Source organism: Lycium ferocissimum, chromosome 10, assembly GCF_029784015.1.
Source record: "Lycium ferocissimum isolate CSIRO_LF1 chromosome 10, AGI_CSIRO_Lferr_CH_V1, whole genome shotgun sequence".
NCBI classification, from domain to species: domain Eukaryota; kingdom Viridiplantae; phylum Streptophyta; class Magnoliopsida; order Solanales; family Solanaceae; genus Lycium; species Lycium ferocissimum.
Genome location: NC_081351.1, coordinates 53,599,929 through 53,744,107, shown reverse-complemented (window position 1 = coordinate 53,744,107; position 144,179 = coordinate 53,599,929). Strand labels below are relative to the sequence as shown.

Here is a 144,179-nt window from a genome sequence, read left to right as displayed (position 1 = left end):
AATTCAGCAACCAAAAAAGGCAAGATATTCTAGACCCAAAAACAAAATACGATACACCTACTTTTCATTCCTTATGTAAAAAATTTCAGTAGTTAAATTAAGAACAAACCCAAAAATCACATTCTTTCTAAAAGGAGAAATAAAAGAAGACAAAAATAGAGAAAAAGTGATACCAGAGTGATGGGAGAGGGCTTGAAGGTGCCAAAGTGAATACAGAAAAAGGGAGGGCAATTCGCATGAATACCTTTATTTTGGGGGTGCTCTTTAATTTTTGTCCCTCAAATTTGAAATCTTTAACTTTTGCCCTTCGCTAAAAATCCCTAATTTCGGGTTCGAATCCCGCTCAGTCAAAAAAAAAATCGCAAAGTAAAATTTGCTTTACCTTCAAAACTCTGCCTTTTGCGTCAAAATTCTGAAATTGACACATCAAATGAATCCTACACTGCATAACTTAGTTGGTCACTCGAAGTAGAGACTCCAGATTTAGTCACAAGTATTTGTACCTTACAAAATTGGCTTCATGTTCGGTATGTTCTTTGAGACTACAGAAATATGAAACTGAAACATGGTGACAAGTAAGAGAAAACGTGAGGAACAAAGTTACTCAACACTCAAATCCCACGAACACGGGCGCCTGCAACTCAGTGTGCGGATCAAATCCAAAGAAAATGCACAAACCCATGAACACATTGATTGACGGAGACAAGCAAAAACTTTTTTCTAAAAGATGGGTCAGATTTGAACCATATTAGTTTTTGGTTAATTAGGAACGGGAATGTCCTTTTCACCATTAGTAATGCAGGAGAAAGAAGAAACTCTGCCTGCAGGAGAAAGGCAAATTGCATCAAAATTCTGCCTGCGGACAGAGTTTTGCATGCAAATTTCTGCCTGCGAATCTAAATCTCTGCCTTACTTTTTTTTTTTTAACTGAGCTGGGGTTCGAACCAGAATGTTAGGGTATTAGGTGAAGGACAAAAATTAAAGACCACCAATTTGAGGGACAAAAATTAAAGACCAGTGCTTTTGAAGGACAATCCGCACAAAAAAATGAAAAAGGGAACCCTTCTTGCCCGTGGCCTTCTTCTCAAGATATTAAAGTGGGCTGCTAAGACCAATATTAGGCCCATAAAGGTACCTATGTAAAAGGCCCAATTATATATAATGGGTTTCCAAATTTTTCGACAAAAATGGTTTCCCTTCAAATAGGTTGGTCTTTAATTTTTGTCCTCCAAAATCAAACTTATATGTCTTATGGATATTAGGATGCGTAACTTATGCCCCTCTAGGTATAAGTTCGATTTTGAAGGGTAAAATTGAAAGACCAGCCCATTTGAAGGACAAAAATCCAAGACCATCACTAAATAGGGACAAAAGTGTAAATGAGCCGCAATAGAGTTGAGAAAAGAAAACGAATGAAGAAGGTACATAAGATTTCTATTGAGTTTTCAAATAAAATCATGGGAAGAAAGTTGAATGTTCTAGCCTTGAAATCACCTCGAGAAAATATAAGTATTTTGTCAAGAAATTAGTGAGTGAATAGATAAGCACGATTAGAAAACCTTTAAGTTAAAATTATATGCATATGCCTGATCTAGAAATTCAATGGAAATCGATATACATAAAATCAATGTATCAAACGATGAGTGTTGTAACTCATATTGAAATAAATAAATAAAATTTGACCGTTATGCAGCTATACATTTTTTTTTATTCCTCTTTTGTCTCTTTGCGTCATTACCCTACCATTAGTGACTTTCTTCCTCCTTTGACCCATATGCAGCTATACACCTGCATCAAAATAGTATTATAAGTTTTATGTTCAAGTCGTTTAGTGCAGTCCCTCTTAGTGGTGTAAGTGGTGGTGAGGTGACGAGAAGATAGAAAGAGAAAGGAAAAGTGAAGAGAAGATGGTGGTGAAGTGATGATGACAATGGTAGCGGGGAGAGACAAGGATGAAGGAGGGAGAAAGAGTGTCTGGTGGTAGAAGTAGGGGTGGGCGTTCGATTTTTCGGTTCGGTTTTATCAAACTTCGATTTGGCTATTTTGGGTTTGGTTTTTTGAAGGTGGACACCGAACACCGAACCAAACTAGTTCGGTTCGGTTCTTTCGATTTTTTAAAGTTCGGTTTCGATTTTTTCAATTCGGTTTTTTTGATATAATATTAGAAGCGATTTTATTGACACTAATTCATATTCTCAAAAGCAATAAAACATAAAACTGATAAATTGAAATCAAAATCAAACAAACAGATACACAAGAACGAAAAAATTAAAATCATGATATAGGGTTCTTAGGTGTTATATACATACTTGTAAGAATAATTAAGAAAAACACATAAAGGACATACATTAATCCTAAAGACACATCCTGAAGCATTTACCTTTTACATGAGATATTTGATTTTCTCAATTGAAGTGGAAAATTAAGGATACAAATGCAAAAGAGGACTTATTACAATTGGATTTTTTTTCTTTAAACTTAATGGCCCAATTATTTTAATTTTTTTTTGGGTAATGTATTAAATTTCGGTGCGCGTTCGGTTTTTCGGTTTGATTTTATCAAACTTCGGTTCGACTATTTTGGTTTCGATTTTTTTACGGTGGACACCAAACACCGAACCAAACTAGTTCGGTTTGGTTTGGTTTGTTGAAGTTTCGGTTCGGTTCGGTTCGATTTTTCGATTTTCGGTATTTATGCCCAGTCCTAGGTAGAAGTAGTGGTGGGAATAGAGAAAGAAGCAACAAAAAAAGATTAACTCAAAATTAGGGGAAGGATCAATTTTGTCGTTGAACTACACGAAAGGGTTGATTTGCCCCTGAACTATGTGAAAAGTTAAAATTTACCTCTCTTTAAAAAAAATTAATCCTTAATTATGTTATACGTGGTATCACCAGGTGCTAAGCTTCCATCATGTAGAAATAAGGGCAAATTATTTTATTTTGCATTGTTCAGGCGTAAATTTGACCCCAATTAGTAAAATGAGGGCATACTTAACTCCAAGCATTAACACAAGGCAAATTTGTTTAATTTCGCATAATTTTGACCGTTTCCCTTATATATATATCTGATGCAAAATGGAAGTACAAAAGATAGAAAAGCGCCGCAAATAAAGCCGAAATTAACTCCACGATAGAAGACCAAAACGGCGAATACATTTGTATATTTAAAAATAAAATAAAAATGGAAAAGAATAAATATGTCCATTAAATACAAGACAAGTGTACGAACAAATGCTTCACCAATCAGTAAGCACAGCTCATCATTTGTACTCATCTTCTTCTATTTAAATTAAATGAAAAAAAAATTAAATGAATTGATGCCCCACTCTTAAAATCAAAATCAACACGTCTAGATTCTTTTTTAAAAGCAACCGCGTCTACTCTAGAGATTAGCAAATAGGAGCACAAGTTAGCAATACAACTGTCTTTTAAAATGGCAAGAATTTTCGTGTTTAAAAGGTAATAATATCTGAAGAGAAAATAATAGAGAAAATCTTTATTATTAACATTGTTGACTATCAGTTTGTTTCAAGTTGCCTCTTAGCTACGGATTTCAGTGGGTTCAAACTCTTACAGTCAAGTTAATAAGATGTTTTGAGAAATAAATGAAAAATGCAAAAATTAAAACGCTCATTTTCCATCTTCCTCCTTATGTTTCTAATATAAACGTCTGTTATTCAAAATTTATTGATTCGACTAATCAGCCTACATTTTCCATCTTCTTTTATTAACTTGTGCCTTCTGTGTGTATGGCATAATTTTTAGAGCTGTTATTTGATTCAAGTACTTGTTTGGGCAGTTAATTGGGCGGAGAGAGATGGAAATGCCTAACTTACAAGTTGTATCCGGAGAGATAAGGCACTAGAGAGATGGTAAATTCAGTTTATAAGCTCGTCAAATCAATTTATAAGTATATTTTTTGTTTATTTACGCATTTGACAAACATAAAAGATGTTTATAAGTCAAAATCAAACAAAAATTATAAGTTAATTGCTCCAATTTATGAATTTTCAGTTTATAATTAAACACTTTTTATATACAACTCGCAACCAATAAACAGTCTGCCTTTTGCTACAAAGAATGAAAGTACGGATGAGTAGACATCAAATAGTATAAAATTATCGCTGTACATTCTCCATTTTAACTAGTACTAGTAGTCCTAGCTATGCGCTGTACTATGCGGTTTGATCGATTCTTTTATTATTTTACCCTAAATCCCTAATATCTTTTGTCACCCAAATAATTCTTTCTATAACAAAACTTCTAACTCTATCTTCATTTCGCTTTTGCTATCTGTCATTTTTCACATAAAAATACATTTAAATTTATAATTTGTGTAAATCAGTTCAAAGACATTTTAGCCATTTAAATAGGAAAACTGTTAAAATCATCACTTTTACCAAAAAAATCTATTTATTAGTATCAATTTTAACATATTTATCCAAACACACAATTGCTAACTTAAAAAGTCAGTTTCAGTAGCTGAAAGTGTCTGTCGACACTATATTCTTATCATGCTTTTAATCAGCTAATACAAACAGATTTTATGTCCCTTGCTTCATGACCATATATTGAGGATTTCAATTGTACCTAGGTAAAGGGTCAAGTCCTAAACCCCTCCACCGTAATGGTGGTCTTTCGTAAAGAAAACAGGCTAATATAAAAAGTACATTTTTCACGGTTCAATTTATGTAATACATTTTTTTGTTAGACTATCTCTATAAAAATGATATATTTTTATTTTTAGAAATAATTTAACATAAAACTTTCCATTTTATCCTTAATAAAATGATTTACAGCCACATAAATATCTATGATTTATTTTAAATCACAAGTTTCAAAAGTCTTTATTTATTTCTTAAATTTTGTATCTAGTCAAATTATATCATATAAATTGAGATGGAAGTATGTTTTTTCACAACTCATCTCCGTTAGTGGTTTATTGGAATTTTTTATTAGAAGAATTACGAGAATATCTATGTTACTATGTTATTTGAAATGTTGACTACATAGGAAGAATCTAGATCAACGAAAAAACAGAGGGCAAAAAAAAAATCCTCAGGTTTATAGCAGTCCTTCATACTATCATAACTTCCATTATCATCATCATTATCATCATTATATTCCTCCTAACCTAAATTTGTTTTTGCATTTTTAAACAAGCAAAATGACAAAAATCACATGGCACTCCCGTTATTATTCCACATCTAAAAGGTCCTTTTCTTAAATCCTTATTTCCCTCTTATAAATCTCCCCCACTCCTTTATTTCTCTTTTTCAAGTCTGTGCTTCTTTATTTTCCCCCAAACTTTCCCAGAAAATTCCTAATTTTTCTCAAGAAAATTCACAAAAAATGGCGAAAGTGAAATCTTTCTCCATTTTATTGATCTCTTTGATTTTCCTTGTCGTGACGACGGTCGTAAGTGCAGCTAGTGTGTCCCACGAGATCGGGTTTTTCCCAATGACAATGTCTTCAACACCGATCTGTGATGGTTCCATAGGGGAGTGTTTGGCTGATGATTCGGAAGAGTTTTCGATGGATTCCGAGAGCAACAGGCGCATGTTAGCATACCGTAGGAGATACATTAGCTATGGTGCGCTCAGTAGGAACAGAGTTCCATGCTCAAGGAGAGGTGCTTCTTACTACAATTGCAGACCTGGAGCTCAGGCCAACCCTTACCGACGTGGATGCAGTGCCATCACTCGCTGCCGTCGCTGAAAAGTCAAACAGTAAATCTGTTTATATTTACTGTATTTATTTTTTACACGTTGCACTGCCATCACGCTCGAGTAAAACAGTAAATCTGTTTATCTTTACTGTATTTATTTTACATGATGCAGAGTGCTATCATCAGGCGCTGCTGTAGTTGAAAACAGTAAATTGCTATATTTACTGTATTTATTTTTACATTTTTTTTTGCGCGGACTGGTAAAAAAGTTAAAATTCTTTTTTGAGGTTTGGAGTAATGCTTTTATATTTGTGTGATCTATTATCGAGGATGGTTGATGGTATAAAATAAGGTGTTATTAATGTATTATTATTTGGGAGTTGTGGTTGAGAACATTCTTGTAGTTGTTGTATCAGGTTGTAATATTGATTTATTATTCCACTTAATATTTATTTGAAATAAAATAATGTATTATTAGCTGTTGGTGCTCTTTTTGGTTCCATCATGTGAATTTCTTTTGTTGGATGATTAAGTAGGCGTTTAGCCATACAAATCAAATATAGTTTCGCTTTATTTGGAACTTTTGAAGTTGGAGTTTGAGAGTTTTGTTTGATTACTATAATTTTTGCAAAAAAGTATTTGATAGTTTGAATGTGAAAGTGAAAAAATAATAATAGGATTTTAGGTGTTTTTCAAATACAACTTATATTTGAAATTTTCATGCCATTTTCAAATAAAGTGGAAAAATTGTTCTCATGGCCAAACGGGTCGAGTTGAGATTCATTTATCTTGGCAAGTGATTTTTTCAAATAAATCAGTTTCTGAACATTCTTTGAGCCCGTTTGGATTGACTTATAGCTTTAAGCTGTTTGCAGCTTATAAGCTGAAAAAAATAAGTTGGGTAGTCCAACTTATTTTTTTTGGCCTTATAAGCGGCTTTAAAACATATAAGTAATTGCCAGATAAAAAGCAAGCTTAAATGAATTATTTTTTTAGCCTATTTTAAGACAAAATGAGCTTTTAAATTTTTTACCAAACACTCAAAAAAAAGTGAAAACGAACATTATAAGCCAACTTATAAGCCAATCCAAACGGGCTCTTTGTTTCGAGTTGAGTTGAAATAACAAATCAAATATTAAAACTAATATTATGATTTGGAAATAATATTTCTTTATTTGTAATATTATGTATGTTTAAGCGTGAATGTTGAAATTTTCTATGTAAATGTTGCTTACTATGGAATATGGAGTTATGGACTTCGAGATTACGTGAAAACCGAAATGTAAGATACTCCTCCGATTCCTTTTACTTGTTTATGCATCATTAAAGGTGTTTGTTTTACCAAATTACTTATTATTATACTTTGCATATCTAAATTTGCTTATTAGTGTTCTAATAAATTTGAGAAATAATTATTTAATATAAGGGTCATTTGAGAAATAATTATTTATTTTTAAAATACTATTGTAAAAGGGACCGGAAAAGAGTACAAATTACGTTTCAATTTAGTTCTCTTAAAATCAGCAAAGCTACACTGCTTAGTTCAGTATAATGTTGTTCGAGTTAATATGTAGGCTGAAGCGGAATTTTGAGCTTGGTCACCTTTATATGTGGCCAAACCAATACTGTACATAAGTTGCCTATCTGGTCCTTAATTTGAGTTTTGATGCTATTCTTTATGTTTCATTTTAAAATTTTACATTTATCTTAAATAATTTAATTTATTATACTTCTACGTTATTAATCTATATTTGTATAAATGATGTTATGTGTCATTATCTTATAAGTGAATTCAAAATTGTTTAAGTATTTCGTAACTAAACTATAGAAATTACTCCCAACATTTTTGAGCCAGCGACAGCGCAAATGTCAATTTTCCGTTATCAGCGGATGGAGAGAGAGAAAAAAACGGTTCATAATAATTCAAGGAACATACATGATGAAACACCAAAGATGTGGGGCCCCGGATGGACTGCTGAACTATAGTTTGTTTGGTGAAGCTTATTTTTTTCTGAAAGTATTTTTTTTTTAATAAGTGCTTTTGCAAAGTAGTAGAAATAATTTTTCAGAAGCTAAAAATAGTAGCTTTAGCCCAAAAATACTTTTGAGAAAAATATATTTAGAAATATTTTTTAAAAGTTTGGTCAAATATAAATTACTATGAGCTTTTTAAATTGATCAAATATAAATTGTTTTTCACCAAAAGTATTTTCTTTATAAGTATTTTTCAAAATAAGTTGATTTTAAAAGTTTGATCAAACAGGTTATTAATCAGAGATCTGATTTGAGTTCAGGGTATGAAAATATTCTTAGAGATCTGATTTGAGTTCAGGGTATGAAAATATTCTTAATAGGGAGTATTTTTTCAAAAATGGATCCTAGCCGGTACAAATCCGAATATAGTCTGAACTCCGATGCAATATCGAACGCCGCGTGAAAAAAAAAAAAAAAAACAATGGACAGACATTGAATATCTAATTGTGTGCACCTTATTAAAAAGAGAAGGAAACAGAGAAAACAGACTTTTTTTTTTTTATTGTAGGGACAAGTGTTATAATCAAAATTCAAACTTGAACGACTCACGAGTAACTCTCTTTCTCTCTCTCTTTTTTCCTTCACAGAGAAGACAATACACAAGTGTACCCTGTCATTGTCATCTTTTATAAGTACTTCACATTGACAACTGGCATCCAACCCATTTGGCATCTTTCTTGTTTGCCACTTCCTTTTCTCTACACTTGCCATCTCCTCCATTTTCACACTATTTTTTACCCCTAATATAGTTATACAAATGCAAATATTTTCTTTCGTTTGTGATTTGTTGCCCTTGAGCCGAGGGTGAAACAACCTCCCTACTTCATAAGGTAAATGTAAAGTTTGCGTATATTCTATCCCCAGTAGATGTAAAGTCTGCATATATTCTATCTTCTTCAAACTTTCTTTGTAAAATTACACTGAATATGTTTGTTGTTCTTGTACTTTATTTTTTTTGAATGTGGACAGATATTTGTAACTACCCAAATAAAATAGAAAATGGTAAGAAGAATATTTTCAAATAGAATTAGAATCCGGCATCTAACTAGGATAGGAGAGAAGAGCACAATCCATCCCTTTATTCACTCTAGTTAAGTACTCTCTCCAGCTAATTTATGTGACATTATTTGATTAGACACAGAGTTTAAGAATGAAAGGAAGACTTTAAATTTATGGTTCAAAACAAGCCTCAGATAATTGTGTGATTATAAATCTGTAGACATCTAAATTTAAATTGAATTAATCCATATAAAATTTGGATTAAATTTAGTTATTGACATGTTGACCGAGTCAAATTTTAGTTAATAAAGTCGGATTAATTATTTAAGTCAGAATTACATGACTTGAATGAAATCCAAATTACATTTGGATTAGTCCATTAAATTGGGCCTCTACAAAGACGAGCCCAACCCATGTCTTTCTAACCTAAGGTCCGCTAGAATTACTTGGAGATCAAAATGCTCCCAAGCTCAAGCTCACACCTATATAAAAGGGTCACACATCCCATCTTGAGATCTTGAAAGTGGCGTAGCATCTTGACTAGAGGCAAAGGAGAGCAACGACATCCACATTAGTCTTCTCCAAAGGTCTTCACCAAGAAGGAGAGTTCGAGAGACGTCTTCCCTCAAGAACAATCCAAAGTGCTGCTCAAAATTCTTCTAAGAGTCAACACATCAACAGAAATTCATCCTTCATTTCAAAAAAGACGCTACATTGCCCCTCGAATCAAGGGGAAGAACATGGAGATTAGAATCAAGGGATACATCCAGAGTTGTACTCACAAAAATATCAATAAAATGATTTTTTCTCACATTTGTTTTATGATTGCAGTTATTTATTATCTGCTAGCAAAATTTATCGCGAACAGATTTTGGCACACCCAGTGGGACCAACTCAGCCTTTTATCTCTTTATCTCCAAAATCAAATCTACAAATTCTCAGATCTACTGCTATGATGGCCTCAGAGAAAAGCTTTGGTGTTCCATCCACAAGTGTTATTATTGTTGCATGCTCAATGACTCATAGCATGTTCAAAACTAGTGGTTTGGAGGGATCGAAGTGTTTCATCTCCTTAGAGATGTTAGACAAGAACAAACCGACAATGACGACAGCAAGATCTGGGGCCAACACCTCATTTTTGTCGTCTGGAGAAGTTTCTCAAGCATGATCTAACTTCTACGAGTCCAAGGATTTGGCGGATTCTTCAATTTCTAATATGGTGAGTGTCATGATGACCAATGCGACCAACGCAGAGGAACAACTCGCTACAATGATGCAACTATTGAGGCGTTAAAGAAATATGTGGAGGACAAAGATCTTCAAATAGCCCAATTGATGAACAAGTTAGAACTCTGCTGCCTTGGCGAGTCAAGTTACATCCCAACACCACAAGAAAAAGAGGTTGAATCTGCCGCCAATTTGTCCAATGCTCAAAATGAAAATCAAGTTGCTTCAGTTGCGACGTTGTCTATCCAACAACTGCAAGACATGATAACAAACACCATTAGGGCTCAATATGGTGGCCCATCACAAAGCTCATTGTACTATTCTAAACCTTATACCAAGAGAATTGATTGTCTGCCTATGCCAATTGGATATCAACCTTCAAAGTTGCAACAATTCGACAGTAAAGGAAAGCCAAGACAATATTTTGCACATTTTGTGGAGACTTGTAGCAACGCTGGTACACATGGCGATGCCTTGTTAAATAATTTGTTCGCTCGCTGAAGGGAAACGCCTTTGATTGGTACACCGATCTCGAGCAAGAATCAATTGATAGTTGGGAGCAACTTGAAAAGGAGTTCCTCAATCGCTTCTACAACACACGTCGAATGGTAAGCATGATAGAGTTGACGGCCACCAAGAAACGAAATGATGAACCAGTGACTGAATACATCAACCGTTGGCGAAAATTAAGTTTGGACTGCAAAGACCGTCTCTCAGAAATATCTGATGTTGAGATGTGCATTAAAGCAATGCATTGGAGCCTTGTATATTCTCCAAGGACTTAAGCCACGAACTTTTGAAGAATTGGCAACGCGAGCACACGACATGTAGCTGAGCATTGCGACTCATGGAAAGGCTTCACGAATTTTCGTTCCAATGAATGAAAAAAAAAAAAAGAATTCAAGCGACTATCAAGGCACCAAACTGAAGATAGCATGATGGTAGGATCAACATCCGTAAAAGTTGCTGCTAAACAAAAAATGAAGGAAGAAGATATAAGTCAGCATCCTCTAGAAGAAAAGGAACATCCAATGTTGAGGGACTTAGAAGAAAAGATTTACCCTTTTCCAGACTCTGATGTCCTTTCGATTCTTGACAAGTTGTTGACCATGAAGGTCATTAAACTTCCTGCATCAAAGCGACCTCATGAAATGAATAAAATCAATGATCCTAAGTATTGCAAATTCCATCGCATTGTGAGTTATCCAACTGAAAAATGTTTCATCTTGAAAGAGAAGATCATGATGTTGGTTAGGGATGGAAATATAATCATTGACAATGAAGACACAGTCAAGGAAATCCACGTGAGTGCTTATCTTCACAATACGAAGAGCTCAATGCCAAGAACTCGAAGATGTAGGCATTTTGTTGCATCTCCGAAGATTGGACAAGAAAAATCATGCTATAATTTGGGAGTTTGGAACCAATTAAAGTTCTCGCATAAAAGAAAACTCCAAACACTTTCAAGACGGATGGCCACTCCAATAATAAAGACGATAAAACTTGGACATTGGTGTCTCACAAAATACATAAGCATAAAAATCTTTGAAACGTCAAATCTCAAAGGCAAAAGCAACCACAAATCATCTGCAAACATGGAGAAGCATAAAGTCCGACGCCAAGAATTGGTGCAACAATACTTCATCACAAAGGGATCGGAATCCGGTTACACTATTAGAGTTCTTTCCCAAAATGCTCCTCGATGCACGAGCTTAAATTGCACATCCAATGCTCCTCGACGTATGAGCCTAACTTTCAAGTTGCAACTCTCCTTTTCGCACGAACTTAAACTGCATGTTTCAACGCTCCATGATGCACGAGTATAAACTGTATACAAAAAAAAAACCCTCAAATAAAATACTTTTTCTGAACTACGTAATGACTTGATCCTCTTCACCGAGGTACGTAGGCAATTTTGAATTTTCTTCTAAATGCAGTCACATGAGAAGAAAAAAAAAGTCATCCCTTCAATGCGGAGCCAAAGAAAAGTTGCTTGCATGAAGTTTCCCTTGCTTCTTTTCACACTCTTGGAGAATCTAAAGACAAGCTTTTACAACTTTGAAGGATGGAGCAATTTTTCATGACGATCTTCTTACATCAACTTCTTCGTAGTAGATAGATCTTGGTGCATCAATGAGTCTACTCACTATGTCTGGGGGTATATATACTTAGTTCATGTACTTGCTCGTCATAGCTGAAAAATGAGGTACTTCAAGTGTCTCTCTCACCAAGCTAAAGAGGGAGATGCACCATCAACTTTCTTGCCGAGGTTGGAAAAGACTACTCCAAGTGTCAATCTCACTAAGCCGCAAGGAAGGATGAAACGCCAAGTGGTTCTTTGCCAAAGTAGAAAACCCATGAAGGAAGGATGTACCAAGAAGTTTCTCGACAGAGCTGGATAGAGTGATGCAACAAGTTTCACTGAAGTCGAACGAACAAACGCTCCAAGTAGTTCCATGCCAATCAACAATGGATGAACTTTGAAGGCCGTTTTATCCTTGGGAATTTTGCTTAATCTTTACAGCTTTAAGGAATGGTTGTAAAGTCTTGTATATCTTCTCGGTCTGATATTGAGACGGTTCACACCCTTGTGCAAACCTACAAAGAAGAAAGAAAACAAAAAACAAAAAAAAAAAAAGAGTCCATGAATGTTGTCCCCGGTCCATTCCTTGACCCGTGCCGATTGAATGTCCACGAGAAATTGAACAAAAGGCTGCTGAATTAGCCTATTTCTTGCGTGTCGAAGTGCCAGATTGTGTCACCAAATCTGAAAATTTATTCCAGCCGATTTTGAAGCCGTTTTGGTTTGATTTTTGGATATGTTGTAGCCATCGGTGTCTTATTTATAAAGGATCAAGCTGCTCATTATTTGAACAACCAATCTCAAGATATCGAGTTTTTCGTCGAGGACGCGCTTTTTAAAAAACGCAAATGAGTCGGGAAATAAATTCTCGTCAATCCGGAAGGAGTTTCGCTTTGATTTTTTGATATATTGTATCCATCGATGTATTATATCTACAGGATTAAGCCGCTCATCATTTGAACACTCCAATCTGAAGATATGGAGTTTTCCGTGATACTACTCAGTTCTGGAAAAAAAAAATGCAGATCTGTATCTCAACTTCAAAAATTAATTTCTGTCAATCCAGAAAGAGTTCAATGTTGATTTTTGGATATGTCGTAGCCTGCGAGTGCATAATCTTCAGAATCAAGCCTCTTATCATAATCTTCAAAATCAAGATACATATGTTTTGGTGAGACTGCGCGAAACTATCAAAAGAAAATGCAGATCTGGAGCTCAACTTTAAAAATTGATTCCCGTCAATCCGGAAGGATTTTTGGATATGTCGTAGCCTCTGAACTCTAGTTTCTACTAGTTCAAGCCGCTCGTGTTTCTGATAATCCAACTTCAAAGGAAAAGCCTCCTTGTTAGTGGATATCTATCGTCGTCGGCAATTTCATCTTCATCGTCATCAATTTGGTTAGCACCCGTCTCGAGCTTATCGTGACCAAGTACGCGTCCGAGTGTCTAGTACACAGCACATGACTTCTTCATAATCATCGATGCGGCTGATGGATCGATCTTAGATGGGTATCCTGCTATGGTTAATCTGCAAAAAGAGGACAAAGAAAGAAAAAATAAGATTTGCATCTCCTCGTCGACCACCAGTGCCACCGTGTCATCTTCGACGCCTTATTATATTTGTTGTTCTCACCGAAATCGATTAGCAGCGTTTTGAAGCTCATCTTGATCATGTTGTCGTACTTCATCCGAAAAAATTTCTCCAAACCAGCAAGCATTCCAACTTTGAAACTCGAAAGTCGTTTGACATCGTTCTTGAATATCTCTAAAAGTTTGGTGCAAGTAAATCATGTCCAATATTCTTCTTAAATAGATGTTAACCAAGCTTAAGTTGGAAGGAATTTCTTTTTTCCAAATTTAACTTGGGGTGATTAAAATCTTTTGAGAAAGAAAAGAGAAAAATGGATACTTGATCCATGATCATTGGTGGAAGATATTACATTGTCTATTTAGGAGATTTGATATCTTTTAAAATCAGTTACCACGGCAGCTTGGTGTTGCTGTATCAACGTGAAACCATCTTTGTCCAACTAGAAAAATAAATTTAAAAGGGGAATCCTCAATCATAGAGTCAAGTTGGATTTTTGAGGAGATTTTCTTAAGTGGCTTTGAAAGTTTACAGCTCAAAGAATAAAAGGAATGTCAATCCTTTTGAATTCATATGCATTAAATTAATTCCTTGCCAATTTTACTTTGGAATGATTATGCCTCTATATGGAAACTATTGGAAGGATCTCTTTACCATATGGAGTTATAGTACAACTTTGATATTTGAATCTTGATCAAGAAAAATTGATGCAATAAACTCATCCCCAAAATTGAAGGAAGAGAGTTGTGTGTCTTTTTTATTGTTCACAAATTCAAGTAACAATAACTTTCAAGCACATTTCAAGCAAACATGTCGAAAACAAGTCTAGGGGAAGTTTTGTATGAAGACAAAAAAAGAAGAATGGTCTCCACGGGTACTTCAAGTCTCGTCTACACTATCAGTAAGCTTACACCTCGACAAGTCTTGAAAGAGGGGGCATCTGTAGACATAGAAATTTTAATTTAATTAATCCATACAAAATTTGGATTAAATTCTAAGTTATTGACATGTTAACCAAGTCAAATTTTGGTTAATAAAGTCAGATTAATTATTTAAGTTAGAATTACATGACTTGAATGAAATCCAAATTATATTTGGGTTAGTCCATTAAATTAGGTCTCTTCAAAGACGAGCCCAACCCACGTCTTTCTAACCCAAGCTCCGTTAGAATTACTTGAAGAACAAAATACCCCCAAGCTATAGCTTACACCTAAATAAAAGGGTCATATATCCCAAGAGATCTTGAAAGTGGCATAGCATCTTGACTAGAGGCAAAGGAGAGCAACGACATCCACATTAGTCTTCTCCAAAGGTCTTCAACAAGAAGGAGAGTTCGAGAGACGTCTTCCCTCAAGAACAATCCAAAGTGTTGCTCAAAGTTCTTCCAAGATTCAACACATCAACAGAAGTTCATCCTTCATTTCGAGAAAGACGCTACATTGGCTCTCGAATCAAGGCGAACAACACGGAGATTAGAATCAAGAGATACATCCAGAGTTGTACTCACAAAAATATCAATAAAATGATTTTTTCTCACATTTGGTTTATGATTGCAGTTATTTATTTTTTGCTAACAAAATTTATTGTGAAAAAAATCATCTCATAAAGTTAAATTGTTTCTAAATATAAAAATGTAACATTCTTTTTTGAACAGAATAAAACGGAAAGCGTGCCCCTCTAGAGGTTCATGAATTTTTCAAGACTTTAAGATAGTAGTAATTAGCTTTATGCTACGACAAACTACGCTAAGGAACAAGAAGGTAGTTATTTCTCGCTTACACATTTCACCCTCATATTTTTGTATAACTGCGATTAATAGAGGCAAACCCAAAATTTGAAAATTATATCCTTAAGTTCAGAAATTTACGACTTAAACAATTCATTGGATTTACTGAATTCGAAATCTCTTATTTATATTTATTTAAAAACTTCTTTAACACGGTCTAAGTCAAAACTAGCAGATTTGAATGAAACCATAAATTACTTTTATATGCATCCCTGGTAATTAGTTTTTTTTTTTTTTTTAAAAGTACAATGGCTCAATGACGATGATGCTAACACCAAATTTTTCACCTCTCCACTATTAAACAAAGGGTCATCATACCATATTAGGGCTTAATGACTCAGTTGAATTGGGACGACACTAATTCTACCTTACTTCAAACACGCCATTAAACTTTTACCACTGAAATAATTCCTGATCTTTGAAATGAGACTTTTGTTACATTAATAGTTACGGTGAAATGCGCTATTATCATTACCCAATATCGACCAATTGATCTATTTAATAGTACAACTTACAGAATTATTGCTAAAACTATCGCCAATCGTATCCGTCCCTACTTAAATGACTTAATAAATCCTACACAATATAGCTTTATACCTGACAGGAGGGCCGTTGACAATGCGATAACTATCCAAGAAGCCCTACACTCCTTTCAAAAAACATATGGCAAATATGACAAAATGCTTCTCAAAATTGAGCTGGAAAAGGCTTTCGATCGCCTTGAGTGGTCCTTTATTCGATTTTCACTACTTTCCCTAAATTTTCCTCTTTCACTAGTAAACTTGATCATGTCTTACGTCACGACATTTTCTATATCCTTATTCATTAATGGCAAACCAACCCATTATTTCAAACCTTCGCGACGCATCCGTCGAGGTGACCCGTCGTTTCCATACTTGCTTGTAATCTACATGGAAAGTCGTCTCTCACTACTCATGGAAAGTCCAACTCTTTGTCCAACTCTTTCTCACCTTCTATTTGCAGACGACTTAGTACACTTTGTACAAGCTAACACTACCAACACCCAGGCTATCACTCATGTCTTTAATCAAATAAGCGAGCTCACTGATCAACGTATTAATTTTCACAAGTCAAAAATTATTTTTTCAAAAAATGTCAACACCTCCTTATGAAGTCAATCGTCTGGCCTTCTTAACATGCCTACTGCCTCTTCATTTGGTAAGTATTTGGGCTTTCCAATGACCCAACACTATCCCAAAGTAGCTGACTACCACTACATTTTAGATTGTATGAACACGTTATTTTGCTGCCACCTATATTCTGAAAGAATCAAGTTCTTTTCACAATTATGCAAAAAGGAAATTGTAGAATAACAAATCAACATAAGTATTTTCACGTGGTACGTTCCATGATCAAAGAAAGCAAAAGCCACAACGTATCTCCAATAGAATTTTTCCAAACTCTCCACTTTTAACTCGAGCAATTTTTAAAATTGCAACAGTTTATATACCTAAGGAACTGACTCTAACAACCCCCAATCCTCAACAATTCTTCCTAATTGTTGGTACCTTCTCTAACTTCTTCGAAGACTATCTAATCTATGAAGCCCATAAATCACTAAGAATGTAAAAAGCGTACAACTTAAGACCACAAGAATCTAACTGAATATGTAACATTTATTTTAAGAAATCATATCCATATCTAAAGTGACATCAAATTAGACGCATCTAATATTGATCCGTCACCTTTCAAAAACTGTAATAGGTTATGGCACCAAAATTATAGCATACCATCACTTAATGGGTAGTTTATTCACTCCACTTTCTACCTTTCTCCACCCAACTTACATTTACATTTTAATAGGTAAACGATATTTTGAAGTTGACAAACAAATGGAATAATAACCTCTCTAGGTCTATATAGCATGGGCGAGTTAGTTACTGGTGATATAAAGGAGTATAAACCATTAGAATAATGCAAAAAAGGACTTTGACCAGAAAACTGGCCCCCCTCGGAAGATGCCTAAAATCAAAACAAATTAACCCTTCGTTACACACCCTTTAATATATCATATCATATCTAAAGGAAATATGATGTTAAAGTATATGTTGATAATCACATCAATGACCAATAGCACACGTCTCTCTCTTTCAAGAATAAGAGAATCCATGTATAGAATACAGCTATCAGTCATAAATCTCACAAGGCAGCAGCCAAAAAAGGATAACACTCAAAAAGTTAAAACATTTTAACAAACACCACCAACTGCCTCCAATAAACCACCTTCATGTATCGTCTCATGCAGAATCATCAGTAGACTTTGGTTCATCTTTTGATTTCAGTGCAGCCGAAGGGGATGGAGAACCTTCTTGGCCCATTTCAACTCTCAAATCGTTGATGCTCTGCTCCAATTCATCGATCCGGTTCCCCATCTCATCTAGTGCAGCATTGTCAAGGACTTAACATACTTTGTCCAAGTTGATCTCACAAAGAAAGACAGATGCTATGTATAATATACTAGAACTAGAGAGAATGACAAAGCAGACGTACCCAGACCAATATGACAGAGGGAAATCATCACATATGGAGATATGGACAAAAGAAAGAGATTACGGAACTAAATTTCATGAAACTAAAGAGGGCTAAATTCTGGTTGAGTACCAGAAGTCACAACCAAATTTTGATATACTAGAGCAATATCCCTTTTACAAATTTCATGAAACTAAAGAAGGCTAAGTTCTGACTGAGTAACATAGGTGATACAGTCAAATCTTGGTGTTAACTAGTTTAACATCCCTTTCATAAATTTCATGAAACTAAAGAAGGCTAAATTCTTGAGGTGTACCAGAAGTCCTACTAACTTAAGAAATTATAGGAGAAAATGATTTCATGAGACCCTCGAGCCTCAAAACTGTGGGCACATTTCTAGATTCTTGAAATCAGAGCTATATGACATGCTACATACAACTTACTTCACTTGTTAGATGAGACTCGTGCAGCTACTAATTAATCTAGATTAAGACCAAGGATTAGTTACTAGATAATAAGGAACACCAGATCCGAAAAGGATATTTTTTGAGATGATTGATTCAGACATAGTCTGAAACCTGGTTTGCTGCAAAGAGAGAACATACCAGTTAGAAGATATATCTTATAAAAACTAGTGAAGAATCCAAGTGGCGCAGAGAGAGCAGGCTCACCATTTGCTGAAGAAGATTCTGTACCTGCAAGAGCAGAAAGGAAGTAGGAAAAGTTAGCTAGCAAAATGGATGTGCTTATTGTGATGTCGTCCATGACATTGACGCTAGTGAATAACATGAAGTTGTTTATACGGCCAATAAAAGAGATACTAGCAGACAACTAATGTATCATTTGCCAGACACTGAGAATTGCATCACAATTGGCTTAGATGTCATTGTCCTAACATCATATGGCCACATTAAATTCAGATAGTAGTATTTACATGGGTGGTATCGCATAGATCATTATCCTTATGTGTGTAATACTATGTGTTGCTCCATTTGTTTGGTATCCTGATACTTTGTTGTCTTATTTCTTTGCAATCCTGCATTGACTATCTTTCTTTTGAGCCGAGGGTCTATCGGAAACTGCCTCTCTACCCCATAAAGGTAGAGGTGAGGTCTGCGTACATCCTACCCTCCCCAGACCCCACTTGTGGGATTACACTGTGTATGTTGTGGTTGTTGTACTATTTACGTGGGCCAGCTAGCATGTTAGAATTACATTTGATGATGAAAAGATCACACTGTTAAAATATCATAATGGAAACTAATGAATCCTTGGGATCCAACATTTAAGAATCATACTTCAGTAACTCAGAGGTTAGCAGATTGAGATGGATTAGAAACCTTTCCAGACTATCATTGAGTACCGACTGGACAAAAAGTTCAGTCTATAACCTACAGCAACAACAGAAACAACGCCTCAATGCCAACCAAGTTGGTGTAGGCTATATGAATCCTAACCGTCCGCGTCACCCCATATAAGCTTTCACAGACCAATAATATCTAGAATAAATTAAAGATAAGAATAAAAGGCGCCAGAATTCTCTATATTTTCTACTGGCATATAAATCTCTTCAACAGGAAAATTTCAGTGTTTTAACGTCAATCAAATAAATTCAAAATAGTTTAAAAACTTACAAATACAGTCATATCAGCAGTGCTTTGTTTTGTACTATCTGCATCATGCCCATCCTGCAAGAAGATCCAATTATTGTGGGTCAGAAGGGAGCCAAGTTAAGCAACTTATGAAGCAGAACAAAAGTAGGAAAGATATGGAACTGATTTTCCAAGCTCCATATTGCAAATTCTGTTTAAAATACAGAACTCTGTTACTATTTCTCTTATTTTCCACAAAAAACTAGCTTTCAGCTAGAAGAACAGATTCAGAAGTTCACAGAGCACAATAATCCTTAACCTCTCCCACACTCTTTACTCTTTATCAGTTAGATTTCTGATCAATGCTTGACAAACAAAGATGTAAACTGAAGAATTTGTGAATTTCATTTCCCACAGATAATGCTGCTGAAGGCATAGTCATTTGGTAATACTAGGAAGTTTAATATGAGTCCAGGTATTGTCTTATGCCTGACAAAAATGCGAAGGAGAAAACCAAGTTTTGAGATATACATTCTTGTAACTGGTTTTGCCCAGACCTAGTACATTAGATAGCTTTATTTATACGCAAATGTTACTGTGGACATCCTTTCATATGTAAATCAAAATTTGGCTGTAGTGGCTCTTAGCAAAGCATGTTGTTGATGCCACTTCAGATGCTATTGATTTCAATACGCTAAGCTGCAATTACTGGTATATTCAGGTTGATAGTCGCCTCCATTTTCTAAGCTAGTTCTTCAACTCTACTGATTAAAGATCAACTTAAACGACCAGAAAAGTTCACCATGATACTTGTTTCAAAGTACACAAAGCCCGAGCTTAAGAGTGAAATCATATAAATCCAAGTTTAATTAGCCAAGAATGCAAAGTAAAGACAAAGAGTAAGGAAACACATAGTAGCCTCCAAACAATCAGCTATCACCACAACAAAGGTACAGTTTTATATGAGCTCCTATATTGAAATAGAAAATAATTTTGTAATATGCTAGTCAGCAGAGTTTTTTAAGTAAGTGGAGTTTGTTTGAAAGTTGTTAGAGTCACATGGGTTAGCATTAGCACTCACGTAGTTTCTTACTCTTCGATTTGCATTACCATCTATTGAACATTCGCATTGTATCGTGCTATTTTGCCGCTATACTTTTTGTATCTGCTTCGAATTACTTTTCCGTTCCTTTCTCTTCTTTTCTTTTCTTTTCTTTTCCTTTCTTTGAACCGAGGGTCTTTCGGAAACAACCTCTCTCTGCAGACTCCACTCATGGGATCACACTGGGCATGTTGTTTTTATTCTTGTAATAGCTAATTTTTGTGCAGAAATTAAACGCTTCTCTCTTCTTCCTTTCTTCTAGATTTCTTTTTCTCGTTTGTAACCGACTCTTCTTAGCTCTAACACAGAGTAAATCCTATTGCATTCATTGTGCTGATTAAGCTCTATTTTACATCCTAAAACAAAAGCAGATATCCATACTTCCAACTTCAAAAGAAACTATCATATCCCATTTTTAAACCTTCCTCTTGCGCTGACTCCCTCATTTATTATGACGCTATTAAAAATGTTGTTCTAACGTTATTTTGCAACTATATAACCCAACAGAGTACAACAACATACCCAGTGTAATCCCACAAGTGGGGTCTGGGGAGGGAAAGATGTAGGCAGACCTTACCCTTACCTTGGGAGGTAGAGAGGCTGTTTCCGATAGACTCTTGGCACAAAGACAAGCAATTCAAAGCAGAATAAAAGCCATAGCAAAATACTATACAAGGATTGATAATCGAAGGACAAGAAACTACAAGAATATTACTACGACTACTCAGAGTAAAGATATAAAACATTTAATAACCACATATTCACTTCAATTCAGTCCCCAACCCCGTTTGCTTATAAGAAACTCCCTCCCCTTCATTTTATCTACACTACTACTATTTAGAAAGTCAAGCATTTCTTAAACATTTTTCATTATTAAGTGTGTTATATAAGTAATAACTTTTTAGTTAGTTTCTAATAATGTAAATCTTATTTTTAAAGTTAGGGAACAAATATTTCAATTTAAGACAAAAATTAGCCAGTTTCACACTCAGTACTCCAATTAGCCTCGTTCTTCTTTTCTAAATTTGCGAATAAATAATTGAATTTTATCACTTACCAAAAGAAAAACCTAGTATTTGTTAAAATTGAAAATAATTGGTCACAAGAAGCACGATTGAATCTCAAATGTTAAAATGGTGAATACAAACAAATCAGCGAAATAACAGTGAAAATTTGACCTTAAAGTATACACATAGAACAGGATGCAGAACGTTAAAAAAAGAAAAAAAAAATTACGAATTCGATTAGAATATACAATGTAAATCTGAAGAAAATAGAGAGTGATGATAGTTTACCATGTGTTCGGCGAGAGAGAAGATTGTGGTTAATGAGAGAAGCGAAGAGGTTTGTAAACACAGAAATGCCCAAATTGTGAATAGAGGGACCAAAATTTGAAACAAATATATTTTGAAATTCGAAATTTGAAATGACCAAATTGGGCCCCCAACACAATTATTCTTTCATGTGAACCCTTTAATGCTTTGTCCTATTTCTTCAACTTAACACTTGGGGTCGTTTCATTGGTATGATAAGGATATTAATTTTGGGATAAGACAGGGGATTATTTAATTTCGTGTTTGATAATGGGTATTATTTAGTCTTGGGAATTGCGCTTTATGTCTACTGGGTAATTTACGTCACATAGCCTATATTTTGAGTTTGCTCCCGATTAGTCCATGTTTGTGTATAAACACCTTCTATACACTTTTATACAAGATTGATACATTATGTATAGCGCTTTTCGCCAAGTATACAAAGTGTAGCTTACTGAAATGAATACAAATACATATGTAAAAACTCTCAAGATTCCTCCACCCCTGTCAAGTTGGGGGTGATTAACTCATCGCCAACTTACCAAGAATAGAAGTATGATAAAATATTACTTAATTGCTCATGTATGAAAATATAACGTAGAGAAATCAATCCTTCTTGCAGTTTGTCACTTACAGAGCGACAATTCACCTCTATGTGTTTCGTGCGGTCATGAAATACTATTTTTCTCAATATATGTAATGATGTTTGGCTGTCACGGCAAATTTAGTATGAACAAGAATAAGAGCATTTGCAGCTCTTCAAATAGCCTTTCTAGTCAAACTAATTCTCCAACAATCTTCGTGACTGACTTGTATTTTGAAGCTGTTGAGGACAACGATATGGTAAGTTGCTTCTTTGAGTTCTATCCGACGAGGCTATCAACAAGCAAGATAATGTATTCTCTAATTGATTTTCTGGACTCGAGGGAAGTTGACCAGTTTGAATCCACAAAAAGCTCACTCTGTAATCCTAGCTATGTGAAATAAATATTTTCAGACTTGAATCTCTTTTCAAATACCTTAGCACATGAACAACAACATTCAAATGAGACTCCCAGATTTTGCATATATTGCTTAAGTGTTGTACATTGTAAGTTGTAGCAAGTCTTGTATTAGTGGTTATATCAAATTTTGTATTAGTGAGAGAATTTAACTTGTCAATCAACTTTCTATAGTAATTGCGATCTGACAGTAAGACTCCTTTATCTACTTTAAGATTCACTGGTGGATCAAGAGGAGGAGACAAAGGAAAGTTGTTGAAACAATTATACTCTTTCAGCAAGTACACAACGAACTTCTTTTTTGTGAAATTAGAACTCCATTATCCTTGTAAAGTATCTCCAATCCTAGAAACTAGTGTAGTCTCCCTAAGTCCGTTATTATGAATGTCTATGTAAGGAGGTCTTCAAAGACTTAATCTGTTCAAAGTGAATTTATGTAATCAACATCATCGATGTAGACTGCTAAAAATATCAGGTAATTCGGCATACCACTCCCTACTTGCTTGTGTTATATCATAAACGTGACTTTTTTAATCTATATAGCATCACTGGTTTCTCCACAACTAGCCTTAATAGCACTTTCATGTATACTTTTTCATGTAAATCTCCATGAAGAAATGCATTATTCACATCTAGTTGAAATATCTTTCATTCTATTCCAGCTTCCTAGGTATATTCCTTCACAACCAACATCATAATAATAATAATAATAATAATAATAATAATAATAATATAATATTAAAAGTGGGAAGCCCCTAAGCCTAAAGTTGAATTACGAAAATGCCCATAAAAAGATAAATGACCATTTTACCCCTTAACCACTAAATTATTTCCTCAAAATCATCTAGCTTTTCATTTAATATTGTGCTGGATTCAATGACTTTATTATTGTATGTACCACGCTCCTAAATCTGAACGTTTTCCATAGCTAATGCATGTTTTTGAATTTGCTTAAACAATTTAATTGTGAGAATTTGAGGAGTCGCACTGAATGTATATTTCAATATGGACCAAATTCATTCAACCAATTCACTGTAAAACGGAAACATCTTAAAAACTTTTGAATGATTGTTATTAAAGACTACTAACTTTCCAACCATTAATACATTTATATTGTCTTTTCTTCTTCTCTGAATCTGGTAATGTTAATATCTTTCATGTTTCTTCATTTTTACCAAATGTTTATATTGGAACTAGACGAGTACCTAAGCCCCTTAGCTTACCCTAATGAAGCTTGATTCATTCGCTTTTCTGTTTTTGAGTGGCACATTATGTGGCCAAATAAGGCTTTCTGTTAGACTCCCAAGTTCGGACTTAAAAGCACACTACAAAAAATGAGTAATTTGTAGAGGTTGAAAGTTGCGAGGAGGTTTTAGCCTCCACTATTTGCTAGCGGAGCTTAAAACCTCCGCGAATTGCAACTTTCAACCTCCACAAATTACCTTTTTTTTTTTTTTTTTTGTAGTGGCATGCGGGTGTGGGCAGTGTTAAGGGCTTGTGCATTGCCCCTTGACATGTGGCCTATGTGGGTGTTGAAAGCAATGTGCGGGGTTGTATGCTTATAGCATGGTGTGCAACTAAGTCAAGGTGCTTGGGTGTTGGCAAGGCAGCTTGACGAATGTCAGTGGCACGAACAGGCGCATGGCACCAGGCGGGCATGCGTGCAGGCAGTGGGTTGACTCGGACGGACATGGGTGTTGGCATGGGCTGGATGAGGGCAAGGCAAGGCAAGGCAAAGTGGGAAAGGCATTGGCATGGCATTGACATGAAGATGGGTGAAAAATATTCTAAGTGTTGGGCGAAGCTAAGCAAGCAAGGCGTGCAAGGGCCATGGGCAGCGAGGCATGTGCACAGCTGACCCTGTAGGCGGCATGTGCGACGGTTACATCAGTGTGCAGGTCATGTGCGGCAGTTGAGGCAAAAATCTGAAGGCATTTTCACATGCCCCCTTAGCATTAGCTTAATGCCCCCATATGTAACTGCCAGGCACATGCCAAGCACGCCTTTCCCCTTGTAACTGCCCCTGGCAGATTTCCTTTATGTACAGAATTTGGCTAAGGCAAACATCAGTTTTGTAAGCCTCCAAATTCGTGAGTCCTTTGTAACATCTGGGAGATAATAAAAGGTTGGCCATTTGCCTGTAAACGTTTGTCTCTTTCATTCTGTGCTACCCTGAAATTGAAACTAAGTGTCAAACGTGCTGTGCGCACGAAGGCTGAAGTTCGCTGTGACGTTGACTGTTGAGCAGTGGTGCTGCTGAAAAAAAAAAATCACCCCTGTTTCACTTTCCAAGATATGAAGCTTTTTCCACATTCTTTGGAGACCCTGTTCTCATTGGTAGGCAGAGTATCATCACTTACCCCGCAAGTTTTGTAGACTTCTTGGGATTCTCCCTCAGCACATAAGCAGCTAATTAGTTCAGTAAAATTATGGATATGTGCACCTATTATTTCCTATTATTTATAAACAAAATGACACAGCAGATAAGTTCTATCCACCATTCTCGACCGGGTTCAAAGATAATTTAGTTAGAGTATATACCTTTTCCGTTTGAGTCTAATTTCTATATATTGATAGTTTAATTATAGGAAAAGGCTCAAATATGCCATCACACTATCGAAAATGGCTCATTTATGCCACTCGTCAATAGTTTGGCTTATTTATGCTGTCGAACTATTGAAAATGACTAATTTATGCCACTTATCAATAGTTTGGTTCATTTATGTCATCGCCCTACCAAAATGACTCACCCATGCCATTTTTCATTAGCACCGGTTTTATAATACTAGATATGACACGTGGCCTCCAATTAGAAGTCTATGTCGTTTAATTAAACCAACTCAATTTTAAATCACAAATTAATAAAAAATCCCACCCATACACCCTACCCACCCACAACCATAATCTAGTTGGAGGTCTCGTGTCATATCTGGTATTGTAAAATCGGATTTAATGAAAAATGGCATGGATGAGTCATTTTGGTAACGGGCGATGCCATAAATGAGCCAAACGATTGATGAGTGACATCAATGAGCCATTTTCGTTAGTTCGATGGCATAAATGAGCCAAACTATTGATGAGTGACATAAATTAGCCATTTTCGATAGTTCGATGGCATATTTGAGCCTTTTCCGTTTAATTATTTTCTTATAATATGATGGAATACTAGAGGTAACAAAAGGCAGCCCGGTGCACAAAGCATCTTGTGTTAGCAGGATCCGGCGAAGGGCCGCACTCAAGGGGTGTGATGTGAATTACCACTAACAAAATTGGTATTATCAATGCTCCAAGGAATGTATCTTTCTTCATTTTGGTTCTATTCATTGTGAATTTGCGTATTGCAAGTTCTTTGGTTACAACAATAAGTTATAATTGAGAACATTAAGATATTACGTAGATGATAAACGAGGATGTATTTTGTATCTCATCAAATGTTACTGCTCGACATTTTGGACCTTTTGATCTTTTGGTTCGTTTTTCGTTGTGGCAGCGGCTGGATGAAAATGAGGATTTTAAGGTGACGTAAGTGGGAAGCCCCATAGTTGAATTTGAATTACAATAATACTCCTTAAAAGTTGATTGACTATTTTAATTTGTCCAGTAAGAAACAAAAGACCTTTCATTAAATAATTTTTATTACATTGAACGTGAATTAGAAAAATTCTTCCATTTACCCATAGTTATTGCAGGTATAAATTTGCTTAATTATGATCTATAGTTATTTCATTATTTATTCTTTGTTTCTTTCATCTTCCATGTTAATAGTAATTACCCATAGTAATTTCATTCTTTATTACTATTTGTTTCTTGCACAACCTAGTAATTTCATTCTTTATTACTATTTGTTTCTTGCACAACCTGTTCAACCCATTTTTGTCTTTCTTAGCTTTTCATATCCTTTTACACTTTCTATAAATAGCATATAAATGGCAGATTTAACTTCATGGCGCCAGTATGATTCTTTGTATGCACAGTCGAAGTTCTCAATCTTCTCCCTACCACGCTCATATGTAATTATTAGTGATAGAGCCCCTAGAGGTAGTTATATTAAAACATGTACATCCTCTTGTTCATTATTTCTAATTTACCATGCAATTCTTATTTTTATATATATACTTTAGTATGCAGTTAGATATGATTTTATATATAATTTCAAGTTCTGAGAATTTTTCACTTACGATGTGAATTTTTATTTATAATAATATTGAAAAGTCTATTCTTCACTGCATTCTGCTGAGAAAAAGAGCTTAACGGCTTTAAAGATCTATGTTGTGTCTCAAAATGAAAATGGGAATGGTCCGTTTTCAAGTGGATCATCCGCATTGAACCGGCCAGAGATTAAAAAAAAAAAAAATCTGAGGTGACTCAAACAGCTTCTTCATCAGATTGTTGATAGTTTCACTTTTCTTAGTTGTATAGCTCGAGTTTATTGGTTTCAGGTTATGGAATTTTATTCCACCTCCATCAATTTATTTTTGTTTAACTGAAATTTTTTCATCAAAGTCAAAGCAAAGAACGATTTTTTTGAGTTTATTGGTTTCAGGTTATGGAATTTTATTCCACCTCCATCGATTTATTTTTGTTGTTTTTTTCTTTTGTGTTGTATCTGATCATGGGTAATAGTGACAATAGTGTCCCAAGCCTGAGTATTTAAATATTTTTATTTTATTTGTCAATTTTTATATTGGATTATTGATTTCAATTGTCAAGTCCCTAACAACTATCATACTCCTGAATTTTCACTTTCTTAATTCATCTTTTGTTACTTGAAAACGTATTTTAATAATCTGCATAATAACTTGGGATATACGTTCCAAAAACTAGTTGCTTTAAATATTTCAATACTCTGATTTTACCTAATGTTTTGATTTTATACACCTACTTACGTCACATTGCTTTTTCCCCAGCTCGAAGTGATACCAAATTCCATGTGTGATTTGCTTTGAGTGTCTCAAACTGATGTAGGCTATGCGTCCACCAAACAGTATATGAGGAACCTGGTTATCTACTAGTTTCCTGAGATAGTGCAGTAAGTAAATAGAAGAGATATTACTGTGGAAAATTCCTTGCTTAAGGGATTAAAAACCACGACCTACCTCGTAGATTTCCCACTCCACTACACTGAGCAACTTCAGATTACAACTAGTGTATCCCAGCCGCAGCACTGCTGTCCAGTTGTGCAATGGGTAGTGCAGCTTTACAGCTTTTACTGTTGACTGTACGACGTACAGAGAAAACATATCACAAACCAGGTCTCTCTCTGTTTCTCCAGCAGTTTGACAATCATCAAAACGTTGAATGCACCTAGTCCTATCAATTTCCCCTTCTTTGATGATGACAAACTTAGAAACAATGTTCCCCCTGAGAAGTAAGTCCTACTTGTTCCCCCTGCGAAATAGAACAGTTTTAAAGCATAACAGCATGTTAGCAACACGATTCATATACAGATCAGGGGACCGCGTTACCCCTTAGTGCACAAACCAACCACCTTAATCTTTCAGTCCTTCCCCCTTAATCATAACGTCGTTCATCCCTTTTCTCACTTCCAGGTAAACAATGTGTTCATCCCTCCACTTACCTTAGGTCTAACAAATAAATAATTTCCCCCTTTTGGCATCATCGAAAAGTAGTTAAAGTACAGCCAGTAAGAAGTTCAGCTATATTAACTCGGAGCCACTGGGGAAACAAAACATTAACAAAATTGTCACGACCCAACTTACGAGCCGTACGGGCACCTACCGTGTTACTACATAGTAAGCGAACCCTTACCAACCAACCCAATATTCAAACATTTATATTAACAACAAAATACTTAACGATCACAAATTAAAAATAGATACTCGTGATGACTCTGTTATTGATACAAGAAAACTGAAAAATCCTCGGGATCTAGTCTAGACAGGTACAAGAGCTCCTATTACACAAGGTTAAACAAAATAACCGACACGAAATACCTCTACCTGGAATGAGATGAGCAAGGCTGTAGGAAGATGTCTAGAAATCCATAAGGAGAAACTTCAACTTATAACCTGCAACACATCTACACCCAAAAAGATGTAGCAAGAGTAGTATCAGTACACCACACGTACTGGTAAGCATCATAGGTCGACTAAGATTAGTTCCCGCAACACAATATAAAATCATCAAGATAAACAGATATGCCAACGTACGCCCCAGGACTCCCGATATAAATAGTTACCCCAGAACGAACTCGCCTCTCTAAATCCTAGTTATCTCAGTTTTCTTGTTCTCACAGTATTACCGGTTATTCAACTGGTGAAGTGTAGTTCTATTTCGTACTTTCTTTAGGGCCAAATAATTTAGTCCTATCTCTTTGTTACACTAACGTCTACTTCTTGATTTTTAGCCTTAGAGCCTTCTATCCGGTTCACTCGCTAGGGTATAACGCATCTACGGAACATATTCATCACACTTCCATCAATACTGAGACCCTTTAAATCCCTCAGACTAAATGCAGAACCCTGAAACTTAACAATTCATTCCTAAGCCAACACCTTCATGAATGATCAGAATCCCTCAGAAAGTACCACACAATTATAGGAGATGCACAGAATAATGTAATAGAATGACAACATGCAATATGAGGATATGAAGTTATGTAATGCAATGCAATGGTCAAATGCACACTGTACACACATGCTAACTGGTGTCATTGCCCAGAAGTCATGACTTGAAGGGGACCCATGATGTCTATGTACCACTCGTTCCTGATCTACTCCTCAGACCTGAGCCACATTCAAGGTCACATCCTCACCCCCGGTCAAATGTGCCTTTTTCATATATGTAAATATGTTTACCTTCACATCGCTTCCAATGATCGATTATCAAGTAGTACCTCCTATCCATCCCAACTGTCCTAGCATCACTTTATACTAAAGATCTTCTTAAAATGGGGTAGTTCATGTTGAGGTGGGGGTGTTTGGTAGAGCTACAATTTTTAATGTTCTTGCTCAAAATTTTGGTGCTCATTGTAGTTGAAATAGGGTGTTATAGGTTGTAGAAGTCATGCATGCTATCATAGCACTTGATCCTTGCCAAAAATGTGGAAACTATAGTGAACTTTTGGGTTCTATAAAAGTTGGGTCGGAGGGTTTTCTCGCTGGAGAAGACGGCGGACCCTTCTTCACTACAGCGGTACCACTGTGGCGCTCGGGGTGTCTCTTGGAGCGGACCGTCAACTTGGACGATGTCCGCTGTAGCGGACACCTGCTCTCTATAGCAAGCCCACATCAATGAAGCAGTGCCATGGCGGAGCCTTGTCCGCTGTGGCGCTCCTTTTGCCGCTATGGCGACTTTACCGCAGCGCCATCCTGCCGCCGCAGCGAAGCTGCCTAAGACAGAAATCTATAGATCGGGTTTTTAACTTAATTATGCATGCCCTACCACTGTCTAATCTCTGTGCCACATTATTCTAACTCAATCTTCCCTTTACAGGCTAACTCTCGCATTTTGCTATGGCGACCCCACAATAACACTAACAATATCAACAATAACCACCTGCTGCCCCCACATATGTTAGGTTCGCTTCTCATGCTTGCAAGAGGCATTTCATGGAGCAGCAGACCAAGGGTCTGCTCCAGGAGAGAGCCTTTATTATGGACCGGTTGGAAGAGCTGGCCCCAAAATTTTAGCGACTCTTACATCACATGGGTTGGGGTCCACTGGTCGAGGAGTCGGGGGATATTAACTACAACTGGGTCAGAGAATTCTATGCCATGCTCTCTACTATTGATATGACTGCCCCAGAACCTGAGACCACTATCAGAGGGGTCAATGTAAAGATTGGTGCGGAGGCGATTAATGCTGTTCATGGGTTTCCTAACCCTTCACAGGCTGATTCCGGGCTAAAGACCACGAGGGAAATGGGCCATGGTTGGTAAGGATGTTGGTGAAAGAGTCCAAGAAGAGGAAGACTACATGGGGTGCTACCCGGTCTGCTATTAAGAGCCGTCACTTTACTCCCGAGGCTCGGAGGTGTCTGAACCTTGTTACCCAACGGGTTCGCCCTTCGAGAAACACTACTGATGTCACTTACCCTCGAGCCCTTGTGGTTGCTTGCATTTTAGATGACGTTCCCGTGAATGTGGGGATGTAGGTGATTGAGGAGTGGCGGGGTTTCATGGCCAAGGCTGGTCAGAGCTTGATATTTCCCTCCTTGATTACCCACCTATGCCAAAATGCGGGGGTGTAATTGGACTTTGGCGACCGATATGTCGAGTGTGATGTCCCTTTTGACCCCTTGAAGGTAAAGAGAGAACCGGGTAGGGGCAAGAGGAGGAGAACAGACTAAGTTGGTGATGAGGACAGCGAGGGCTAAGGGGGAGGTGGCGACGGGAGCGATCCTTCACAGGCCTCGGGTACCTTAGAGCGCATGAAGGCAGATATGGCTGCGGTCAAGGCGGCCATGATGGGGTTTGCACGGCCCTCTATGAAGGCTGAGTCGCCTAGTGCTACTGCTGGGTTACTTCACCTCTGATGAGATGGAGGGTTATCTGGACACTCAGTCCAAAATGAAGGATGTTACGGATGCTCTGCAGGGCGCTTTTGGATCTTTAGCCCAAGCCCATGTGGATCTCCGGGAGAACTTGGACCGGGAGAAGAGGAAGAGCCAGGCTAGGTACAAGCTGTTCGTGAGGATGTGGAAAGGCGTCAAAAGCCTTTTGAAGACCCTAGTCTCGAAGGAGAAGCACCCTAAGGTGACCACCCGAGATGTCCCCCAGTTCTCCTTCCTGAGTGCGTCCGGGCTTGGCAGCAAGGACTCTAGCAACTCGGAGAACGGGGGTAACGAGGCGACCAGCAAGGAAGTGGCTTAGAGACCCCCCCTCCCTATATCAGCTTGGTTATCATTTGCTCTTGTAGGGTTTTCCGTTAAGACAATTTCTTGTTTTCAATTTGTTTGGGATGTTTTTATAAATTCTTTTCTTATTTTTGGTGCGGGTGTCTCGATTTAAGGGCACTTGTAAGACAATTTCCCTAGTCGGGCGGATGTTTCTATGCAGGTTCTTGCTTTGAAATTGGCTTTTTCTTGAATTTTGTTGATGAATGAACAGGTTTGGAAAACATGGAACAACGGAAAAGGCTACTGGTCTGAGGTTGCTATGGCGAGGCTGGTCTCGCTGTAGCGATGCTGGGGAAAGGACTGGGTCTGCTATAGCGGACGATGACCCGCTATGGCGAGCCCGCTGTAGCGGTCTCCACACAGCTGCAGCGGAGCTACAGTGTCTGTGGGCAAATTTTTTATTCCCGCCAACTCAGGTTAGCGCGTATAAACACGGATTTCGTCCAACAAGTATGAATGCACTCTCGACTTACTAACCTTCCCAAAATAAATACACAAATTACAACACTTAATACTGGCAACGGAATTTCCATTTGTTTACACACTTAACACGCATACCACTCATAGAAGGTCCTCCTTGAGTTATCATAATAAGATACCAATTGGAATTGACATATACCAATTAGCCCATCAAGATACAAATTGGAATCGCCAAGATACCAATTGGATCCAACTAGGAGACGAAGTGTTGGGAGTAGCACGATAGAATGAACAAAGAGGAAACTTCTAGATATCCTATAGCCTCTTGCGGATGGGGACGTCATCGTACCATTCCACAAGACTCTACTGGACATTTGCTCTTGTACTCATGAGACCAGTAACCTAGGCTCTGATACCAACTGTCACGACCAAACTTACGAGCCGTGCCGGCACCTACCGTATTATTACTTAGTAGGCGAACCCTTACCAACCAGCCCAATATTCAAACATTTTTATTAATAACAAAATACTTAACAATCACAAATTAAAAGTAAATACTCGTGATGACTCTGTTATTGATACAAGAAAATTAAAAAGTCCCTGGGATCTAGTCTAGACAGGTACAAGAGCTCATATTACATAAGGTTAAATAAAATAAATGACACAGCCTCTACTTGGAATGAGATGAGCAAGGCTGTAGGAAGATGTCTAGAAATCCACAAGGAGAAACTTCAACTTATAACCTGCAACACATCTACACCCAAAAAGGATGTAGCAAGAGTAATATCAGTACACCGCACGTACTGGTAAGCATCATAGGTCGACTAAGATTAGTTCCCGCAACACAATATAAAATCAACAAGATAAATAGATATGTCAACGTACGCCCCAGGACTCCCGATATAAATAGTTACCCCAGAACGAACTCGCCTCTCTAAATCCTAGTTATCTCAGTTCTCTTGTTCTCACAAGATACTGTTATTCAACTAGTGAAGCGTAGTTCTATTCCGTACTTTCTTTAGGGCCAAATAATTTAGTCCTATCTCTTTGTTACACTAACGTCTACTTCTTGATTTTTAGCCTTAGAGCCTTCTATCCGGTTCACTCGCTAGGGTATAACGCATCTACGGAACATATTCATCACACTTCCATCAACACTGAGACCTGCCAAATCCCTCAGACTAAATGCAGAACCCTGAAACTTAACAATTCATTCCTAAGCCAACACCTTCATGAATGATCAGAATCCCCAGAAAGTACCACACAATTATAGGAGATGCACAGAATAATGTAATAGAATGACAAAGATGCAATATGAGGACATGATGTTATGTGCAATGCAATGCAATGGCTAAATGCACACTGTACACACATGCTAACTGGTGTCATTACCCAGAAGTCATGACTTGCAGGGGACCCATGGTCTCCATGTACCACTCATTCCGGATCCACTTTTCGGACTCGAGTAGCTATTCGAACTTCCATGAAACACTCGCCCTCCTAGCCCTTATCCGAATCCATGAGAGATCATAGTTTTAGGGAAACATATGGAGAATGTTGGAGAAACCTCTTTTTCTTGGTGTCAAGGGTTTTTCTTCATATAAAACCTAATAGTAGCCTTGGAGGGTCTTTTGTAAAAAGGAGGGTGACATATAAAACGAAGTATGGAAAAACGCGCATTCTGGTCCGTGACGTCCGCTAGTCTCGCTACAGCGGTACCGCTGCGGCGGACCAACTTCTGCCCGGGCCCACGATTTTTAACTCTCTCCGAAACTAATTTTTTCCACTATTAATCATTTAAACACCCCATGGGGCTTACTAATTTAGATCGTAGGCCTAGATTGAGCGTTGGTTCGCGAAGCATTAAATAACGACCGGACGAGTTATTACAAGAATAGAGGTGAGCAAGCTAGCAATAAAGCACACAGATAGAGTAATTGCCCAATAAAGATTAGTATAAAAGCAGATAGTAATTAATTCAGTACACAAGTATAATGATTTAAACTGCAGCTGTACCAAAAGTCAATAGAAGCCAAAATACGAATTTTTACTGAATCTGGACAAAAGGGGCATGTTTGGAAAGACAAGGACTAGGAAGGATTGTTGCTCCCAATGCACATGCAAGCCTACGTGGTTGCCAAGTAATATAGTGACTTTTGAAAGTCGGATATCGTATCCACAGAGACTTATGATCAACGGTTCAACAAAATATATACTATTGCCACCAAGCATGCAAGTAAATAAGAGAATGGTTGTTTTGTTTTATAATTATTGCAACAAGTAAATAACTAACTATCTATGCGACCAAATTGTAATGAACGTTGTTTAATTGCTTGAATTTATCACAGAGAGATGAGTATTCCAGGGTCGTAGTTGGTTCACCAATCCTATTGAGCCTTTCAAGTATCTTATCTTCGTAAATTCATTCACAATTGTTAATTAACCAGATTATTAATCTCGTTGTATTCTTCCGAACCATTACTCGCCGATTCAAAACAGTTCACCACCTATATTCCTATGGAATTGACCTGTTAAGAACCCTATACACAAATGGTACTTAATTGATTGCGGTAACTAAGTATATTCCTGTCCTAGTCATAAGTCCTAGCCCAATTATAGGGATAATAAGATCACAATCTCTTTACTTCTTCTCTAAACTAATAATGTCTTTCCCAAGCACGTATATTAATTAGTAAATAGAACTCAACTGTTGTGCAGACAATCAAGAAATTAAGAACAGAAGTAAAGAAACAATTGTATATAAACAAACTACTAAGATATAAATATCCGTCAAATGTCAATATTCATGGCTACACCACAACCCCAGAATTAGAGTGTTTAGCTACACATGATTCGAGAAAAGATGCAAAAATTCATGGATAAGCTAGGGTTCAATGGAAAGAAAATAATAAGAGAGGAATAAAAACCTAGACAAGCCGTGTTCAAGTCTCAAAAATCGTCCAAGCTGAAATATTCTAATGTAAAAACATCTATTTATAAGTTATGGCAAATATGTGATAAGTTGGCCAAATCCCGATCCAACTAGGACAATTGGACGCACTTGTGTGTTGCTCGTGCGTCCCATAGCTGTGCCATATGTTACACCTCGCATTTTCATACATTGAGTTTCGCCGAATGCTAATTGCCCTAGCCTTGGGAAGTAGGACAAATTTTTCGAGGTCATGGGGATAGATATGTTCATTTTGAGTATATAATGGAGTAAAATCATGTGTAGTAAGCCTCGGGAAGGTTTAAGACTCGTCGGATCATCGGAGTTAAGTTTCGGTGGAAGTTTGGTAAAATGTCACATTATGGCGCACTTTTGTGGCGCGAACGCGAGCAAAGCAAGCGCGCTTTGCGGCCACGCAATTGCGCAGCAAAGTGTGACAAGAAATTTGGTGATGTTAGAAGTCCGCGACACAACATACGGCTAGCAAAGCACGCTTTGCGTCAAGCAAAGCTTGCAGCATGTTGTATCGGTCCAGAATTTTCTGGACCACTATAAATAGACCAAATTCGACCCTAACTCATTATTTTACCATTTTTGGACATAGAAACTCTCTCACTAACTCTTCTTATGAGATAAGACCAAAATCAAGAGCAAATCCAAGAGAAATCAAAGATCAAACACCAAGAATCAAGAGACTCAAAAAAGAGGCTCACTAGGGTTAGTGGAAGTCAAGAAAATCCCTTGGTATTGGAGTTGGGGGTTTTTCTCAAGCAAAGTATCTTTATCCAAAGATCATTCTTCCATTATCTAAGGTGAATTTTATGATCATTCCATGTTGTTTAAGGTAATAAGAGGTTGAAAAACTTGGATTGTAGAAGGAAATAGAAAATGGGCCGTTAAATGTAGAAATAGTGACATTTGAGTAGTAGTTTGGAATGAGTCATGAATATTGATATGTTGTGATTATAAGTATGCTCTAAGTGTGTGTGTTAGAACAAGGGAGAAGTATTATATGTGAGAGAAAAGCAATAGTGAACTATGACCATGATCATGGAGGAATTAAAGTGAAATTGTGAAATGTGGATAGTGTGTGTGTGTGTGTGTGTGTGTGTGTGTGTGTGTGTGTGTGTGTGTGTGTGTGAATGTGTGTGTGTGTGTGTTAGTTGATATGTAATATGAGGAAAGTGGTATAAACAAAGGAAATGCTGCCCAATTTTCGCTAACATTAGTAAGCACGTTCACATAATCGATTAGCTAATGTTGATGCGAATTCTCTTGAAGGTAGAAACGTGAGCATCGAAGGAGAACGATCAAACGATAGAATAGCTAAACAAAAGAGGTATGTAAGGCTAGTCCTTTCTTTCTAAGGCATGACTCATAGCATGAATTCTCCTATATTTCCATGACTTTCCTACACACCGGAATTTATGAGTCTAAGCCTAAAGATTCTAAAGCCCATGATATGATGTTTCTACGAAGCTAATGATCCTCATATGATTCCTATGATATTATTTTCCCTACTTCTCCAGGAATTTCCTACATTCCGGAAAACTAAGGTCTATGTTTATGAATAGCCATATGAGTTAAAGATAAGAGATATTATGAATATGATGATGACTATGAGTTGAGCCTAAAAGTTCTAAAGTTCATGATATGCTAATTCCATAAAGTTCTTGCTATGAATACGATATGATGTTTCTGCAATTTAATGACCCTATTTGCGATCCCTTGAGGTTGCTCGTTGTGTTACACTCACCTTAAAATGTTAGTTCCTTCAAGGTGAGATATGATGAATATAATCACTCCATAATGTAATCGGGGGTTCTCGACCGTATGTCACCCCGATCTTGTTATAGATTATCTATAAGCTCCTGTTCCGTATGTCCTATGACCAATGTTCCGGCAGACTTCGAGTCTATGTTCATAGGGGGTTTCACATGAGATAAAGGTAAGAGATATGCCATAGATATGATAATTTTATGAAGTTCATGCTACGAATATGATATGATTTCCATAGATTGTGTTTAAATTCAAATGCATGCTCTATGAAAAGTTATGATAAGCTTATGAGATGTACGTGATAATAAAAGATTTCCGTAGTGATGGCAATGATGATGATGATATATCGAGCCTTGTTATGGCCGGTACTAAGATACGTATGTGATATTGTCGAGCAGCTACGGTAGCCGAATACGGATATTGTCGGCCGCTACGTGGCCGAATACGGATACTGTCGAGCCACTATGTGGCCGAATACGAATAATGTTTAATGTGTATGAATATGGTACTATGATATGTATATATGTATGTACGTGCGACCCTTAAAAAAAAGGGTAAGTAAGCATGACAAACATCTCGAAGGTATTTGATCTTTTATTTTATCTTGCTTCACGTTTACTTATGTTACTACTCATGCTTTACATACTCGATATATTTCGTACCGACGCCCTTTTCGACGTTGTGTTCATGCCCATAGGTAGAATTTGTGAAGGTGATCCGTACCGTGAGTTACTAGCAACTTTGAGAGCACTCATTACTTGGTTAAGCATGCTGAATTGTTATTTTGTGTATATATTTGGGCACGACGGGGTCTGTCCCGTCTTTATGTTAGTACTCCGGTAGAGGCTCGTAGATACGTATGTGTGGGTAGTATGGTCTGCGATGTCCTTATTATATGTACATTATTTTGATAGCGGAAGAACTTATGTATATAAGGTAAATACGTTTCGCTGAAGAATGGTTTTCCTATAATTTGAGTATAAATTAATGAATGAACGCTTGATGTGTACGATGGTTAATGGTACGAGCAGTGCTCGGTGGTTAGCTCCGGGTACCCGTCATGGCCCCTAGTCAGGTCGTGACACCATAGCTATGCGCCGCATGGTCATCACATGACATGCCTGATCGACAGAGAGGTGGTTTTCTCGCGTTGGTTGTGCGATGCACAACCATTGCTTGAGACCCTTTAGTTGTCCATTTTGATGCTAAGTGCTACAACCTCCTTCCGTTAACTTGACCCAACTACAACTGCCTCGGAATCAACTAGAATTGCTTGGATTACCATTCATTTGTCCTTGTTATACCTAATCATACAAACATACCAACATAATCATAAATATAACAATTCCTATTGAAAAGCTATGATCAAAGTGCTAAGAAATAGAGGGAAAGCGACATTAAATCTAGATATTTGTGCTAAATATCAAGGATGCCGGGGTTTAGTAGCGAAGGAGTTATCAACTCTATCATTGTTACGATCATTGATCCTCATTTGTCCCGAAGTACATCCACCCCCGACTCCCACCAATCCTACCGGGCAGCCTTTCAATTTCCTTCAAGTCGCTTTCCAGACCGGAGCCTGGTTCTTTGATCGTCTTTCAACCAATTGAGCTTTCAGAAGGGCATTCTTTGCCTTAAGCTGTTGAATCTCTGCATTTGCCGTTTCTTGAGCTTCAATCAAGATTGCGATAGTGGAAGATACCGCAATATCGCTGCATTGCACATACCAGCCTTTTAAAGTGGTCAAAAAGAACATATCGCTTAAAGGTAGCAGTTCTGTCCGCTCACCTAGTACGTTTCGTTAGGAAATATCCACTGGGGCCGGTTTTCTTAGTTTTCCCTTAATCTTTGCAAATCTATAGCTAAATTGGTTTGGGTTAAAAAAGGTTGGGCCCCGGGGGCCCGGTTTGAAAAGGCCGGGAATTTCCCCTGGGTTTTTAAAAAAGATACTTTTTGACGAATTAAAAGCCCGGGGGTTGGCTTAAACCCTTTTTTGTAAAGATTTTGCTTTTTTTTAAAAATTGCTACCTTGACTACTTTTTCGCCCTGGGATCCCTTCCGCGCTTCTCCCCATCCATCCCTTTATTCCTAAAGACCGTATCCGCAAGAATCACCGGCCGTTAACAACCTGCCCATTTACTGCTGCTGCCAATACAAACCCGCGCATAGGCTATTGTATAGTTTAGTCACTTCCGCTTCATACACGCTAGGTGCTGGTGGAGTAAAGAGATGAGTCCACCCTTGAAATTCTACCATCTCCATTAATTCTTTCATAACAGGCTCCTCGCAAAGGTTGACATCAAATACTCTTCCAAAAAGAACCTTTTGTTGTTGCAGATTCTCTTCCCCTCTTTGTCTTTTGGAGGAACCTGGTTCCTCACTAGTACTCATTTTCCTTTTCTTTTGGGAAGAAGATTGAGTATCATAATCCTCTCCTTCATTTTTTTCTCGACTTTCATTAACAAATTTCTCATTGTCGTTACCTTCAGACTTAGGGTTAAGAGAGCTTTCCCTCTCTCTTCCCATCTCTTTCCTAGAATTTCCTCTCACTAGAGGAGTTTTCTGTTCGCCCTCATCTTCCTCACTTTCAAACTAGTGGTATCGCTCATTTTGATTGGAAATAGCAGACATGGTATCGCTCATTTTGATTGGAAATAGTAGATAATGAACCAAATTTCCTTGACGTCCTACACTTACTGGTTTCATGAGGGACAAGTACGGGAGATTTTGGGGTTGATTTATTGGTATTTTGATCAGAGGAGGATGGGTACTTTGAGGCTGATGACTTAGAGTCCATTTCGCTCTGGGTTGGAGAGGGTTGTTGACACTTAGCAACATTTGGCAACAGTAAAGGGATATAGAATGGTTCAGACGGACTTGTGTAAGAGGCAAATATAAAGAGGAAGACTAACGGTCTGAAAATTTGAGTGAGTAGAGAGAGAGAGAGAGAAAGAAGAGGGATGTTTTTAAGGTGGCATAGGAAGCGTTTTTTGAAAAGGTGTAAGAAGAGGGAATGGGTCGGTTCAAGAGAGAGGTAACAATTTGTTGAGGACATTATTTGAAAAATGTGTGAAGAAGGACAGGCGTATGACTTACTAGGCACATTTTACAGTTCAAAGACATGTATGAGCACTGAAATAATTAATAAACTTGATTCTGATCCTGTCCCTAGACAATTTTCTTGAGCATTATCAGGCAATAACTCTACAGTGTGCAAAATTTCTTGTGCTTAAGCCGCCCGATGGAATCTATGCCGTATGTATACATAGCAGTATAAAATTGAGTTAGGCATAGGCATTGAAAAACACTTATTAGCTGTGCAGTACTTTCTACTCGTTGTGGCCAATCTTGACTGATGTCTTCCATGAGATTTCAAGCACCTGGTTCTTCAATTTCAACACCCACAGACTCCAGTTCTCCTTTTGTTCCTCATCAGTCATCAACTTCATGTAGACTCTTAAGAAGTTAAACCTATCAAGATCAGGCACCACGCTTTCCTTCTTTAGATACTTAGGACAACCCTTTCAACCTCTAAGTAGAGTTTCTTCATACTTGCGCACATGATTGTATTGATCACGGCAACAGGAGTTGCCAGCTTTCTTCATCTTTTGACTGTTTTCTATTCCCTTTTTCATCATTTTTCAGTTCTTTCTAGCATTCACCTTTCTAACAGCATCAATCATCAAGGATGAGTCTTTCATTTTTGTACCAAAGGCACACATCCTGCTATGAAGGCTTTGAGGGGAGACTTCTTTACATTTGTTATGAGCTAGGAGCTATCACTATTTATCAACCATATTGACAACACCCTTTCACTCTCCCCAGCCTGTAGGTGATATCACTGATTTGCTTTGGGAACCCAAATAAGTTTAGGTCCCTTATAGTTGTAAAAAGGATGAATCGAGCTCCTTTTAGCCCAAATGGGCAAAGACATTTCTTTTCCTTTTATGAGGTCCCTTTTTTTAAGGACCTGCTCCTTCTATTTTCTTATGAGAACCTCTTTTCTGAGGGCCAGCTCCTTCCATTCTAGCTCCCTTTTTGACAAAATTCTTATTCCTCTGAAAGGACTCAATCCTTACTTTACATGCCTCCTTGTAATGACCTGCTTGCCTACAATGAGTGCACAACAAATATTTAGTTGTGGAAACATACTTGTTGTGTGGGTTGTAGGTCATTTTCTCTTTCTCAAAACCAAGTCCTTCTCTACCATCTCCCTTACTCTTGTACATAGAAGTGATCGCATCAGAGGGCCAGGTCCACTTAAGAGCTTTGTCAAGATCAAACTTGACCACTTTCCATCGTTTTTTCAAGTGACTCATTTTCTCGGTCTACGGCGAGAAGAGGCTTCATTTTACTATTTTTAACTTATTTTCAAGCTCTAGAAGAGTTCCTTTTCCCTTGAAAGAGATTTACACACTTTTTCTCACTTGACTCTCCAAGATGATGTTTTTTGGTTTGTCTCATATATCTGTTTCTTATTTCTCCAAAAGACACACACACGTCGTCTCTTTCTTGCTCTATCTTATCGATTACTTGATTCAGTTCGCCCTTCTCAGCAACTAAAGCATGATTCACATCGATTAACATGCTTGATAGTGATATGAGTTTATTCTGAGAGTAAACTTTCAAGTTTTAATTTACGTCAAGAAAGTTTACCTCCTTGTCCTCATCATCATCATCATCTGTGTCAGATTTAGCCATGAGCGCAAATATTGACTCATATTCAATTGCTTTATCTTCAATGGCCATCATTGATGTGTCCCCTTAGTCATTCTCATCTTTAGATTCACAAAAGGAATCTCCCCATGCGGCAAGTGCTTGCTTCTTCAGCTCGTCAGCAAATTCTTTTCTTCTCAACTTCCTGTTGGGAACTTGGTTCCTCTTGGAAGTCCTGTCATAATTTTCCTGTTTGTTTTGAGGAAAATATTTTATGAAGTGACCAGGTTTCCCACACTTGTGACAGCAGTTGTCGCTTCTTGTGAAATTTCTACTGAAACTTCCTGTCTTGGAGATTCCGCGATTTTTTTTATTATCTTTTGAAATCATCGTGTAAGATAAGCCATCTCAGATTCATCATCACTTGAATCTCCTCTAGCAGCTTTGAGAATCATATTTCTCTCCTTTTTCACTTCATTATTTTCTACCCTCTTCATGGTCATCTTCATCTCATACGTCTTGAGATTTCCAATCAGTTTATCAATAGTCAGCTTACTGAGATCCTTGGCTTCATAGATGGCATTTACCTTATTGTCCCAAGAGTTCGACAGAACTCCAAGTAACTTCCTCACCAGTTTGGTAGTTATGATGACCTCTCTTAGAGAGTTGAGTTCATTGATTATAGAGGTGAATCTAGTGTGCATATCATGAATAGATTTATCCTCTTTCATTTTGAACAGTTCATACTTCGTGGTGAGCATGTCGATCTTGGAGTTCTTCACCTGCGTTGTCCCTTCATGAGCAGTTTGAAGGGCTTCCCATATCTCCTTAATAGTTGTACAAGATGAGACCCGGTTGTACTCATCAGGTCCTATTCCACACACAAGGATCTTCTTGGCTTTGAAATTTTTTTCAACAGCCTTCCTGTCTGCATCATTGTATTCTTTCCTTATTTTTAGAGTGGTCAGACTAGCTTCATCTTTGTTTACAGGAACATAAGGACCATCACAGATGATGTCCCACAACTCAGAGTCTTCAGCCATAATGAAGTCATGCATTCTAGTCTTCCACCACCCGTAGTATTTTCCGTTAAATGTGGGTGGTCTGCTGGTCGATTGTCCTTCTAAATTTGATGGGTCTGTCATTTCACACGTTCTTTCTAAGTGTTAGCTTTTTAGAAAGCACCTGCTTTGATACCAATTGATATAGGCGATACGCCCACCAAACAGTATCTACCAGTTTCCAGAGATAGTGCAGTAAGTAAATAGACGCGATATTACCGTGAAAAACCCCTTGCTTAAGGGATTAAAAACCACGACCTACCTCATAGGATTTCCAACTCTACTACACTGAGTAACTTCAGATTACAACTCTTTCAACCTAGGAATTAACAACTTAATCCCTTAACCCTTACAATACCCCTATTGTAAGAAACTCTTGACTAACTTTTAGTCAAAGACACCCTAATACACCTAGACTAACTCTAGCCTAGTGTACCACTCAAAATCTTGTGAAGATAAACTTCCTACAAGTAACCTTTGAGAGCTTAAAATACCTACAAACCGCTTCTTAAAAGAGAAGAGTACGTTTACAGTTTAAAGATCAAACAAACAAAGATTCGCAACAACCTAAAAAACATAGACATAATCTGGTGTCTAGATCAGGCCCTCCGACTTGTAAGTGGCTTTGTTCTTGAGAGCACTTGAGAACTTGAGAAAGCAAGGTTTGCACAAGATATTTTAGGTTTTCAAGTGATACCCAATATGTTGGAACTTGTTGTATATATATGAGGGAGCATGTGGGTATGATAGAGACCACTTATCCCATGTTTGACTTAAAGCATGGGCCGCAACACTCTACAACAGTCATGATGGGTAGTGCAGCTTTACAGTTATTCTTTTGCATTGTACGACGTCTGAGAGAGAAAAAATCGCAAACCAGGTCTCTCTCTGTTTCTCCAGCTGTTTGACAATCATCAAAACGTAGAATGCACCTAGTCCTATCGCAAACTCTTTAGTTGTGTCATTAATGTTTGCTAGGCGGATATTATAGTTGTCTCTTCATACAAACTAAGCTCACAATCATGTGAGATATTTATTATTAATGGATGAGTATTATTGGTCAAAGTGTTAGTAGATATAGGCTGTACATTAAGCAAAAATGTGTTTAATAAAAAGAACTTGCCCTTTGGATATCACTAGTTGATGTACTATGTGGAAAAGGATGATTTTATTCAGGTTGCAAATTCGAAATAGAATACACATAGTCTTTCAAGTATACATTAGGAGTCATTTGGACATGATCTGAATCAGGAGATAAAATCATGAGATAAATCATGTTTGGACATGCAATTTGAGTTTCTTAAGTTCTATTTTTTTATAGACATAAAAAACCCCATAAGTTGTGAAAACCATCAAAACTTTCCCAATTCTTATACAATTTTATCAAATGAGCAAGTTATAGTTCATAACAATTAATACGCTACTAGAAGGCCTTTATAATAAATACAACATCAATTAATCAAACTTTAGTCCAATAAAAAGAAAAATTTAGCATGAATAGTAATGTAACTATTCTTTAATATAATTCTCCCACATGGTACGAATAATCTCTTTATGCTGAGCATGCATTTCCCGATCAAATGACTGAGAAGACGAACCAATATTGTTACATTTAAAAAATTTATGGGTCTTTTTTATAAAATATAAACCTATGGGTCAAGTTTTACATTTAAAATTTTTGAAATCATGATTTGAAATCCCAAATCAAATGAGCCTTTTTGAATGATTTGAGATTTCATCTCATGAGATGAAATCGGATGTCCAAACGCCTACTAATAAGTCTATGGGTCCTAATGGGTATACCTTGTTCTGGATCTTAGCTATCAAATTGTTGTCTTGAATTGGTGAACTACTAGAAGTAGGAGAACTATATTGGTTCTGGTCTTGGAAAAACGATTCAGTAAGACTGTGATTGCAGTTAGTCCCAGATATAGTTGCAAAAGAAAGAATCTAATTACTCTTGCAGGAATTTGGACAATAAAAGTAAAGGTTGCCTTTAGCTTTACCAATTTCCAGAAGCCTCTTCAGTGAAGGGCCTATATAAGAAAACATGAATCTAATAAAAAAGACAATACAATTAAGTTGCAGTCTCAAGGAATGAATAGAAACCTAAAATGGAGACTAGGCACAAAGACAACCATTTCAAAGTTAAACATAGGACTTGAGACTGCACCACCAATTAATGTCATCATCACTTTATATCCATTGGATAGCGAAATTAGAAAAAGATAAACTAAGGTTTATTAACAATGATTTATTATAGGTTATCTGATGTATAGCTCCGGAATCAACAAGTCAACAAGTCAACATTTGATTTAAATAATTCACAGGATTGATTACCAGGTTCAACAGAAGTAGAGCAGGCTAAAATATCTGTAAAGTTCATTACACCACAAGATATGTTGATGTCTCAAACTACATGTGTTTCCACTCTGAATGTTTTTTCAATATACAAAGAAGTTGTCCATATTTCTCCTTAGTCAGCTGATTCATACCTTGTTTTGAGGATTCCCTTCATTTTTACAACATTTATTTTCTTACTCGGTGCATCAAAGAAGTTTGTAACACTTATTTTCTTACTCGGTGCATCAAAGACGTTTGTAACAATCCTCTTATATCTATTGCTATTGTACTTGAAGTTCTGTAGCTATACATGAAGCTTGTAAATTAGTCCTCGTTATGTCCTAATCTCTTGCAATACTCACAAGCTGTACAAGGCCTATTCAAAGGATAAGATCCCCTGCATCCATTATTTCCATTGGAATTCACATTCTAATTATAGTTTTTTTCTATAATTATTAATCTACGTCCACTGCATTTATGGAAGTAGATTCCAAAGACAAGTTGATTATGTGGCTTGAACTCTCTTTGCTTCTCTTCCTGAATGAGAATAGGAAAGACTTGTGCAGTAGGCAATGAATTCATCATTAAGATGATTCCTCTCACCACTATGTACAACCTTCTATCATGCTAAGCTTTGTGCATATTCACCTTAACTCAACAAGTGAACTAACAACTGTATTTAGCATTTGTTTTTAGGGTACCCAGTTCTTCCAACAGCTTCTTCATTTTCATGTCGTATCCAAGGATATCCAGAGTTCATTATTCAAATCGTTAGTTTTCTTTTGAAGTTGGTACAACATAGCACCATTTCTTTGATCTGTCCTATCTTTCTATTCCTACTAGAGTATGCTAGTAGATTTAGGTGAAAAATAAAATATTGTAAAGGTCAGTACTCAAAGAAATTTTGAAAAAAAATCTGGGGATGTGTCAATGTCTCACTCATTGAACCAAATGCAAAACAAACTTGCACTTGGTTCTGGAACAAGAAAAGAGGACATAGCTAAATCTTAGGCTAAGTGCTTGAAATTACCTGCAGGATAATACAATACCTAAGGTTCGATGGATAAGCTCACAGACTATAGTTTCTGGAACAGAAGAGGAACATAGTATCAACTCAATTTACAACATGTTTTATTGATAGAATTTCAAGAACCGAATCTGCACTAAAAAAATTATTTAGGTATAATTTTCCAACCTTTGAACGACAGCCTGTCTTACAGGACCATTCAACTTTGAAAGATAAGCAAAAGGCGATCATATTAATTTTAAAGGAAATTATGTGGTGGCATTGTTTACCGTGTCGATTATCTCAGATAGGGATGCAAAGTTTATCACTTAATTTTGACAAAGTTTTCAGAAAGTTCTAGGTATCTGTACGAGAGTTAATCTAACTTAGATTATCTAAGTACGACCTTTGATCACTCAAATACGGATGGACATGTCACATGTTGAGCCAACAATTCAGACATTAGAGAATATATTGCGAGCTTGTGTCCTCGATTTTAAGGGAACTAGGGTAATCATTTGATATTGATAGAGTTTGGGTATAAAAATAGTTATCGGTCAATTATTCAAATGCCTCCATTTGAGGCTTTACATGGAAGACAATTTCGTTCTCTTATAAGATGGTTTGAAACCAACAACACAACTCATAGGGCCAGAAATAGTTCAGATGCATTGAAGACGGTGATAGTGATTCATAAATGACTTAAAACAAGTCAGAGCTGCTAGAAATCATATTCAGATGTATGATGTCATCACCTCGAGTTCATGATAGCTCCATTAATTGAGTCTGTGATTCAATCATGTACAAGAGAAAATGGAGGAAGGAAGAGAAGAGAAGAAGCGGTTATAGAGAGAGGAATATTACATTGCTTTGAAAATATCTAAAATGAGCTCAAGCTTTTACAATGAGAGATACATGACTTTATATTGACCTCTAACCGACTTAGTTAGCTTAACAACTAACTCACTAACTGACTATCCTCAACCATAGTTTGTTGCTAACTGTCTAGACTGGTCAACACTCCTCCTCAAGTCTATGGTTGAAACACATTTTTGACACTAAGTTTACTCAACAAATATTGGTGCTGAGCCTTCCCCAAACTCTTTGTAAACAAGTCTGCAAGCTGTTCATTGGTGTGCACATACTCAGGCTTCAACAGACCGTAACTTAGTTTTTCTCTAACAAAGTGATAATCGATGTCTATATGCTTTGTTCTTTTATGGAAAATTGGGTTTGCGGCAATTCTAATTGCGATGCTGTCACAAATCATTCTAACTGGAAATTCCATACTAACTCTAAGTTCTTTGAGAACACTAACTAGCCAAGTCACTTCTATTGCGCAGGATGTCAAGCTTCTAAACACTGCTTCTAGACATTGTCTCTTATTTTCTTGACTTCCAAGAGATAAGTGCACCTCTAAGCTTTACTAAATAACCAGTCACTAATCTTCTTGTTTCTAAGCAACCACCAGTACGAGTCATAATAGGCAATTAGCTGACTTGAATCTTCAGTTGGCATAAGCAGACCAAGTCCAGGAGCCTTTTTACAACATTGAGTGTTGCTTCCCAGTGAGATACTTTAGGAGAATGCATGAATTGACTCAGTAATTGAGTTGTCAATTCCAAGTCTGGCCTTGTAATAGTAAGGTATATTTGTCTTCCTACCAATCTCTGATATGGACTAGAATCTGTAAGAACAATGCCCTCATGATTTGTAGAAGTTGTTTCTTCAGTCTTCTCTTTGTCCTTGATGTACTCATCATACTGAACTGAGGTCAATTTTTGATTGAACTCTAGAGAAGTAGCAGCAGGCTTTACTCCTTCTAACCCTGATTCTGCTACTAACTCCATAGCATATTTCCTTCGACATATCAATACTCCTTTCTTAGATCTTGTAAACTCAATACTTAAGAAGAACTTCAGTTCCCCTAGATCTTTCATTTTAAATTTCTTCTGTAACTCTTCTCTAGTGGCATTTAGTAGTGATTGACTGCTTCGTATGATCAATAAATCATCAACAAACACCAACACTATTACAATGTTTGGTCCACTTTTATTTGTAAACAATGAGTAGTCATAATGACTTTGCTTAAATCCCATTTCAAACAAGGCCTCAATGAGTTTCAAGTTCCACTGTCTGGGAGCCTATTTGAGTCCATACAAGACTTATTCAGTTTGTAAACCTTCTTTGTGTCCCCCTATTTTGCAAACCCATCAAGAAGTGACATATACACATCTTCAAGAAAATCCCCATTTAAAAAATCATTATATACGTCCACTGGTAAATGTACCAATTCCTGGAGGCTACAAAGGCAACAATGGCCCTAACAGTGACAACCTTAGCAACTCGAGAGAAGGTTTCTCCATAGTCCAACCCTTTCTTTTGACTATACCTTTTGGCCACCAACCTGGCCTTATATCTTTCAACTTTACCTATTGACTTGTATTTGATCTTATAAACTCACCTGCAACCTATAAGCTTCTTATCAGGAGGCAAATCAACCAAGGTCCAGGTGTGATTTTCCTCCAAAGCAGCTATCTCCAATTGCATAGCTTTCACCCATTTAGGATCAACTAAAGCCTCTATGAAGGATGAAGGTTCTTGTGAAACAAATAGGAAGTTAGTGGCAATCTATAAGTAGGAGACAGGTGCTCATAAGACATAGATTGTGCCATAAGATAGGAGCAGTTAGAGGATTTAGATAGTACATAGTAATCCTGCATCCACAGAGGTTGTTTGTAATGTCTAGATGATTTTCGTGGCTCATGAACTGGTATTGGTGCTGATAAGTTAGGATCCGGAGTTGCATCAGGACTATCTGTAGGTTGTGGTTGAGTTGGAGATACTATAGTGTCAGACTGCTGAGTTGGCAAATAATCTTGAGGCTGAGATGGCTCAGGACATTGGTCATGAGATATACAGAGATCAACAGGTGAATGAAGTACATGTTGTGACTTAGAATCACAAGTTGTTACATCTGTGAATATACTATCAAGTACAAGAAATACAGGATTGTTAGAAACTTGCATATCCTTGAAAGGAAAGATATTCTCTTGGAACACGACATTTCTATTAACTAGCAAGGATTTGGAGTGAAGATCATACAGTATGTACCCCTTCTGAGTAGAAGAATATCCCATAAGAATTGAAGGAACATATCTGGGAGAAAACTTATTAGCAATCTTAGAACATCGAGCATAGCATAAGCACCCAAACACTCTGAGATGTGACAGAGAGAGAGGATGCAAGTACAACATTTCAAAAGGAGTCTTGAACTTGATTACCTTAGAAAATAACCTATTAATGATATACACTACCGTAGTGACACATTCGCCCCAGAATCTTAAGGGAATAACAGCTTGAAACCTGAGAGATCTAGCCACCTCCAATATAGTTTTGTGCTTTCTCTCAGCAACCCCATTCTGCTGAGGGTTATATACACATGTACTTTGATGTAGGATGCCTAAGCTACTTAGCAAAGCTGTAAATTTAGAACTGAAAATCTCACCTCCATTATCAGTTCTTAAGACTTTGACAGAAGTGGTAAACAAATTCTGAACTTGATTAAGACAGTGTTTCATAACAACTATAGTATCAGCTTTAGATGCAATCAAGAATATACATATATATCTAGTGTAATTATCCACAATAGTAACAAATACCTCTTCCCATTATAAGTTGGTACCATGAAGGGTCCCCAAATGTCATAATGATTCAGTACAAAAGGACATGTAGAAGCATGAGTACTCAACAGAAAAGGCAATTTTGTGTGCTTAGCTAAGGGACATACAGTGCAATGATGACTAGTAATTTGAAGATTACATAGTGACTCATGCTTTTTTATTAGATCTATAGGAGCATCACCTAATTTTCTATGCCATAAAACACTGTCTTCCGGAAAGATTACTGTGTTGACACACTTAGGTATTGACACTGCTGCAGAGAACTCTTGACCGCCTTCTCTTAGTATGTACAAACCATGTTCTTCATTACCAATCCCCTTCACCTGACCACTGTAAAGATCTTGGAAAATGCAGAAGTCAGGAAAGAAGGCCACCAAACACTGTAATTCCTTAATGAGTTGAGAGACAGATAATAGATTGAACTTAAAATCACGTAGGTAAAGCATATTAGATATCTTGTCATTTTTAAGCACATAATAGGCTCCTGTGTGAGTCACATCAGTTACTCCTCCTGCTGGTAAATGCACTTTATTTTTGTCTGTATGAGGACTTAACTCTTTACGATCTAGTATGTCTAGATAAGATGTCATGTGGTTTGAAGCTCCAGTATCCACTATCCCTTCTCTACTAACACACTTAAATAATGAAGTAGAAAGAGCTCTACCTGCTGCAGCTGCCTTGGAAAAGGCCTCAGTTCCTTCTCCACTGCCTTGTGCCAGTATATGCAAAATCTGCTGATATTGCTCCTGAGTGAAAAATGAGACAAGTGTGGATTGTCGAGCATTCTGCAGCGTTGGATTGCATTGCATCGGTGAGGTTTGTGGAGTTATTTGTGGAGCTTTTCCTTTGAGTTACTGCATAACATGTTGCTTAATATCTTCAGTAGCTCCTGCATAGTTGGAGTATACTCCTGAGTTCACATCTTTCTTCTTTGACTTAAAATTGGGTGGATAACCAACAATTTTGTAGCACACATCCTTAGTATGACCCTTACAACCACAATGCTCACATTTCAAGAATTCCTTTCTTACTCTGCTGTTGGAAGCACCACTATTGTAATATCCTCCGCTGCTAGGTGCACCACTGTTGTGATACACTCCCTTATTAGGAACACTACTATTGTGATACTTATTGGTGTACATGGCAGTTCCTTCAATTACTCCTGACATATAGCTAATTTGAGGAGTGTTAGAAAAACTCCTCTAACTCTCCTGATCAATGATCAAGGAATAAGCTCTGTTAACTATAGGAGTTGGACACATCATCAATATCTAACTCCTTGATTGTATGTATGACTCATTCAGGCCCATAAGAAATTGTAATAACCTTTGATACTCAAAATGTTCAAAGTACTTTCTCGACTCCGGCCATGGGCGACCGAGACATGGCATTATGGCATCAAACTCATCCCAGAGATCTCTGAGCCTTGAGAAATAATCAGCACCAATTAACGTGGCTTGAGTGAATGTATGAATCTCTCTGTGAAACTAAAATACACAAGATCCATTAATTTTTTCAAATCTCTCTTTCAGATCACACCACACCTTGTGTGCATCTGATGCATAGACTACACCACTCAATAAACCTGGTCGAACTGTGCTTATTATCTATGATACTACTACAACATCGCATTTCTCTCACAAATCATGAAATTCAAGTCAAAAACTACTCTTTGGGTATATACCATCCACAAATCCCATCTTACTCTTACCTAACAGTCCAATTCTCATAGAATGACTCCATAATGCATAATTCTCACAACCAGTAAGTTGTAAAGAGATTAGTGTGCTACCTGGAGTGTCATTGGGCTGCAAATAGAGAGGAGGATTGTGATCGATAGTTGATACATTACCAGAGTTTGTTCCGGTACTCGACTGTGTCGTATTTGTCCTTGTTTGATTTCCATTTTCAACTGGTGTTGTATTTGTGCAATTTCCAGTTTCAACTGGAGTCTGATTTTTGATCGCCATTAGAAGAGACTTGAATTGATTTTGTAACCCTATATTTGATGTCAATTCGATATTTTACAGTATAAACTTGAACCGATCGAACGTACTAGTAATTTTGATTTTCTTTTGATGTTTTCTTCTCTTTTATCTCTACACGATTTTGACTAATGTTATGTATAATCAATGCAAGCTCTGATACCATTATAGCTCCATTAATAGAGTCTGTGATTCATTCAAATAGAAGAGAAAATAGAGGAAGGAAGAGAACATAAGAAGCAGTTATAGAGAGAGAAATATTACATTGCTTTGAAAATATCTAAAATGAGCTAAAGCTTTTACAATGCGAGATACATGACTTTATATTGACCTCTAACCGAATTAGTTAGCTGTAACAACCCGCTACGTTGTTAGGAGCGTTTTAACCATTTTACCCTTGCCGGTTCATTTTTGAGACTAGGTGTAAGTCTAATGAAAACTTCAAGAGTTAGAATTCTAAAAACTGAGGCATTTGATTGTATGTTATGCATTGTTTGGAAACTGGTTTTATTTTCGTTAGGGGGTGACTTAGTAAATTAGACCTCCGTTGGTAATTTTGAGGTCACGGGTGAGTCCGTAACCGTTTTTACTTACGTGTGCATATTTGGTTTGTGTCTGTAGGGCCTCAAGTTAATGTAGGGATTTTGGGTGAAAAACTAGAGGTTACTGGTCGGATGCGACCGCTGCAGCGAGAGGGAGGCCGCCACAGCGGGGCGAAGGTGGCCGCCGTGAGGTTAGGGGAGTTAATGAGGTCCGCCGCAGTGATGGGTCAGACCACTGCAGTGAACATATTGATCGCTGCAACGGTTGATGGAGACAGAAACCCACTTTTATATTGCAAATTTCGAAGTCATTAGCCATAAAACCCCAAAAGCAGTTTCCAAGTAAGTGAGAGGCAATTTTCTAAGGCTAGAGTGAAGTTCTCCTTTGAAGGTAAGTCTTAACCCTTTCATTGTTCATTCCTGTATCATCTTTAAGTTCTTATGGTGAATGGAAAGACTAGAATCCTAAAATTGTTAAATCCTAGAATAATTGACGGATTACTGATTTTATTGTTGTTTAATCATCTAAGAGGGTGGGTAATCACCTTCTGGGATGGGAAATTGGTTACTTGTGTTGGGAATTGTGTATTGAGACTTAGGGTTCTAATAAAAGGGAAACTTTGGACTAAAATCTGTTTTGAAAGGATTAAATTGATTAAAACCCCATAAATTAAAAGATTATGATTGTTAGGATTGAGATTATGATAAATTTACTATTTAATGATGGTTTCACCATTCGAAAAGGGTAGAAGTAATTGGTTCCTCTTCCCCAATGTTGTCCCTATATTTATTAGAAGGTATATTGCTTAATTAGCATTATATTACTATACTTTGACCGTTTGGAGACGTTTTGGAAACAGAAGGCTCGTGTGGAATAGTTTGTAGCTCCTGTTCTGCATTCGAGGTAGGTTACAACTTACTTTAGTTAGACTTTAATTAGCGAAACGTAGATATTGTATAGAATTGAGGGGAGAAAGCATGATTAGGTCTTCGAACACGGTGTTGGTTGGATTATTATCTAGGTTGGTATAATTTCTGATTATGTGGGCTTGTCGCCATTACTTTATGTACTGAAACCTGAGATGTATTTGCTGTGATATGAGAAGAAAAGAGTCAATATATACTCTTCTTGTTGATTGAGATGGTTGCATATCCTTGCTATTGTTGAGTGATTTATCTGAGTCTTGTTATGACTTGTGGCATGGTGTCTTGTATTCATTGACCTTGATATTATGGGCTGATTATTTTCCATATGGACTGTTGAATTGGAAATACGTTGAGATTCATATTGTGATCAGATAATGAGATTAGACTTGAATTGGATGTGTACTTGTGAGAAGGCTCGAATGAGATCTTGATTATGATTTACTGATGGTAACGATATTTTGCAAGACTTGATACAACTTATGGTGTTTGTGATATTCATAGCATATTCATTTACATTCATTGCGCTGATTTCTCATTCCTGCATTCATACATTCATACACGATGGAAATGGTTCGGAAATGATTGATGAAAGACTTATGGCAACTATGAAAGAAAATGGAACACTTTGGGGACGCCAGACTTAGTTGTGAGGTGTGCTTGCTAATTGTGGAAGTAAAGGGTGTCATAGGCTCTTCTGTTGATCGAGAGGATTTGCATAATTCGGGATGAGCTGATTATTCTATGTTCTGATATGGTTATGACATTGTGACTTGCACTTTCATTTGCATTGATTTCATTGATTGATCATGCTTACTTTGAGTTGATGTTTCATCTTGAGGTTCTAGACTTGAACCATATTTTGAATACTCATTTTGCATACAATATATGTATAAAGGCATATTTGACAGGGGTTGAGGATGCGACCTATCCTGATATATGTATATAAGGCACATTTGATAGGAAGTAAGGATGTGGCCTGTTTGTGAACTCGTGATCCGATTCCGGAGCGAGGGGTACATAGACTTCGCGGGTCCCTTATGGGTCATAACTATTAGGCAAACAATACCATTAGCATGTGTGTACAGGTTTGAGGTATTTGGCCAGTGCATTACACATCATTACATATTATCATGCATCATCATACGACTATTTATTTCTGATTTGGTATGGTCGGTTCATATTATTATGGTGGCATGGATCAGATTATGGACTAGGTTAAATTGCTGGGCAGTGACTCTGCTTAGTTCAGAACTTGGGTCGTGATTATCGATTGAGATTATTGTGATAAGACAGACTTGTGGTTTAGAAGCTTCATCCTAGGTGGTGATTTGGTTATGCGATATTCTGTGACTTGGTTTGAGATTATGTGCTTACTTGCTTATCTTGTTGATTTTATGCTTATATACGTGAACTAATCTTCGTCGAACTAATCTTAGGCAGCCTATGATGCTTACTCAGTACGTGTTATTTGTACTGATGCTACTCTTGATGTACTCTTCTTTTGAGTGCAGAGTTTGTTACTAGTTCCAGTTCCTATCGTCGAGAGTGATCCGAGTCTACATGACAGAGATTTCAGGGTGAGCCTTTGGACTACATCCGCAACCTAGAGACTTTTTCTTGTATTTAACTGTCTACTTTGTATTTCTGAGACAATATTGATACTTTAGATTTTTACTTCCTATCAGACTTGTATCTATGTAATAGTGGCTCTTGTACTAGTCCAGACCAGATTTTGGGGTTATAAATACTTCTGCACTTATGTTTTAAATAATTTGAACATGTTAGCTTAATTATTGTTTATTTCCGCATAATTCTTATAGATGACTAAAATGATTTGGAAATGATTCACCTACCTGGGGAGACAATGTAGGTGCCATCACAATTTACAAATTGAGTCGTGACATTAGCTTAACAACTAACTCACTAACTAACTATCCTCAACCATAGTTACTTGCAAACCATCTAGACTGGTCAACAGTTCAATTAAAGTGATATTGTGTATTCGGAAGTGTCACCAATGAAGGGGTATACATTTTGGTATGAAAGGCAAAGTTAAACAAGGTATATTAGGCCATATCAGCTTCTTGAGAGAGTTGGACTTGTGGTGTATAGACTTGAACTACCACTAGACTCGTCGTCAATGCACCTAGTATTTCATGTGTCACTGTTGAAGTAGTATTATTACAATCCGAGTCATGTTGGCATGACCCAAAAATCATAAAGTCGTGATGACACCTATTTCCAACCGATAAGTAAGTCACCCCAACACTTTCCAATAAAATAAAGTAAATAAGCACCAAGTAAGAGTAAAGATGAAAATCCATAATACTAAGTCTTTATAATGAAATGTGAAGACAACCGTATTAATTTTATATACGAATAACTAACCTCCTAACCAGCTACCAAACATGATGCATGATTTAATACATGAATTATTTGTCTCTTAAATAACTACCTAATAGAAGAAAAAATGGAGTATTTATTACTGCTCAAAATTACTTTTTATTGATGAAACACCTCAAATCCGAAAAAAGTACTTGCTTGCTTCCGGAGACCAAACAAGCTACAGATCCAAGTCTTCTCATTTCCTTCTTTTTTCCCTAAGTATGATTAAATGAGAAATATTTTATTAAGGTTCACACAAAAATAGAGAGAAATACATTTAAAATAATGATCTTAGGGCCAAGAGTTTAAGTTATACATTAGGTATAATATGGAGAGTTACTCAGTGTTAAACTAAGAGATCGTTTGGTTCAAAGACAAGTTATACATGGATTAGTAATGTCGGGAACAATAATACATTGATTAGTAATATAGGGATTATTTCTGTTGGGTGTTTGGTTTATTGCACTAAAATTGGACACAAAATATACCATCTGAACATTTGTTTATTTTTAAAATTTATAAAACATTTTTTTTACAATTAGCCTTGAATGCTTGACCTTTATAGGTTTCTTGGAACACAACAAGTCTAGTTTTGTCATTTTAACTTTTTGCCCATGTATAAGCTATCCATGGATAAGATATCCCATGGTAGTGGTGGTATAAAATAATACACTCTTTTCTCTATTAAATTATCCATGTACTATTAGTAGTTATATTGTCACAACCTGAATTCGCTGGCCATGATGGCATCTACACTATCCCACTGGTAGGCGAACCATCCCCGAAATAGCAAATCATTTATTAAGTAAAGTAGAGGAATTGATTACACTTGCAACATTATCCTACAATGTTAATATAATATAAAAGTACGAAAATATAACTTAGTCAAATACATCCCCAAAACCTGGTCTAACTCGTACAAGATCTTCTAATAGAATTTTACAAGTTTTAGATATTACATAAATAGAAATTAAAGCTGTCTCGAAATGAAAAGGGATAGAATAGCAAAAGAGAGTAATCCAGGGCTACGGGTCCAAAATGTAGCTTACCCTAGAATCTGGAATAAGATAACACCGGGATCAGCCACGAGGCTTGGAACTAGAGCAAGGGTCTGTATCTGCACCAAAAAGTGCAGCAAGTGTTGTATGAGTATAAACCACTGGCACTCCAGAGGTACCATAGACCGACAACAAAGGAATCACGCATAAAGTATATAAAGATTGAAAACAACACTAAATGGAACAAATAAGCCAACATTCCTCAATCCTAACCCTCTAGTCATGCTTCACCTAATCCAACAAGCAATCATGTAATCATATAGGAAATGTGACGGATCAAATGAATGAATGCAATGCACTGGTCAATCTCATACATGGTACACACATGCTATAGGCCATGCCTTATAGTCATGACTCATGAGGACTCGCGAGGTCCATATGCCTCTCAACTCCATCCGACATTTACCCTTGGACTGCGTGAGAACCATATTTATCATATCATATCAACTCAACTCCTATCATAATACCCGGAACCATTTCCCTTTAGACTTAAGCACATTAATCTTACCTCTTTCCCAGTCTCGTAGGACCATCTCTTATCTCATTCAATGCCTCACTCCAAAAATTATAAATATGTATGTATGGATAAGTACAACATGCATGGTAACATATGCTAATAAAGTCATGACGTGTAAGAGGAGTGTGTATACATCACGAAATTACATAATATCAACTCAATATCAACAATGATTCATCTTTGATGACTTATACGAAATATGGAGTGATGAATGCAAATGAATCAATATGTACATGTATTAGTCAAACATGGCTATCATAGCCCAAATAAGCAACAACCATACCAACCTAGTGGATTTATCACCACAACCAATGCCCGTCGGATTAACATGCTTTCCTCCAAACTAGAAAATTCTATCAAATAAGAAATCTACATTAACAGACGAGTCCGTGGACACCTATATTGTTATCTTAATAATTCAGGTCCAAAAAGTCACATAAAAAGTCAATCCCGAGCCCCAAAGGTCAATACTATAATTTCATTACAAATTCGGATTCAATATAGTGAATATAGTATTCTACAAGGTTAAATGAATCCAATGGTACCCATATTGCTATACTCTTGCTCGAAACCAAAAAACAGACCCAAAATAACCAAACTCGAATCCTAAGGGTAAAACTGGAAATTTAACTTAAATTCATCTTACCCATAGTCTAATTAGTCATAATCCTAAATATCATGGAATTATAATCACAAATGAACCTTCAATTTCACTGATTTTCCTTAAACCCAATTTATGGAAACATCCTTATGCTACAATCCTAAACCACGAATGGAATTAGTAAATAAAGGATGGAATCATCATTAATTACTTAGAACATGGCTAGAAACTTACCCCAAGGAAGAATCTTGAACTTAGCACTTGATTTCACCCAAAACCGAGCTCTACAACTTGAGTTATGTGAAAATAGGGTTTAATCTCGAAGTTGGGACATAAATCACTGTTATTGTCCGATCCTTCACCGCGATCGCGAGGCCAGTCTCGCGATCGCAGCCTTGAACTAGCCCAAACATCGCAAACACTACAAGGGCATCGCGATCGCGATGACTGAGCTTGATCCAGCCCAGCCCCTATTTCCCTTTCGCGAACGTGGCAGTTTTCTGGAACTCACTTGGAACCCCGGACACAAATCGAATATGCATTTCAGTCATAAAATACGCCACAAATTCGCTCGTGCACTCAGAATCCTCAAAAGAGGTCGTCTTGACCCGGTATTGACCAAGGTCATCATCAAAACCATGAATTCCCTAATCTCAACCAACGACCCAAAACACCCTCGAATGCCTCGGGATCCGAACCAACCACCCAACTAAGTAAAAAATCACGTTATGGACCTAATGGAAGTACCAGAATTTGATTCCGGACACGTTTACCCAAAAATCAGCTATTGGTCAAAGATTTCTCAAAACCAAAAACTTAAGAACTCAAAACTAGGATTTCCGTCTTCGACGCTAACCCGATTGCCTCGACAATTGCGTCACCCATACCCGCAAGTCAAATAAGCCGAAATGAAGCTAAGGGAATGTCGTTTGGGCGAAATAGGTAAAAGCACCAAAACGACCTAACGGTTCGTTAGATATACATGCCCCAAAATGTCAACCAAACATGATGCAAAATAATACCACATATAATAATATAACTATTCTATCTAAGACCTCCTACCAAACCAGCTCTAATAGGGTTAATAGTATAATTTACAAACATAAGATAAACACGGCTAGCTAATCAAAAACTTTGATGTGACTTATCACATCCAAAAGTGTAGATGTTAATCTCGTTTGGTTTAACTTCTGATCATGCCCTCACAAAGGAAGACAAAAGAGTAGGATATTTTTTACTCATCTATATATCTTTTCTTCTAGAAATCTATATCTATATATAATATAAAACTAGACATAGATAAGGTGATGTGACACCTCTCTATAGCCTCCATTCCTATTTATCTTTTTTCTCCTTTTTTTGGCTTTTAAATATTTTTCCCTATTTTTCTTCCAACTAATCACTCATTTTATCCATTCAATGTTGAATAATTTATTTCATATTGATTAGATCTTAAAAGCTCTTCAAACACTCATCAGTACGTCCCTTTGCTTTCTCGTTGTCCTTTTTTTTTTTCCTTTCTCCATAATAACTGTAAATATTTTGGTTTCCTTCTTCTCTATGATTAATGTCAATTATTCTGTGTAATTATATGTAATGACTAACCATTATTCCTTTTACGTTACTAACCATTCCAAAAGTCACTTTCTTCATCCCTTTTAATTTCTCTTTCTCTACTTTCCACTCCACTTTGTATTAATTTAATGTATATTAATGTAGTATTCACTTTGTATTCTTTAATCATTGTGTGTATAAAAGCAAACAATATAACAACAATTTGGCATTCTACCTTTTCATCCCTTAGTTGCACCTATGTATAATGGTATCTGATCTTTTGTTTGTCAGTTAGATTATCTATTTATACAGGGAAGTTGACCAGATGAGCTAATTCTTAAACCCTTTTTACTTTTTGCTTAACATATTATGTTTTATTTTCTTGATTATAACACCTTCTCTTCCTTAATTTCTACAGCCTTATTGTTTGAATTTTCATGTCACCTTATAAAGAAAATACTTTTTTCTAATCTAAATGAAGGTGTTGTTTGAAGAAAATATTACTATATTTTATGATGAGAATATGTTAAGATGACGAGGCTTATCCACGCTCTGTTGGAAAATCTTCATCTGAAAGGTAAGTTACATAATATAAATACTTTTATCATATATCTTTCTACTCATAGACATAGCTATTTCAAGTTTAATTTGACTTATGTTTGTAATTTTTCTAGGAAAATAAGCCCTGGATAAGCTATCCAGTTGGCACAAAAGTTGATTAGTGAGAATGATTTCATTGTGGTGTCTTTACGACCTTCGCTATATTTACTTGAATATAAATTCCACAAGAAGCAGTCAAGAGTTTTTTTTCTTTTTTTCTTTTCGGGTTGATGCTGTAATTCCTTTTTATTTTTAGTTCTCTTCTCGTATCAAATAGAGATGTTACTATTTTCAGTAGCTGTATAAAATGCACTTCAATTTTTATCTGGTTGGAAACCGTCTTTCATTATTAATTACTTCATTGTTCTTTGAGGCGAAGGATGATCCAGACTAGCATTAAACTATTACTGAGTTGTGTTTTCGCTAAAGGCATGCTAAAAAATCTTTATTGCCACTGATCTGAAAATTGGTGTTAATGAGTCCTTCGTTACAAGCTGTCATTTATTTTGGAAATTGTATTAGCTTTTGCTTACTATGAAGTTATTATCTTCATTATCCTTATATATGTGGAAGAGTAGAGTGATTGCAACACACGTTTGTTGTTTGTTGTTAGCCTTCTTTTTTCCGTTTTAGTTCTAGAAGTTGATGGATAAAATTTGTAGAAATCTCAAGTATTCATATTTTACTTCATGATCTACTACTTATTGAACTAAATATTTATCGGTGGAAGTGAAAGTTTTAAAGTACTTATTGAATTAATTGAATACAGACTACTTGATTATTGTCAATAGTAATGCGACTGTTCTCTCTTAATATATTGACAATCTAATTTTAAATTAGTGTCTATAGGCAATCGATGCACGGGCCATTGGCAATATCTTGAATGTTAAAGGTGTTTCTAGGCTCGAATATTGCACATATATTTATACATGAGTGTTTACAGTCCAATTGATGCAAGTGCCTTTTACACTTTCTTGAATGTTAAAGGTGTTTCTAAGCTCGAATATTGTAAATATATCTACATGTGAGTGTCTATAGACCAATTGATGCAAGAGTGGCACTTTCTTGAATGTTAAAGGTGTATTTAGTCTCGAATATTGTACATACATCTATACATGAGTGTCTACAGTCTAATTGATGCAAGGGCGGCCTTGGGCACTTTCTTGAATGTTAAAGGTGTAGGCTCAAATATTGTACATATACACGTGAGTACTAGGTTGAAATTAATTTTAAAAGAATATTCTAAGTTGAAAATATAATTTTGTAAAGTTAATTGTACGTTGATTTGTACTTCGCTTAGCAAAAGAAAAAGGTTTGAAATTTTTTAAGCCTGGTATGGCTTCAGCCTCTGCTTTGTATTACTGCACTTGGTAGTTACCAAACCCAACAATAAGTTGGTATTTTTTTTAGTTTTGAATTCATGTGTTCTCTTATTTGAATATAAGAAAAATAAGTAAAGCATGTGTTAGAACTCTTCTTCTTTTACTATTTCTTTAGAAAAGAAATTGATAATGAAAAATGCAGTTCAACTAACAACTAATTCCAAACAGTAGTATCTTTTTTATTTAATCAATATAATAAAATTAAACTTTCTATGCATATACAATGAATATTTTTTTTTTTTATCTATTCTATCTAAATTAAATTTATGAAAACTTTTTTTTTTAAATTTATTGATATTTTTATGGCATAATAGCAGCCTCAAATATCAATTTACTTAACCTATTTGCTCCAATCACTTCAAAGCCTTGGCCAAGTCCAAGGATACCATCAATCTATATTAGACGATTTGTCAAAAATCTTTAAATTTTTGATTTAGGATGTCTACTGTCCAAACTATTCTCAATTAGTACATAGGAGTTTCAAATTAAAATCGAATTGATCGTTGTTTTAATTGAATTGAACAGAATATATACTATCATTAGTGTCCAATCGATAATAATTTTTTTTGTGTAAACTTGAATATTAGGGAGATTTACAACCTAAAATTTGGCAATTTTTTTCAAATGTTAGTAACATTGTAGAAAAGTTTAACGTATAATTAGATAGAGCTTAAATTTTTATAATGCAAGCCAACTCATATTTGGAAACGGTAAAAAAGTAAGACACAATTATTTGTCTGATTTCTATGCAAATGGTAGACAAGTAAGCAAGCGAATATTTACAGAGCTAGTATCAAATATATATTATCCGAAGTTTTGAAGTGTAATATGAATGTTTATTGCATTCCCAATAAGTTCTTTTTTCCCAGTAACAAAATTAGAAAAGAATTCACCCCTTTTGTGTTCCTTTTTTGTTTTTGTTTTTGTTTTGTGATGTTGTTGTTGTGTGTGGTGGGGGGGGGGGGGGAGGAGTAGGGGAGTGGGGTAATTGAGGTTCGGGGTAGGTAGTCCATTTAAAAAGTAAAAAGAGGTGGGTCCAGTGTATACAGTTAAAAGAAACGTTAAAGGATATCTATTTCTGAAGAAACCAGAAACTAGTCTTGTTCAATTGACAATATAATGATTGGGGCATCCCTCTGGAGAATTTTGTTCGATTCACTGCATGTGAGCTAACTATGTTGGCATTTACTTCAAATTATCATCCCTCTTATTTAGTTAGAGACTTTGAATTCGAATTTTAGATAGATAGAGAATTGTTCATCCAATCTTTTTGAGTAAACTTATCTTATACGAATTTAAATTAGATTTGAAATAATTAAACCAAAAAAAAAAAAAAACATAATGTTGGCATTTAGCAAATCATTACCACTATGGTATGTTAAAGCCCGCATCCAGTGGAGAGAAAAAGAATCTTGTTTGATTTATTATTTCATTTCAAGTAAATATGGAGTAGTAAATTTCTGGGATTCTTTTCTACCTTCAGCCATTTTATCATTTGGCATAGGACAAGAACTGGACATCATTCCTCTGAAGGTTTGTGTTTGATTCGTTGCCTGTGACATAACCATGTTGGCATTTTGTAAATAGATTTACTACTTGTTTAGGTAAATCTCTTATGTGTACAAAACAAACGAGTAGAGGAACAATTTTATTTGCCATGGAACATGAATATAGTACGTACCCACTTACTTGACGTGTCTTATAAATTTTTGGTCTAATATATTATGCTCGTCTTTAAAAAAAGTCTCGTGTTTCCCTTTGACCACTTATGGAGCTCCAACGTCAGGGTAATTTTAACCTATAATAGCAAATTGAGGGGTAAATTTAGATATTATTTTCTGAAGAATCTCGTGGAATCCACCCATTTTATGTTGGAGCTCCGTTAATAACAAGGGCAATACAAGACGATCTGCTAATGACAAGATTATGAACGAATCAAAAAGTCAGGAGGCAAACTAAGCAATTTCAAATAGTATGGGTCAAATTTAACTTTGATCTTTTCCCTTTATATGAGTGTTTCCAGTGAGCTTAAATAGTGAGGTAAGTTTACATATAAAAGAATGAAAAGCACATGGCTTCTCTTACTGAATATTGTTCAAGTCAACTTCTTAATTAACCCCTTTGTCCTGCATGACAGCAAATATAGGCAACTGAATAATTGAAACTTGGCGACTTTTTTTTTTGTGATCTAAAATGGAATGCAAATGGGAGTGGGTGGCAGCAACGATTATTTTAGCCAACGAATTCAAGGATGGCAAGATCAATTTTTTTAATATATGCACGTGAGATTATAGGTTCTAAATTTGCGTAATTACTTTATATTTCAATTTATGACATAGATTCTTTTTTAGTTTGTCTAAAAGAGAATGTCACATTACTGTATCTAGAAACAATCTAACTACTCTCTGCGTCCCATATTAGTTGTCTACATTGTGCACGTGAAATTATAGGTTCTAAATTTGAGTAATTACTTTATACTTCAATTTATGTGGCATAGATTTTTCTTTTTAGTCTGTTTAAAAGAGAATGTCTCATTTCTATATTCAGAAACAATTTAACTAGTCCCCCCGTCCCATATAGTTGTCCGCATTACTATAAATATTTGTCCATTTACAAAATCAAGATAGAATTAATTAAAAAATTTCTGCTTTGCCCTTAACATTAATTGTTTTTAAAATAACCAATATTGATTAGACTGCAATTAATTGAAGGGAGATAAGGGCAATGTAGTAAAAATACACTTTTATTTATAGTAAAAGGGAAAGTGGACAAGTAATAGGGGAGGAGGGAGTATAAAATTCTCCTTTTACCCTTAGTTAAATGGTTTACAGCCACACAAATATCTAAGACTTGCTTTGAACCATAAATTTCAAGTCTTCCTTGCTTTGTTAAACTCCGTACCAAGTCAAATGATGCCACATAAATTGAGACGGAGATAGTATCTTTTTTCAGTTTTAACTTCACCTCAAAGACGGTGAACGATCAACTCCAACGAGGTGCAACAATACCGGTAGATAGAAGGAAAAGAACAGCCTATCCATCCTCACATGAAGTTTTAATAAATTAATCATATGTAGGAAGAAGAAAGAAAGAAATAAAAAGATAGGGTAGAAATCTCAAAAGCGGCGCACACTAGCTAGTAAATAACTCAAAGAACTTGTGATTCTGTAGATAAAAAGAGAGAAGATTAGGGGGAAATATGTAAACAACTCACTTCCCATAAAAACGTTTATAACGTAAATTTATAAACTATAATCTCAATAAATAAAGTTGCTAGAGTGTGATTGAAAGAAGAAATTTAATATAAAAAAGTGTAAGACTGAAGCTAATCCTTATTTAATTTGCAATAACAAAATTCAAACAAATGAGCAACCAATTATGTTCAACAATACTCAACAAAGAGTGGTTTGTTTTGTCTTACCCGTAATTCAATTACTGGAGCTCGACAAGAATTGAGAGTAACAAAATCATTCTTTATTTATCAAGAAAAGGTTGCATATATCTTCACAAGAGGCAATCGAATTTCACACTAACCCTATTTGTTTTTACACCCAATCGGATGCATGTGCAATGGAATACATAAACAATGTTTTTTTTTTATTATCTAAACGTTAAAAACTCGATAAATAAAAGAACATAAATATCTGAGATGGACGCATAATATATTCTCAAGTCTCAACATATTCACCTAATAGCAGAGGCGGATCCAGGATTTTGAGGTTCCGGGTGCCACATATTAGTTTACTTTGATTTGATCTATTTTGAGTTTCGGTCCGGATTATTCACCTTTCGGTTTATATAGCAAATCGATTGCCACACTATTTTGGGCTTCGACTCGATTTATTTTGAGCTTCGTTCGTTATTCATCTTTTGATTTATATAATTAAATCGATTGCCACACTATTTTAGGGTTTGACTTGATATTTTTTAAGCTCGGTTCGGGTTATTCGTCTTTTCGGTTTATATAGACAAATAAATATATTAAACAAAATAATTTAATAATTATGATAATTTTAAATAAGCATAAAACTTCAATTGTACTACTAATATCATCAAAAATATATTGTTCATTTATAATTGTGCTCGACGAGTTTGCATATTATGAAACTATAATCTGACTCAAGAATACTTAACTAGAACTAGATTCACTGTAAATGCATATTTAAATACTCAAAATAAAAACTTACTGATAAATACTATGAACTATAAAGCAGAAGCAAGAATTAATAAAATTTAAAAGCTCAATAATAACTCCACAAGAAAAAAAGAATCGACAACAAATAAAGGGGACAAAACAAGGAAAAGAAAGTAGCAAGGAAATGGAAAAAGGAGAATGTTGTAAGTTCTTAAATGTGGAAAGCATAATAGCTAAAAAAGTGGAGTGAGCTGAGCTATTTAAAAAGTCAATTGTAACTCCATAAGAAAAAAAAAAAAGAGTTAACAGCAAATAAAGGGGAAAAAGAAAACAAGGAAATAAAAAACGGAGAACGCTCCTGTAAGGTCTTAAATGTGGAAAACGGAATAGCTAAAAAGATGGAGTAAGCTAGGCTCGATCTCACGATCAATGGGAAGGAAACTCGGTCCATCACCAGTGACACCAACCAGCTATTTGTTAATCCGGGTGCCACTTAACATATTTACTAGATTTTCCGTATATACTCACATACATATACAAGATTTCGATCGAGGTGTGCGGGTGACGTGGCACTCCCTCTCACCTTAGTAGATCCGCCCCTGCCTAATAGGCAAGTATATTATGTTCAACTCATTTCGAACAATTCATGATTGGATTAATTTGAAATTACTTTTATTATAACAAAAGGATTGTTTAATTCGAAAACATAACTATATTTAGTATAGATGAATTTTAATTCGAGAGAAAATAGACGATCACTTTCTTATTAGATCACCAGTAAGAAAAAATATGCTTTGCGTCGGTCGGATTGTACGGCGTGTTTTGTGGTAAATCCTATCTTGGTAAAAGAAATTTCCAAGAGAAATAAGTACCGTACTATCAATTAATTAGGGGTGGACATGGTATGGTATTTGAAATTTCAGTTCAGTAATTTCAATTTTTGATTTTCAAAAGTATTACTTCCTCTGTCCCAATTTATGTGATACACTTTTCTTTTAAATTTGTCCAAAAAATAATGATACATTTCTATATCTAGATATAATTTCACTTTAAGCTTCCCTTTTTACCCTTAATTAAATGATTTTGAGCCACACAAATATTCATGACTTGTTTTAAACCACAATTTCAAAAGTCTTCATTTCTTTCTAAAACCGTGTGCCTAATCAAACTATATCACATAAATTGAAACGGAGGGAGTATATCATTACCATACTAAATTATTTCGGTAGTTTTAAGTTCGGTTTCCGTATTTTGCAGTACGGTAAATTGGTAGCCTTAATTTGTTCGGCTTCCACTTGTATATACCGATATAATAGAGTGTTATGACTTCGGTTATTCAAGAAACGTCTCAATTATGTCATACTAACACCTTATACATGTCAAAATATCAAAAGAAGGTACAAGCAATTCCTTACGTTGATCAGTACGCTCAATAAGAACCCGGAATAGCGGAAATAGGTTCGTGTTCCGCTTCCAAAGTCGGGCCGTCTAGCTCACACTTGGGCAAAGACGACTCTCCAGTGGTTCCATTCCTTCTTACTGTACTTACTTTTGCCATTTGATGAGTAACTGAGAACAAATGAGAGGGGTATGGAAAGAATGAAGTAATGAAAGAGGAAAACACAGAAATGACATTTCAATCAATTAGAGCATAGTAACGCCTTACACATGTAAAATATTCAAAAGAAAGACAAGCAATTTCAACGTCTAAACAATTAGTTTTGCACTAATACTACTTTATATATTTTTTAGCATAATAATAATATATATATGAATTGTATATGTAACGATATCCTTGGTACATTATTCAGTATTTTGATTTTTTTTCTAATTTATAAATACTAAAAATCGTATCAAATATCAATTTTTTTATAATGCATACCAACTACAGGCAAATACCATAATACTTAAACCTCAATATCAAATTTTTTGATTCTGATATGGTAATCTGTATCTACCATACCATGCCCATCCTCCTATCAACTGATGTATTCCTTCCATTTCCTGTAATTGAAAAAGGTTATATTTTAAAATAATGTTATTTTATTCCATGTCCTAAATTGGAAAGTTTTTTATAGCCACATAAATATTATAACATACTTGTGATAAGTTCTAAAATTTGGTGCCAAATACCCCTAAAGTTGGCACCAGATTTTATTTCAAGGGTTGTCTATTTGGCCTAATTTTTTTACAAACACAAACAGTGAATTCAGCCGTCTATTACTATTAAAATCCTTATTTAATATTCAAAGATGTCTCAATTTATGTGACATTTTTTCTTTTAGTCCATCAAAAAAAGAGTATCACCATTTTATCTTTAGAAATAATTTAATTTTAAAACTTATTTGGACCATAAATTTTACAAATTTTGCTTTCTTTCTAAACTTCATGTCTAGACAAATAAATTGAGACGAATGCAATATTTCAAATTCAAAAGAATTTTACTTTAATTTAAATTTGGTGTGACTTAATTTAAATTTGGTGTGGAGTCATGTCACATGAATTGGGGTAGAAAAGAAAGGGACAAGAAAACAGAAAAAGAGAGGGAAAGGCAGAAAACATAAATAAATGTGACTGACAGAGTTAAAGAAGACTAAGGACACGTGGCTATTAAGATGGTCCTGGACTGTCCTTGGAATCTAACAAACAGAAATGTCTGCTTTCCCCGCATTTTTCGCCTTGACCATGTTATACTTTATGACGCTAATTACTATTTTCATATTATTATACATACATAAATAAATATATACAGTAGTATTTGCTCTCAATATTTATGTGATATAATTTGATTAGCTATTAAATTTAAAAATATAGGCTTTTAAAATTTATGATCTAAATTAAGTTATAAATATTTATGTAATTGTAAATTATTTTATTAACGATAAAAAAGAAATTTTAAAATTAAATTATTTTTAAATATAATTTTTTTTTTTGGAATAAACTAAAAAAAAATGCATCACATAAATTGAGATGGAAGAATATTATTTATGAGTCGTCCAAGTAATTTTCTAATAATTCATTCCTTCAGAAATGAATAACTTTCTAACATATATCTAGGGAAGTCATTTTTTTAATAGTAATATTGTTACTGTTATTATATCTATTTTAGAAGCTTCAATTCTAGACTACTGTTCTGTTTGATATTAGTTAGTCACTCACTTACTCCCTTGTTAACTGAATGAATAAAGAATACGTAAATAAATATTAATCCCCTCTATTGCAATTTTTAACATGGTTAATTGAAGTGTCATAATGAAAAATTGTGACAACTTTAAGAGACAATTTATGCATTTGGCCATTTGTTAAAGTTCTAGTGATTTGTCACACATATATCCACGTTACAACATGCCCGGTATAATCTCACCAGGTGAGGTCTGTCACATATATCCATGTTCCGCATTTAAATATGAGATTCAATTCAATTGCATACACAACTCATTAGCTATATCCGCCTCTATTTTTAACAACAGATTCAGTATATTTCATAAGTGGGGGTTGAGGAGGATATAATGTATACAGACCTTATTCCTATCTCAATGAGATTGAGAGACTGTTTTCGAAAGACACTTGATATATTCACCACTATTTTTGGTGTAAATTCAGTCATATATTCTTCAATTTTTAAAAATAAAATTCATATGTTTTAATTATTATTTATAAGTCATCTTAGTTAATAATTTTAATATTTTTTAAGAAATTTGAGAAAATTATAGTACTCCCTCCGTCTAAAAAAGATTGTCTTATTTTCCTTATTTATTTGTCTCAAAAAGATTGGCACAATCTTATATTTCGAATCAATTTAACTTTATGAGATGATTTATAACAATACAAATATCTAAATTTTATTTTGAACCACTTATTTTAAAAGTTTTTATTTATTTTTTAAATTTAGTGTCAAATTAAATTAAGACAATTTTTTTTGAAATTGAGGAAGTAGCAAACAAAATTAGTAGTATTTGACTAATCAAATCTGGCAGGTCCAACCTCAACATATACAGCAGCCACCCTTCCCCACGCTCTTTTGTCAGTTTTACTTGTTAGTCATTAGATTTCTACTACATTTGGAAGTCAAGTAAAAGTAAACGTACAGTGAGGAAGCCACTGCTCTCTTCTTCGTACGTTGCTTTCTTTTCCTCCCTATACTGTTTCTTTCTGATACAGTGATCCTGCCTTGTATTCTTTTTATTTATTTATTTATTTATAACCTTTTTAAATTTGTTTAGGTCGTGATGAGAATGCACTGAAGTCACGTCGGTTCTTCAGTACACTGATATACCTGTATTGTTAGTACGTCACTTTTCTATTGGCTTTTTCTTCTCTCACAGTCACAGATCTCCTTATTTCCTTCATACCTACTCTCGACCTTCCTAATCTATCCCCTCTAATGCTTCTTTATATGAAAAAGTTGAAACTGCCAACTTTTACTGCTAATCTCTATAGCTATTATTCCATTCTCCAGGTTGCAATTTGATTATCTCCTTCTACGTGTTTACTTTCTCTTTAAGATTTCTTTTCTTTGATGATTGGCGCTGAGTAAGTAGATTCTAAATATAACAATCTTGAAGCTTGAGGAATTCCCTTCCTTTCTTGTGTTTTCACATTCTTGATCATTTTTCTTAAAATAAGTAACTTTCTTTTTTATGGTTAGCTTTTGCTGGGTTGATTTCAAGTTAATTAGCTGAGGATGTAATAACTATGTCCATCTTTTTAACATAGGGTCCCAGTTCTTAGTTTTCCTAGTATAAATCTTTTACCTATTATTGTATCTCCAATTTCTCACCAGTCAAAGTTTCAGTTTTTCCAAATAACAATCTTGAAGCTTAAGGAATTTCATTCTTTCTTGGGTTTTCACATTCTTGGCCATTTTTTCTTAACATAAGAAACTTTCCCTTTTATGGTTAACTTTTGTTGGTTTATTACCTGAGGATGTGATAATTATGTCCATCTTTTAACATAGGCCCCATTTCTTAATTTTCCTTTCAATTTCTTACCAGTCCAAGTTTCAGTTTTTCACTGATCATAACCAGGGCTACTGCTTTTTTACTAATCTGTTTGACAGGGATTCTAAAGAAGAGGAGGGGCTTTTACTTGATTTCGTCCAGTAAAAATACTTTCTTTTTTTAGCATTGAAGGAGGAGCTTCTCCAATGCTAAACTTGGTCAGAACAAGAAGTCAACCAAGGTCTAATAGATCTATGCCTTTAGGAGGTGAGAGCTCCTAAATCCTCTTTTTCTTTTTCTTTCCTGATTTTTTGTTTATGCTACAGGGTTTTGATTTGATTATTAGCCGTTTGGACATGATTTGAAATCATGTTTGGACATGCAATTTGGATTTTTTAAGCTATATTTTTTCTGACATAAAAATTTCACAAGTTGTGAAAACTATCAAAACTTTTTCAATTTTTATACAATCTTATCAGATGAGCAAGCCATAATTTATAACAAAATTAATACGCTACTAAGACCTTTCTTAAAAATACAACACCAAATGATCAAACTTCAGTTCAATAAAAAGAAAAATTAATGTAACTACTCTTTAATATAATACTCCCACATGATGCGAACATAAATAACGGTTGGTAGAAGTTAATGAGGTTGTTAAATAGTTGGTAGGAGTAATTGTTAAAAATATCTATCAATTTATGAGTCTTTTTTACAAAATATAAACTTATGGGTCAAGTTTTATATTTAGAAGTTTTGAAATCATGATTTGAAATCCCAAATCATGCCTTTTTGGATAATTTGGGATTTCATTTCATGAGATGAAATCACATGTAGATGAAATCGCATATCCAAACACTGATTTCATCTCATGACTTGAACTCATGGTCTGAAATCGCATGTCCAAACACCTACTAAGTGTTAGATAGTTTGTAATATATAGAGGTCTTAAATTGAACAGACACGTGCTCGTGAAAGGGCATGGCTATTCTGAAAAGTGGATCTCTCAAATTCTATAAATATAAGGACGCACTTGAAGTAGCATATAGAAAAATCTGCAAGTATAAACAAGGGTTTTGTTGTATCCTGAAGGAAATTTGCTTGTATTTTTCACAATTTGTTTGCGGACAATATCTCTTTAAGGAAAGAAGATTTATCCAAGCTCAAAGCCATTTCTTCTAGAATTATGTTTTCCTATTTTTCTAACACTAAGTACTTAAATTTAAGCTGTTTCTGGTTGTGGCAGTATATGACAGTCAATAGCAGTTTTCTTATTGATCATGATATTTTTCTGGTGGATTAGTGGTTGTTTTGATGTTTTTAATCATGTTTCTGTTGGTTGTTTGCTCAATGTGTCAAGTGTTTATGTTATTATTAACAGCATGTCTTACTGTGGGTGTAAAAAACTTTCTATATTGGTTATAGGCATGGATTATGCAGATCCAAAGAAGAAGAACAATTTTGTGGGTAAAATTCTTATGGCTGCTATGTTGACTGCACTATGCATTCTTATGCTCAAACAGTCCCCAAGTTTTAATACCCCAAGCGTAGTAAGTCCATCATCCTTTTCTTTATTTATTCCCATGTTAATTTTTTTCTCAACTAAGAGGTAATATGTTTATCTTACCCAGAAAAGAAAAGAAAAAAACTAAGAGGTAAAATTTTTCCTTTGTGTGCATACAGAGGCGTATCCAGGATTTAAACTCTATGGGTTCAACTTTAAGATTCTTAGCATTCCACCTATTATACTTTTAAATTTATGGGCCCTTCACCGGACCCCGCGCGTAGTGGGAGCTGAGTGCACCGGGCTGCCCTTTTTTATATCTTCTCTTTATTGCTATTTTAGTGAATCTTTACACATACATTAAGTAGGCGTTTCGCCATGAAAACCGAATATTTTTCACTTTATTTGGAATTTTGAAGTTGGAGTTGAAGATGGAGTTCCGTTTGGTTATAGTTTTTGCAAAGAATGTTTGGTTGTTTGAATGTACTAAAAGTGAAAAATGTGAAAACAATGTTTTTGGAATTTTCATCGCCAAACACTGGTTTTCAAATAAAGTGAAAAAAAATTCCGGAAAAAAGTGAAAAAATCTCATGGTCAAACGGGTCCTGACATTCCGTGCCGAAAGTACCGGGTTCATATGAAGCTCTGTGTGCATACAGAAGCTCTATTCTTGCTGGTGGGTGGTCATTTAGTGGCAAATGCTGGCTGTATCTTGTTAACAGATGCTTGGAACTATACTGTTGTTTACCGGTTCATTATATTTCTTGTAGCTCTATAGTGCATTATTGCCTGCAGGTTCCACTTGAAATCCAGTTTTGGTATCTATTTTGGTTTTTGGGACTATAAAGTTTTCCTGATAGAAACAGCTTCTTGGTCCCAGTAGCTAGCTGTGTGTTAGTTTCTTGGAGCTTAATTATATAGGTTTGACTCAAATTCTGCTTAATAATTTCTTGAACTTCTGCTTTTACCTTTGAAGCATTGTTTTTCTCTATACATCAAGTGGGGAGTTGCTACTCACTATGTTTGTTTCTCTTGTTGCCTCTTTCTCTTTAGTTCTCTCGTCATGAACCAGGTGTCACTCATGTCTTAGTCACTGGAGGTGCTGGCTATATTGGTTCCCATGCAGCATTACGTCTTCTAAAAGACTCTTACCGTGTGACCATAGTGGTAATTTCTCCATTTTAACTAGTGAATAGTTCCCTTCAGTTATCATTCTTAGACAACTCTTTTCTCTTAGTTTTGAATTATTCAACTCTTGAGCGTTATGTGTACCTGGAACATGATAGGAAAAATGATTTACTGATTTGACAGGACAACCTTTCACGAGGAAACTTAGCTGCTGTTAGGATTCTGCAAGAATTATTTCCTGGGCCTGGCAGGCTTCAGTTCATATATGCTGACTTGGGGGATGCAAAAACGGTATACTGCAGTTGTTCTTAACTACCTTTTGGTACTTAAGTTGTTTGTTTTTTGCCAACTACTTATTCCTGTGACTAATATATGTAGGTGCACAAGATCTTCTCCCAAAACGCATTTGATGCGGTCATGCATTTTGCAGCTGTAGCATATGTTGGCGAGAGCACCCTTGACCCTCTCAAGTAAGTGTTGTTGAGTTTCTTTGAAAACTTTTGTTCCATATATACATGTATTTAGTTTTCAAGAAAATTTATTTTTAAAGCGTAACATTGATCAATGGTGTCTTTTTTTTTTTTTTTTTTTTTTTTCCAAATTGAACAAAAAGGAACTCCCAGAAACATCAAGTATGTGCTAATAGTGCAATCTTTGTGACATTATTGTTTGAGAATTAAGCATAAAAGCTAAGGGAACATTTTATTTTCTTGTCTTGATTTAGACGGTGTTTGGATGCAGTGGCTTCTAAAGAAACATTCGTCAGTCTCTAAATTTTTACGTTTAGTTAAGTACTTTCTAACTCTTCTATGACACTTTGACAAGTGATTCACTCTTATCCTAAAGTGGAAATTTTGAAAGGAAGCTGTTAATATTTCTTTCTGTATAAAAAGGTAGTCCGGTGTACAAAGCATCCCGCGTTAGCAGGGTCTGGGGAAGGGCTGCACCCCAAAGGGTGTGATGTAGACAGCCTACCCTAATGCAAGCATTAGTGGCTGCTTCTACGCTTGAACCTGTGGCCTATAGGTCACATGAAGACAACTTTACCGTTGCTCCAAACTCCCCTTCATATTTCTTTCTGTATATGGTACTTAAAAATGGATTGTCACATACTTTATTTCGAACTGAGAGAATGTTTTTTAACACTAAATTTAGTATACTAATTTTCCTTTGAAGAGATTTTGTAAACTAAAATTTCAACTATGATATCCTCGTTTGGGTATATTATCATTGTGTTAATGTTGCTTTGCCTTTTCCCTTCACTTATAATTTGTGTGCTTCTTCATGAACCGATCAGGTATTATCACAACATCACATCAAATACCCTCACTGTATTGGAAGCAATGGCAACTCGTGGAGTCCCAACTTTTATTTACTCCAGTACATGTGCAACATATGGAGAGCCTGAAAAGATGCCGATTACGGAAGAAACTCCACAGGTGGGTGCTTTAAAGGGCATATGCATGTATTAGGCTAGAAGAATGTGAATGATGTTTGAGTCAATGTGGAGAGCTTCACCGTTCGTGAGTTGGGAGCGTATTTCATAACAGCTGAGCCTCTTCTCTCAAATTGCAGCTGCCTATTAATCCATATGGAAAAGCAAAGAAAATGGCGGAGGATATCATTCTAGATTTTCATAAGAACTCAAACATGGCTGTCATGATTTTGAGGTAGATTGTTCTTACACTCCTTTCCTTTTAGTTTGTGTTTTTCATGCGGGTGTGAATTGATCCTTACCTTTTCCCTTCACTGTTTGGTGGTTTCTATTCTACTTGTATTTTCACTTGCTTGTTCATGATATCTAGTACGTTATTGTTATGCCATTCTGTTTAGTTGATTTTTGTGGTCATTTATCTTCTAATCGACAATGCTAGTTAAACTATTTAAGTTTCCTGCTATAGAAGTCTCATATGATGTTGTGAATTAACTGATCAAAGTATCTCTTCAGTTGTAAGTATTTACCTTCTCAAAAAGATGTTCTCTCTTCAATTGTCGTCCACTGCTTATTCTTCGTTCTTTACCAAGTAAACTACAAGGTTGCACTTCTTTGATCAATTTTTGATAACCAGCTGCTATTATTGTCTTTGACTTGTTATATGTGCACATTGTATTGCCCAAGTTAATGCTAACACCAATTTCTCAAAATTCAGATACTTTAATGTCATTGGTTCTGATCCAAATGGAAGATTAGGAGAAGCTCCGCAACCTGAACTACGGGAACATGGCAGGATATCTGGTGCTTGTTTTGATGCTGCTCGTGGAATCATACCTGGGCTTAAGGTCGGTAACTATTTGCTATTTACATATTTGTTTTTGTTGAATTTGCCAGAAGGTGGTCTATTTGTACTTTTAATTAGGGGTGGGCATAAACACCGAAAACCGAACCGAGGTGTTTCGGTTTTTTTTAATAACAAATTCGGTGTTCGGTTCCGGATCACCGGTTCTTCGATATTTTGGTTAAACCGAAAATTTACTGCATTTTTACAACCGAAATTGTTTTCATGTTTTGCTGATGCTACTGCTTGTTTATGGCAGCAGCCATAAGCTACTGATTTTGTTTAAGTTTAAGGCTGCTGCTACTGCTGCTGCTGCTGCTTGTTTAAGTTTAAGCCTTTAAGCTACTGATTTTGTTTAAGGCTTGTTTAGATCTCTTTTAAGTTCATGTGAAAAGTTGAATTATTAAATATTCTGTTTATTATTAAATATACTGTATAGTGTAAATAGTGGAAGGGGCCAATTTTCATCCAACATGCCACCAAAATTACCGAAGCATTAGATTGAGTCATCTTAGTTTAAACTCACTTGTGAAACCTTGCTTAAGGCTAATCTAGTCCTAAAAGAAGCACATTATTTGGTGGTATATCTCCGCTACAAGGGTATTGAAGGTGATTAGCATCAAACTTGAATATACCTACTTAATATGGTCTAATGTTGGCTTAAATAATTTTAGAAAAGATACAATGCGTTTTAAATTGGAAGTAAGAAGTAATTACTTCAAACTGTTTTTATCTTGGACTTCTAACTATTTTTAGCAAAAAAAAATCGAATTAGAAAAACCGAAATCGAACTTCAAAAAACCGAACCGAACTAATTCGGTGCGGTGTTCGGTGTTCACTTTCAAAAAACCGAAACCGAACGCCCACCCCTACTTTTAATGTCTGAGAAAATGTTGCCTAGTTCTATTGAGTTATGTATAAAACAGTGACCGTTCAAAAAGTATGTATAATACAGTTTCAACCTTCCAAACGTCTTCCGGTTAGTGCTTTTTATTTTTTATTTTTTATAACAATCCAGACATAAGACTGCTCTGTGCACAAGAGTAAAGAGTCCTGGTATCGAAGGGAAAAGTGGAAGTGTGTCTCAGGATCACATGGCTTTTGTTGATAAGCCATTTGGCACTGAGCCAGAGTTCTTTTGATGCAGGTTAGAGGAACGGACTATAAAACAGCAGACGGTACGTGCATAAGGGACTATATAGACGTGTCCGATCTGGTTGATGCTCATGTGAAAGCTCTTGAGAAGGCAAGTCCAGGGAAAGTTGGGATCTACAACGTTGGAACTGGAAGAGGTAAACTACTTTGTTCTGCATAATCAGTTTCGCTTTCTCAAAATGATCTCATTGTCCATCATCTGCTAAGTACAGGTAGATCAGTGAAAGAATTCGTGGAGGCTTGTAAGGCTGCAACTGGCGTACCTATCAAAGTTGACTTCCTTCCCCGTAGGCCTGGTGATTACGCAGAAGTTTACAGCGATCCAACTAAGATTAGGAATGAACTGAACTGGACAGCCAAATACACTGATCTTCAAGAGAGTTTGCAGGTTGCGTGGAGATGGCAGAAGTCACATCTTAATGGTTATGGTTCATCCGTGGCAACATCTTGATGATGCTTTATCAACTTATCGTTGTGGAAGACTGACTTGAACCCCCTGTTGCAGCTTAACGTATCATCGATCTATTAGTTATAGTATCCATGGAGTATAGTTTTCAAGGACCGGGGGCGGGGGCGTGGGGGGGATGATGTGTATTCTTACAAAGTAATTAGGTAAGCCCTATTTACCCATTTGTTATGTGTATGTAGTGAAGGGATATTTCAGAATCAATAATAGTTCCCATTCAGGTATAGCTTCCATCTTTTCTTTCTTTTTTTCTCGTAGTGTATTAAAAGAACGCTAAGGGTCGCAGGAGACCTGTTCCTATAGCTTCTCTTCTGGAGCTTTTTCTTGGACATTCCATTATTTTATTCTTTGACTTTAGGCGTAATCGATTAATTGATTATTTGTTGTATGTAATTTCATCGGTAACACAACTAAGGTCATATTTTTTCCCAAAACTGTCAGTTTTGAACTTTGTTGACTGCTATTAAATTTAAACTGCTCTTTTCCCAGTAGATACGCAAACCTCGAAAACATTCATAATCACTCTTAAATGTTTTATTTGTCTCACCTCTGGGCTCTGGCTTATAGAAAATGATGATGGTATCATCAGCATAAAGCAAATGCGTAGGAAAGAAACCTTGTGATGAGGATTAAAAGCCTAGCAGTGGAGATACAGAAACTGATACAGGGTCATATGCTTTTTCAATGTCAAACTTGTATAACATACTTGAGCGCTCATCTTTTCTTCTTGAATTCAGAACATCATTCACTATTACGAATGCTATGGCACTATTCTAGCAAAAAGAAAAATATATCAGATTATATTGAAGGAAAAATTTAAAATGCTCAAATGTGCTTCCTTTATATTTTCTTTTCGGTTGACAAATCAATAAGAAGGAAAGAAATGTTTATTTCTCAAAATTTTGCTTCTAATAAAGAAAGCTGCTATAAGTTAAGAGAAACTCTCATCCTTCACCTACTACATTTTTTTTTTTTTTTGGCTTTGTTTGGTGAACAAAAAAGTGATGAAAAACAAGAGAGAATGTCCAGTTGAACCATCTAATATGTGAAACTTACTAGTCTGATTAATCCATATTCGCGCCGAGCAGACTCATTAAGGAGGGTAAAGCTTTCCCTACCGAATGGACTCGAAGCCAAGACCTTTTCAACAGTGTATATTGTCATACCTCTATTGACTTTAATACAATAACCTGTGTCATTTATAAATCAACCCAATACCCATAGACCAATGAACATGCAATCATGATCCAGTCAAGTTGCCCTTTCAAATCTCAAATTATAAGCAATGACAGTTCAATTTTCAGAATCTAAAGTATTGAAAATAAAGAAGGGTGTGAAAGATGAAGCTATAGTTTTAACAGAGGCATCTTGTGTTTCCTGGAGGTTAGAGACGGTTCTCCACCACAAGGAGAAATAATAATCAAGCTAGAACCAAGAAGTACAAAAACAAAATTCTACTATAGTGAACTGCAATAATAAATACCACAATCATGCTTGTATAATTTGTCATAAACTACATATGGGGAACTCTATAGGATGGACATAGACTGTTAACAACTCTGATGGACAAATGGAATGCCACATACACATCGCATCGACTTGGAAAAAGATAAACAAACTAGCGACTTATTCTAAAAGCACAGTCATCATTTGATTTTCCAAGAACTCCATTTAGGTCCTATAAAGTCCATAATGGACCAAAAGCAAAAACCCTGTCAAAAGATAAGTGTATGCCTATCCTTCACAAGACTGCAAACTCGCATGTACAGGAAAGTTTGTGTTGGCTGTATCTCTCACTTGTAGAGGCAGAGGTTAATCTTCTTGATGAAATAAAGTATAATCTGAACTCGCTTCACTCTTGTGGACCTGTATGAAATTGATACAAGTTTATGAGATACACATGTTTCCATCTTACCAACCTCAAAAAGTCATCATTTTGCACAATGTTCTGTCGGGAATCCTTGAAATGTAACCATTATCAAGCACTACTCACACTGAACTCCATTTTTGTAAAAATAATAGGATTAATAATCCGTTTGGAATCTTAGACGACCAACGATTGGTTATATACAGGACAGACCTTTTGCTGCTTATGCAATCCCAAACACTCCAAATGCAAGTCATTAAGACTACATTACAACTATTATACCATTATGTTATTGAACAGTATATACTTGTGAAATTTGCATTGTATTTGTAGTCTTTTAAAAGTAACTTGAATCCCTCGACACTTTTGGAGACTTAAAACAAGCAAAATTGGGATTTGCATAGTTGTGCGAAAGGGTATATCTCATATTTAGGCACCACTAATGCTGGTTTGTTAGCTACTAAGTAGGATCTCTTGTTAAAGATCAGTCATATATTAATACTCTTTGTATATCTTAACTCTTAAGCTACTGGGGGACGTGGATAGTAGAGCTGAGGTTTAGCTAAGTGCAAGCTCTATTAGAGGATATAGCTAGGAAACAGTCCGCTGAATTGTTTTTCACCTTTAAAATACTTAAAAGGCCTAAATTTCAAGCTAGCAACTTCTTTAATTTGATCTAGAATTCATGCAAAGCTGGATTAATTGGTGAAGTTAAGCTTCAAATGCTAGGATTTATAGAGTCAAGGTAACTAAGATTGTTACGTAACATTCTACTCCATCTAACTTTTTATCCTACTTCCAATGTTTCTATGTAGAAAGAATACCCAAGACAAGATAAACTAAGCTTTGATAAGAGATAAACTCACCTCAACAGTCCGTGAAGAACCAGTATGAAAATTTGGAACAAGAGATGTCCAAAGAACGGGGTCTGTTAAGGGATCTATGCTGCTGTAGTTAGTGAGAAGTGGTGCTGACAGGAGTGGAGTGAGTGGGTGCAAGTTTCTGTTAATAGATGATCCCCCAGCACTGAGAAATGCAGCTCCAAGCCTCTCACTTCCACTATCAGGACTTGATTTCTCAATCATCTTCCCACGGTCGACTCTGTTGATAGTGCTTTTGTTTTCATTCTCATCATTCTCAACTTTTTCCTTCTTTTTAGCAACCTTCTCTTGTAAGCTCTTGTACGCTGTTGACTGTGACAAAATGCTCATAGCAGACATTGTTGAGCTTTTATGATTTTTTTTTTCTTGGTACACACCCAAACGGGGCATCTCATATGGTTCAGTCTGCTGAATTGATAATTCTGAAGCCCTAAGCTCGTTATCAATATCTTCAGGACAACCAACCTTTGTTTCTTCTGACATTTTCAAATGGGAATCTGTTTGACGAGCTTTATTACCTCCCCACCACTTGATGTAACTTGACAAGTCAATCTTTCTATCCATGCAGAAACCACCCATGTACTCATTCTCCACTGTGGCATTATCACCTTCGAGAAATTTAAGGATTTATAAGATCTGAGTTCAGCACTTGATTTGCTAACTAAATCGTAGGTCTAAATGGAAATTATCAATACAAATTTCTTCTTGTATGATAAGAACTGTTCTCACCATAGTGCAGGCTGTTAAAGTAATCAGCTCCAGGCACACGACCGAATTGCAGATCCCATCGACTACATTGGATGCAGAGAAGAAAAGACAGAAGATATCATGAATAATGACATATCTAAGAAAACTTTGTGAAGATCAAGAACCAGATAAAATAAGAAAATGTGAATGTGACAGGAGAATCGCACAGCATTTCATCCTTCACCACATAAATTTTTCAATCCAAGAAGTCATATGTACACACTTAATCTGTGCTAGCATACCTGGATAGCGGACGATATTTAGAGATCCCTCTAGAGAAACCACCACTCTTTCTGCAAAAATGAGTTTACGAAGAATCAGCAGATACCCTATCAGACACATGCATATGCAAATAACATACCCACCTTCTTAATGACGCCAGATAATCCTCTCTTGAGACATTCTGCATCTCTTCGAGGTCCCTTGTGTAATCTGTCACCTACATAAACGGTCAGCACATTCAGTACATGCAAGTAAAGCCATTGCAAAGCACCTTATACAGGGAAACATTCGTAAAGGTTCCAATTAATCCTTTTACCAGAACAAAGCTTTAACTAATCCAATAATATGCAAGTGAGGAATTCAGAAAACAAAGCAAGAGAATACTTGGAAAGCAAATCCTTGAGAGAGATAGGAGAGGGAATAGGGAAGGGCAAGATGCTTGAATTGCTTAATAAACTGAGAAACTATCAAACATCTTACTGGGAAATTAATGAGAGTTCCAGGACCCCAGTATTTCAAAGCGGCAAGATCATATGCTCTTGCTGCAGCCTCCTCATCATCATATGCTCCTACAAGAAGTTTTGTTCAAAAAATGTTTAACAGTTTAATGTCCTTTCAGGTGCATTGCTTAAGAAAAGGATAAATCAAAGTACTCACCTAAGTAAACTGCCCATGCAGATCAAGCAGCAATAAATGTCCGAGTGTCCATGCAATATAAACACTTTCTAAACATCAGTTTTTCGCAAAGAAACTGGTGCATCGAGCTGAATTCTGATCAGCATGCAATAGAAAAAAAAATTATCCGCTAGAGAAACTAAGAGAAATACCTTGCTTTCCTTTCTTGTTTTGGTTTTGATTCCACGTACTTTTATCCCAAAGATGAGCTTCATAACGACCAGTCCATCTATGCCTGGTTCCATGAAATAAAAAACGTAGCTCAAAATTTTTCCAAGGAACAAGGGAAATTCTTGAGGCAAGCAATATTTCATTAAAAGAACAACCAAAACAGAAGGAGAGTTGACATGTATAATCTTATGTGACTCTAACAAACAGAACATGAAACACAGAGTCAAGAAAAGAGACAAAACCTTTAGGCTAGAATCTTCTATTGCATACAATGAACACACGTCTATTTTGTTAAAAATCATAAAGAGGCAATTCTTCATTCCTCTTACATACCAGACCAAGAATGTAAACGTGAATATAGAATGCAAGAGGTTATTCTGCTTTAGCAACCGAAACAAATAGAAACACTTTGCTCATCCAAGAAGTGCAGTCATTCTAAATTCCAAGAGCCTTTTTGTCTAATCTTACCTAAGGACTCAAATAGAGCAGGCAACATTTCCCATCCCAAAAATTTTCAACTTTTTTCTCAAATCCAAATAAAAATGTATATGAACACCTCTACTGCTTTTTAAGTTTTCCCCTTCTTTAGTTCTCATAAAAAGTGTACATGGAATATCAAACATATTCAAATATCAAGGAACGAGTTTATCATCTCTAAGCAGGGTGTATTGGTAGACATTTCTTGTGCACATGTTTGTGTCATGCATGGCACGGTTCCTGATACACTTCATTGTTGCAGTATCCTTATATACTGTTAGAATCCTTGTAAATATTCAAGAATATATGTAATATAGTAGGTAGCTTAATTTACTCCTATTGTAATTAGGTATTGATTTCCTTTCCCTTTTAGGACATGTAAACGTAGTTATTTAAACCCCAACAGCTTGAGGATAATCAAGCCAAGTTCTCTCATATTTTGTCTTCCGCTTCACATGGTATCAGAGCATCAATCTTCTCCCATTCTCCCTTATCTTTTTCATTAATACCATTAGTCCGTTTAATCATGTGATCCAGAACACCTTGTCCCTAACACAATAGTTGAATTGAAAATGACCAAAATAGGTAATTTGCACTCCCTATCAAGGGTTCAGTGGTGATAGAATTGTTTGAATTGCTGGAAACCGTGGTCTTAGCACCAAAAATATCTGATCCGAGAAACATGATGATAGGTCATACCAAAACTCAATCAAATACCAAGTATATGGTAATGTTAGATGTTATCGGACTGAAATCTGTCGGAGTCGGAAAAAACTGAAGTAGTCACCAGAAAATTGAAAAGAACTGGAAGCAACCACCGGAAAATTGAATCTGGTCACCAGAAAGTGGACGGAATCAGGAGATACCTATATGGATAGCCTCGGAATGACCAAGCACACTACGGGAGAAAAATGATAGTCTGAAAGTGTCCGGGAGAGCTTGCACGCGCCGGTGCATCTGCAGATCTTGCCAGAATCTGGGCTGCTCTAATCGGCACATGACGGTGCGATGGTAGAAGACAGCAAAGCAGGCTGGGATTTGCTCGTGTTGGTATTCTGATTCTCATGATGGTGTTGGTTTGATCGCAACACCTACAGAAACAAAATGCTCTTCGGACAGCCCTGGAAAGTGTTGCCGGAAAATTTTCTGAGTTTGAAATTCTTTCTTCCTATATGCTGCTGGCATGGTATTAAAGAGTTTGGCATAGTTCGAAGTGAAACATATCATTCTGTATTTTTACCGTCTCTATGCAGAGATTTGTGCATGTACTTTGTGGTTTACTTTGATGACATAGTCATCACAGATAACGATGACGAGGTAATTACCAAGTTGAAACATCACCTTTTTCAGCACTTTCAGACTTAGAATCTTGGTCGATTAAGCTACTTCTTGGGCATTGAGGTTGCTCTTTCCAAATCAGGAATTTCCATTTCACATAGGAAGTATGCACTTGATATTCTTGCGGAGACATGGATGACAGATTGTAGGCGTATTGATACTCTAATAGTCTAATGGATCAAATGTTATGCTCCTACCAGGTCGGGGGGGGGGGGGGGGGGGGCCCTTAGTGATCCTGGAAGATATAGGAGGCCGGTAGAAAAACTGAATTATCTCACTGATACTCGCCTTGACATTGCCTTCCTGGTTAGTTAAGTCAGTTTTCTCGGATTCTCCTTTGACAATCATCGAAATGCAGTTATTTGCATTCTTCGATACATAAAATCTGCTCAAAGTAAAGGACTACTTTACGAGACCAAAGGCATGAGAAAACTGTTGGATTATGCAGACTAAGCAGGGTCATCATATGACAGACGATCTACTTCTGGATACCTGTGTTCTAGTTGAGAAATTCGGTGTCTTGAAAAAGTTAAAAATAAAATCTGGTTGCTAGATCGAGGGCAAAAGCAGAAAATAGGGCAATGGAAGTGGCAACATGTGAACTGAATCAAGTAACTAACGAAGGAGTCAAAATTCGGAGAGATTGAAGAAACGGAACTTGTGTGTGATAATGAGGCTGCACTTCACATTGCACCGAACCCAGAGTTTCACGAGAGGACCAGACACATAGAGATTGATCGTCTTTCTGTCAAGAGAGAAGATATCTCAGGAGACATTGTCACAAGGTTCGTGCAGTCAAATGATCGGCTTGCCGACATACTCACCAAGTCCCTAGCCGATCCGAGAACAAGTTATATACATAGCAAGCTTGGTGCATGTAATATATATGCACCAACTTGAGGGGGAGCGTTAGAATCCTTATGAATATTCTAGAATATATGTATATATAGCAGGTAAATTAATTCACTCTTATTGTAAATTTGTAATAGGTATTGATGTCCTTTCCCTATTAGGACATGTAAACATAGTTATTTAAACCCCAATCGCTTGAGGGAATAATCAAGCCTAGTTCTCCCTTATCTTCTCTTCTGCTTCACATTTACAAATTTTTCAAAGTGCTCATCATCAAGTGTATGTTATGAAAGCTAACATGGATGTTGTTTATTCACTAATATGCAATATTCGACATCGTAACTTTCCAATTCGTTTACTAATGCTTATGTTCTCCCATAGGGCAATGAACTGCTGAGAAGGAGCTTCTATGCTAGATATCATAGATGGACACCTCCATAAAAGAACCTAATGTAGGTCTGGCAACTCAGGAAGCAAAATGTAGAGAAACTAGATTCTTAAGCAAACATGCCAAAAAATAAAACATATTTGTACGACGAGACTAATACTTCACGTCAATCTGCAATTTGCCTTTTTTCCCCATGCCATACCTAGTGACACCGCGATAAATGGAGCTGCGCTTCCCTGCAGTACATGGGGGCATTTTGCTTATGCGCTCCTTGGCTGTACAACCCCTCTCTTTTTTTGCTTTCTTTAGTCCTCTATATAATAATAGCTGATCAGTCCCTATATGCGCCATAGCTTCTGATGTTTCTCCGCCACCAGCATCATTGCCACTGCTACCCTCAGTCTTGGCAGTAGGCTCAGAGGAAGGGGAAGCCATATGCAACGCTTTCCCTGCAAGAGAACACAACATAAAGCACTGACCAAAACAACAGATGATAATTCAAAAATCTAGAGACATACACAGGAAGTTCCACTCTTTTGTCAATACCCAACAAAAAATAAACGAGCACCACTTTTGTTTCAATCAATTACATGGTGATACAAGACAAAAATGGGCATCCCTTTTGACTTTACTTCAGCTTTTGATCAGTGCTCCTTTTTCTTAGAACTACTTACAACCACTTTCAAAAGCATGAAACTTAAATAACTTTTACATCATTTGTTAGGTGACTTTTTGGAGGAAAACCAGTTTCTCTTATGTTCAGTTCAATTCTTGAAATAACATTGGAAAAGGGTAAAATATTTTGTTTGCTCCTGCTGTCGTCACCACTCATAGTGAAGGGGAAATGCATCCGTTCATTTTGCTTTCATATTCACTGAGATACTTGGAAATCTTATAAACAACGACAAAGAAAAAAGGAAGGCAATATTACATTTAAGGGCTCAACTTACTACTGGTCCATCTTTAAGGATGTTGAAGTTTCAAAGAGAAAAAATGCAAAGCTTAGAAAATTCTTTGAAAGAACAGATTGTATAAAGAATATAAATTATTTAAGAAGAGTTCAAAACCTGACTCACATCCTCTCCTTCCTGAAAATTCGATAACTATGCCCTTTTTCTTTCCTTTTAGGTTGTAAACTGAGCTATAAGAAATTTTTCTATCATAACATATATTTTAGGTATATACTTGGTTAACTTCATCAAATGTAACCAACTGTTCTGTGCTCAGTATCCTTTAAGCCTCATTTGTTTGGACTTAATGAAGCTCTTAATCATTCAGATCTCAATCATTAAATTTGTTTGTTTTTTAGGTCTGAATCTAAATCATTCAGATTTTTGTTTTTATAATTTGACAAACACTTAGTGGGTCTGAATTGATCTGAATGATTAAGATCTATAAAAAAGTCTTAATATCACTAAGATGACTATTCAAGTATTTCTACAAAGGTGGCAGTTCACCACTACTCCATCCACTTTCACCACTAACCGTCGCCACCCACCATTATCAACTACCACCATCCACAACCACCATCCTCTGCCACAAATCACCATAGTCAGCCGTCACCACCATTAGCCACTATTTACAATCATCATTACAGCCACCAACCACTACTGACAATCACCATTAAATTTCGCCAACCACCGTCATCATTCACCACCACCATTAGCTTTCACTATCATCCACCACAATTATTAGTTGTCAACCACCAACTACCCTGATCACTACTACCAGCTATCATCACCATTAACTACTACCCACAACCACCACCATCACCCAACATAATCCCCAATCGACACCCACCACCACCACCAAACTACGTATAATTTTAAAAAAGTATCTTACTGATATAGTATTAGATTAATTTAGTATTCTATTAGAATTTTATATAAATTAATTTTTAAACGAAGACAAGTTTTATATATTCAGATGTTGAGAAAACAAACAACCTCAATTACGTAGTATTCAGATATTAATACAACATCTCAATATTTAGACGTGCATTCAGATTCAAACACATAAATCTTAATGCACATTTTAATCAGATTCAAACGTCTTAATTTTGATAAAAACAAATGAGACCTTAGTTGGAAAGTTAATTCATCACTTAGTAGCCATAGATTAAGTATATGTAGAGATGTTTGAGCAGTCAAGTGTCTAAAATGATCTTATTGGAACTCAGTTTTGAGGATATAGAAGTGATTAAATTATTCAAGAATCGCGGTAAGCTTCATGCTAATGATTTCCCACACAATTACAATAATTTTATCTGGTCACTTAACTTCATTCTTAAAACATAGTAGAATCCAGTTACAAATCACAGTAAATGCTCATAATTGAATAAAGCAGGAAAAAGAAAAACCTAGCTTTGTCCATCCCTCTTTCAAGAAAAAAAAAAAGCTCATGTTTTGGGAATTACACACTTGAGAAAATTTCTTATAACTGAATAATATTTCAACAACAAGACAACCCATCTTCAAAAGTAAAAAACCAAGTAAAATCAACCTAAAAGAAACCCTTTTTCCTAGCAGAAACTACTGAATTCAAGAAAAAATGCTCATGTTTTGGGAATTTCACGCTTCAGAAAATTTCTTATAACTCAATAATATTTCAAGAACGGCACAACCCATCTTCAAAACCAAAAACCTAAGTAAAATCAACCTAAAAGAAACCTTTTTTTTTATTTTTTTATTTTTACTGAATTCAAGATACCCCTTAGTACAAAGTACAACAAGTTGAGGAAATACCTGGAGCAGAAAGAAAGTAGTTTAATTAAACTGTGAAATTTTAATAAACAGAGAAATCAGAGTAGCATTTGAAGCATAGTAGAGCAGTTTGATTTTCACTGGAAAGTGTTAATAGGAGAAGAAGGTAAAATGTGTGTATGTCGATAATGTCCTTGAGTTGTGATTGGAAGATCTAGAAGAAGAGAGGTGGATAATCCCAAACGGTTATCTTTAAATTGAGGGTAATATAAGAATTTCGACATATTTCAAAGTGTCACAGTCATGTGCATGTCTGGGACACATGTCTAAAATGATTCCAGCTCCTCTCGAGGTGCACACAGTCGATAATATTCTCACTATTTGGCAGTGTGCTCAGACCTATTTGGGACTCGCAGCCGTTTTTAGGGGACATAAACCACCGAAAATCGAATTATCGAGTCGAATCGAGAATTTTGTTAATTCGGTAGTCGAGTGCTGCAACATATTCCCTCTACTATAACGGATAATATGAATCAAAACCTGATTGGGCAGTTTCTAATGAAGAAATAAAAGATATTGTTTTTTCGAAGAAATCTACTAACGCTCCAGGTGTGGATGGAATGACCTCCTTATTTTTTCAGCAGTTCTGATTTTTAATCTCTGAATATGTCTGTCAAGTGGTTAGAAACTTTTTTTGAGACAAGTCATCTTTTATCAGTCTGGAACCAAACGTTAATAACTCTAGTGCTGAAAATTAAGACTCGTACAACTGTCCAACATTTTAGACTTGTTAGTTTATGCTCTACTTTTTATAAGATAATTACTAAAATTATAGCGAGACGGATGAAACCACTGATGTCTTTGATTATCTCTTCTAATCAAGCTGCCTTTGTGGGAAAACATCAAATAATTGATAATGTGGTGTTGGCTCATGAATTTATGGGGCTATTGAAGAATAAAAGAAAGGGAAAAGATAAAATCATGGCATTAAAGTTAGATATGTCTACGGCTAATGATAGTGTAGAATAGCCTTATATTCAACAAGTTATGCTTAACATGAGGTTTCATAATAAGTTCGTTGATTGGGTCATGACTTGTGTAACGACATCGTCTTTTGCTTTTAATTTAAATGAGGAGATTAAAGGGTCTGTTAAATCAACTAGGGGCTTACGTCATGGGAATCATTTGTCACCCTATTTATTTCTTATATGTGTGGAAGTCCTATTGGCATTATTGCACTTAGCTGAGCGACAAGGGTCATTAAAAAGGCTTGAAGTTAGCAAGAAATGGTCCTTCAGTTTCACATTTATTTGTCACGGATGACTCATTTATTTTTTGTAGTGCTGATATGATTAGTATCCCTCAAATTAATTTTATCTTGGATACGTATGCAAGATGCTCGGGGCAAGTGATCATCAACTATGAGAAATTTGCTGCTTTCTTAAGCAAGATTACTATAGATGAGGAAAAATCGAGATTTTGCACCTCGCTTGGTTATATCAAATCGTGTACTAGGGGGGGATTATCTAGGATTGCCTGCTATCGTAGGAAGATCTAAAAAGGAAATATTGTCTTTTATAAAAGAGAGGATCTTATCTAAAATAAAGAGTTGGAAAGGAAAGTTCTCGAGTTAGGTCGGAAAGAAGGTCTTACTAAAATCTGTTCTCGCTGTTATCCTTTATTATGTGTTATCTTATTTTTAAATGTTTGATGGATTATGTAAGGAAATCACGGGTATAATTTCAAATTTTTGGTGGGGGTTAAGAATGACGAGAAGAGGAAAATGCATTTAGAAAGCTGGGAAAAACTTTGTGAACTGAAATTTAGAGGTGGTTTAGGATTTCGGGACCTAAAAGCTTTTAATATGGCTCTTCTAGCCAAACCAACTTGGAGAATTTTGACTGAACCTGAATTGCAAGTTTCTCGATTGATGAAGAGTAAGTATTTTTCAAATGAGTCTTTGTTATATGTACAGGATTATAGATATACTTCTTTGGTTTGGACAAGCATTTTGTGGGGACGAGATCTTTCATTTAATGGTGTTAGATGGAACATCTCTAATGGTTCATCAGTGAGAGTTTGGAAGGATCCATGGTTGCCAAGAGATAGTTCTTTTTACCCATTTCGTGTGAGTAGCGGTGTTTCACAGAATTTAAAAGTTTCAAACTTGATAGATAGTATTACTAATTCTTAGAATACACAACTCCTGAATACTTTATTTAATGAGTATGATGCCAATACAATCCTAGCCATTCCAATATCTCTCAAGGGAAGTGATGATAGACTTATTTGGTACTTTACAAACTCTGGTAAATATGAAGTAAAGTCGGGTTATCATTTAGCTAAATTTGTCATTTCAAATGATAGAAATGTGGCTAGTCTGACCTAAATTCTTCTGGAATCATATTTGATCCTTGAAAATTTAAAACAAGTTAAAACAGTTTTTACAAAAATGTATTTTTAATTCTCTACCAATTAGAAACATCCTTGCTAAGAGAATTCAGAATTGATTCAACTTGTCCTATTTGTGGTGTGGAGCCTGAAACTTTAGAACATGTGTTTTTCAAATGTTCTAGGTCTGTTCATGTGTGGAAAGAGCCCTACCCTTTAGCCTGATTTGCAACATATTTCCAATTTTTCAGCATGGTGGTATAATCTATAGTTGGATATTGTAGACAATAAAATTAGCGTCTAGAAAATAATAAACAAGACAGGAAAATACCGCAACAATCATTATATTTGATTTCAGAATATGAGTGTTACAATCTCTATGAATCCTCTGATTCGCCTTTTCAATAATAAATTCAAGGCTATTGAGCTTGATCTTGAACTTGATGGATTTGATCTTGACTTGTACTTGAATTCAAGGACTTTTGAGCTTGATCTTGAATCTGGTGGTCTTGATCTTGAACTTGTACTTGGATTCAAGGCTTGAAGCTTGATCTTGAATCTTCGTTGGATCTCTAGAACTTCTAGAGAAATACTTAAATGCTTGAATGCTTGTAGAAAAATCTGCGGTGTTTGATCCACGAGCTCCCTCTGGCTTCTTGTTAGAATTTTTGGTTCTTTTCTGAATTATGAGACCCCTATTTATAGTTGTAGGATGGAGGAGTTGTGATAAAGACAGACTTCTTTCGGCCAATCAGATTTAAGCTGACATGTCGATATTTGATTGTTCAGAACATGTCACTTGTACACGTGGCACATCTTCATTGGCCTTTGACTTGACTAGGCATGCTGCATCATTCTGACACGTGGTGCGATCCTATTGGCTCCTTTATTTGACTTGGTGTGCCATGTCATTTGACACGTGGCATCAATTTGGGCCTCTAGGAAGATGACGTCATGGGCTTAGCAAAGTGGGCTCATTATTTATAGCCCAAATTAATGGACTAGCCCAATAACATTGAATCGTTAATCAAATCCATATTTATTGGACTTAAATAATCAATTCAATTATATTAGCCCATAATAATTATTTGGACTAATATATCTTGAATTTAATATAATCCAAATTTCTTGTGAATTTAAATTTAATAAAATATCATTGTCCACAAATGTCCCCTACTTCAAGACTTGTCGTGTCCTATTAGAGACGAGGCTTGAAGTAAATGTGATGCCCTTCATAATTTTAAATTTAGTCACTACAATTTGCGTAGGACAAAAAATACTTGCTACAAATTTCTTTGATTGTATCTGATTGGAACATGAAAGAGCCAAATTAATAAATCAATTAACTGCTCCATGCTTCTTGATGCTTTTGGGTAGAATTTTAGTATATCAAGCAAATGTTACTTCTCTTTATTTGAGTTAAATCTCATCAGGAGAATAATGTCCACGTAAGAGGCAACTTTGCTTCCAATAAATTTGATTTGCACTTTGAGTCGAAGACCTTGTCACGCCGCCGCTGACCTTTTCTAATTTGACTAAAACTCCTACAATTCTTTTCCAAATTTGCATGAGATTAGGGAACATAACTCGCCATGTTGCGCCTATAAATAGCTGTGTGATTCTCATAATTTTACCATCCAAAATTCTGTGAGCTCCTCCGCAAGAATTTGGAACCCGACTTGCAAGTATCAGTTTGAGGTAAAAAAAATTCTTCGTTCGTTTTGCATCTTTCTTTGATAGTATTTCCTTTCCCTTTTCTTTTTGCAGACTGGCACATAAAATTGATGAAAAATCAGCTTAAAGTGCGAGAGAATAATATTAAATATTATCTCTGGCATCTTAAGACTGACATGCGGTATCCTTTTATTGATATATCCATGAAGCCATCAACTTAGGGTGCGAGAGATTAACATCGCCTCCGATACCTTCGAATCGACAAGTAAAGATCCTTTTGATGACGTATCCAAGAAGCAATCCTTAGAGTGCGAGATATTGACATTGTCTCCGACACTTTGAGACCGACAACCCGAGCTCCTTTTAATGACGTATCTATGAAGTAATCACTTAGGGTGCGAGAGATTAACATTGTCTCCGACACGTTGAGACCGATAAGTAAAGATACTTTTGATGACGTATCCAGAGCAATTAGCTTAGAGTGCGAGAGATTAACATTATCTCCGACACTTCGAGACCGACAAGTAAAGATCCTTTTGATGACATGTCCAAGAGAAGTCAGCTTAGAGTGTGAGAGATTAACATTATCTCTGACACTTTGAGACTGACAACTTGAGCTCTTTTTAATGACGTATTTGTAAAGTAATCAACTTAGGGTGCGAGAGATTAACATTGCCTCCGACACCTTTAGACTGACAAATTCTTACTCAATGAGATGGAATGCCATTACCAAGGGAATGCCCATATCAACATAATATCAAATGAAAAATTCACGACGCCAAATGTCCATATCGACGGAGTATCAAAGGATAAATCCATAACTCCAAATGTCTATATCGACGGAATATCAAAGGACAAATCATGACGCCAAAGTTCCATAGCGACGAATATCAAAGGGCGAATCCACGACGTCAAATCTATATCGACGGAATATCAATGGACAAATTACGATGCCAAAGTTCCATATCAACGAATATCAAAGGGAAACTCCACGAAAAGGCCGACTTAAGGTGCAAAGGGACAAAAATTGTCTACCTTAAGACCGAAAATTTAGAGATCCTTTTAAGGACAAAAAAAAAAAAATCCACGAAAAGGCCATCTTAAGGTGTAAAGGGGCTAAACTAGTCCACCTTAAGGCACGGAAATTTAGAGATCCTTTTAAGGATAAATTCGCCAATGACCAGCTTAAGGTGCAAAGGGACTAAACTAGTCCACCTTAAGATATGAAAATTTGGATATCCTCTGCTTCAAGACTATACTTGGTGATCTTTGCAGGCTTGCTGTATTTTAAGACCTCGACTTACAAGCATGGTAGATTTAAAACTTCAACTTGAAGGCGGATTTGAAGACTTCAACTTGCAAACATGGTGGATTTGAAACTTCAACTTGAAGACTGGCGGATTTGAAGGCTTCAACTTGCAGACATGGTGGATTTAAAACTTCAACTTAAAGACGGCGGATTTGAAGGCTTGAACTTGCGACGTAGTGGCTTTGGATTTCAACTTGAAGAGTTGGCAGATTTGAGGACTTTAACTTGAAGACCGACAGATTTGCAGAACTCAACTCATTGATTTGACCACTTGCTAAGAGATTACAGTCATCCCATTTGAGAAACCCATTTGCCGTGGAGATTTTCCCCCATTGGACCATCGATATTTAGTGAAGGTCCAAATTTCAATAAAAGGATGCTTGTATGTACGATCTGCATGTGCCTTGTCAGGCGGATTTCATTCCATCATACGTCACTCAAACAACACATAGGGTGAGGTATTTTTTTTAAACTCATGTGACTAAGCTTAGAATAAAACTCTAAGCGGCCGACGTACTTCGGTGAAGAGGATCAAGTCATTCCGTAGTTCAGAAAAATGAGTTTTTTTTTTGTGCCCTAACTTTTTCCTAGGCCGCCTCTTGCAAGGTTTTCGACCTAGCAGACTTTTTTTGTGTCCTAAATTTTTCCTAGGCCGTCTCTCACGAGGTTTTCAACCTAGCCGACATTTTTTTTTTGTGTCCTAACTTTTGCCTAGGCCGTCTCTCGCTAGTTTTCAACCTAACAGACATTTTTTTGGGGCCGTACACAATTTATACTCTTGCGGGCTCGGAGTAACATGCAGTTTATGCTCGTACGTTAAGGAGCGTCATCTTTCTTCAAGGATAGTACTTCTTCAAGAACTTTGCGTTAATAGGACCGATCCTCATGCCATGCGCATCAACAAGCTTGTAAGCACCACTTGAATATGCTTCTTGCACAACATATGCCCATCCCATTTTGAGGTGAATTTGCCCCCAGACTTATGGGAAACGATGATGGGTCTTCTTACTGTAAGGACTTGATCTCCAACTTGGAAAGACCTCAAGCGCACCTTTTTGTTGAAGGCACGAGATAGACGGGCTTGATAACATTCAAGATTTTGTTGAGCCTCCAACCTTTTCTCATCAAGTGCTTCTAACTCTGCAAGACGCATTCGAGCATTTTCCTCTTCAGTGAGCCCTTCTTGAATAGCAAGTCGTAAGGAAGGTATTTGGCGCTCAAGTGGTAGGATTACTTGTATCGACCCGTTTGGTCGTTATAGTCTTTTTGGCACTTCCGCCCCTTCTGAGCCTCGTTAGCATATTTTTGACCCGAGGGGACCGTTGACACGCTTCTCGAGGTGTCTAGATTTGATTCAGGTGACTTTTTGTGAAATGTGAGCTTTAAGAGAAAAAGAGTTGACTCAAAGTTGACTTTTGGGTAAACGGACCTTTTTTAAAAATTCGTCAATTCTGAGAGGTTCGAATGGTCGTTTAGGAATCTGGTTCGGTTCCCACTAGACCCGAATGCATCTTGGGTTGGGAAGTTGGAAATGAGATATCGAGGGTTGACTCGGTCAATGAGGCCTCCGTTGGAAATTCTGAGGCCGCGGGTGCATTCATGGCGTGTTTTTATATGGGTCTGTGTATGTGGTTTGTGAGCAGATGGTATCGGGAGTTGGTCGGGATTTCGGTTGGAACTTGAAAAACATTTAGGATTCCGGTACCTAGTGTCCGCCAAAGCAGCACCAGGGCCATCCCAGCGGCACCGCGGTAGCGGTGGGACGACCGCTGGGGCGACCAACCCTGTTTTGCCCAGACCGTCCCGACGGTCTGAGAAGACGTCTGTGCAGTGGTGCCGTGGCGGCCCCGATGCCGCCGTAGCGGTATCGGGCCTGTTATTTCATTAAATGTGTATTAAAGAGCCCTTAGTCTATCATTTATCACCATTCCAAAATTTGAGCTCTTGGGAACTATTCTAGAGGATTCTTAGAGAAGATTCTTGGTGGTAAGTCTTTCTAATCTCCTTGATAATTCATTATTCCTAATCATCTTAGAATCCCTTACCCTTGTTAATTCCTTAAGTGAAGAAGATAACAGTGGGTTTAATGGATATTTCATCTAGGGTTCTAAATCAAGATTTGTTGGTTGGGTTGATGCTAGATTATTTAAGGTTGTTAATCATATATCTTCCATTATTAGTGTTGAATTCTTGAATCTAAGAGTTAGAGTTTATACCCAAAATTGGGGGTTTTGTTGAATTTCGAAATTGGGTGAATCTTTGAGTTAATTTAGCAATTAGTTGATGGGTTTTGATCACCTAGTGTTTAATTTGATATTTTACCCCCGAGTTTTAAAACTTTATCCTTGTGGGGCCTTGGGCTTTGACCTAAATTGAATGATAGCAATATTAGTATCGATCTTCATGATTTCTAATCTAGATTTCGAATATGCCTAGACATTCTTGATCTTGAGGCTCAGCGGAAGGGCAAGGCTAAAGAGTGATTGTTGGTGTTTGTTGTTCGGCCATCGAGGTAGGTTATGGCTTACCCTTGGTGAGACTTCATGTAGCGAAGTATATATTTAGATTATATTGTAGGAGAAAGCATGTAAACCTTCAGGTATGAAGTTGGGTTGGAGATTGTCTTAGGTTGGGCCCTGTTGCGTATTTGGGGTTAGCCACCCCGTTGTGTTGTGACTTGATTGTTCCATTGTTGTTGGCTTGATGCCATGTGATGATAATAGATATAGGGAACTGTTGTTACATCTTGATTGTGATATGGTAGTACCTTACTTATTGATGTTGATATGAGGATAGAGTTTCGTATGACTTGTGTAGCCTTTCATGATATTGTTGGTGTACCCATGTTGGTACTTGTGATATTGATCTGATCATTGATGTTGATACGAGGATAGAGCTCCATATGACTTGTGTAGTCTATCATGATATTGTTGGCGTACCCATGTTGGTACTTGTGATATTGATCTGATTATTGGTGTTGACACATACATTGCACGCATTCTCATCCCTGTTGATACACTGTTGGCACTTGATGAAATACTGTGATGAGCTGGGCTCGATTTTTAAATGAGAGTGATGTGAGAGTCCGATATCCGATGTTAGTCCCGGAATCATGGATTGAGTGAGTGCATGGACTTCGCGGGTCTTCCAGGGTGGTGCCGGTGAGAACCATCCGTGGGCAAAGATCCAGAGTCTCGTCTGTCTATTGGGCAAAGATCCGAGACGAGTGGCACTTAGACTTCGCGAGTCACCTTGGGTTGTGCTACCGAGACGTGGAGGTATTCCGTCCGGAGTACATGTGTACACAACATTGCATGGCATTACATTTGCATTCATACATTATTGCATTGCATGGTATCATGGCTTATATTGAGATGATTTGGTGCTTTACTAGTGATGTTGGTTTCGGATTGGATATATTGTGACTTGGCACACTTGGATTTAGATGTTTCTACCTAGGGATGATGTGTACTTGGTTCTGATTGTGTATGACTAATACTTGTTGTTTTATCGGCCTATCTTGCTTTATTGTCTGGATTATGTTAGCTATACTTAGTCAGCCAATGATACCTACTAGTACTGTGATTTTGTGCTGACCTGCAATTGCTGCATTCTTTTATGAATGCAGAATTCCAGGTTAGATCTACTCCTGTCTCTCGTGGCTGAAAGTCGCATAGAGAATTGCTTAGAGTCTACAGGGTGAGCACGAGACGTCCGCTACCTTGAAGATTCTTCTTTGTTTATGTCTTATTTTCTATTCCAAGACATACTCAATGTTTTGTTGATATTCAGACTTGTAGATTTTAGTTAGATGCTCTTATATGACCAGACCAGATACTGGGGCGGATTTAATTTACTTCCGCATTTTCTTATTTATATCATATTATAATTGTGAGACTTTCGCTATTTTATTTCTTTCGCTATTTTCTATTATTATTTGTGAATGTTGAGTAAAGGGTTCGCCTATCGAGGTGGGAAAGGTAGGTGCCCCCACAACTTAGTATAATTGGGTCGTGACAAGTTGGTATCGGAGCCCTAGGTTACCCAGTCTATAATACAAAAGCGTGTCTAGTAGTGCCTTGTGGATCGGTACGATGAGCTCCGTACTTATCTGCGAGAGGCTATAATACATTTAGGAAACTTCGAATTCTTTCATTCTCTCGTGTGACTTTATTCAAATTGGTATCTAGTTGATTTCAATTGGTATCTGAACTTTCTTATCTTAATCACTCACGGAGGGTAGACACTCATCCTTAAATTGTTATGCGAATGGTTGATCTATGACTTGTTGTGGAATGGTACGAGATGTGTCATCCTGATTCATATGCGTGTCACTAGTTATGGCCTGAGGTTTCGATTGTGTGGAGTCGCGGTTAGACTCGGTTGCTGTGAGGAGTCACGAATAGACTCGTTTATTGTGAAAGTTCGTGAGAAATGGGAAGATAGTTCAGAAGGTTAGAAGGTCTCCATGTTTCAGCGTTGGATTGCTCGGAAGTGACAAGTGCATTTATGGCTTAACAATAGTGGGTTGCTCGATGATATGATTGATTTGACTTCCGCTTTCTAGGGCTTTATGATGGTGTGTGTGATACTGCTTCAACTCCATAAGTAAGCGAGTATGGAGTTGCTTGCGCTGGTGTGCAGTAAGTCATCCTATATGCCTACAAAGCTTCTTCCATTCGTTCATGCCAATCTCGTTTGGACTTGGAGACTACCTTCTTCAACAAGTTACACAGAGTCTTACTGAACGCTTCAACTAGACCATTAGCGGCAACATGATACATAGAAGATTTACGTTGCTTGAAACCGAAGAGATCACAAATCTTGTTCATCAATTTATTATCAAATGGTTTGCCATTGTTTGTTATTATGTAACGAGGAATGCTGAAGCTGTAGATGATATTTACTCGGATAAAGTTCGCAATATTCTCCTTTTTCACTTCTTTAAGAGCGACAGCTTCGGCCCATTTTGAGAAGTAGTCGGTTGCAGCCAAGATGTATAAGTGTCTACCAGAAGATTTCGGTAACGGACCAACAATGTCCAACCCCCAAGCATCAAATGGCCAAGATGTGATGGTCGGGTGTAACACTTCGGGCGACTGATGTATAAAATTCGCATGAAACTGACAAGCCTTGCATCTTTGAGCAGAGTCCAAGTAATCTTTCACCATGGTTGGCCAATAATATCCTATCCTTTTTATGTGGCAGTGGAACTTTAGTCCAGATTGATGTGATCCACATACTCCTGAATGTGTTTCTTACAAAGCTTGGACTACTTCATCCTCCCCCAAACATCACAAGAGTACTCCCTTAAAAGATCTTCTATAAAAAGTATCCTTGTAGTAAAGGAATCGAGGTGCACGACGACGAATTTCAGTTATTCTTCTTGAGTCCTCTGGCAGTATCCCATAACTCAAGTAGTCAATAATGGGTTGTCACCAGTCTTCCTTCGTAGCTTCAGAAACAACTACGAGATGCTAAAGCTCATTTTCAGCACTTTCATCCTCATTTAGCGGAGGTACTACCCATTTCTGGTAGATAGTCATTTGTGTTTGATCTAGCAGAGTTAGAGTTGACGCTAGAGCAGCTAAAGCATCGACTTTCTTATTTTCCTTCCTTGGAAGGTGCTGAAGAGTCACATCACCAAGCCATCCTATCAACTTCTGAGTATAACCATGATAGGGGAGTAATTCAGGCTTCTTGACTTCATAGCTTCCCAAGACTTGGTTGATCACCAACTGAGAGTCACCAAAGACTTGCAACTGCAACTGCTTCATGTCGACAGCCATTTCAAGTATAAGTATTAGTGCTTGATATTCAGCGACATTATTGGAGCAACGTTGTGTCAAAATAAAGGAGTATGGTAGAACTTCTCCCTGCGGAGTGACAAACACCACACCAGCACCAGCTTCATCACGTTGTGCAACACCATCAAAGTACATCACGGAGGTTGAATTTCAACGATCATTGCATCTTTGTCGGGAAGTTTATCAGTTAGCTCCCAATCATCAGGTATCGGGTGATCCACTAAGAAGTCCGCCAACGCCTATCCTTTTACAACATTTTGAGGGATGTATGTAATCTCAAATTGTTGAAACTGGAGGTACCACCTTGCTAGTCGATCACTAAGGACTGGTTTTGACATCACAAACTTGATGGGATTTTCTCTGGAAATAAGGTGAACACTATGAGCTTCAAAGTGTGCTTCAACTTTTGAATCGAGAAGACCAACGCCAAACACAACTTTTCAATTGGCATGTAATTCAGCTCATTTGGTGTCATCATTCTGCTCAAGTAGTAAAGAGAATTTTCTTTCCCTTTACTATTTTCTTGGGCAAACAACCCTCCAACTGACCTTTCTTGTGCTGAAATGTATAGTATCAATGGTTTTCCAGGTACAGGGGCTACTAGAACTGGAGGCTTCATTAAATATGACTTGAAAGGGGCGTCTTTCTTCATAAGATGACTGAATGGTTGGCACCTTCCAGCTAAATTCGAAATGAATCTCCTAATGTATGCTAACTTCTATTGCAGACTTTTTGACTCATGAATATTTCGAAGCTCGGGCATTTTCAAAATCGCATCAGCTTTGGCTTGATCAATTTCAATTCCTCGATGTCGAACAATGAAACCAAGAAATTTTTCAGAAGTAACTCCAAAGGCACATTTCAATGGATTCATTCGAAGTTGATATCTCCAAAGTCACTCGAACACCATTCTCAGGTCTTGCAAGTGGTCGCTCCTCTTTCTTGATTCTACCACCAAGTCATCCACATAGCATTCAACATTTTTGTGGAGCAAATCATCAAAGATATTCTGCATAGCCCTTTGAAATGTGGCACCAGCATTTTTCAAACCGAAAGGCATCACTTTTTAACAATAAACACCCTTTGGTGTACGAAATACAGTAACCTCTTCATCTTTTGGCGCCAAGCAAATTTGGTTATAGCCGCATGAATCGTCTATGAAAGACATCGCCTCGTAACCAGTGGTAGCATCAATCATCAATTCTGGGATGGGAAGCGGGAAATCATCTTTAGGGCATGCATTGTTAAGATCCCTGAAGTCAACACAAACTCGAATTTGGCCAGTCTTCTTTTTCACGGGAACGATACTCGAAATCCACGTAGGATATTTAACTTCACGAATAAAGCCACTTCAATGAGTTTGTTAACTTCATTCTCAATCGAAGGAACCAAGTCTGGCCTGAAGTGCCTCTGGGCCTGCTTAACAGGACGAGCACCATTCTTGACTGCCAGATGATGGACTGCTACTTTGGGATCCAATCCAGGCATCTCTTTATAACTCCAAGCAAAAACATCTCTATATTCTTTGAGGATCTCCATGTAAGTGTCTTCTTCATCAACTGTCACAAAAGCACTTAGGTAGTTGGGTCTTGGGTCTTCATCAGTACCAAAATTAACTTCTTTCAAGGAGTCTATTGTAGTTTTCACCCATTCTTCAAGTTTTGGAGGAGCATCTCTAGCATCTTCATTCTCTTGAGGATCACCATCATTGAAAGATATGTGGTAACACAAGGAGATGTCCTCCAATTTCTCGGCAACCTCTATTTGAAATGAGGTATCTTGATCACTTTGTGCAGTAATATGATATGAAGAGCCTCCACTTTGCTCATCTTTGTCACGCTCCTTGGTATACACCACAGTGTGAGACTTTGCTTTTAGTACCTCCCCATATGAAACCACAAGGTTTGTTTGTCGCCTCTGTCACACTCCAATCCCATCTGGACATGATTGGCACCTAACCCTTTCTTAGAGCTGTGCGAACCCTCTGGAATTCACATAATGTACTGGACATATAATTTTTTTTGGAAATATAATAAAGTACTTTCAGTCAAACCATAGAAATTTGCGAACGATACTCAACTAACCAAAACCGAGTAAGTCAAACTGACATATCGGCTTACATGGTCGCTTTACTCAACACATGACATCTCAAAGATACTAACCACAAGACACTGTCTGCAAAGTCTCTAAGAGTAAACACCTGAATCATCTGAGTCGGGACAGGGCCTCGACATACCCATACACATATAAGATAACCATAATGACTCGGCACTGCTCCAGGAAGAAAATGGAGTTTTCCAATCCCAGCTGATAGCCAACCATCCTAGCTGAATACTTTTACCTGCAAAATAATCTGGGGTTGTGTGGCATGAACACAGCGCCCCCAGGCAAATGGACATCAGTACGAACAATGTACCAGGTATGTAAGGTAGCAGTAATCATAAAGAGTGAGATATAAGTTATAATGAAAGTACGAGAAACAACCTGTAATATGGATAGCCCCGAAGGCAGAGAATAACAATGTAAGTAGCCCCGAAGGCAATGACAAGAAATATAAATATATATCGTACCCGGCCCTTTAGTAAGGGACTCGGTGAAATGTAATTATATACCGTACCCGACCCTTTAGTAAGGGACTCGGTGAAATGTAAATATATATCGTACCCGGCCCTTTAGTAAGGGACTCGGTGAAATGTAAATATATACCGTACCCGGCCCTTTAGTAAGGGACTCGGTGAAATGTAATTATATACCGTACCCGGCCCTTTAGTGAGGGACTCGGTGAACAATGCAATAAAACTGTGGACGAATACGTACTCGACCCGGGACTCGATGAAATGATGTAATAACGTTATGCACGATTAGAATATCAGGAGCAACCATATACAAACTAAATCATCATCTGAGACTCAATAGAATAATTAGAATGAACCAATACTTGAGAATCAAAGACAACTGTCATGTCAAGTACCGCTGAGAACTAGAATTCATTGGAGTCATGTATATTCATCGTTCGCTCGTTTTATGTAATTCATGCCAAAAAGAAAGAAGGGATAGCCTTAACATACCTGATCTTAGCTCAACGGCTCAAAAACTCAACTCGTATCTGCTCCACGATCTATATCTAACAACAATGATACTATCATTAATTATACAAACGATTCTCTTAATCGTATAATGAAACTTTAAATTATTCTAAAATAAAATGGGCAGCACCTCCCCCGTTCTTCTCATTTTCCCAAACTCCATATATTAACAACAACAACCAAAACAATCCAGCAAGTATATACATCAATAACAAGGTACCATGTAGCAACAACAAGTCACAACATTTCACGACGAGCGACAAGCCCGGATACGATTATTAAATACACTTCTCCAATTTTTCCTTCCTTCAAAATACTTATCAATGGCAACAACAATATTCTTAAGTTACTCCAACAATTTCTAGTCACAACACAACCCAAAAATATACCTCAAACCAGCCCACGCAACAACAACAATAACCTATCCAATTTTCCCGCAATTAATTTCGTAGTTGCCATCTAACAATTTAGCTATGATATGGATGAATGTAAATATATCGAGGAGAGGAGGATTCTTACCTTATATGCCAAGAAATTCTTCTTCCAGCTTACTTCACTTCAAAGAAATTTCCAATCCGCTCAAAATAAAATAAAACGCTGCTACTACGTTTTGGAAGGAAAATGCTATTTCTTTATTGGGAGGAAAACTTTGTGCGTACTCTGTTCTTAAAATGAAAAAGTTTCCAGAAATGGAAAGGAATGTTGCAACTTCTCTTTGTACCAGAATCTTAAAACAAATGAAATTAGTAGCTTAATAATTTTATCCCCCAACTTTACATGAAGGAATCGACGTTAAAATCGAAAAATCATCGGAGGATAATCGTGTTTAAGATTAGAGTTGAACTTTAAAATTCTTGAGAGGATTCGTGCAGAGTGAAGCCTCTCTTCAAAGTGCTGCACTTTGTCCCATACAACTACAAACAAGGAAAGTAAGAAAATTGCTATTGTTCATACGAATGAGGGAGGAAGATATTCTATATCATTTTGTCCAAAAACTAGCAAACTAGTATTTAATGGTATGGCCCCCACTTTGCCATGTGTTGGCAGTGGGAGACGTCATCCTTTGCCACATGTTGCGTACTACAAATTCATATTTTCTTGATACTTATCCCAACCAATTTGATACATACTATTTAAAAAAAACTAAACATTTTCTAAAATAGCCAACTCTGTATCTATGTAATTGGTAAATCATAAATATAAGAAAAAGATATTTAGACACATGCTAATATTTCACAAATGTTATGATATCTAGAAAACTAACTTGTCAAGAGCACGTGTGGACACCAATATAATAATTATCCAACAATCCCGATTAATTTATTGATCTCAATTCACTTAACTAGTAATCATTCTTCTTTTTTTTTTTTTTTTTTAATAAACTTCCCATACCTTTTACCATGGTCATGTGACATAGCACTAGTCCATAGCCCCTTTTAGTACACATAAAATATTATTTCCAATCACCGTCATTCCACTTTCGAGTCTTAAATAATTTCGGAACTTCATTCCTTTTATACATTGATCTCTTGATTTCCATGCTTGAATATGACCAAATCCTCCGGGCTCGGGTAAATTTGCTCATGTTGGACGATTCAATTTCCTAGTCCAAAAATATGGGATATTATAGCTTGGACCATATTTCATTCAGATAAATTTCGAACCTCGACAAAACTTATTTTCTCCGATTGTTTAACTTCTAATCCTTACGACACATCTGTACCATCACTTTAATCACCTATAAGCTTGGGGGGATAACCTTATTTTCATTACCAATGTCATTTAACTCACACGCTTTCCAATGCATGGAAACACGGGATGTAACAGCCTCATTCTAGAAGCAATCAAATTTTGCATATCCTTCTGGGTTCTAGGCAAAGCGAGCATTTTCACGCTCTGATAATTTCTGTGGAACTTGTTCTTCTTCTTCATCTTCAACGGCCCCAATCTCTCAAACACAGAAGCTTTTATGAACGACTTTCTAAGACGATCGAACACTGAAGGCCTTTTGTTGGAAGCAACGGACTCATCTTCCACAGTGATGTAGTTGGTACTTTCCCTTCTTATGGATATGCGAACTGGCGGAGGTTGTTTGTATCCCAAACCTTCACGTGATTGTATCATGGTAGCTCCTGATGGAAGTTTTCCTAACTTTGACGGCTCGTTGGGGTTGTACTTGCCCTTGACAAATAACTTGTAAGAATTTGGATCAAAGCCTTCATTTGTACGTTTTGTAGGGAGTGCCATATTTTGTGGCGGATTTTGAGCCACGAAGTCTCCAAGTAGCTTTGAGGATAAATTTATCGCTTCAATTCGACTGATAGGAAGAGTTACCCCCCTAGCACATTTCCTTGAGCTTCAGATGGTTGACCTTCCTCTTTCTTTAACTTTGGAACATAGCAGAGCATAGGAGTTTTCTTCTTCTTCTTCTTCTTCTTCTTCTTCTTCTTCTTCTTCTTCTTCTTCTTCTTCTTCTTCAAAGACATGATGTTCCCTTTATTCGGACTAGAGTGCGGCACCTCAGCACCAACTTTAGCTTTTCCAATAGTCTCATCAGCTTTTTTAGTTGCAATCTTATCACTCTTGGCGTTGCGATGTCATCGAATTTTACTTCTCTCAAGATGTAGTTCTTCAAATATAACTTCGCATCGACGAAGTGTGACTCAGCTTCAGTAAATGGCTTATCATCAGCAACTATCTTCTTTTTGACATTGCCTTTGAGATACTTCAAACATTAATAGTAGGAGGATGAGACAACTTTGTTCTCGTGTATCCATGGCCTGCCAAGCAACATATTGTACGAAGTCTTTGGAATGATGACATGCATCCATGCACTTGATCGCAAATATTCGATGGTGATATCTAATTTGATAGCACGCATGGCTCGTTGCCCCCCTTGATTGAATCCTTGTATCATCAAGCGGCTTTCAGAAAGTTCTTCAGTTGTGATACCAAGTTCCTTCATTGTGCGAATAAGAAGAATGTTAAATCCAGATCCATCATCTATCAATATTCTATTTATCCTCTTCTCGAGGGCATAACCCACCATGTACAAAGGACGATTGTGTAGTGTTTCACCAAGTAGAAGATCGTCATCTGTGAATGTGATTCTTGTATCACATGCGTTTACCTCTTGGAAAACAGATTCAACAGGATTTTCAGATGACGATAGAGACAACATTGATAGGCTTTCATCCTTTACTTCTTCTTTATCAGTATTGAAATATGATGCCTCAATGTTGTCTCGAACAGTCTTATTGCGGAACCAACTTGGTAGGAATTCCTCCAAAGTCACGGGACGTCATAGTTCTTGGTGGTAGTTCACCTCCACTTTTGCTTTCTTCGGATGCTCAACTGATTTTTGCTTCCTTGGTCTTCTAACCATCCTCTTCCTAGTTGGTTGTTTAGATGATTCTTTTTGTGGACTTGTTTTATAGTGTCTCCGCCTAATCACTAAGATCCAACCTTCATCAACCTAGGTTCTATATTCCTCCTATAGTCCTTCATCATGTTCTTCAAAGCTGCTTATCTGGATCAGATCGAAAGAACCAAAGGTGATAGAGACTTAATTCGAACTTGCCTTCTTATCGTCAAGCAGAATCTTGTTTTCATTAACCATCTGCATAACTCTGTCCTTGAAGACAAAGAACTTCTTAAGAGGGTGATCCACAAGTCGATGATACTTGCAATAGTTTGGGTCATTTGTTCTTCCAGCTTCGTTAGGCCGCTTCATCTTTGGTAACTCAATGAGTTTCAGCTCAAGTAGTTCATCAAAAATTTCAGGGACATCAGAATCCAGGAAGGGGTATTCTCTTTTTTGCATCTCCATTAAGGTCGACTTTTGTCTTGTGTTGTCTTGGAAGGAAGTTGCTTTCATACTTTGCTTCTTGCTCACCTTCGTAGTAAACTTTACAGGCAAGACATTGACGTTCATAGATTCTTTGTTGTCACTCTTGGGAACGAACTTGCTCCATCTCTTAGGTTCTTTCTTGTCCTTTCCTTTGCGAGGGTTGTAGACAGGCATTACTTCATTTCCAGTGGAAGACATGCTTAACTCCATGTCATGAGCACGAGTAGCTAGTTCTTCAAAGGACTTTGGCTTAATTCTTTGCAAGATGTAGTGAATCCCCCAAAGGCATTCCTTGGATACACATCTCTATCGTAGAAGCTTCGCTGAGCCTATCTTTGCAGTTTAAACTTGCATTTCTCCATCGATTGATGAAATCGATAACTGGTTCGTCCTTCCTCTGGCGAGTGCTTGTAAGTTCCACCATGCTCATGGTACGCCTTGTGCTATAAAATCGATTAAGGAACTCCTGCTCTAGTTGCTTGTAACTATCGATAGAATTAGGCTCAAGATTAGTGTCCCAGTCAAAGCATTCCCCTTGAGGGATCAGACGAACTGCTTGACAAGATAGTCTCCATAAGTCTCAGCGTTGTTACATGTTTCAACAAAATGTGCAACATGTTGATTTGGATTTCCTTTACCTTCAAATTGTTGAAATTTGGGAGGTTGATAACCGGCGAACACGTTGAAGCTGTCAATTCTCGTAGTGTACACCTTTGCGTATGTAAAATAAGACTTGGCAGCAACTTCGTACTTATCCTTGATAGTCCCTTCGAAGAACTCCTTTAGTCGGTCAAGCGGAATCATCCCTTCAGAAGAAACTGGAATTTCCTTGGTAGGCGGTGCTTGTTTTGCACGAGGTTGAGTCTCTTGTATTTTTGGACCCTTTCCAGGTGCGTGGTTGGATTCTCTTTCCATTAATCCATCCATCTTGTCCATCAACTTCTCAATCCGAGCATCTTGAGTTTGCATATGCTTAACCAATCCGTCGATCACCTTTGTCAAGTTTGCTAATGTCTCCTCCATAGATGAAGCATTAGTTACCATCGCTTGCATGATCATTGGGGATGTTGGAGAATAGCATGGATTCTTGCATAAGTTAATCTTTGATTGGCTTACTTCATGTGGTGTAAGTGGAGAGGATCCGTCACTTGAGGTACCATCATCTTCCTTCATAGCAGAGTTCTTGGATCCAGAGAGTTCAAGTAGAGCTAGAGTCTTCTTAATCTTTTCAGCAATGCTTCTTCCTTCCTTCGATGCATTAGTTAAGACAGGAAAATAAGATTCGCATCGAGAAAATAATAATCAAGACAAAAAAATATTGCAATAATCGTTATATTTGATTTCAAAATATGAGTGTTACAATCTCTATGAATCCTCTGATTCGCCTTTTCAATAATAAATTCAAGGGCTATTGAGCTTGATCTTGAACTTGATGGATTTGATCTTGACTTGTACTTGAATTCAAGGGCTTTTGAGCTTGATCTTGAATCTGGTGGTCTTGATCTTGAACTTGTACTTGGATTCAAGGCTTGAAGCTTGATCTTGAATCTTTGTTGGATCTCTAGAACTTCTACAGAAATGCTTGAATGCTTTTAGCTTGTAGAGAAATCTGCGGCGTTTAATCCACGAGCTCTCTCTGGCTTCTTGTTAGAATTTCTGGTTCTTTTCTGAATTATTAGACCCCTACTTATAGTTGTAGGATGGAGGAGTTGTGATAAAGAAAAACTTCTTTCGGCCAATCAGATTTAAGCTGACATGTCGATATTTGATTGATCGGAACATGTCACTTGTATACGTGGCACATCTTCATTGGCCTTTGACTTGACTAGGCATGCTGCATCATTCTGACACGTGGTGCGATCCTATTGGCTCCTTTATTTGACTTGGTGTGCCATGTCATTTGACACGTGGCATCAATTTGGGCCTCTAGGAAGATGACGTCATGGGCTTAGCAAAGTGGGCTCATTATTTATAGCCCAAATTAATGGACTAGCCCAATAACATTGAATCGTTAATCAAATCCATATTTATTGGACTTAAATAATCAATTCAATTATATTAGCCCATAATAATTATTTGGACTAATATATCTTGAATTTAATATAATCCAAATTTCTTGTGAATTTAAATTTAATAAAATATCATTGTCCACAAATGTCCCCTACTTCAAGACTTGTCGTGTCCTATTAGAGACGAGGCTTGAAGTAAATGTGATGCCCTTCATAATTTTAAATTTAGTCACTACAATTTGCGTAGGACAAAAAATACTTGCTACAAATGTCTTTGATTGTATCTGATTGGAACATGAAAGAGCCAAATTAATAAATCAATTAACTGCTCCATGCTTCTTGATGCTTTTGGGTAGAATTTTAGTATATCAAGCAAACTTCTCATCAACAGGCTAATGTCCACGTAATAGGCAACTTTGCTTCCAATAAATTTGATTTGCACTTTGAGTCGAAGAACATGTCACGCCGCCGCTGACCTTTTCTAAATTGACTAAAACTCCTACAATTCTTTTCCAAATTTGCATCAGATTAGGGAACATAAGCCGCCATTTTGCGCCTATAAATAGCTGCATGATTCACATAATTTTACCATCCAAAATTCTGTGAGTTCCTCTGCAAGAATTTGAAACCCAACTTGCAAGTATCAGTTCGAGGTAAAAGAAAAATTTCTTCGTTCGTTTTGCATCTTTCTTTGATAGTATTTCCTTTCCTTTTCTTTTTGCAGACTGGCACATAAAATTGATGAAAAATCAGCTTAAAGTGCGAGAGAATAATATTAAATATTATCTCTGGCATCTTAAGACTGACATGCGGTATCCTTTTATTGATATATCCATGAAGCCATCAACTTAGGGTGCGAGAGATTAACATCGCCTCCGATACCTTCAGACTGACAAGTAAAGATCCTTTTGATGACGTATCCAAGAAGCAATCAGCTTAGAGTGCGAGATATTGACATTGTCTCCGACACTTTGAGACTGACAACCTGAGCTCCTTTTAATGACGTATCTATGAAGTAATCAGCTTAGGGTGCGAGAGATTAACATTGTCTCCGACACGTTGAGACTGATAAGTAAAGATACTTTTGATGACGTATCCAAGGAGCAATTAGCTTAGAGTGCGAGAGATTAACATTATCTCCGACACTTTGAGACTGACAAGTAAAGATCCTTTTGATGACATGTCCAAGAGAAGTCAGCTTAGAGTGTGAGAGATTAACATTATCTCTGACACTTTGAGACTGACAACTTGAGCTCTTTTTAATGACGTATTTGTAAAGTAATCAACTTAGGGTGCGAGAGATTAACATTGCCTCCGACACCTTTAGACTGACAAATTCTTACTCAATGAGATGGAATGCCATTACCAAGGGAATGCCCATATCAACATAATATCAAATGAAAAATTCACGACGCCAAATGTCCATATCGACGGAGTATCAAAGGATAAATCCATAACTCCAAATGTCTATATCGACGGAATATCAAAGGACAAATCATGACGCCAAAGTTCCATAGCGACGGAATATCAAAGGGCGAATCCACGACGTCAAATCTATATCGACGGAATATCAATGGACAAATTACGATGCCAAAGTTCCATATCAACAGAATATCAAAGGGCAACTCCACGAAAAGGCCAGCTTAAGGTGCAAAGGGACAAAAATTGTCTACCTTAAGACTGAAAATTTAGAGATCCTTTTAAGGACAAAAAAAAAAATCCACGAAAAGGCCATCTTAAGGTGTAAAGGGGCTAAACTAGTCCACCTTAAGGCACGGAAATTTAGAGATCCTTTTAAGGATAAATTCGCCAAAGACCAGCTTAAGGTGCAAAGGGACTAAACTAGTCCACCTTAAGGCATAGAAATTTAGATATCCTCCGCTTGAAGACTATACTTGGCGATCTTTGCAGGCTTGCTGTATTTTAAGACCTCAACTTCCAAACATGGTGGATTTAAAACTTCAACTTGAAGACTGGCAGATTTGAAGACTTCAACTTGCAAACATGGTGGGTTTGAAATTTCAACTTGAAGACTTGCTGTATTTTAAGACTTCAATCTGCAGACATGGTGGATTTAAAACTTCAACTTAAAGACTGGCGGATTTGAAGGCTTGAACTTGCAGATGTAGTGGCTTTGGATTTCAACTTGAAGAGTTGGCAGATTTGAGGACTTTAACTTGAAGACCGACAGATTTGCAGAACTCAACTCATTGATTTGACCACTTGCTAAGAGATTACGATCATCCCATTTGAGAAACCCATTTGCCGTGGAGATTTTCCCCCATTGGACCATCGATATTTAGTGAAGGTCCAAATTTCAATAAAAGGATGCTTGTATGTACGATCTGCATGTGCCTTGTCAGGCGGATTTCATTCCATCATACGTCACTCAAACAACAAATAGGGTGAGGTATTTTTTTTAAACTCATGTGACTAAGCTTAAAATAAAACTCTAAGCGGCCGACGTACTTCGGTGAAGAGGATCAAGTCATTCCGTAGTTCAGAAAAATGAGTTTTTTTTTTGTGCCCTAACTTTTTCCTAGGCCGCCTCTTGCAAGGTTTTCGACCTAGCAGACTTTTTTTGTGTCCTAAATTTTTCCTAGGCCGTCTCTCACGAGGTTTTCAACCTAGCCGACATTTTTTTTTGTGTCCTAACTTTTGCCTAGGCCGTCTCTCGCTAGTTTTCAACCTAACGACATTTTTTGGGCCGTGCACAATTTATACTCTTGCGGGCTAGGAGGAACATGCAGTTTATGCTCGTACGTCAAGGAGCATTATCTTTTTCAAGGATAATATATCTTCAAGAACTTTGCATTAATAGGACCAATTCTCATGACATCTGCATCAACAAACTTGTAAGCGCCACTTGAATACGCTTCTTATACGATATATGGTCCATTCCATTTTGAGGTGAATTTGCCCCCCGTACTTACGGGAAACGATGATGGGTCTTCTTACGTAAGGACTTGATCTCCAACTTGGAAAGACCTCAAGCGCACCTTTTGTTGAAGGCACGAGATAGACGGGCTTGATAACATTCAAGATTTTGTTGAGCCTCCAACCTTTTCTCATCAAGTGCTTCTAACTCGCAAGACGCATTCGAGCATTTTCCTCTTCAGTGAGCCCTTCTTGAATAGCAAGTCGTAAGGAAGGTATTTGGCGCTCAAGTGGTAGGATTACTTGTATCGACCCGTTTGGTCGTTATAGTCTTTTTGGCACTTCCGCCCCTTTTCGAGCCTGGTTAGCTCATTTTTTACTCGAGGGGATCGTTGACACGCTTCCCGAGGTGTCTAGATTTGATTCAGGTGACTTTTTGTGAAATGTGAGCTTTAAGAGAAAAAGAGTTGACTCAAAGTTGACTTTTGGGTAAACGGACCTTTTTTAAAAATTCGTCAATTCTGAGAGGTTCGAATGGTCGTTTAGGAATCGGTTCTCCCACTGTAATTCGAACGCATCTTGGGTCGGGAAGTTGGAAATGAGATATCGAGGGTTGACTCGGTCAACGAGGCCTCCGTTGGAAATTCCGAGGCCGCGGGCATTCATGGCGTGTTTTTGTATGGGTCTGTGTATGTGGTTTGTGAGCACGGTATCGGAGTTGGTCGGATTTCGGTTGGAACTTGAAAACATTTAGGATTCCGGTACCTAGTGTCCGCCAAAAGCAAGACTCGTGGCCATCCCGCGGCACCGCGGTAGCGGTGGGACGACCGCTGGGGCGACCAACCCTGTTTTGCCCAGACCGTCCCGACGGTCTGAGAAGACGTCTGTGCAGTGGTGCCGTGGCGGCCCCGATGCCGCCGTAGCGGTATCGGGCCTGTTATTTCATTAAATGTGTATTAAAGAGCCCTTAGTCTATCATTTATCACCATTCCAAAATTTGAGCTCTTGGGAACTATTCTAGAGAATTCTTAGAGAAGATTCTTGGTGGTAAGTCTTTCTAATCTCCTTGATAATTCATTATTCCTAATCATCTTAGAATCCCTTACCCTTGTTAATTCCTTAAGTGAAGAAGATAACAGTGGGTTTAATGGATATTTCATCTAGGGTTCTAAATCAAGATTTGTTGGTTGGGTTGATGCTAGATTATTCTCACAATGGGAGGTGTATTACACTCGCGCCACGTCATTGCCACATCATTGCCACGTCATTGCCACGTCATTGCCATGTCAAAAATTACTAACCCTTCAATTTTTGATTTTCTTTTATTATTTTTTCTCTTTCTCTTTCTTCTTCTTCTTCTTCTTCTCCGTTTTCTCTTTCTTCCAACCACCGCCGCGCCGCCACCACCGCCGCCGCCGCCACCACAAAATCCCATCTTTGTCATTCAAACCTCCATTATCATCAACAAAATATATATAAGAATTCCAAGCTGAACGGAGAAAAATTGAGGCTCGGATCCGTGTTAAGCTCGGCAAAAAGAGAGTCCAATAATGCCATGGCCGAAAAAACCACCAGCCCCTAGTATTGCTTTTCTTCTCTAAAACCGAGAAGACCATACTCATGTATCTACATCTAGCATCTAAAAGTATAGACAACTACAACAACATTCTTCATCAATCACCATAATTCGAATGATTAATACAAAAAAAATAAAAAAAACTCAATGAGGAGGAAAAAGAAACTCACAAATAGACATGTTGTCCACGCGCATCAACATCGTCGGCGGTATGGTAGATTGAAGGTTTCGTGAGAGGAAGGAAATAGAAAGAAGCTCGGAGAAGGGGTTTAGTGGAGAAGTGGGTTAGGCGTCAAATTCCGGTTGAGACCGGTCCAAGAAATTGATCCGTTCACTTCATCATCATCTCCATTGCAATATTCATCATCAAAATTCTCCATTTCTACCACACTATTGCCACCTCTTTCTTCATCCGTGAGAATAAAAATGCACAACCCGCATCGTCTTTTTCACGTACAAGAGAACAAATGCGTAGATGGGTCACTATATTCGAGTTAATAAACAACTGGATTTGAGGAATCTTGAAAAAAAAAAAAAAGAGGAAGAGATTGTGAAATTGTGCTATAATTAATTGTATGCGGAGGTTTGCGGGTTTGGGGAAAAGAAAGAACGAGAAGAAAGAGAATGGAAAAGAAAAGGAAAAGGAAAAAAAATCGAAAAGAAATTTTTTTTAAAAAAAAAAGATGGTGTAGAAGATGGTGGTGAGGGCGGGGTTGTGGGGTGAAGAAGAGGGGGGGCGGGGGGTGGGGGTGGGTGGAGAGAAAAAAATAATTAATTATTTTTTAATTATATATTATTTTTATTTTATTTTTTAATTTTATATATATTAGCGGGCCCGTCTTTTTTATATTTTTCACTCTCTTAATTTTTTTTTACTTTTTTTTTTTTTGCCACGTCGCCTCTTAGTGGTGGTAAATAATTGGGATGAAAGTTGTTAAGGGGGGTAAATAAATACAAGTTAAGTTTAGTTGCTAAACTGAGTTTTCGTGCCAAGTTCAAGGGTCAAATGATGTCTTTTCTCTGTTTAAAATATTGTAACTAGTATTTATTTTGCATATCTTTTTATTTTGTTTCATACAAGTCATCAAAGGCTTCAAATTTGCTTTCGAAAAGCAATATGTAGCAACCCCTAGGGAGGATGCTATTTAACGAAATTAATCCATACTAACTAATTTAAATATTCATCCCGAAAGTTTTTTTTTTTTTTTTTTTTTTTTTTGTAAAATAGACTAATAATTAAATTTAAGGATAAAATTTATTTGACAACATATTCATGAGTAGAACAAAATAATAAATACATATGTAATTCGAGTGTACCACAAAATTTAGAAGAAACAAATTTACAACAATGACTTTATCATGTGGTAGCGGAAATAGGCCCATGTGAACAAGTTTCAAGATATAACATCTCAACATAGTAGGATCTAAAAAAAAACCTCTTAAAAAAATAGAAATATCCAATCATAAAAATGGACAACATCTATTTTGAGTTAAATCAACACTTTAGAATTCATCAAACACATAGTAGAGAAATATTTTTCATGCTACCACATCCAAGGCTCATACCAAGCATGAAATTCAACTCCCAATCGCAAATACAAACTAGTTAAGTTTTCCAAGTTCAACACAGGTACTAAATTTAAAATATTACAAGACTTGGGCATGGACACTCCCAAAATAGTCAAGTCATTCATCAAAACCAAGTTACAAAATATTAGCATCATGACCCAAATTTCATCAAAAGTGCATATCTAAGTGTATCACGTACAAGTCCCCAAAGTATACGAAATGAACATGCTCATGCAAATGTAGATCATCATCTAAGTTTCCAAAGTATCTACTTCAAATGGCCATCCTCAAGTCTCTTTTGGAACATCACCTACGATAATAACACACTATCGTTAAGCATAAATCTTAGTGGCACGTAAACTTAACTATGGCACGTAAACTTAACTAACACTTAATATAAAAATATATATATGTAAGGAGTACAAGAATAAATTCTAGGAATAAGCTTGTCAAAATCACCATCAAGAGCTTAATGAAGATACAATCCTTTCAAGAGAATAAAATATCAAATAATAAAATAGTTCAAGATATCAATATTCAAATCTCAAATATCAAGAAGCTTTCCAAAGCTAATCCAAGAAAGTTCAGCATTTGGTTAATTTCGCCCAACACATACATCATGCAATCACTTCAAAGCATAATCGAATAACAAGAAGGACCGAAGTCCCAAATCAAGTAGGGTCGTCACCTAATAATCAAGAGAATCAAGAACCATGTTGAAAGTGGCTTCCCCATTCATACTTAAGATGGACCAAGATCCATAATTAAAATGAAATGTTAATCCAAAGTCAAGTTGGGACAAGATCCGAATAATCTCAAGAGGCATGCCAATATAAGTGACAAAGTCACTATCCCAAGAAGGACAAAGTCCAAACAAGTATGGAATAATGCTCAAGCAATCCGTATATGTGGGTGAGTTAGTTTGTCTTATAAAAGTATTCCACATGATACCCAATGATATTCAAAGTTCCCGAGTGACTGAAAATATTCATACTCAATTAAACATAGCGAAATAATAATTTAACTAGCAACAACCGAATAGAAGAGCAAATTAAAGTAAAGACAAGTTTTACCCAAGCTTAAGATATTCAAAATACTTCAATTAAATAAAATGTGAAATTCAAGAACATGTGCAAACCTTGGAGCTTTAGTGCTTCTCAAGCTCAAACAAACATCAAGAAGTTATAAATCCCCAAAGCAACGATCAAGCAAATATGTCGACTTCCTTAGCTTTTACAAGGGTCTCTTGTACCTTAAATACATAATGAAACACTCATTTAAGGTCTAGAGTTTAAAGATATAGAAGTTAGATCATGACGAACAAAAACGGGGCTAAATGGTTCACCACTATCGCTAGTATTTAAGTAGAAAAAAAAACTGGACAGCAGCTATGTGCTGCATTGCAGCCCATTTTTGAAATAGTAAATAGTGGAATTAGGATTTTTACAAAACACGAAAGTTGTGGGTAATTTTCTTATCTTTCCATAGGCTTTTGAATCACCTAATTTCGACTCATAGATAAAACATTATGGTCAAAATACTAACTGTTGTCAGCTACAAAAACGAGATTTACTGTCTTACTTCAAGGTTTCAAAATCTCTAACAAAAACTTGAATATTTCACCCAAAAAAAAAGGGGGGGGGGGGGGGGGGATAACAAGCTTACCACAAGATTGATTGAGCTTCCTCACAAACCCAAAACTTAGGATTACAAAATAAGGCTTAACACTTTTGATTCTTGGTGGCAACATTCCAAAATATATTTAAAGCAAAAAACTAGAAAGATCTTGATGATAGTTGGAGAGCAACTTACGTGGATTGAGATCTCTAATGGAGGGATTAGGACTTAGGAGAAGAACAAGTACAGAGTGGGGGTGAAAGAAATGGTCCCTTCTCTTTGAGGTAGAAAACTAGTACCCTTTTTATCAAATGGGTCCAACTAATGGGCTTCAAGATCCAATAAAATATGACAAGTCTAATTTTTTTTTTTTTCAAACAAAAACTAAAATTATAAACTCAAGAAAAATAAGCAAAAATATTTACTAGAAGAGAAAGATTATTTAAATGCCAATTGTAGACAATAAAATTCGCGTCGAGAAAATAATAATCAAGAGAGAAAAATATCGCAATAATCGTATTATTTGATTTCAAATATTAGTGTTACAATCTCTATGATTCCTCTAATTTGTATTTTCAATAATAAATTCAAGAGCTTTTGAGCTTGATCTTGAACTTGATTGATTTGATCTTGACTTGTACTTGAATTCAAGGGCTTTCTGGATTTGATTTTGATTTGAATTGATTCATCACGGACACTTTGATGGCCGCCACAAACAAGTGAATTTGATCTTGAACGCCTTGATATTTGATTCGTCTTCGTTCTTGATCTTCTGATATTTGAAACTTGTAGAGAAATGCTTGCAGCTTGTAGAAAACTTGTAGTGTTTGATCCCCGAGCTCCCTCTGGCTTCTTATTTGAATTTCCAGTTTCTTTTCTGAATTATGAGACCCCTATTTATAGTTGTAGGATGGAGGAGTTGTGATAAGGACAAAATTCTTTCGGCTAATTAGATTAAAGCTAACATGGCGGTATTTGATTGGCCGGAACCTGTCACTTGTACACGTGTTACATCTTCATTGGCCTTTGATTTGACTAGGCATGCTGCATCATTTTGACACGCGGCATGCCCCTATAGGCTCCGTTATTTGACTTGGCATGCCACGTCATTTGACACATGGCGCCAATTTGGGCCTCTTGGATAAGATGATATCTTGGGCTTAACAAAGTGGGCTCATCATTTGTAGCCCAATTAATTGGATTAGCCCAATGAAATTGAATTTTGGACTAAGATAACCAATTCAATTATATTAGCCCATATATTTGTTTGGACTAATATATTTTGAATTTAATATAATTCAAATTTCTTATAAATTTAAATTTAACAAAATATCATTGTCCACAAATGCCCCCACTTCAGGACTCATTGTGGTGTAGATTTATTGAACCCGAAAAGATCAGTCTTGAAGTATTATTGAAGCATCAAATTCGGCCAAGAAAATGCCCTATCTATAATGTATAGACGTTCTTGAGAACTTAGTGTCAATACATATTTGTGTACGCGGTAATAATTGAACCCAATATACCAAGGATCCCACAGTAAGGAAAGTATTTGTATTTTCACTTGTTGGGTGCTACACCGACGTAGACCTTTTCTTTTCTCAATTGAAAACTAAGATGTAGTCTTTCCAATCAACTAGGACTCCATACCCAATTAATATTGGATTAGGAGTGGACTAACCGCCATGAACATCTATAAATAGGGATGTGCACGTCCGTTTTTCAATGTACACCAGAACAAACATACTTGATAATTATCCAAACAATAATATTTGAATAAGTTTTGTATCTCAGTTCATATGTAAAGTCCTATTGTTATATCCTTCTAGGCTTGCAACTGGTTGGTTAACGTATTGTGGGTTGGAATAGGATACCAAAAAGGAATTCTCAACACGCCGCCAGCCTCTCCCTTCCTTTACATATGTGATAGGATACAAAAAACAAAACAAAAAAAATCTGTAAGAATCCTAGTTCACCTCCACCGCTGGAGACCCGTAACCCAAGGGAAATAAGAGTCGGCTATTTGCTTTTTTGACTCCTAGTTGAATATGGGCCTTTAGCCAACTCATGACATCTATAAATAGTTGTATTTTCTCCATTATTTTGATATCAATTGCAGCTTCTCAGACACGAGGGGAGAGCACAATGCAAAAATAATTTCTTCTCCTTTTCTTTTGATTTTCGTCACTTTTTCCACTGCTCAGCAAGTTTGTGGTAGAAAATCCATATCTTATTGTAGAAATATCGAAATCATGATTTGTTTGATTTTACAGAAACTAGACTTCAAGATCTACAACATATCCAAAATTCAGAATTAAAGACCTTCAATATCCTTCTAGATAATTTTTTGAATTCAGCTTTAAATTTTGTCCCGCTGAAAGTTTCAGATTTGCGTGGCTACGCTAAAAATTCAATTTCTTGATGTAGGAACATCGGAATCGAAAAGCCACTTGATTTTCCTGAAACTAGACACGAAGAACCACAACATATCCAAAATTCAGAATTTAACACCTTGAGGATTGCTCCCGATAATTTTTTTTTAAGTTACTTCAAGATGGCAATTTTAGGTTTGCGCGTCTACACCAAAAAATGTGGATCTTGATGTGGGAATGTTGGAATCGCAATCCGCTTGATGATCCTGAAACTAGACTCAAAAGGGATACAACACATCCGAAATTGAGAGTTAGATTCCTCCAGGATCTTTCCAGGAAAATTGTTGAATTTCCCTTCGCGTTCTGCATGCGCAGATTTTCAGCTCGGGCATCTTCGAGGTGATCTAGTTTTGAACTCATCTGCGAAATCTGAAACATCTTGTAAGGTAACAATCTTTCTTGTGCTTGCCTTTTCTTTGCATTGTTTGTATTTTCTTTCGCTGCTTTTTTTTGCAGAACAAAAAGACATGTTCTTGTTTATTAAGGATGGAGTATACATAACGATGGAATGCCCATATCGAGTGAATGCTTATATCGACGGAGTGTCCTTATCGACAGAATGTCCTTATCGATGGAGTGCCCTTATCGACGAGATTCCCACTTTGACGGTATGTCCTTATCAATTGAGCGTCCCTATTGACGGAATACTATATCAACGGAATGCCCACTTTGATGAAGTGTCCTTATCGATGAAATTTCGATATCGGCAGACTGTCCATATCGATCGAATGCTCATATCAACATAATATCAAATGAAGAAAATTCACGACACCAAAAATTCATATAGACGGAGTATCAAAAGACAAATCCACAAAAATCAGCTTAGGGTTCGAGGGATTAACATTGCCTCCGACACCTTGAGACTGACAAACAGAGCTCCTTTTGATGACGTATCCATGACGTAATCAGCTTAGGGTGCGAGAGATTAACATTGCCTCCGATACCTTGAGACTGACAGACAGAGCTACTTTTGATGATGTATCCATGAAGTAATCAGCTTAGGGTGCGAGATATTAACATTGCCTCCGACACCTTGAGACTGACAAGTTCTTGCTCAAGAAGATGGAATGCCATTACCAATGGAATGCCATTATGATGGAGTGTCCTTATCGACGGTTTCGCCCTCATCGATGGAATGCTCATATCGATGGAAAGCCCTTACAATGGAATGTTCATATCGATGGAACTCTCATATCGACGGAAAGCCTTTATTGACGGAGTACCCTTATCAACAGAATATTAAAATACAAAACCACGACGCCAAATATCCATATCGACTGAACAACAAAGGATAAATCCACAATGCAAAATATCCATATCAACCGAATATCAGAGGACAAATTCACAAAAGGCCAGCTTAAGATGCAAAGGGACTAAACTAGTCCACCTTAAGGCATGAAAATTTAGAGATCCTTTTAATGATAAATCTGCCAAAGGCCAACTTAAGGTGCAAAGTGACTAAACTAGTCCACCTTGAGGCATGGAAATTTAGAGATCCTTTTAAGGATAAATCCGCCAAAGGCCAGCTTAGGGTGCAAAGGGACTAAATTAGTCCACATTAAGGCATGGAAATTTAGAGATCCTTTGGCTTGAAGACTACACTTAACGATCTTTGAAGGCTTCAACTTGGCACGTGGTGGATTTAAGATTCCAACTTTAAGATTCGACGGATTTGAAGACTTCAACTTGCAAACATGGTGGTTTTGAAACTTCAACTTGAAGAATTGTTGGATTTCAAGACTTCAACTTGTAGATATGGTGGATTTAAAACTTCAACTTGAAGACTTCAACTTGCAGATGTAGTGGCTTTGGACTTCAACTTCAAGAGTTGGCGGTTTTAAGGCTTTCAATTTGAAAACCATTGTAGTTGGAGACTTTAACTTCTTGATTTGACTTGCTAAGAGCTTACTGTCATTCCATTGGAGAAACCCATTTGCCATGGAGATTTTCCCCCATTGGACCATTGGTAGTTAGTGAAGGTCCAAGTTGCAATAAAATGATGCTTGTATGTACTATCTGCAGGTGCCTTGTCAGGCGGATTTCATTTCATCACACGTTACTCAAACAACAATTAGGGTGATGTATTTTTTTAAAACTCATGAGACTGAGCTAAGAATGAAACTCTAAGAGGCCTACGTACCTCGGTGAAGAGGATCAAGTCATTCTGTAGTTCAAAAAAATGAGTTCTTTTTTGTATCTTAACTTTTGCCTAAGCCACCGCTCACGAGGTAACCTAGCTGACATTTATTTTGGGGCCATGCAAAGGTTATTCTCTTGCGGGCCAGGAGTAACATGCAGTTTATACTCGTACGTCAAGGAGCATCATCTTGCTTCAACGATAGTACTTCTCTAAGAACTTTGCGTTAATTGGACCGATCCTCATGCCATTTGCATTAACAAGCTTGTAAACGCCACTTTAATATGCTTCTTGTACGACATATGGTCCATACCATTTTGAGGTGAATTTCCCCAGACTTATGGGAAACTATGATGGGTCTTCTTACTGCAAGGACTTGATCTCCCACTTAGAAAGACCTCAAGCGAACCTTTTTGTTGAAGGCACGAGATAGACGGGCTTGATAACATTCAAGATTCTTTTGAGCCTCCAGCCTTTTCTCATCAAGTGCTTCTAACTCTGCAAGACGCAATCGAGCATTTTCCTCTTTGGTGAGCCCTTCTTGAATAGTAAGTCGTAAAGAAGGTATTTAGCGCTCAAGTGGTAGGACTGCATCAGCTCCATAAGCAAGCGAGTATCGGGTCGCTTGCGTTGGTGTGCGGTAAGTCATCCTATATGCCCACAAAGCTTATTCCATTCATTCATGCCAATCTCGTTTGGATTTGGAGACAACCTTCTTCAACAAGTTACACAGAGTCCTATTGAATACTTCAGCTAGACCATTGGCGGCAATACATAGAAGATTTACGCTGCTTGAAACTGAAGAGATCACAAATCTTTTTTATCAATTTATTATCAAATGGCTTACCATTGTCTGTTATTATGTAACGAGGAATGCCAAAGCGGTAGATGATATTTACTCAGATGAAGTTCACAACGTTCTCCTTCTTCAAGTCTTTAATAGTGATAGCTTTGGCCCATTTTGAGAAGTAATCGATTGCAGCCAAAATGTACAAGTGTCCACTAGAAGATTTCATCAATGGAACAATGACGTCCAACCCCCAAGAGTCAAATAGCCAAGATGCGATAGTCGGGTGTAATGATTTGGGCAGCTGATGTATAAAATTCACATGAAACTGATAAGCCTTGCATCTTCGAGCATAGTCCAAGCAATATTTCACCATTGTTGGCCAATAATATCCCATCCTTTTTATGTAGAAGTGGAGCTTTGGTCTAGATTAATGTGATCCATATACTCCTGAATGTGCTTCTTGCAAAGCTTGGACTGCTTTATCCTCACCCAAACATCGCAAGAGTACTCATTCAAAAGAGCTCCTATATAAAGTATCCTTGTAGTAAAGGAATCGAGGTGCACAACGATGAATTTCAGTTCTTCTTCTTGAGTCTTCTGGCAGTATCCCATAACTCAAGTAGTCAATGATGGGTTGTCGCTGGTGTTCCTTTGCGGCTTGACAACAAATACGAGATGCTCAAGCTCATTTTGAGCCTTCATCCTCATTTGGTGTACCCCATTTTTGGCAGATAGTCACTTGTGTTTGATCTAGCAGAGTAAGCGTTAAAGCTAGAGCAGCTAAAGCATTGACTTTCTTATTTTCCTTCCTAGGAACGTGCTGAAGAGTCACATCACCAAGCCATCCTATCAACTTCTGAGCATAACCATGATAGGGGAGTAATTTGGGCTTCATGACTTCATAGCTTCCCAAGAGTTAATTGATCACCAACTGAGAGTCACCAAATACTTATAATCGCTTCATGTCGACTGCCATTTCAAGTCCAAGTATTAGTGCTTAATATTCAGCGACATTGTTGGAGCAACATTGTGTCAAAGTAAAGGAGTATGGTAACTCTTCTCCCTGTGGAGTAACAAACACCACACCAGCACCAGCTACGTCACGTTGTACAGCACTATCAAAGTACATTTTCCACGAAGGTTGAATTTCAACGACCATTACATCTTCGTCGGGAAGTTCATCGGTTAGCTCCCAATTATCAGGTATCGGGTGATCCACCAAGAAGTCCGCCAATGCCTGTCCTTTTACGGCCTTTTGAGGGATGTATGTAATCTCAAATTGTTGAAACTGGAGGAACCACCTTGCTAGTCTATCACTGAGGACTGGTTTTGACATCACAAACTTAATGGGATTTGCTCTGAAAATAAGGTGAACACTATCAGCTTGAAAGTAGTGCTTCAACTTTTAAATCGAGAAAACTAGAGCCAAACACGACTTTTCAATAGGCGTATAATTCAGCTCATTTGTTGTCATCATTCTGCTCAAGTAGTAAAGAGAATTTTCCTTCCCTTCACTATTCTCTTGGGACAACAACGCTCCAACTGACCTTTCTTGTCTTTGAAATGTATAGTATCAATGGTTTTCCGAATACGGCAGAGGCTACTAGAGCGGAGAACTTCATTAAATATGACTTTATATTCTCAAAGGCATTAGTACATGCAGTCCCGTCGATTGAAAGGAGCGCCCTTCTTAATAAGACGACTGAATGGTTGGCACCTTCCAGCTAAATTCGAAATAAATCTCCTAATGTATACTAGCTTCCCTTGCAGACTTTTTAACTCATGAATATTTCGAGGCTCGGGTATTTTCAAAATCACATCAACTTGGCTTGATCAATTTTGACTCCTCGATGTTGAACAATGAAACCAAGGAATTTCCCAGAAGTAACTCCAAAGGCACATTTCAATGGATTTATTCGAAGTTGATATCTTCGAAGTCGCTCGAACACCATTCTCAAGTCTTGCAAGTGGTTGCTCCTCTTTCTTGATTTTACCACAAAATCGTCTACATAGCATTCAAAATTTTTGTGGAGCAAATCATCAAAGATATTCCTCATAGCCCTTTGGTATATGGCACCAGCATTTTTCAAAGCGAAAGACATCACTTTGTAACAATAAATACCCTTGGGTGTACGAAATGTAGTAAGCTTTTCATATTTTGGCGCCATGTGAATTTGGTTATAGCCGAATGAACCGTCCATGAAAGACATTGCCTCATAACTAGTGGTAGCATCAATAATCAACTCTGTGATAGGAAGCGGGAAATTATCTTTAGGGAATGCATTGTTAAGATCCCTAAAGTCAACACAAACTCGAATTTGGCCAGTCTTCTTATTCACGGGAATGATACTCAAAATCCACGTAGGGTATTTAACTTCGCGAATAAAGCCAGCTTCAATGAGTTTGTTGACTTCATTTTCCATCGAAGGAACCAAATCTGGTCTGAAATGCCTTTGGTCCTGCTTAACAGGACGGGCATCATTCTGACCGCCAAGTAAAAACATCCCTATATTCTTTGAGTATTTCCATATAAGTGTCTTCTTCATCGGTTAGTGAAAAACACTTAGGTAGGTGGGCATTCGGTCTTCGTCGATTACCAAGATTAACTTTTTTCAAGGAGGCTACTGTGGTCTTCACCCCTTCTTCAAGTTCCAGAGGAGTATCTCTAGCATCTTCATCCTCTTGAGGATCACCATCATTGAAAGATATGTGGTAACACGAGGAGATGTCCTTCAATTTCTCGTGACCTCTATCTTAAATGAGGTATCTCTTCTTCCGCTTGAGGATCACCATCATTGAAAGATATGTGGTAACACGAGGAGATATCCTCCAATTTTTTGGCAACCTCATCTTTGTCACGCTCCTTGGTATACACCACAGTGTGAGACTTTACTTTTAGTACCTCCCCACATGAAACCACATGGTTTGTTTATCGCCTCATTCTAGACGGAATCAAACTTTGTATATACTTCTGGGTTCTAGGAAAACTGAGCGCTTTCACGCTTTGATAATTTTACGTGAAACTTGTTCTTCTTCTTCTTCTTCAACGACCTTAATCTCTCAAATACAGAAGTTTTTGCGGCCGACTTTCCAAGCCGATCAAACACTGATGGCTTTTTGTTAGAAGCAGCAGACTCATCTTCCATAGTGATGTAGTTGGTACTTGCCCTTCTTATGGATATGCGAACTGGAAGAGGTTGCCTGTATCCCAAACCTTCACATGATTTCATCATGGTAGCTCCTGATGGAAGTTTCCCTAACTTTAACGACTCGTTGGGGTTGTACCCAGCCTTGAAAAATAACTTGTAAGCGTTTGGATCAAAGCCTTCATTTGTACGTTTTGTAGGGAGTGCCATATTTTGCGGCGGATTCTGAGCCACGAAGTGTCCAAGTAGCTTTGAGGACAAATTTATCGCGTCAATTCTTATGATAGGAAGAGTTAGCCCCCCTAGCACATTTCCTTGAGTTTCAGATGGTTGAACTTCCTCTTTCTTCACCTTTGGAACAAAGCGAAGCACGGGAGTTGTCTTCTTCTTCTTCAAAGACACAATGTTCCCTTTATTCAGACTAGAGTGCGGTATCTCAGCACCAACTTAAGCTTTTCCAATAGTCTCATCAGCTCTTTTAGTTGCGATCTTATCATTCTTGGTCGTTGCGATGTCATCGACTTTTACTTCTCTCACAATATAATTCTTCAAGTAGAACTTCGCATCAATGAAGTGTGACTCAGCTTCAGTAAATGGCTTATCATCAGCAACTATCTTCTTTTCGACACTGCCTTCGAGATACTTCAAGTATTTATAGTTTGAGGATGGGACAACTTTGTTCTCGTGTATCCATGGCCTGCCAAGGAACATATTGTACGAAGTCTTTGTGTCGATGACATGCATCCATGCACTTGATCGCAAATCTTCGATGGTGATGCCCCCCTTGATTGAATCCTTATATCATCAAGTGGCTTTTAGAAAGTTCTTCAGTTGTGATACCAAGTTCCTTCATTGTGCAAATAGGAAGAATGTTAACTCCAAATCCATCATCTATCAATATTCTGTTTATCCTTTTCTCGAGGGCATAACGCACCATGTAAAAAGGAAGATTGTGTAGTGTTTCACCAAGTAGAAGATCATCATCCGTGAATGTGATTCTTGTATCACATGCAGTTACCTCTTGGAAAGAAGATTCAACAGGCTTTTCAGATGACGATTGAGACAACATTAATTGGCTTTCATCCTTTGCTTCTTCTTTATCAATATTGAAGCATGATGGCTTAATATTGTCTCGAGCAGTCTTATTGTGGAACCAAATTGGTAGGAATTCCTCCAAAGTCATGGAACATCGTGGTTTTTTGTGGTAGTTCACCTCCACTTTTTCTTTCTTCGGATGCTCAACCGATTTTTGCTTCCTTGGTCTTCTAACCATCTTCATCCTAGTTGGTTGTTTAGATGATTCTTTTTGTGGACTTGTTTTACAAAGATCTCCGCCTAGTCACCAGAATCCAACATTCATCATCGGCTTCATCAACTTGGGCTTTATCTTTCTCCAATGGTCCTTCCTCATGTTCTTCGAAGCTGCGTATCTGGACCGGATCGAGAGAATCAAAGGTGATAGGGACTTGATTCGAACTTGCCTTCTCATCGTCAAGCAGAATCTTGCTTTCATTAGCCAACTGCATAACTTTATCCTCGAAGACAAAGCACTTCTCAGGAGGGTGACCCACAAGCCGATGATACTTGCAATAGTTCGGGTAGTTTGTTCTTCCGGCCCATTGGGCCGCAAGTCTCCGGTAACTCAATGAGCTTCAACTCAAGTAGTTCATCAAAAATTTTAGGGACATCAGAATCCAGGAAGGGGTATTCTCTTTCTTGCATCTCTTTCAAGGATGACTTTCGGCTTGTGTTGTCTGGAAAGGAAGTTGCTTTCATACTCTGCTTCTTGCTCACCTTCGTAGTAAACTTTACAGGCGAGATATTGACGTTCATGGATTCTTTGTTGTTACTCTTGGGAACAAACTTGCTCCATCTCTTGGGTTATTGCTTGTCCTTTCCTTTGCGAGGGTCGTAGACAGGCATTATTTCATTTCCAGTGGAAGATATGCTCAACTCCATGTCATGAGCACGAGTAGCTAGTTCTTCAAAAGACTTTGGATTAATTCCTTGCAAGATGTAGTAAAGCCCCCAGTGCATTCCGTGGATACACATCTCTATCATAGAAGCTTCGTTGAGCCTATCTTTGCTGTTTAGACTTGCATTTCTCCATCGATTGATGAAATCGATAACTGTTTCGTCCTTTCTCTGGCGATTTCTTGTAAGTTCCACCATGCTCAGGGTATGCCTTGTGCTATAAAACAAATTGAGGAACTCCTGCTCTAGTTGCTCCCAACTATCGATAGAATTAGGCTCAAGATCAGTGTACCAGTCAAAGGCATTCCCCTTGAGGGAGCGGACGAACTACTTGACAAGATAGCCTCCATTGGTCCCAGCGTTGTTACATGTTTCAATCAAATGTGCAACATGTTGCTTTGGATTTCCCTTGCCTTCAAATTGTTGAAATTTGGGAGGTTGATAACCGACGGACATCTTGAAGCTGTCAATTCTCGTAGTGCACGACTTTGCGAATGTAAAATAAGACTTGGCAGCAACTTTGTACTTATCCTTGATAGTCCCTTCGAAGAACTCCTTTAGTCGGTCAAGCGGAATCATCCCTTCAGAAGAAACTGAAATTTCCTTGGTAGGCGGTGCTTGTTTTGCATGAGATTTAGTCTCTTGTATTTTTGGACCCTTGCCAGGTACGTGGTTGGATTCTCCTTCCATTAATCCATCCATCTTCTCCATCAACTTCTAAATCCGAGCATCTTGAGTTTGCACATGCTTGGCCAAGCCGTTGATCACCTTTTTCAAGTTTGCTAGTGTCTCCTCCATAGATGAAACATTAGTTACCATCGCTTGATGATCGTTGGGGATGTTGGAGAATAGCATGGACTGTCGCATAAGTTAATCTTTTATTGGCTTACTTCATGTGGTGTAAGTGGAGAGGATTCGTCGCTTGAAGTATCATCATCTTCCTTGGCAGAGTTCTTGGATCCAGAGAGATCAAGTAGAGCTAAAGTCTTCTTAATCTTTTCAGCAATGCTGCTTCCTTCCTCCGATGCATTGGTAGAGGATCATGCTCCTTTTGGGGATGAAGATCCGAAAACAGGAGTTGATGCGGACGACACTTGGAGTGCTTGTTGTCCCAGCATGCTTGCTTTGTTCCTCATAATTGTTCCAATGCTACCGAAGGTAATGTCCAGGATGCTTTCCACATCAGCAGAGAACTTATAGTCAGCAACCTTGGAGGAAATTGATTTGGAGTTGATCTTCTTTGAGGCCATTTCGATGTTGTAAAACTGTCATGATCAAAAAGTTGAGATGAGAGGTAGAGATTGTCTCACTGGGCGTGCTAGAATTTGTAGACAATAAAATTCGCGTCTAGAAAATAATAATCAAGACATGAAAATATCGCAACAATCGTATTATTTGATTTCAAATATGAGTGTTACAATCTCTATGATTCCTCTAGTTCGTCTTTTCAACTATACATTCAAGGGCTTTTGAGCTTGATCTTGAACTTGATGGATTTGATCTTGACTTGTACTTGAATCCAAGGGCTTTTGAACTTGATTTTGAATTTATGCTGGATTTGATTTTGATTTGAATTGATTCATCACGAACACTTTGATGGCCGTCACGAACAAGTGAATTTGATCTTGAACGCCTTGATATTTGATTCGCCTTCGTTCTTGATCTTCGGATATTTGAAACTAGTAGAGAAATGCTTACAGCTTGTAGAAAACTTATAGTGTTTGATCCACGAGCTCCCTCTGGCTTCTTGTTTGAATTTCTGGTCCCTTTTCTAAATTATGAGGCCCCTATTTATAGTTGTAGGATGGAGGAGTTGTGATAAGGACGAACTTCTTTCGGCCAATCAGATTAAAGTTGACATGACGGTATTTGAGTGGCCAGAATATGTCACTTGTACACATGGCATATCTTCATTGGCCTTTGATTTGACTAGGCATGCTGCATCATTTTGACACGGGGCATGCCCCTATAGGCTCCTTTATTTGACTTGGGGTGCCACGTCATTTGACACATGGCGCCAATTTGGACATCTTGAATAAGATGATATCTTGGGCTTGACAAAGTGGGCTCATCATTTGTAGCCCCATTAATTGGATTAGCCCAATGAAATTGAATTTTGGACTAAGATAACCAATTCAATTATATTAGCCCATATATTTATTTGGACTAATATATCTTGAATTTAATATAATTCAAATTTCTTATAAATTTAAGTTTAACAAAATATCATTGTCCACACCAATAATAAATTTAGGGTGTTATACAATATCTCAAAAGAGAGTTTTACAATAATATTGCCACCAGAAGTGGTAGTATTTTCATTCGTTGTTGTGATTACAATTAAAAATATGTTAGAGAAAAGTTACCTCCATTAAATATATGCCTCAGTTTTCTTCTGAAGTAACAATATCCTAAAAGAGGTTCTGAGTTATCACAATTTAATGTGGATAAACACACGTTCAAATGATTATGTTCCATTCCTGAAGAATGAGACCTTTTGATATGTTGTATGGTGGGGAGTGTCAGCTAGTCAAGAACTCTCACTTTTAGAAGATGAAAGTTTATGAGGATGCTGCGTTAGATGTGTGGGCACACTAGGATTATAAATGACGATATCTGGGATAAGATAGGGAGTGGCTTTAGTGGAGGACAAAATGGGGGAAGCGAGGTTACGATGGTTTAGGCATGTGGAGATGAGAGGCACAAATGTCCCAGTGCGAAGGTGCAAGAGGTTTGCTATGGATGGTTAAAGATAGTTAAAGAAGAGGTTTGCTATGGATGGTTAAAGAGAGTTAGAGATAGGCCGATGAAGTATCGGAGAGAGGTGATTAGGCAAGACATGACGCAGCGTCAGCATACCAAAGACATGACCTTAGGTAGGAGGTTGTGAAGGACACAGATTAGGGTAAAGTCTAGTAGGCAGTTGACTGTTGCCCGCCTATCCTTCCATAGTAGTACTGTACTTGTAGTTTTTTGTCCTTCAGTTTCTCTTATTAACTGTTGCTTCTTGTACTTCAATTTTCGTATTATTTTGCTGTAGTTACTGTTCACTTTTTTTTTAGAATGCTTTGACATGCTTCCTACAGTATTTTGCCATGATTTTCTCATTGTTGTTACTCCTTTTTTGAACTGCTTTTACTTTAGCCAAGAGTCTATTGGAAACCTCTCTACCTCCTAAGGTAGGGGTAAGGTCTGCGTATACTCTACCTCCCCAAACCCCACTTGTGGGATTACACTAGGTATGTTGTTGTTGTTATTGTTACAATTACATATACATTTCCCGAAGTGAATGTGAAAATATTTAGTAAAATTTATAAATACGAGCATGCTCTTGGTTGTGAAAATATCACGCCTCACCTTTAGAAGAAGTAGAATAATTGAGAAGAAATATTATGAATATACTCATTAAGTAGTAAAACTTTGAATTTTACTCCTGAAGCACCTTAATTTAAAATTTACTCCCAAAGTAGTAAAATTTTAAACTTTAATCTTGAAGTAGTAAATCTTAAATTTACTCCAGAATTAGTAGAACTTCGAAATTTACTCTCGAAGTAGCAGAACTTTGAATTTACTTCTGAAGTGGTAAACCTTTAAACTTTACTCCTGAAGTAGTAGAATTTTAAATTTTACACCAGAAATGGTAAAACTTTAAAATTACTCCTGAGAACTCTGGGATTTAATCCCGCAGTAGTAGAAATTTAAAATTTACTCATGAACTAGTAAAAACTGAACTTTAATCCCGAAGTGGTAAGACTTTGAACTTTACTCTTGAATATAGTTGTCACGACCCAAACTGATGGGCCGTAACAAGTGCCCGACCACTACTGGCCAAGCACTCCATGCTTGCATTTCTCGCTCATCGACTATCCCGGGCCCATACACAATCAGAATCGAGCGGTACATCGCTCCCGAACAATCAACATAAAAGACACCGTACGGGAACTCACGGCGAATGCATACATATAAATATAAACACCGAGAATAACGAGCGTGAGCCGATTTGCCACCACACATATATCTTTGTACAACAAAATACACGCCGACGAGACTGCATAATATCACGACTACATATCACTGTCTACAGACCTCTATGGAATACAAACTGTAGAAATGACAGGACAAGGCCCTGCCGTACCCATATATGTACGTAACCGAATAGCGTACCAAAAGGCCTGAAGCTCCGGATCAATGGAGCATACCGACCGCCGAGGGAGGTCCTATCGCTATGAATCGTTCGGCCGCTACCCGATCCCCGGGCATGAACGCAAATATCCACAAGAAGGGACGTCGATACGAGTAATGTACCGAGTATGTAAGGCATGAATAGTAACATAATAAGGTATGTAAAGTATGAACAATAACAGAATGGAAATATAGAGCATATCATGAGATAAAAGAATAACCTGTACATGTGAGTGCCTCTTAGGGCGGATGCCATGCATGCTAGCTTTCTTTTGAAAAACATTTCTTGTTTATATATACAGAAAATATGCCGAGGAACGTCGGCCCGATCCATTTAACCACATGTGTCCCGCGTCCGGGATGATAAGTTACACCAACTGATCAGGTGGTCATGCGTCTATAGCGCCACTCCATTTTTCCCCATATTCCCCATATACATATACATATATCATATAAGCAGCATGCAGGAGAGCCCAAAGAAAGTCATGTATCTATCGGAGTGACGTAAGGTCGGTAACCTCCGATTATATTATGGAATAATCATCATGGCTTTGTCTCGCCTCAAGGAACAATTATTATAAGGTGAGACTATCAATGAAGAATAGCATTAAGAGAACATAGAATAAGATCATAAATCTCGCCAGGCGTCAATTCATATACTTTGGAATCTTTAAAAATAGTCATCATCCATGAATACAATTGAGAAATCAAGAAATAGCTCAACATTTTTGTATCGTCATTGAAATCGTAAACTTGGAACCTTTAAACCCGGAATCATCGTCAACATAATCATCGTAGGAAAATATTCTCATCTTTGACATCATCATTATGATTGTGAAAACAGGTTCATCATTGTTATCATAAGAGCTCACGGAGCCATAAATCTCTGATTTAGAAAATACAAACATTTTGGAAAACATTTATGAATTATTAGGAAGGGAATTATGCCTTGGAGTCATAAACATCTAACTTTTGAAAACAAGGAAGATGTGGAAACATTTATGAAGCCATAACATCGGAATCATGCCTCTGAAAGAAAGGGACGAGCCTTAACATACCTTTTTGGTCGCCTTAACTTTAACTATTCAACGTTTGGCCTCCCAGCTCATAAATCTATATTCGAAAAATTTATACTATTGTTAGACTCGTCTTCATAGGCTTTGTCTTAAGCCCTCAAACTAACTCTTTCTAGAATCTGAAATTTCGGCGGCATCTCCCCTGTTTATATGCCTAACTTGAAATTATAATTCGAAGAACCAACAACAACAACAACAACAACAACGACAATAACATCATTTCCAACACCAATATGTACCATAAAATATCCCACACGATGTTTCCCAATTTCCACAACCAATCAACTCGCTATACAATTATTTAACGACTTTATCTCCGTAAATAAATCAAAATTAACATTAATAATAGGAGATTCATACCTTATTCTTATTGAAACAGAGATATCTTCAATCTCCACCTTGAATCCACCGCAAAACCATACTAGAATCACATCTATGCGTTTATCTGAGCTTCGATTAATACTCCGTCGCTTGAAAATTACTCACTTTGTGATCCCCTCTCTCTCTCTCTCTTCAATTTTCTGGAAATTTCTGGGCAAATTTGGTGAAAAAAAAAGGGGTTTTTACCCTTTATATAGGGTCAAATTCGGGTCGGGTCCGTAGCAATTCTTGTAGTAGTACTATAGCGAGGTCGATGCGCATCTTGTAGCACGCGTTTACTCTGTCGGTGAACTTGTAACGTCCATAATTCTCTACTCCGATGTCCTATCGACGAGCGGTTTATTGCGTTGGAAACTAGACTCGAGGAAATTCATTTTAGGCTTTTGTTTCACCTTAAAACACTTCATATGCTAAGAGATATTCGACCCCCAATTTGGACCAAAATTTTCACACAAACATTACCTATCCTTGCTCCAAAGTCGTACTACTTCATTTCTTCCACTTATTTCCTTATAAAACCTTCCGGTATACCTTATATACATCCTTCACTTATTAAATATACTTAATAATGATTGCTTCTTATATTCCAAAGTGGTTTTACTTAACCCTAACTCAACGTACTTATGTTTCAAATTTGATAAGTGCTTCTTCGAAGATACGGGGTGTAACAATAGTAAGACTTTGAACTTTACTCCCGAAGAAGTTGAACTTTGAAATTTACTCCTGAAGTAGTAGAACGTTAAAATTTACTCATTTTCACGTATTGCATATTAATCATGTCTACAATTGGAACATGATCTTTTGACTCTGATACCAAATGTAGTATTTAATCATAAATTCTAGTTTAGGAGATTTAGAGGTTTCTCCTTAGCAGAAGATGTCTACAGCAACCACAACTTGTATCACTGGTCGAGAATCCTCACGATGCGGATGAATTCCCTTTGTCCACAACCTAGATGTCATCTAGAAGCTGTAGAGTCTTTTTTTTGTAAACCCAAACCGTTATGGTGGAAAAAGCTTATCTTTTCCGACATCCATAACGGTATATTTATATGTTTCACATGGGGTTTAGGAAGATGACAAACTAATTGACAAATAGGTTAAATAACACTCCTGATAGGCAGAGGCGAATCCAGAATTCGGGGGCCATGCCGCTTTGAACAGTAGGTATATAGCATTTTACATAAACAATGTTATATTTACTAGATAACAAATAAATAACATATATATTTCCTTGTTTAAACATGAGTAGTTGGTTTGGAAGACCCAAAAGGTTGAGGAGGTCTAGGGTGCAAACTTACTTAACTATAATTTTTTAATAATGGGCGCTTAAAATATTTACCAAAAAGGAAAGATCCAAAGAATTAAAATAGCTTTAAAAAGTGTATCAACATGATTCGAACTTGCAACTCTGGACAGTAAAATCTGACATCTTACCACTGGCACTATGCATTTGATTGTAACTTCGGGTGGCAGGATTTATATTTATACAATTTCCTATACATGTATAAAATTTCACCCGAAACGTCCGGATGGCATGACACTATCACAATTGTACATAGATCCGCCCCTACATATAGGCAGGGGCGGATTTAAAGATAGGTGAACACCCTCGACAAAAAATTCCACTGTATATATAGGGTAAATTTTCTGAGTTTATGTAGATATATATGTTTTGAATACCCTCAACAATATGGAAAAGTCTAGCTTAGGGGTTTCCGAACACCCTGAATAAAAATCCCGGATCCGCCACTGCATATAAGTGAACCGACGCAATTTTCAACAATTCTTTTGGTAACCTTGTCATTGATGTAGCACTGGGGGGCCAATTCCAACCAATAATTTGTGCAAAAGTCAATCTAGGAATCTGATATTGTCACATTTTCATAGTTTATAGAGTTCGACCAAAGGAATTTTAGTTAAATTAATTGTGCAGCTGATTTTAGGTAGGTATTTATTTGAATCAGTAAATGAGTTCTGAATATACAAATAACATTTGGATTTATCTATTCATGAAATTAAATAAAATAAAGTAAGAGAATCTTTACAAATATCTTTCTTCTGGGGGTGATTGGAGAATTTTTTATAAATTCTTTTACTGCTTTAAATTTCATTATTCTGATTAGTTCTTTCGAAGGACCATGTCATGAGATTAAAGACGGATGCTCTCGCTATATTTCTATTTCTAATTTACTAGTTGCATGAGGCCCGTGCTAAGCCCGGGCCCAAACTCGAGGAAAAATAGTACGCTCTTCGTTTCAATTTATAAGAAGATGTTACTATTTCGGGTGTTCTTTGATTATAATTTTCTCAAATTTTTTCAAAATATTTTGAATCATTAGTTATGTAGACTTGTAGTTTTAGAATATGTAAATTTTATTTTAAATTATTTAAAGAATCTATACTCAAATTCATGGTAAAAATTAAGTGATTGATCCTCGTACTCTAAACACCTTCGTGTAAATTTATCCTTTTTATTCGGTCAACTCCATGCCAATTCAATATATCTACCCAATCAGCTCATTTAGTTTTGATTTTGATTTTGTTGTTGAAAATTAGTCTTTTCCAAATTAATTTTTTGAACAATAATTACACAAAAAAGTTGTCATGGAAGTTTACGTTATCCCCAATTAGTTGTGGGATGTTGAGTTGATTTCTTTTACGGCCTTGGACAATTCTTACTTCATGAGCTATTTTTAAATTTGTGATTGAGTTAGACTCAAAGATTTATTTTTTATAATATGGTATCAATGCCTCCATCTCAATTCTTAATTAATTCGATGCTGGGAACACTTTAATTGACACGCTTACGTGCGGTAGTGTTAAGTTGTCCGACATCGATTATGATATGTGAAATTAATTTCTGTATATGTTGTTGGTCAATCCTCTCTCCATGAATTAAGATTCAGGATACATTTATTAACAAATACCTATTAGTTTCAAAATTTTCTCTAGAAACATTGGTATTGTAATATATTATTAGTTGGCAATACCAAAAAAATAATAGAAAAGGGAATAAAATCAAGTGTTGGATAGAGTATATGTGAGGATCATGAACGATGATACAAGTTATTTATTGTGATTATTTTCGTAATATTGAGATCATGAATCTTGGAGATCCACAATAAAATTAAATATTTAATTATTGATCATCTAATATTAGGTTATTAGGTGCTTCAATCACGTTTTAAGTTTGAGATCGAAAATCAATACATTACTTGAGTATATTTTTAAGTGTTGATCATAATATAAAGACATAGAATTCAATTATTTTTCTACCGCATAATTAATTTAATAGTTTAACACACCTCTTCAGAAATTAGCTCACCTCTAAAAAGTAAAAAATATTTTTACTGAATTACACTTAATTAAATGGTATATATTTAGTATAATTTTTTTATTATGTAAAATTTCACTTATCAAAATAAGAGTAAATTTGAAATAAGAATATTAATATCTTCTTGATTATATAAAAAATTATTCATTTTAAACTAAATGTAAAAACTAAAACGATCATATAATATGATCTGGATAAATAATCTAAAGAGGAGATCCTTAAATCATTACACTACACATCAATTATAAAAGGCCCAGTGGGCTCCATAAAATGAATGAAGGAAAAGATGATGATATACAGAAAAAAACCCATTGCAGCAACCACGTGTGATTAAAGGGCCCACCCGAAATCTATAAGTTGGTACAACTTTACACGTGTCACTCCTTCATTGTGAGATGTAAGGGATCAAAATGACAAAAATAGCCCTGTGAGGACTACAAAAAAACTCACATTCCCTCTTATATATAGTTATAATATAAGTGACAAAGAGGGACTAACACAAAGAATAACAAATTGTACCAAAAGCTTTCTGAGTTGTACACTAAATTTGGACTTATTTCAATTGTATTTGATTTCTTTCCTCTTTTTTTTTTTCCAGTTGTGGGTCCACTTCATTTAACAAGTACTACTACTTGGTTTGCCACTTATACGCGTGTATTCACTTTTATGTTATCATATTTCTTTACTTGTACACTTCATTTTATTACTCTATTATAGAAAGCACATGAAATTGTACTCTAAACAGGGACTAATATGTGTACATTTCAGAAGTTTAACATTAATTCCACCTGATCTTGTGTGTTTACTTTTTAGGTCCCCACGTGTCCGCATTGTCTCAATTGTCCTTTCATTTCCTTCATTTGGTATATACTTTCTACTACGTTCTCGCCATTTAAGTGTCTAACTTTTTTGACTAGAACGAGAGTTTAAGAAATAAAAATAGACTTTTGAATCTTGTAGTTCTAAATTAAAAATGTGTATAATGTAATAAAATATCCTTTGAATCTTCTGATTATAAACTTGACATATAGGATATTTGAATTGTCAACTTACTAAATATAAAATGAGGCGGACATAACCAAAATAAGACATATTTTAACGACAATTGAGAAATTAAGGAGAAAAATAAGAGGAAAAGAAACAAAATATGGAGACTTACTAAGGAGAATCACAGTATCCTTTGCAAAATATACAAACCATAAATATGTTTATTTTTTCTTTTTTCGGTCTGTGATTCAACAATCCCAAAGTTTCTTTTTAACCCGATCAAATAAGGAAAAAAATCTTCTTCTTTTTTCGTACTCTTTCATAACATAATTATTGTTAAGAACTCTCCGGCATGAAAACAAAAAAGTTTGTGACGCTGAACTAAACTCCCGATAGATAAGAGCAAATCGGAAATACCCCTTATCTCATACTACTTTCTCGAAATAGAATCTAATGTTTTGAAAAGAAAAAAAAATAATACAAAAAATTCCCATATCGAATTCGAAGTGCCATGCTACTATTACTTAGTATTCATATGGCGAAGGCATAGTCTTTTTTTTTTTTTCTCTCAAATAAAAACCTCATTGGCGCCAAGCGTGAAGGATTGCTAGACGTTTGGTAATCTCTCCTCCGATCATGATAAAAGATCCTATTGAAGCGGCTGATCCCATGCATACTGTATGGACATCCGGTCGAACAAATTGCATATTTCCAGCCCCCGGGAGAGTTTATAAAGAAATACAGTTCTTTGGTCTCATCCTCAATATTGAGATATACCATAAGACCAATAAGTTGATTCGAAATCTCGCTATTAATTCCTAAAGTGAGTAACCAAATTAATTATGTTGGGCCGCGTGCATCGCACGGGCATAGTTTGCTAGTATGATATTAAGGTTCTTGTAAGTGGCCACCCAACAACCCTTGCTTAAATTATTTGTTAGTACTTAATTAATAGCCAAGCATATCATTTTCTTATTTTATGGATTGATATGATTATCTAGCATTGATGGACCCAAAATGAAAATCCAGCCTTCCATCTAAAAGATCTTATATCATGACAATTGACAATTAACAATTAATTTTTAGAAGCATATACTTTTATTCTACTTATTAATTCGTTATAATTAGATACATTTAGTAGCTCAAATTATTGATAAGTACGCCATTAGTTCCAGAGATCGTGCAACACAAACTTTGCATCACCTAATTTTAAAGAAATATTGCATCCAGTCAAACAATCTGACATCTTGTAACAATAATATATGGAGTTGCTTGAAATTACAGGAGAGAGAATACGTTAGGTGCTTTTTGTCTGCTCATCTACAGTTGATGGAATTATAAAGACAACAAATATATAATAAATAGTTGAGATCATATAAATTGATTCGAAAACCATTATAAAAAAAAATATAACAGTAATGAAATGGAGTCGCTTTACACTACGTCCTGCATCATCCTTTCGAAATGATTGTGGAGAGATACCAGATTCAATAAAACAATTTGTAAATTGTATACAACAATAATACGAAGTTCCTTGCTTCCGTCTCCAAGATACTAATTAGTATTCTATAGTTTAATCGTTGATCACGTTAGGAAAGTCTTTCCGCAACATATTAACCACTCCTTTCCTTTTCTTTTTATTTGTCTCTTATACTACAAATAAATTTTCTTTTTAATTTGTTTATTTTATCAAATCAAGAGAGATTGATTTTTATTTTTTTTAATATTATCCTTATCATTAAGCAATTACGTAAAGTACTTGTAGTCAAACATAGATTTCCATAATATAATTCATAAGATTAATTTAGTAAAATAAACCCCTAATAAATATTTTTTTAAGGGGAGTGCTAAGTCAATATTTTTAAGGGGAGTGCTAAGTCATAGGCCAAGCAAAAAAAAGAACGGGGAAAGTAGTACCCGGGGTCACTTGGTTTGAAAACAAGTTATGATGTGATTAGTTATGCTGGAATTAATTATTTTGGTATTATTTCTTATTGACTATTGGTTTGTTGTATTAAAAATAACACGCATTACATAATTTCTAAGAAGAAGTTGTTTATTTACAAAAATATCCTCCATGTTATTTAGTAGAAATGGTTCGAGGAACCTCGGAGATATTTTTGTCATTTTCATTATTTTAGCTAGAGATAACTAATCCCGCTACTATTATTTCACCATCTGACAGGGATAACTTATCATAGTACTATTTTTAATCCTGACATAACTTATCTCATGATTAATTAGTAACCAAACAAGGGATAAGACAGTACTAAAATTTTATCCCACTATTTATGCTTGTCCAGCATAGCAAATAACCCCTACAAGGGTTCTTTTGATAGCTGGTTAGAGTTATGCTGGTATTAGTAATACATAAATTAGTTATGAGGAAATCTATGTATTATTTTATGCTTGGGTTTATAATGCAAGGTTTAGTGACTCATGTATAAGTTATTGATATTCCATCTTCTATCCTGTATAAAATAATACATAGATTCTCTCATAATTTATACATGTATTAGTTATGCAGGTTTCTGAATTGCAAACCAAATGTCGTATTATGCCTCCTAATCAACTATCAAATATGGTACTCCCTCCATTCACTTTTACTTGGCCACTATGGACTTTGTACACTCCTTAAGAAATAATAAATGAAGTGCATCATTTATCATGATACTCATATCAATTGGTGCATATTTTTAGTTTACGTGAGAAAATGATTTGACACGAATAATTAATACTATGTGTAAAATAGGAAAAAAGAATTGTCTTCTCTTGATATGCTAAAAGTGACAAGTAAAAGTGAAAATTTATTTTTAGAAGACTTGACAAGTTAAAGTGAACGGAGGGAATCTTACTCATACAAATTATAATAACTACATAACTCACCTCCAAACCATCTACCAAACGACCCCTGATTGTTTAATCATTAAACACATTTGTAAAGTCTTTCTTAAAGATATTAATTAATACTCTAAGTGGTCGTTTGGTGCATGGCAAAATTATCCCGGGATTATAATTTCGGGACTAATTTATCCCATATCTTGGGACTATTTTATACCATCTCCTAGATGGTATAAAATAGTCCCAGGATAAGTGATATAAGAAGGTATATCCCAGCTTATACCATGAGATGCATTTTATACTTTGTTTGGTACAAGGTATAAATTTATCCCAGGATAATTATACCAGGATAAATTTATACCTTCTACTAAATATGGTATAAAAAATTAGTGCTGAGATATTCCAACTTATATCATGCACCAAATCATTAAGGATCGTTTGATAGAAGGTACAGGATGAGATGAGATTATTAGTCTCATTGAAATTATTCCATGTTTAATTAGTGGGATAACTCTTTGGGGACTTTTGGTATACGGGATAAGGTTGGATATCCCAATATTAAATTTGGTATTAATTAATTTTATACTCTATTTGATACAAGCTATAACTTTATACCTCGTATCACACAAAGTATAAAATGAAGCCCAAAACTAATCATGGGATATCCCACCCTATCCCATCATAGTTGAGATTATTTTTTCCCATCTTTCAGATTGGATAAATTAGTCCCAAGACTATAATTCCAGGATTATAATACCGAAATAATTTAGTCTGCGTATGAAACGACCCCTTTTAATATCTCATGCAATCTCATCTATAAGGGATCATTTGGTGTGAAGGATAAGTAAAAATAGTCCCTGGATAAAGTTTTACTACCTCCTTATCCCATGTTTGGTTAGAATAAAAATTCGGAATAATTAATCCTGAAATTATAGTCTTATTTTATCCCATTTTAAAAGTGAAATAATTAATCCCAAAATAATTTATTCCGGAATAAATTATTTCCCGACCAAACGAGCCCCAGGAGATAAAGAGTTATCCCACGTAGAAGTTGAGGTAAACTGTCACATCCTATTCAATCTCATTTACATGGAACAGCTTATCCCTACCGTCAAAAAGGCTCCTAAAAGCGTTGAATTATTTCTTCAAAATAATTACAAGCACAAGGGACCCTACGTTACGTCACCCCACACTGTCCGTGCACATGTCCGCCAGCGCACCAAACATATGCTTCGATCTGTTTCGATATTATTGCACGGTTTTGTCGTACTTTCTAGAGTATTTTATTATTATATAATATATACTCTTCTTCCATCGTGTAGCATTAGTTTTTCGGAAAAGGGCCAAATTACCCCTGAACTTTGGGAAATAGTTCATCCATACCCTTCGTTATATTTTAGGGTCAATTATATCCTTACCGTTATACTATGGGGTCAATTATACCCTTATGTTTAACGGTATAACGATGGCATCATCCCCTCCTTCAAAATTATTTTTTCCTCAAATAATTTTTTATCCACTAAAATAACCCAATCGGACCCGATTTTTTTTTTCCAGCCAAAGTGATACGGACCCAACCCATTACCCCTTGGTTGGAAAAAAAAAATATATCGGGTCGGGGTTGGGTTATTTTAGTGGATAAAAAATTATTTGAGGGAAAAATAATTTGAAAGGGATGATGCCACGTGCACTAAAACATTGTTGGACATAATTATAAATCGACCCCATAAGATAACGGTAAGTATTATTGGCCTTAAAGATAATCTAATAGCATTTAATGAACTATTTTCCAAAGTTCAGGGGTAATTTTGGCCCTTTTCCGTTAGTTTTTATTAATATTACTCTATCCCAAAAGTAATGTAATATTTTTTAATATTTAGAAATAATTAGAAAATCATTTATCTTCAATAATAGCATATTTTTATGGACAAAAAATTTCATCATAATAAGTTTAAGTAACAAATTCTTAAAATCGTTATTTTTCTTTAATTGAGAGAATATTAGTACAACAGTAAACACCAACCAGTAAGTACCAACCCACGAACTCCTTTTTATTTTTTTATTCTTTTTGTTTTTGGTTGAGATACTGGATCTACCAGCATCTTACTTTATGTTAAAAAGGGTTTATATTTGTCTCTTGAATTATTAAGTTGACTTTTCTTTTTGCTAATTATCTAAAACTGCTTCGTGATGGCAATATTGAAGGAAAAGCATAGGAAAGACAGACGCACGACCTTCCACCAATTATCTCCTGGGGACAAAGCGGAAAAAACCATTTAGGGGCGTCTGAAAAGTCACATGAGAGAATTTGAGTGTAATTATGGTTATGATAACAATTATTTCCATATATTTGCTCCTACAAATTTGATAAATATACTAAAGACATCTACAATAAAGACTTTCGGCTGAATGACGAAGACCAACGGCACTGGGATTAAAGAGCAAAATTATCCTAATGTTGTTTATTTATCTTTCTGTTCTCTCTATGACATGGTTTGAAATAGAGTATATTGATGAGATATGTTGATACGATACCAAGTTTCTAATTCTGGAACAATCTGGTCTCTCACAATTGCTTTATGATTGTCATATATAGGCATCCCTTGAATTTATCACTAAATTTCATTTAAACACTCAATTGAGCAGCTGAACACATGGTAAAGTGTTTTTTATTAGACATCTTTTGTTCAAATTTTGGAAATATTTTTGCGTGTATTCTTAATTGTCTATTAGATAGTTAAGTTAATAAATAAAATTTATTGTCTCCTTTAATTATACACATCAACTTCAATGGGAACATGCTTAAGGTTTTAAGGCTTATTGAGGCTAATGCGTATAAATAAAGGAGGTGATATATTTATGTGGTTAACTTATTTATGTAATGGATGCTTGAGAATACGTACCTAAACTTTTACAAATTTTAGTTTGAAGTGTTTAAATGTAACATTTTATCATGTATTCAGATGAAAACCATGAACCCAGTTCCAAGGAAGCGGACTTATCAATTGGAGAAGGATATAAAATTATGACAGAGATAATTTACACTCCATGAACATTAACCAATCCTATACTGCTTTTAGGAATAGATACCACTTCTTCCACTACATGAAAATGCCACAGTGTAAAGGCTGCAAGAGGGGCATGTTTCATGACATTTTCTTCACAAATTTTATTAGGCTAGGCTAATTGTGTAGCAACGAGATTGATAAAATCTGAGTTGCTAAAGTTAGTAATGAATTATTGAAAAACGTCAATCATAGATTTAATAAGAATATTGTGAATAAGATAACCTTAATTTTCTTATGATTTAATAAGAATATTGAGAAAGTTCCAAAGAAAAAATGCAATCAAATGATTAACTCCAAAAAAAAAAAAAAAAAAAAGAAGAAGAAGATAAATTGTAAGTTATTTATTCAAGTAAAATAGGAAGAAGACTGTTACGGCAGTGGGGAAAAAATAGGAAGAGAGAAAAGCTTTAATATACTTATTTATGGACAAGTTATTAATTATTTAAATCATGGTTATGACTTTGTTTTAGTCAATTAAATCTTAGTCATTAATTTTAACATATGCCATGTGTCCCTAATCTAAACTAAAACTTGAAGAAATTAGAGAAAAGAGAAATGGAGAGGAGCCGGATCCAAAAATAACACAAATAATGAATTTTAGATAACATTACAAAGTTTAGTTGAAAGTTTGAATTTGTTATTCGTTTTATTATAATTAATTCTAAAAATGTTATATTTTTGAAATATAATATTTGTTCTTTATGATATTTGTTAATTATTTGATTTAATAATTATTTAGTATATGTTAACAGAAAAAATTTATATTTAAAATGCTAGTATTGAATGATATTTATACTTTTTATATATATTATCATTGTCACGAATTAAAATTTACCTACTCGTTCATACAAAAAGATATATTTTAACTTTTTAATAAATAATATCCTCATTTACACCAAAGGATGTGATCTATTGATCAGTGAACCAGTTGAGAACCATGAGGTCCCAAGTTCAAATTTCAACGGAGGCAAGAAAATGCTATGCAAATTTGATAGACAAAGTTACTCATTACATGTGTCAGTGGGAAGCAACAGATAGAATTAATGAGGTACTCACAAGCTGACTTGAACACCATCGGCATCAAAAAATAAAAATTAGTAGTATACTTCGTAGCCAATCGGAAATAAAAAAATACGGTATTTGAAAAAAAATGTATTTGAAAATTGAAATTGTATTTGAACATCCATTTAACTTAAAAATGTAAAAGTTTAATGATTGTAATGATTGAAAACAGATTTATTATGAAAAAAAATAGTCTTGATCAGATTCCTTTTCTCGAAATTCGTCTTCAATTTCTTTTTTAAAAATCAATCCAATGTATAATCATCTATTTCGCAAAAAAATAGAAAAATATATTCATCTCCAAATGAGGTCTTAGTTTGATAATTTGATTTTAACAAACTGTATTTATTACTACTGTTTCCATAAAAAAAAAAAAAAAAAAAAACGTTTTCTTTTTTGGTCCGACATCAGAAAAAAGTTAATGCCAGAACTAGGAAGTAACTATCTTACCTGAGGAAGAGTCGGAACCACTGACCACTACTAAGCTACTAGATTTTGTCCATGTTTCTCTGACCATAGAAATTGATTCTTGTTTTGGCAATTAATTGAATTTGATGTCCTACTGCCATCATCATAGAGATAGTACATTACCCCAACAATCACAATTCGAGTCGTAAATAATTATAGTAAGTATGTAACTTAGTATACCAAGTTTGAATTTTTGTCAAGTTAGATCTTTTTTGCTTTCGGAGAATATTATATAAAAATAGGAAAAGAGTTATATATCTTTTATTTTAAATATCAGCCGTCTTGACCAATAAAATATATTTTAAATATTTAATATTCTAAGAAAATTCAATTATTGTATTTTCCAAATCAATTCTTAATACTTTAATTAGTGAAATAGTAATGTAGGAAATATAAAATAAAGTAATTCGATTTTTGGAAGGTTGTTTGCTTAAATTGTTAAATTAAGAACACAATTACAAATTATGAAATTATGTTGATCAATAATAATAATACTAATTTATATCTAAGTGGTTTAGGCAGAAATTGTATGTCTTTAATTATAACTAAATCATTGCTTATGAAAACAAACTAAATCATTGCTTATGAAAACAAACTCCCAAAAAAGAAATTTTATATGAGTTGTGTTATCTAATATGTAGCAGCACTTGTACGCATCAAGCCAACAAGTTATAATAAGTTCCCCTATATGATTAATTCAGGGTCAGGAACCAAATGATTTTCATCTAGAAATTTGAATGTGTGGTATATGACTCAATTGCTCCACCACAACGCACAAAGATGAGTTTCCAAAGGGTAAAAGTTAGGTTTTCTAACGTTAGGAGGAGAGATGATAAGCCACTGTAAATAATGTTTATGCAATGAATTATCACTGGTATGATCCTCGTTAAAGATAATTCAAGTTAACTACCACATGCATTTGCTAACTTAAAAAGTGAATATCACATTCTAGCTGCAAATGCTTTAATTAGAATTAAAGTTCTTGAAAGACATAGCCTATGGCATGCCTGAGCGTGATGGATCAATCAGTTCCAAAGGAAGAGCTCCTTGAAGAAGGAGAGGAGCAAATAATCAAGATGGTCATAATAATGAGGCAAGTGCTTTAAAAAAGGTAAAATTACTCAAATGACTACCTTATGGTGGTTTCCTATCATTTATAACTACCCTTTTAAATATTATCATTTGTAGCTATGTTTTCCCAAATTAAGATATTTTTTCAGATGTATTTGATGCATGTAAATTCATAGAAACACAGTAAAAAAAGAAAACATATCCCTTGATTTTAGGCCATAACGGTGGGATCATTTAATTAGTTATTAATTGGTATTTTTTTACCATACTCTTCCACAAAATCAGATTTTAGATTTCTTTTCCATAACCGTTTTCTATTCCTTCATACAATCTTCAACATTCAAACG

General features: G+C 36.4%; 5 protein-coding genes across 8 annotated transcripts; 2 read left to right on the top strand and 3 right to left on the bottom strand.

Annotated features, from left to right (window-relative positions):
* Positions 1–17,439: 17,439 nt before the first annotated feature.
* LOC132034297 (heat shock factor-binding protein) lies at positions 17,440–22,030 on the bottom strand. Its single transcript, XM_059424600.1, has 5 exons — positions 21,864–22,030; positions 19,509–19,562; positions 18,546–18,569; positions 18,418–18,460; positions 17,440–17,785 (listed from the first exon to the last, which is right to left on the bottom strand). Exons 1-5 carry the CDS (start codon positions 21,864–21,866, stop codon positions 17,643–17,645), a joined length of 267 nt encoding a protein of 88 aa, XP_059280583.1. The 5' UTR covers positions 21,867–22,030; the 3' UTR covers positions 17,440–17,642.
* Positions 22,031–69,353: 47,323 nt separating this feature from the next.
* On the top strand, positions 69,354–77,188 carry LOC132034296 (UDP-arabinose 4-epimerase 1-like). Of its 2 annotated transcripts, XM_059424598.1 has the most exons (12): positions 69,354–69,441; positions 69,550–69,613; positions 70,386–70,533; positions 71,692–71,816; positions 72,824–72,937; positions 73,082–73,189; positions 73,277–73,368; positions 74,196–74,337; positions 74,474–74,568; positions 75,049–75,178; positions 76,322–76,466; positions 76,542–77,188. In XM_059424598.1, the coding sequence occupies exons 3-12, from the start codon at positions 70,473–70,475 to the stop codon at positions 76,778–76,780; spliced, it is 1,251 nt and encodes a 416-aa protein (XP_059280581.1). In that variant the 5' UTR covers positions 69,354–69,441; positions 69,550–69,613; positions 70,386–70,472; the 3' UTR covers positions 76,781–77,188. The 2 variants fall into 2 exon arrangements, with proteins under 2 accessions (XP_059280581.1, XP_059280582.1); XM_059424599.1 differs by lacking the exons at positions 69,354–69,441; positions 69,550–69,613 and adding an exon at positions 69,636–69,785.
* Positions 77,189–78,229: 1,041 nt separating this feature from the next.
* Positions 78,230–87,378, bottom strand: LOC132034294 (AP2-like ethylene-responsive transcription factor At2g41710). Of its 3 annotated transcripts, XM_059424596.1 has the most exons (10): positions 87,158–87,378; positions 84,616–84,862; positions 81,340–81,422; positions 81,170–81,178; positions 80,993–81,081; positions 80,656–80,729; positions 80,533–80,583; positions 80,273–80,334; positions 79,529–80,151; positions 78,230–78,661 (listed from the first exon to the last, which is right to left on the bottom strand). In XM_059424596.1, exons 2-10 carry the CDS (start codon positions 84,846–84,848, stop codon positions 78,608–78,610), a joined length of 1,278 nt encoding a protein of 425 aa, XP_059280579.1. In that variant the 5' UTR covers positions 84,849–84,862; positions 87,158–87,378; the 3' UTR covers positions 78,230–78,607. The 3 variants fall into 3 exon arrangements, with proteins under 3 accessions (XP_059280579.1, XP_059280580.1, XP_059280578.1); XM_059424597.1 differs by lacking the exon at positions 81,170–81,178 and having other exon boundaries at positions 87,158–87,377; XM_059424595.1 differs by lacking the exon at positions 81,170–81,178 and having other exon boundaries at positions 80,993–81,078; positions 81,328–81,422; positions 87,158–87,367.
* Positions 87,379–88,898: 1,520 nt separating this feature from the next.
* On the top strand, positions 88,899–89,309 carry LOC132035020 (uncharacterized mitochondrial protein AtMg00310-like). The gene has a single exon (XM_059425342.1). The coding sequence runs from the start codon at positions 88,899–88,901 to the stop codon at positions 89,307–89,309; it is 411 nt and encodes a 136-aa protein (XP_059281325.1).
* An 8,657-nt stretch (positions 89,310–97,966) lies between these two features.
* LOC132035018 (uncharacterized) lies at positions 97,967–98,431 on the bottom strand. The gene has a single exon (XM_059425341.1). It carries the CDS (start codon positions 98,429–98,431, stop codon positions 97,967–97,969), a length of 465 nt encoding a protein of 154 aa, XP_059281324.1.
* Positions 98,432–144,179: the final 45,748 nt, after the last annotated feature.

Excerpts from the sequence above, each read along its gene's own strand:
- LOC132034296 (XM_059424598.1), top strand. The coding sequence starts at position 70,473 with ATGCTAAACTTGGTCAGAACAAGAAGTCAACCAAGGTCTAATAGATCT. Across the intron at positions 70,534-71,691 it reads TAGATCTATGCCTTTAGGAG|GCATGGATTATGCAGATCCA; the intron begins GTGAGAGCTCCT and ends TATTGGTTATAG. Across the intron at positions 75,179-76,321 it reads GAATCATACCTGGGCTTAAG|GTTAGAGGAACGGACTATAA; the intron begins GTCGGTAACTAT and ends CTTTTGATGCAG.
- LOC132034294 (XM_059424596.1), bottom strand. The coding sequence starts at position 84,848 with ATGGCTTCCCCTTCCTCTGAGCCTACTGCCAAGACTGAGGGTAGCAGT. Across the intron at positions 80,730-80,992 it reads GAACTCTCATTAATTTCCCA|GTGACAGATTACACAAGGGA; the intron begins GTAAGATGTTTG and ends CCGTTTATGTAG. Across the intron at positions 80,152-80,272 it reads CTTTAACAGCCTGCACTATG|GTGATAATGCCACAGTGGAG; the intron begins GTGAGAACAGTT and ends AATTTCTCGAAG.
- LOC132035018 (XM_059425341.1), bottom strand. The coding sequence starts at position 98,431 with ATGTACTTTGATGGTGTTGCACAACGTGATGAAGCTGGTGCTGGTGTG.
- LOC132034297 (XM_059424600.1), bottom strand. Across the intron at positions 18,570-19,508 it reads CTGCTGATATGACTGTATTT|GTACAGAATCTTCTTCAGCA; the intron begins GTAAGTTTTTAA and ends CTGCTCTTGCAG. Across the intron at positions 18,461-18,545 it reads AGAATCTTCTTCAGCAAATG|CAAACCAGGTTTCAGACTAT; the intron begins GTGAGCCTGCTC and ends CTCTCTTTGCAG.
- LOC132035020 (XM_059425342.1), top strand. The coding sequence starts at position 88,899 with ATGCATTTAGAAAGCTGGGAAAAACTTTGTGAACTGAAATTTAGAGGT.